Raw genomic sequence first — 139334 nt, forward strand, 5'->3', positions numbered from 1 at the left:
TTAGAGCTTTTTTCCTTTCTCTTTATTATTGGTTTTGCAATGTTAAATATTTTGTCCTTGGTGATTTATATTATCACATCCCATTCTGTCATTGTTTAGTCTCTCACTTTATTATGCATCCAGGATTCAACTAAACTGCCCTATAAGTGTCTTGTTTATTTTTCTCTGCAGCTGCGACCTTTCTGTGTAGGGAGACAGTTTACATAGATTGTATGACCGCTGCATAGATGTGCACTGTCAGTAAGAGAAACAGCAAACCATAAATGAGTAACAAGGGGGAAAAACATGATAATCTAGAGCAAGAAGTGCATCTCTTCATGAAGACAGAAGCACACATACACATGAAGGTCTCTGCTGGTAAGCTCCACTTGCGAATCGCTGAAATGAGAATGAGTCTAAAAATGTTAAACTGTTTAATGAATTTTACTTCTACCCGTAAAATACCACTTGTGTATTTGTGGAGGAATATTGTCATGTTGTCATGGCACTCTTTCTTACAATGCATGATTTGTTCTTAATGTATATTTTCTATCAAATATACTACTAACGTAGTTTGAAAGGTCCAGGTAGTTGTTTTCCACTATTTCCCTTGCAATACATAGCCTCCGCACTATCTTGTCCTGCCCTAAGCTCCTTCTCTAATTCCACCCCTGGACTCAGAGTTGCAAAGTCACCTTATTCTTTGCAGAGGTATGCACATGCCTAGCACACCTAGATGAACTGAAATATTAATCTTTCTTCAAATACAGCATTTTGTTTCTCTGGTGACAAGTGTCTTTAATAAGCTAAATACATGTTAAACAATGTTGCTGTCCTTCAACTTTATCTGGTGAAAGCATAAAACTAATTTTACAGGCAGACCCTGTCTTTGATACTTCCAACCTGATTTTTTTCTACAGCATAAACACAAAATGTATGCTGGGTCAGCTAAGGCTTGTATGACAGTCTGGGTGTGGGAGAGAAGAAGCATGCTACTTACTTTACTTTCAGCCCTAAACTGAGTTTGGAGCGAGACCTCCAGGTAATTAATTAGAAACAACTTAAATCTGACACTCAACACCAGACAGTTTTTGAAATTGCAAATGCTTTTCTACTCTGAATCCTGGTGATATATGGTAAACACCGTGTTATCTCTGAAGCTGATCACAGAGAAGCACAAGAGGATGGAGCACATACACCCACAAAGATAGATACTGATAATCAAAGTACAATCAGTCATGCAAAGACTAATTAACTTCTCTAAATTAAATTATACTCTTAGGTTCAATGATAGATACAATCCTGTATAATTATTGCCAATGGTGCACTGTGTTTAACACACAATTTTAGCTGGAATTCTTTTAGTTTTGCAAAGGACCATTGTTTCTCTGAGTAGGCATCTGACTTTTTGATTCTCAGGCTGGGGAGGTTTGGTTTTCCATAAGCTAAAGAGTTGTCCTTTTAAGAGCTGACAGCAGAATATGTTGACAATATTGTAACTGCTGTCCCTGTTACATATTTAATTAACTGGAACACTTCCATGAGGTTCTTGAAGCCATGACTGGGCCATGATGAAATCACATTTCATGTATAAATACATGTGGGCTGGATCATTATGTGGATGTGAGACCTGCCAGCAATATACTGCTGCTGTAGGAAGTTGTTTTTAGGTGTTATGAGCAATGAAAGCAGGATAACGGACTAGAGAATTTTGCATCTTGCTGTTGACTCACATGTAGCCTGTATCAGATAGGTCACTTCAGACTCAGCTTGGGGGTACTCTCATAGGTTACATTAAGTTTTTTTTTGCAGATTGAGAAACGTGTTCTGCAAAAAGTAATGTCTCTTCTACCTCTAACTTGTGTAATTCTGTATATCTTTGGTTGAAGCCTTTCTCTTGTGTTAGAGGGAATATAGACAGATCCTACCAAATAATCACAGCACAGACAGTTGCAGTCCTCGCACTGATGCGGTGTAATATTTTTAATGTGAAGAACTGTGCACATCAGCCTATTGCCAAAGCATTACAGCCTCTTCATGTTGCCATTCAAGAATCGCTGATACAACAGGTGTTTTTACATGTTTCAAATGCAGTTAAGAGTAAATAGCATAGCTTCTGAAACAGAAGATTGTGAAAGAAGAGGTGACACTCAAAATGTCATAATATGACCCCTGTGCAGTTTGATGTTCTTCAAAACCAGTATAATCCTACAAATCAAACTCATATGGTCTTTAAACACTTCACACTAGAATATGAAGTATATTATCCTGATAGGCATAACATTTAAGTAATGCAGTATGAAGGAAATTGCTGTGAATGAAAAAGAAGGAAATTGAAGAGCTATTTTTATGGCAGGGAATACAGACAATTTCACTAACTAAAAACCTATATCTGAAAATGTTTGCCAAGGCTGACTTTACATGGGATTGTGGGGGAAAGACTCTGTATCAGGGAGGCACAAAGTTTTTTCAACAGACATCTTTGTAGAAGCTATAACACAGCTTCAGAGCCACAGCACCTGCATGGCTCCTATGCTTTTCCAGAGGCATCTCCAAACACTCCTGAACTCATCACCCTGTCCATTATTAGAACAGCCCATAGGAAGCAATACCCAAAGCAAATAGGAGTTCATGCATTTCTCACTTCTCACTCTGCATGCCAGTATCATGCTCATTCCACTGAGTTCAGGGCCTTCTCCAGCTGTTTTGGATGGACAAGATTTCTGCACAGCCTCTGTAGTTAGTGCTGACACTTCCACAATGCGGCTTTGGTTCTTATTTCAAAGTTATCTTTCAACAAAAGTGTCTTTTGTGTGAATGAGAAAAATAGAACTGGAAAAAACAGGCCCACAGGAGCTGAAGAAATCATCTGTAGAAGCTGCTGCTTGCAAGTGAGGATGACTGATTGGACTAACTCAACATATTCAATTTGCATTATTAACAGTAAACATAATTACATAGGTATACCAACCATACCTCCAGATAGCGCCGCAATTACACGCTGATTGAACAGACTATGCCTCATGAAACCGAAGCCACAATTATTGAATAGAGGATGTGAACATGGTGAGGGGCTTGTGCAGTATTAGATTACAGTGCTGCAGGAAATGACAGAGAGGAGTGATTACATTATAGCCAAAAGATTAACGCAGAACCAGTACTTCAGTGAGGAGCAATTAAAACAAACATATCTTCGTCTCAATTCCAGTGGTGAGGTGGTGAAGCTAGTGACTCTAGGTTACTAGGGACATTAAGATTTTTCCACTTGTTTTTCTGATGTCTCAGACAATGACTTCCCGTTCTCCTGTGCGGATGATAGCTCTCTCCCTTCCCTCCACTTTCTGCTTCCCTTTAATACTCTGGTACATTCAGTCCACTTACGCTATCCACTGCTAGATTCACCCTTTCTTTCTGGGTGCTTCAGTGCACTTTGGGACTGCCCCCAAATGCATTCCGATTTCAAGTCTCTCCTCAGAAGCACTGTCCTTAACGAGCCCTTCGCTGGTGTATCTGCGCTGATGTGCTTTCCCTTCCGGCCTTCTTCCTGCACTGCACTGTGAGCAGAAGCCCTGTGGAGCAGGCATAACGCCTTTCTCTGGTTTTGCAAAGCATGCGCACATGCAGCACCAGATAAGTAATTATAACAACTCTGCCTTTTCATGAGGAAAAACATACAAATCTTTAGCAGTTAATAATTCAATGGAGTGCACAGACTTGGCAAACATCTATGACTCTAAAGATTTCAGACTCAGAGCCTAAGCAGCAGTCAGAATTCTATTTAGAAAACATTCCTACATGTCTTTAGAAATACCACTTTCTGTAAAATGAGGGGGAAAGCTTATTTCACATTTTCCTCTTTCCATGAAAATTATTTCAGCATCTCTTCATCACTTGACTGAGTCCTGCAAAGTGGCTCTGAAACAACCTCAATTTATGTGAATGCTGATGTAATTAATTATGAAGTATTCCGTTTGTTAAAACCATCCTAGACTATTAGTTTATCAAGGGGTCGACTCTGAGGAGAGCTGGGCGATGGCATCTTTTCAACATCAGCAACTATTAATTGGCCAGCTGAAGAACTCTGTATTCCATTTAGATGATATCTCTGTATTTCATCACTTCTCTTTTTTCCACTAATTTAGTCATTTTCTCATCAGGCAGTCATTTATATCAGCTTTCAAAAAGCTACCAAAAGCCCTACAAAATATAGACTGGCTAAGACGTTACACCTTACAAACAAATCAACTGATCATTAGATTTGCCTCCATGCAACAAAAAGTCACCATAGTAACATTATTCTTCACTCACTGCTGAAGTACTACAGGATCTTTTCTTACAGAAATATGAGAACTATTAAGTCACACTACCTAGTATTTTGCCAACCACTGTTAGAAAAGACAGGGAGACAAGCATTTTCTTCTGACACTCACTTTCAGTTGGGTTTAGGATGCCACTTTGCTCTTGTGCTGCTTTCACTCATTGGAACCCTTTGGGCCAAAACTTGCCATCACTGATGGCAATGTATTTGCCACCAGGCGAATGAGGTGAATCTGATACAGCTTACACTAAGGGAGAAGTAATTTCACTTCAGCTGTTAGGTGACCAGACTGAGACAGTCATCTTCACCTACGTGCCTGCCTACAAGACTATGAGGTGTAACTGAGGAGAACTTGAGGAACTACTGGAGAAAGTCCAGTGGAGGGCTACGAAGATGATGAGGGGACTGGAGCATCTCTCCTACAAGGAAAGGCTGAGGGAGCTGGGCTTGTTCAGCCTGAAGAAGAGAAGGCTGAGAGGGGACCTTACAAATGTCTACAAATATCTCAAGGGTAGGTGTCAGGAGGATGGGGCCAAACTCTTTTCAGTGGTGCCCAGTGACAGGACAAGGGGCAATGGGCACAAACTGAAGCACAGGAAGTTCCGTCTGAACATGAGGAAGAACTTCTTCCCTCTGAGGGTGACGGAGCACTGGAACAGGTTGCCCAGAGCAGTTATGGATTCTCCTTCTCTGGAGATATTCAAGACCCGCCTGGACAAGGTCCTATGCAGCCTGCTCTAGGTGGCCCTGCTTCAGCAGGAGGGTTGGACTAGATGATCCCCAGAGGTCCTTTCCAACCCCAAACATTCTGTGATTCTGTGATTCTGTGAATTGTGTGTTTCTTTGAGACTTCCAAATGAGACCGTATGAAGACACAGTATATGACAAGCATAACTTTTAATACAATGACTTGTTCTGCAGTATTCTGAAAACATGTATGAGTCAGTTTTCAAGGTGTCAGACTTTGCTACAGCACTGCAGGATTCCCAAGAATTTTATTATCAAAATTTTTGAAAGCGTCCATTCACTTCGGATGTTTTGAATTCTGCTTGTCCAGTTCCAAATAATTCCCGCTCCAAGAAGTCTGCCTTTCAGTGGTATTCAGACACCAACACGTATCAGTGGGAGCTGCTGTGAAGAAGAATGAGTACTTGAAGATAAAGTGAGGTAAGCTATCCAAACGAACAGATACTGCAGAAAAATAAGTTTAAACGTATCAGCTGTGGCACTAATCAAACCCCAACACAGCCAGCAGGGAAATGGGATGGGACAGATATACAGTGTGCCAGCACACTTCAACTCCTAGAACAGAAAGGGGAAGTAAAAATTATGGCGTCTTGTTTACACTGTAGTTAAGGGTAATGTAATTAATCCAGCTCCGGAGGGTGAGCATTTGCTGTACTGCTCAGCTGTCCCCTTAATAATTATTAAGGTAAAAAAGAAACATATATTTGTATTTCCTCATGATTCTTGCTATTCAGCAGTTGATCATTTTTCCTCATTTCCTGATCTCCCTCTCTCAAATATACACATTTAAATGGAATACCTTCCTCCAACTGTAACGATATGTTGGAACGAACTGTGCCCTTTGCAGATAGAAATTGTTTCCTACTCCATTCAACTTGGCATCATTTAACCTTCAGATAAATCTTCGAGGTATTAAATTTGGTCTTTTTATCTACAGGACCAAAACCGGCTTTGCTCAGCTTTACTTAAAGTTGTTGATCTATAAAATGAACAAACTAGTCACTTCCTCCTGAAGCTAAATAGGAATATCTGGTTAGACATTTTTCTTTGGAAAGCGTTTGGTGTTTTGGGTTTTTTTTTTTCCAAAAGTAAGAGTATAGAAAGGGTTTGTTAAATGTCTTTACTCAAGAAAAGCTTAGGGAAATACTTCAACATTGTCAACCCATTACACTTGCTTTTTTAAACAAAAAGGGTTTTGATAATGCCTTTTTTTAATATATATTTTAGCTAACTTATATTTTAAAAGTGAAAAATAAACATGTCAAAATTAAATAAATGCTTAAGAATTTCTCTAAATTTTCATTCTACTTTTCTCATTTATGCTTTATCATCACTTTTATTGGAAGCAAGAAATAACCTGAAACTTCTCATATTTCAAAAACATAAGTAACTTGGAAATTTAAATTGTTAACAAAGTCCTTAAACTTCATGACAAGAAATAGATTTCCTCTGACTAATAAAAGTGGGTTTTTTAAAGTGATTTATCTTAATGAAGAGGAATTTTTGATTAGCTAGTAACCTCAATCCAAAAGAATGAGACAGATTAAAGCTACTATCAGGCAATTTTGGGAGCACAAAGAAATATTTTGAATTATAAATGCAAAGACTGGCAAATGGAGTTATGTGGTGACAGCGGAGACAATTTTCATGGATTTGGAAACCCCCACTCAGAAACTTTTAGTGTAGATGTGCCTGTCTTGCCAGCTCAGGTCAGGAGGGAGGAAAGGTCAGTCTGGCAATTACTGTAATGCACCACTGTAATGCAGTGGTTCAGGACCAAAAAGCAGACTGTAGGAGCCAGGGGCAACCCCAAGCCCTTAGAGAAAAGCCAGCAGATAACAGGGAACGTGGTGGCAGCTGCTGCAGGTTAATACTCTGCAGCGTGTGCGTCACCCCGGCTGCCAACAGCACCTCAGCCCATCCACGCCAAAGCTCCATGCCTAGTGAATAGCCCTGGGTGCTTCCACCCACCCCTACAGCCCTGCAGCCTTCCAGAGACCTGCACGTACCGGCCTGATCACAGAGCATGGTCTAAAGTGTGCGGCCAAGAAAACCAAAGAAATGCGTGCAGCACTTTTTTGTTTTCACACAGTCTGGTTAGATGGCCAGGGAAGGTAAACAGGCAGCCTGTTAAGTAACCTTTCATGACCCTCCCTCTTGGCAGAGGTTTAGGGTTTGTGTGTCCAGTAAGATATTGCCTTTCCATGAGGATTAAAAAACCTTACTTCTCTCTTCACAGAAAATTTTATAGTATAGTCCAAGTCTAAATAATAAACCTCCAAGCTAGTTATCGCAAAAATTAAGTGCATAAGACCTTAACAGCTGCTTTTAAAGAGTGCTCCCACTAACTTTTCCTATGTGACCTTCTTCTAAACAAAACTTTTGTAATCATCTCTATGTAATGCTGTCGAGACATTTAACCTTGCTTTAACGTGGTTGCAGTCAAGAAATAAAATTTCACAACAGAAACCTAAACATGAGAATGTTTACAAATACAATAAACGCCAACTCAGGTTGTGTGAATAGACAACTTCATATCCGAAAACATGAAGTTCACCCAGATTATTCCTAACCATGTAGAGAAAATGTGGTTTTCTGATTCCTCAGGAAGTCAGACTGTAAGGATTTGTCCTCTGTTTTAGCATCTCCTTTCCAATGCACAGTAGAATCTATCCACTTCAGCATTTGCTTCAATTTGAGCGGGTAAACAGTCTCGCTGGAATCTTTGGCACCACTAGTGGGAGCATGCATTAATGTTTTAGAGGGACAAGCCTGTGGACGCAGTCCCAGTCCTCCACTCTTACAGCCACTTAGTGCTAATTCACTACCATAAAGCCACGCGAAAGCTGGGGATCCATCTCGGGGCTCTCTGCTGAAACGGGGAATTGGCGAGTTGCCTTCAGTTGCTGTTCACCCTTTTCTCTCGAGTAATAGCATGGCGATTACGTGCAGGGAAAGAACAGCAGGGCAAGAGCTCTTGGTGCCTTGGGGATGCCGCAGAGTCACTGCAGATCAGAGGGGGCCGAAAGCTGCTCTCATCCACACTGGGAGCAAGGCAATTACAGAATATCCTGGTGATCAGGAAGGCGCAAGGACCACCACCGTTCACAGATTAGAAACACAACACTGTATCAAGGAAGGTCACCGAAGTTATGACTAATGGTTGAAGTTGTGAAACATCAGGTGAGTCTTTTCTAAGGGAATGCTGTCTGTGTATACACCCAATAGTACCAGTCAAATGGCTAAGAGCCATTGATGCAGCTAGGGCTGAAGCCAACAGGCTTCCACTTCGTTTTGAAAATGAACTGGTGTGAATGTACCATACAGACTTCAGGAGAAGAATGGAGGTGAAGGTAACATTACTACTTTTAAAATCATCATATTTGAGCTGGTGATGGGGAAGGAGGAAGTAAATATGCTGCCTGACATAGGGCATTTATTTGAGCAGCTCAGTTAAAAAAAGCCGTGTCTCTAGTTCCCTGGATGGGCAATGTAAAGTAAAAGGCTCTTCCAGAAGGTGATGAGCCTTGTTCTGAACTGGGGAAGAAACTTCTCTTAGTTGATTCTGTGGGGAGACTACAAGGAGTAAGTACCCTGCTAATAACTACCCTTTGCACGGTCACATGCCAGTTAGTAGCTGGTGGGAATACCTTCCGTTGCTCAAATGTTTGAACAACTTGTAAGCAGCACAGAAACTTAATGGTTGATTGGGTACTGAGACACATACACATTTAAAAAAAAATATTTTCCAAATGGTCCTTAATACCTCCAGTTTTAGTCATTTATTGAAGGGGATGTAAGTTCATGACCCACTTATGAAAAGAAGGAGTCCAAATTGCAACTTTTGAAAATGTAACCCACTATATGTAGCTACAATAGCAAGATTAAGCTTTTTCTTATCTCTAGATTTGTTTATTTAAATTTCTGGAAGCATAAAAGCTCTAGGTGCCTAGACATGTATTAAGAAAGACAAATTAACATCAACAACACAAGCAATCCTAGTAATTTCCTCTACGTGCAAAGGGAAAACAAACCTCTCTGCTATGTACTAATCCCATCCCCAACATTCCCCTGCCCTCAGCTGCCCTCTTCCTCCTGAAAAGCCTGGGAACAGAGATGGAGACTTTACAATACTCTTAAAAGATCAGCAGTAAGCTTACTTCAGAATAATGAAGAGGGAGTAGAAAACACAAAGAAAAATAAAGCACAAAAATCCCTGCCCTCCCTGAACAACTCTTACTATTTTCTTCTAAGAGCAGCTTTTTGATGCCTGCAAGGCTATGTTCATCTTTAGCAAACAAGGACTCTGTGTTCTTTTCTGTTACCCCTGCTTGCTCGCTCCTTTGTTTTTTTCTAGTGAGGGTAACACAAAAAATCAGAGGCACTTGGATCATTAAACCTATTTATTCTTTAAGCTTCCTAATTTGACATTATCCATACTCTGCAACCAAATCAAAAATCTAAATGGGGAAAGCTAAGACAAGCAGCCAGGTTACAGAAGCACGTTTCTACAGCACTTAGAGTTAGCCAGCGCTACCAACTAGAATTCAACTCATAGAATTCAGCTAGAATTCATAGAATTCAACTACAACTCATTAAATTAGAATTAAATTCACAGTTTCTATTCAACTAGAACTGAAAACTATTAACCAGACCACCCCAAATCAGGAAGTTGGTTCAAAACCCACAGCATCTCCCTTCTGTGATTCATGTTTTCTGCTGCAGCGGTTCCACAGCATGTATTTAAGCAGAGCCGGGAGACAATCTTGACAACATCTTTTACTGTCGCTCCGATATATGATTTTCTCATACTTACAAAGGCTACAAAACCAGATACGTTGTCACAGAGGTGTCTTGTGAGCTCAGAAACGCAAAGTTGAGCTTCTAGATTTACCCTACAACACCCCTAACATTTCAATCAGCTTATGAAATAATTCTCCCACTTCAAATGACTGCAAAGCTACGAGCCACTAAAATCAGGTTTTTATACAAAAAACGTGACAGAAATGTGAATCATAACCAGCACTACCACTTACAGGTCTAATTCTAAATAAATGTGTGTATGCCTGAATCCAAAGTGAGGTTGAAGAGAGGAAAAAGTGCATATACTTGAGGGAGAGGATGTTCCAGCATCTGCACACTGTAACGTTAAAAGAAGTACAGATGCAGTCCTCTAAGACAGCAAATTCCGTAAAGTGAATGTTACTAAAGAACATCTGTTTTCATTTCATTTCATTCCAAGTGTCCTTAAAAGTTACAGAACAGTTGATACCGTACAAAACATCAGCTAATTCATAAAAGAAAAAAACAACAGAAAAGTCAGATTAAATCCACAGCGGGAAACAGTAACCCTTGTGAACAAATGGAACCAATCCAAATGATCAAAACCTCACGCCTTCCTACACATCCCAGCCAGTTACGTTAATATTTAATAAATTAAGTTCCCTACTCAGACATGAATTCTAGAGAAAGTGTGAAAGAACAAACAACATGAAAGCAAAGAGCAAAACATACTCCACATCCTACCGACTGCTCTAAAGTGAAGGCCCTTTTCATGAACGCTCTGATCTTTCGGCTGAAAACAGTGACGGATGTAAATTCAATCTATATGCTGGTTAACAAGGTGGAAGCAGAATAGAAGTATTTTTAGACTACACCCTCAGCTTGATTATAACCTCTCTGCTGATGGTGACGCTCACAGAAGACCCTGTCCTTCCACACCAGCTCCCCGCACAACCCCGCAATGCCTTGCCACAGAGCTTTCAGCCCAGAGAAGAGGAACTATCTGGAGATCCCGTCCGCCCAGCCGAGACGCAGGCAGCGCTCCTGCAGAGGCGCTTGGGTTCTGGGGAGGGCAGGGAGACGACAAGCAGCCGCTGCGGGCCCCAGACAAGGACCGGGGGCCTCTGGTGCGAGGACACAGCGCAAAATGGACTGCGACCCAGACCAGGTGCTCGGCTCTGCATTGAGCACAGGCTCGCGTTCAGTCTGCGCTTCACCTTTGGGAACGTCAGAAGCAGGCAGTGAAAGTTTCTACCTCATTTCCCGAGAATACTAGAGACAGGTAGAGCTCACTGTAGGTATGAATGTTACGTCGATCTGGAGGGAGGGACTTCCTGAAAACTCTACCATTGTTTTTACAGTGCTGCTCTTAAGAAAAGCAGTTCTTACACACACACACAAAGTGATGTATTTATATTGACTAGGCCATGCAAGAGGTGGAAGGAAGCATCAGGTCCAGGGAAAAAAAACCGTAACTTCAAATACAGGTCACAAAGAACATTTGCCGCTCTTCCTCCTCCGCCTCTGTGCTGCCACACAGGTCAGCTCACAGCAAGAAGTCCCACCAGAAAGGTGACAGTGCCCCTTTCTTGGCAGTTAAAGCTCCTGAAGCTCAGATTTCATTCCGAGACATACAGAACTGCCCTCACTTGCTTTGATTTGTATTTCCATTCCCTCATTACTGAGAAGCATTTCTGGTTACTCGCTCTGCAGATAACTTTAAAACAAGGTTGAACGCCTTCGTTTATTTTGAAAACACAGATGGAAAAATGCTACAGGAAAACAAACTTTTGGAAGCAGAGCTCCTGGCATTTTACAAGCGGAAGGAATTCCTGTTCATCCTGTTGGAACAGCCAAAACACGCCACGGGTGGAGGGCAGCCAGCACCAGCAGTGCTGCGAACTGCTGCAGGCAGCACGGAGCACACCAGTGCAGACGTGGTCTCAGCAGAGGATCCTCCCATCAGTGCTGTGAAACATCAGCTCTGGATTTGTCCCATTTTGGTCCACGGTGGAGCAGATCTCCACTTGCAGCCTGTGGAAGGGACCCCACGCCAGAGCAGGTGGATGCCTGAAGGAGGCTCCTGCCAGGACCTGCGGACCAACGGAGAGAGGAGCCCACGCCGGAGCAGGTTTGCTGGCAGGACTTGTGACCCCATGGGGGAACCACGCTGTAGCAGCCTGTTCCTGAAGGACTGCACCCTGTGGGATGGACCCATGCTGGGGCAGTTCATGAAGAGCTGCAGCCTGTGGGAAGCACTCACGTTGGAGAAGTTCATGGAGAACTGTGTCTCATGAGAGGGACCTCACGCTGGAGCAGGGGAAGAGTGTGAGGAGTCCTCCCCCTGAGAAGGAAGGAGCGGCAGAGACAACGGGTGATGAACTGACCACAGCCCCCATTCCCCATCCCGCTGCGCCGCTCGGGGGGAGGAGGGAGAGAAACGGGAGTGAAGCTGAGCCCGGGAAGAAGGGAGGGGTGGGGGGAAGACCTGGTTTTATTTGTCCTTGTCCCACTCTGACTGCGTGATGAATTAAACTCCCTGTTTCCCCCAGCTCAGTCCGTCTCGCCCGTGGCGGCGGCTGCTGCCAAGTGCTCTCCCCACCGCCGCCCGGCCCCGGGCCCCCCACGCCGCCCCCTCTCCCCGCCCGGCCGGGGGGCGGTGACCGCGCGGCCGGCCGGCCCTGCCATTCGCCAGGCCACACCGCAGCAGCGCCCCCCGCGGGGCTGTGCGGACGCTGCCCCTGTGGCCGCGGCGAGCGGCGTCCTCCGTCTGACGCTGCGACGCCGCCGTAGCCCCGCCCACGCCGCCCGTCGCGTTTGGCCCTCGCCGGTCCCCGTAGCGACGCCGCTACCTCCCTCGCCGGGCGCCGTCTGGGTAGTACTTCCGGGGCGGCGCAGGGACAGGATGGTGAGGCGGCGGCCGCGGCCCGGGCCCGGCCGGCGGGGGGGCAGAGGGGGCTGCGCCGGTGGGGCGGGGGGTCCCGGCCGCCTCGGGCAGCCCGCCGCCTCGGGCAGCCCGCCGCCTCGGGCAGCCCGCCGCCTCGGGCAGCCCGCCGCCTCGGGCAGGCAGCCGCCTCGGGCAGGCAGCCCGGCGTCCTGCGGAGTCACCGCCGGCGCTGGGCCCCGAGGCCGCCTCAGCGCGGCCGGGGGGGGCGGGAGAAACCCGCTGGCGCGGAGCGGCCCCGGGGCGCGGGGCTCGGCGTTCACTTCCCTTTGTTTTCTTCTTCCCGCGCAGGGTCAGAGCCAGAGCGGTGGACACGGCCCCGGCGGCGGCAAGAAGGATGACAAGGTAGCTGGAACCGGGGCCAGCACCGGGCGGGCCTCGGCCGTCCTGTGCTCGGAGCCGCCCGAACTCCGGCTGCCGCGGTGGGACGCCGCGTCGCTGCGTGCTGGGGGAGGCGGGCTGCTGGGCGGAAATAGGGCGGCTTTAACTGCGAAGGGAAAGGGAAACTGTTGGGCAGCGGTAGGTTATATTTCAAAAGAACAGAGCTGTACGTCCGCCTAGGTCAGGGAAGGCTGGCTGCCCTCCGGCTGTCGCTGAAGTAACTGGTTTGGGGTTGAAAACGGCATGGTGCTGCCATCTGCGTGAGGCCCCCCCTGGGGGGGTAGCGTGGGTGGCACGCCGTGCCCCGGCCGGCAGCCGCACAGCGCGCTTTGCCCCTTGGTTTGGGCACTGCAGAAGCGTTCAGGTCCAGTGTCTGCCTCATCCTTCCACGGGTGAGTTTTGGTGATTTGCTTCAGGCGTTACCCTTCCACGTTCTGTAATCACTGAAAACTGGCAGAAACCTAAACTAAAGAGGGATGCAAAATAAGCAGGAGAAGTAATTTTTTACCCTTCTTAAAAAATAAGAGTAATGCTTTGGGGGGGGCTTCTCGCTATATATCATAGAGGAGATAATTTTGTTATGCAGCCATTCAGCTTGCGTTGAGCCCTCTCTGTCTCTGTGCACCCAGCATCTGTGCGTATTTTTTCATTGTTAATATCCTGATTTTTTTTTTTCCATGGAATCCTTGTCCTGAATAGGATAAGAAGAAGAAATACGAGCCTCCAGTTCCAACCAGAGTGGGGAAAAAGAAGAAGAAAACAAAGGGACCAGATGCTGCCAGCAAGCTTCCCCTGGGTAAGCGTTCTGCCTGCCCAGGCCGTCCTGGGGCCTGTCTGCTCTTCGGGAACCACAGAGCTGTCTTCTCCCCTAGCGCTGACTGCATGTAGGTCACAAATGCAGGAGGCCAAATGTAACTTTATTTTTAATGGATGTAAAAACACAAAATACAATTATTTTTTATGCAAGATGCACCCTCTGAATTGCTAGGTGGGAGAGAGAGAAATTGAAATGATCAGAAATACAGGGGAAACATTACCTTTAAAAATGTTTGGTTTTTTTGTTACCTAGAATTACAGTGGCATGAGTAAATTAGTGACTGCTGCTCACATAGTAGTTATTGTCAGAAAATAAAGCAGAATTTCTGGTAATGAATTAGTGAGTAGTTGGCACTGTGGTCTAAATATTGTGATTGGTCTAAAATATTGTGATTGTACTTTGGTTACAGTGACCCCTCACACGCAGTGCAGACTCAAATTGTTGAAATTGGAGAGAATTAAAGATTACCTCTTAATGGAGGAAGAATTTATCAGGAATCAAGAACAGATGAAACCTTTGGAAGAAAAACAAGAGGTGAGGTTTGAGTGAACTCTTACTTCTAATATTGCAGTAAGTGCTCTAATATAAGCGGCTTCATGCAAGAGCAATGGAAATAAAGTGCCATGAACGTGTAAGTCAGTGCAAACATACTACGTACATTACAATTCTTCATTAAATCTCAACTACTGTCCAGAAAATGAAGGATTTTTTTCTAGTGGTTTAATGGTTTTAGTCCAAGCATGGGTTACTACAGATGAGGCCACAGTGGGTTTTTATTTCTTGGCGATCTGTGAAAGTGCAGCTCCCAGATATCTTCAGTAGAGAAGGAAAGAGTGTTCCAGCCATGCGCATCCGTGCAGTGCTGTCTGACCAGTTATAGTGGGTTTCGTTACTGGCCTGTGCTGTGATGCCTGTTGGGGCAGCGAAACAACAATAGCAGAGGGTGGTTCTGTTGTGTTTGGTGCGAACTGTTGAGCCAGTGCTGTACAGGAACGTTTTTGCCTGTGTTCTGGAGTTGTTTCTTGGGTTCCTCTTGACAACAGGAAGAAAGATCCAAGGTGGATGATCTGAGGGGAACACCAATGTCCGTGGGTACCTTGGAAGAGATCATTGATGACAACCACGCGATCGTGTCCACCTCAGTCGGGTCGGAGCACTACGTCAGTATCCTGTCTTTTGTGGACAAGGATCTGCTAGAGCCAGGCTGCTCTGTTTTGCTCAATCACAAGGTGAGTTGTTTTTATAAAGTGAAGCACAAGTTCTTGTACTGTTCTTAACTGGCCTTTTTTCTGAGGATCACAGGGTCTGAGTATTAATGCTGTTTGCTTTGTACACCTAAATAGATGGGCACTGGGATTCGGCTTGAGCTCGTATTAATAGTGCTGCTGGCTTTCTCTGACAACTCTTAATGCTTGAATTAGGTTCATGCTGTGATAGGAGTCCTGATGGATGACACAGATCCTTTAGTGACTGTGATGAAAGTGGAGAAAGCTCCTCAAGAAACATACGCTGACATTGGTGGCCTTGACAACCAGATTCAGGAAATCAAGGTATTCAGTTGTGCGGATTTACACCGTTAAGTAAGCTGGCAACGTAGCTGCTGCACTGGGAGCTCGGAAGTGTAACAGCAGGACTGGCTGCCGTTCATGTAGTGTTCTGTTGTGTCTTGCTGTCGTGTGTTTCTTGGTTTGGTTTTAGCAGACTCGTGGACATTCTCAATCTGTAGGCACAGGAACCTTGCGCAGTTGCTGTGGAACCTGTAGAGCCCTTACAAAATCTGCGCAGTAACTTCCTAGTTTGCAGCGTGTAAAGTTATTGACTGTTGCAAGATGAGAGTTAAATTGTAAGAAGTGCAGAGATTGGTTTGAGTGTCTGGTGCCCTGCAATCCAAGGATTTAGGGGGTAGGGTTTTTTGCTTGGTTTGTCTTTTGCATTTTTTTTTATTGCTTGGTTGGGGGGTTTTGTGTTTAGTTGGTGGGGGGGGGTTGTTTGGTTTTGTGGTTGTTGTGGGTTTTTTTGTTTTGTTTTGTTTTGTTTTTCCATGAGCAGAGCTCTATCTGAACCCTGGTAAAACTCAACCATTTTGCTTTGGGTAGGTGTCCAAAATCACAAAATTGCTCTTAAAATACTGATCTGTAATACCTGGTAATTGATGGTGGAAGGCGTCCTTTCACAAAGGGTCCCCCCAGCCCGAGGTCCTCCCTGAGTGATGGGAGTCGGGAACTCCCAGGTCCTGCTCTCAGCGGGATGTGTTTACGTTGGTGGAGGGGGAACACTCACGGCTTCTCTTCCGCTGGTTGAGTGGAAACAGTAGGAGGACCCGTTCAGATAGAGTCGTTGTCTGTCTTGGAGTTGGAGGCACGAGAGAGACGTACCTTTCCAGGTCTGTCTTGAAAGCAGTTCAGTTCTTTTTGCCTCCATTACTCTTATCAATGCTGTTCTCAAGGTCCCCACAGAACTTGTGTGGAGAGCACTCGCTCGTTATAAAAACTCAGGTTTGTTTTCTTTGTGCTGCAGGAGTCTGTGGAGCTTCCTCTCACCCATCCTGAGTATTATGAAGAGATGGGTATAAAGCCACCCAAAGGCGTCATTCTGTACGGCCCGCCTGGCACAGGTACCTCACAGCACGGTGACAGCCCCGCTGAGCTAACACCAGCGGAAGAAATTATGCTTGCTTAGTGTTAAAGCATTGCCAAGTCTGTCACAAATTTCATGGGACTGTTTTGTTAAAGCACTGCCCCCCCGCCCCCCCCAATCTAATTACAGTATTTCTTTCCTACTAAAAACAGGTAAAACTTTACTAGCCAAAGCAGTGGCAAACCAAACTTCAGCGACCTTCCTGAGAGTGGTCGGTTCAGAACTTATACAGAAATATTTGGGTGACGGTCCGAAGCTGGTGCGCGAGCTGTTCCGTGTGGCTGAAGAGCATGCTCCGTCGATCGTCTTCATTGACGAGATCGACGCCATCGGCACCAAGAGGTACCGCACACCGGCTCCGCTCCGTGTGCTGCCAGGGGCAATGGGGGGTTTGCTAGAAACGCTGCTGCTGCAGCCCTGGTGGTACTCGGTTTCTTTGCTCTGCTACCATTTTCGTGATACTCTTTTTGATGGAAGCATTTTTAACAAGTAAAACCTCAAATAACTTTGAGACTAAAATATATCATAACCTTTTCCTGTTAAGTGGATATGACCGGAGGCTCGGCCTCTCTCCTGTTGCTGCCTGGTCGCATCCCTGTGGTAGAGTGTCTGAAACAGAGAGAGACGCTGTGTGTAAGTTCACACGGTCGCCTCCCCGTGCAAATCCAAGTACTCGGTGATTGGCTTCAGTGATTTCACAGTAAAGCAGTGTACGTGATACAGAATATGTCCATTTGCTGATTACCTCTCCAGACGGGCTAAATACTTACGTTCTTAGAATATATACAGTAAGCTACAGAGCACAATGTCATGGAGAAGCATTGCTTGTGTCACGCTAAACTATGGTTCAGCTGCCATCCCAGTTGTGTTACTTTGAAAATTCCACAGGCTGGTTGGAACTGTCCAATACAAATAGCCTTTAAAGTAGTCAGATGTTTTTACAATAAATAAAAAAAGTGCTGATACACATTGCTACACAGCTGCTAGCCTGAGGCTCCAGTACGAGGCAGCTTCTGCCCGCTGCGTCTCGGCGTACGTGGGAAGGATTGGATGGAGGGTGAAGCACGTAACGCATGGAATTCTGTGTAAATGTTGTGTTGCTTCAGACGGTTCCTAAACACGGCTGAGCTGTTGTGGGTGTAGAGCATCTGCTCTGGTATGAGAGAAGTAACACAGCTGAGCTGCAGGGCAGGGAAGTGCAGCCACTGGTACCGGTGTTTGGGGAAGAGCAGAGTCAAACTGGTGCCCACGTGAGTACGGCTGAAGGGCGTGCCATTACAGCTGGGTGCATATGGAAAAGCTGGAGTGGAAAAATCAGTGACAAGCTGCGTTTTCTGTGATGTTTTCTTAAAAGCATGTGCTTTTAAGAAGGAGATTTGTTTCCTTTATGTTAGTTTGTTGATTTTGTTGGGGGGGGGAAAAAGATATTTCTAAATACATAACAAACATGTGAGAAAGGACAGATTTCCTTCACGTGATTGCTGTTACTTTCCCCAGCTACAAGAGTAGTTCAGTGTCTCTTTACTTACCTAGATGTTACAATGTGGTTATGAAACCTCCTTTTTGTTTTCTGTGGGTGAAAATGAGATTAAAGAAAAAATCTGTCATGAGTACTTAAAAAAACAAACAAAAAACCGAAACCAAACCCCCACACTATTTTCTTACGTGTTTGTGGCAGTTCTGTGAAGTAATAGTGCTTTTTCTGATGACATTGTTTTCGCAAAGGTACGACTCGAACTCGGGTGGTGAGAGAGAGATCCAGCGGACAATGCTGGAGCTGCTGAACCAGCTGGACGGGTTTGACTCGCGGGGGGATGTCAAAGTTATCATGGCTACGAACAGAATAGAAACACTGGACCCAGCTTTGATTAGGCCAGGTAAGAGACTGCCTGCGGCGTGTGCTTCCCTTGCTTTTGTCAAACGTGCCCTGGTAAGAAGCATGCAAGTCACTGGTTTGTCTCTGCTCGCCATCCCAGCTAGGTTGGTGTATCTGTTGACATCAGAACCTGTTCACAAGTTTTCCAAACAAGAGAAAAAAACTATGGAAGAGATGTGTTAATTTCTCTTACATACACATAAGCAACTTGAATATGCTCCCCCTGTATTAAGGTGGCACAGCAATTTTAAGTAATTGTTGAGGCAAGGCGTGGTGCAGTAGCATTCCGTTGCCACCCGGGGACTGACGGCTGCGCGGTGAGAGCTGGGCTGTGACACAAGGATGCCAGGCCACTGCCTTTTCACCCTGGCACACCGCCGTCGTTTGGGGGCTGGGGGGAGCAGCGATACCTGGCTTTGACATAGGTCCTACACGTGGAGCTGAGAGCTTGAACAGGCACGAGTCGTGTTTTCAATAGGCCACTAAAAATGTCCTGAACCGCAACACGTCTGTGGGGTTGGTTACACCAGAAGGCAGGAAGCAGCATGGAGATCAAAGCAGCAAGCTCAGCCTCCCGTTAGTGTCCTCAAGTAAATCCTAAGTAGCAAAGAGGTTGTAAAGATACTCCTGCTAAAGTAATAGAAGTAAGATAGACAGCCAAGATAATTTAAGATGAAATTGTCAAAGAACCACTCTGAGCAGTGACTGCAGACTCCACGGTATGAAGTTGCTGAGGGGTGCTTGTGTTTTGTCAAAAAAGTCTGGTTTTGTCACCATTGTGGCCTTGCCCCTCCAAATCACCACCACTGCTGTCAGAGTGCAGCGGAGATAATGCTGTATCAGTATTAAAGGACAAGCTAAGATGATCTAAAATTTGTTGGAAGGAACCTTCCTGTACCTGTGGGGTATTTAAATTGCAGCAACCAGGGCCCCCCCAGCAGTTCAGCTGACTGATGGACCGTTGTGTGCAACAGCCTGCAATAGCACGCATGGGGCCATCAGCCCTTCTTAGAGCAGATCCTGTACGACCAAAGAGAAACAGGAGTGATCTGGAGATGGAAGATATCTTTAAAAAGATTGCTCATTAAAGTTGGAACAAAGAGTGCCAGAACATCCAAAGTCCCTGCTGACATAAAGAAAACATCTGGTGGGGACTTGCAACAGAACTATTCCTGCAAAACCTTCCTTCTTCAGTTAGGTGGGGGTTTTTTGTTGGGTTTTGTTTTTTCTTTAGGAGGATGGTTATACAGGGAGGAAGAGTTCTTCAAGTTGCTGCAGGGATTTATTTTGTGTGTGTGTATGTGTGTAGCAGAAAATTAAACTTCAGAGCTAAATGTAATCTCAGCAGAATAAAATTTATTACAGGAACATAAGCATTTGTTTCATACTTATCTGTGCTACGACATACTGGATTTTTTTTTAATATTTACATCTGACTCTGGGAAGGCTTTTCGTGTTTCGCAGGCAAGGTGTCACATGCAGCGATGCAGCCTCTCTCAGCAGCTTGGTATCTGTGCCCTCCCGCAGCCTCCTGCGCACTGCAGACAGTCCGGCCCCGCGTTCGGATTGACTGTGGTGTGAGGACAACCCTGAGGTGTCCTTCCTGCTCCATTTCAAACAGCTGCACGCAGAAAAACTAAGGCTGAGCTTTTCTTTTGGACAGGACGTATTGACAGGAAAATAGAGTTTCCTCTACCCGATGAGAAGACCAAGAAACGCATCTTTCAGATCCACACGAGCAGGATGACGTTGGCAGATGACGTGACCTTGGATGAGCTGATTATGGCAAAAGACGATCTCAGCGGTGCAGATATTAAGGTCAGTTGTACATCACCGTTGCTTATACTGCAAAACGCAAATCAGATCTCATTGTTACTGCATCCAGAAACATTGGCTGGTCTCTCATTACCTGCGCTACATCACCGAGGGACAGCTGGGTGGCTGTGAAATACCTTCTGAGTGCCGCGTGCTCAGCTTTACAAACGGGAACCTTATTGAAATAGTAGCTTGTGTTGATAAGAGTATGTAACTGTGTTATCCGAGTATGAAATGTCAACAGTAGCAAAGTGGAAATCAGAAGGGGAATGTGGAATCTTGCACAAACATGCAAGGTGTCTTAAACATTACATAAGGTAGTGCAGGGCAAGAAGCATTTTTAGGGACTATGTTGCAAGCAGCTAAAATCATACCTGTAAGTTAGGAAGCATCAGACCTACCTACTCTGCTCTTCTGCAGCTGACAGAGGCCTCACTAGCATTACCGCCCTGCCGTTCCGTCATGGAAGGGTTACTCTGACTGCCAGGGGACAGAAATACTCCTCTGGCCTTACCTAGGTTGTTTTACATGCTCCCGTGCTGTTCAGCAGTACTGAACCTCACAGCGTTCATGTTGTGAACGCGCTTCACTTTGGTCAGAGCAGCACGGAGACACTGCAGTCTTCTGAGGGGTGGCCTGAGGGGGCCACGCAGAGCCCCTAACTTTTGCTTTCTCTGTTGCAGGCAATCTGTACAGAGGCTGGACTGATGGCGCTGCGGGAGCGGAGAATGAAAGTAACAAATGAAGACTTCAAGAAGTCTAAAGAGAATGTTCTCTATAAGAAGCAGGAGGGAACCCCCGAGGGACTGTACCTTTGAGTCACCTGGGGCCTCTCTTTGGGGACTGTCAGGATCTCCTTCTGGGGCTGGGAGGACAGTCTTGCATAAAACCACAGTGTGGCTGTCATTCTTGAAGAGGTTAAATCCTGCTTGATTGTGGTTTTTCAGTCAGTGTAACACTTCATTCCTAATAAAACCTGTGTTTGAATTGAACTGGTACTTACAGGGAAGGGGCTGTTGGTGTACTCAGACTTACTTCCAAGGAGGAGTGCTGGTGCCATCAGAGTGCCTGTCAGGGTGGGCCAAAGCACACTGCTCTGTGCTGCAAGGAGCCCGGGAGTGGGTCGCCCACCTGCCAGTCAGTCTCTCACAGCTACTGCAGAGCTTTTCTGTATCTCTTCTCAGTAACTAGGACAGGAGTCACTTCTGAGTAACCTCAGTGTCCTCAGTCATATATATGTGAGAAATTTATGCAAAACATGCAACCTTAAGTAACATTCAGATGCACTTGTAAAGTACTGACCTAATCTAGCACTTGCACTTACAGGAAAGCAACGTGAACATTCAGTGGTCTTAGTTTAGAGATCAAAACATGCCTGGGTAAGGCAGTGTAACATTAAAGAGTTTATAAGTCTGTTTTTCCCAAGAGCGTTACAGCTCATTATATGAACACACCTTCTTCACCCTGAGCGAGGGTGAAGGCCGATGTCGCTGGGGCACAGGGGCTGGCCAGCCTGGGTGTGAGGGGCGTGTGTTTTGTCCTGCTGCAGGCAGAAACTCAAACTGCACATCACCTGCTTGGTGTTCTGCAGTGTAATCTTAAAACAAGTTCTTCCCCTCTAAACAACCCTGCTGCCTGCAGCTCCATCCCCACAGGAGCTGGATTTCTATTGCACCAAGCTGTAGCAACGCCTATACTGCTTATTAGGTGTAGCGTGCTTTTGTGAAGCACTTGTTAAGTTCTAAGTAATTAATTTCCAAATGTTGCACATGTGATTGTTAAGGTTATATAAAGTTCCACACAGACCACAGTTAGGGAATGTGCAGTCTTTGTTCTGTGGGAGCAAACGCTGGCCAGTAACAGACCGTTCAGTCACACACAGAGCAACCTCTCTGATAACCGCCAGCGCTGCAACAACAATGGCAGCAGCAAGGCCTAGAGATTTTTTTTTTTTTCCCTATGTCAAAATTATGTGGTTCATTGTTGAAAACAAAGCCTACAGCTGGGTGGAATCTTTTCTTCAGTCTGGATGACAGGAACCTTGACATAGAGTTGTTTTTCATCAGGACAGAACAACAACAAGCAAAGTTTTATTACCCATTCTTGCAAACCGTATGAGATCTGCCTCTCTGGAAAGGTCACAAAAAACCAGTGATTTTTTAGCACTTCCTCATCACGGCAGTTGATCTCATCATCGCTTGAGGGGCTGAAAAGCTTTATGACGTGTGGCAAGTGAGGCTTTTCATGTGGGACAGGGCTGCTAACGCTGGCCAGAAACAACAACCACGAGGCTGGTTCAGCTGACTGAAGGAAAGCTGCCATGTCTCAAGCTAAACCAAGAACTGCGTTCTGGTACACTGTCTGCCACAACAGTAACTGAAAAAGAAACACATTTGAAAATTAAACTCTTTTGCAGCAGGATTTAACTTGTGGCACTTTCTCTCGGCAAGTGCACAGCCTCGAGCCGTCCCCAGCGGCACCAGTGGCGTGGATGCTGCCAAGGGGGAAGCCGGGCCCGGGGAGGGGATGAGTCAGAGTGAGAAGTGACCGAAACAGGCGCCATCGCTGCCCTTGCCCGAGGCGTTCCAGACAGGACTGGACAGGGGGCTGGACCGCTCTACGAGGCTCCCTGTCCCACAAAAGGCTGGACCAGGTGGAGCGATGAAGGTCCCTCCCAACCTGGGCTGCTCGGTGATCCTGTGGCTCTGGGAGAAACACAACCAGGAGCACAGCCAGGTTTCCCCAGCTCCGTGCCCCTTCCAGGTCGCTGGAGGAAACGGCCTTCTGCTTTGATGGAAGAGCAAAGCTGCACATACACACAATGTGTGCTGTCACTGCTCAGCGCACAGCGTAACTCCTACCCCCGATTCAGCAGCTCTGTCATTTCTGCAAGAAGCATGGATTTTAAAAATAAAATACACATTTTTTTTACAAAGACTAATCAATTACTTTTGTAACAAAATCAGCATCACTTGCAACTACAGCAATATTACAAGGCTCTTAAGAAGGTCTGTGATGCCATTCAAAATTCTGCATATTCCCTGTATTATTTAAAATAATCTTAGAAAAAAATAAATGAAATGCAGCCTAAACTCAACTTATATCTGGTACTGTGGTGCTACAGGCAAAGCCAAGGCACAGGTTGTCTGGCTTTGTCCAGCCACAGTTTTGCGTGTAATGAGACGTCATCAGCTGGACGAGCCCAGTCGTTTCGGAGCTGTTAGGGACAGTCAGTTTTGTCCTGAAAAACCTCTGAAACGGGTTTGGGTCTGCAGTGGCTGCAGGTACCCTGTTTCACAGATCCAGTTTCTGAGTTCTTGGGTCTGAACAGTAGGGATGCTAAACAGTCTTTTACGTATTTCAGCATATTCTGTCTTATAAAATACATATATAACATAACTATAAATTGTTACCATATTGCATATTACTTCTCTAGGAGCTTGCCTAAAGACTCTTGGAATAGAAGCTGCTAATTAAACAATCATGTTTTGATTACTCAGCCTTCTTTGGTGAGGATTAAAGGCAGACCAGGCCTCTACTTCTTTTATGATAATTTCCTGTATTTGGGTCAAAAGTGAGTAATCAATTACAAAAATTTATTTACAAGTAAGCTGCTCAGAGAGGCATTACGGATACATTTTCATTTTTAATACACTCACAGTTATATTAAATTAAGAAATAAAAAATAATTCAAGTTCCTTTTGAATTTTCAAATAATCAGGTATATTTTTCATAAATATTTGTACTAAAATGGCCATCTGTCAAAACATACAAATACAAGTCCAAAATAGGTGGCTGCTCAAGCAAAGATTTAGCTTTTACTAACAGTGTATGTACAGATGCAAGGGCTGTTTGACCTGGCAGTTATATACACACACGCACGCATACCAAGCAGAAGGAAATTACTGAGGCCTGCCAATGGGGGACAGTGGAGCATCCATTTGGCGGATGTTTATTTCCTGTGCTGCTCACCAAACCATAGCTGGCATGTACTGAACCTCCATGGAACTCCAGGGAATGTCATTTCAAACAATAGAATAAGAAATGTGGGCAACATTCAACAGGAGGCTATTTGTGAGAGGGGATCCTGCTGTGGGAGCCAGCAATACTTCAGAGACATGGATGCATTTTTGTGGGCAAAATGCAGTACTTGATTCCAGAATACTTGCAGATAGTAGAACTCCTTATTTATAGCAATTTACATAAAAGCTAAAAAAAGAAAGAAAACCAACAAAAAGTGCTTAAAAAAAAAAAATAGTACATAGTACCCAAGTCCCAACACAGTTCCTGTTTGAAAAGAGACTGGTCTAACTGCTAGTTTTGGAACCAGCTGCTGCACCTTCTCCACTCATCTACGGTCTTCTTTCAAACCTCTAACAGCAGATCCAGCTCCTCCATAGGCACCCGCACTCTCAGTTCTTTCTCTGTCATTAGATCCAGCGTCTCTTGCAGATGATCAGGGAAGTACTCTACCGCGTCCAGATACAGCACCTGGAAGGACAATGAGAAGGTCTTCTGTGCCAGCTTGCTACCACAGCAAGAAACGTAGTATAAAGAGGCACGTAGATAACGCAAACAACTCTGTAGCAAGAACATAAGAAATATCATATCCTTATTTAAAGTGACACAAACAAAATTAGTACTTCTACAGTGACAGCAATGTAGATGTTTAATCAAGTCTTTTCCAACTCTTACTAAATAATCTTATTCAAAACGATAAAACGTGGGTCAAGAGGCGCTGGAGCATTTGCAGCGTGTACCGACATTACCTGAGGGGTTGCAGGTGCTCCTGAATAATTTCTTACACTATTAACCTAAATTTTTATTTGCCTATGTATTTGTGCTACTACCACGCTTCTCATAATGAAACACAGTCTGAAAGACACGATCACTTCTAGATCACACAGAGGAATTTATTATCTCCTTGCCTCACACAATGCAACGCCTTTCTGTTCTGAAACGCAAACGGCACTGACCACTGTTTGTCTCCATTTCAGATGCATCTCTTCTTTGCAGAAAATCTTACAGTACTTCTCCCTCAGAAATCTCTCCTTTCATTTACATACAACTCATTACAACAACTATGAAAGACTAACTTCTTTTTTTTTTTGAAATATAGAACTTCAAAAATTAGAGTATGATGACAGGTTTATATTTTTTTCTATGCTTACCTTTGCCCAAGGACAGTTTTGAAGGGCTTTATAAAACAATCCTCTACTTTTTTCTTTTTTTCCTACCGAAGCCTGTGCAAGGAAAAAACAGTTCATACTTCAATGCAGTAATAGCTGAAATAATAAAACAATTATCACCGAGACAAAGAAATTACTGCTGAAAAGCTCAGTGTTCTTCTGCTGAGGAATCCTCAGCGCCACACGTTGTGGTAGCTATGCAGTCTGACAGGGTACACTGGAGACACCGACTGCACTCTTCAGCGTAATCACAGAGATGTCTTTAAGGAGTTTCAGGCTTTACTTGTAAGACGAGTAATAGAACAAAGACCGGCAGCAAGAGCCTCTGCTAAGTATTTCAGTTAAAGTCAGTACCTTTGCCTATGTTTGACAATAACACTGCAATGGGCAAGAGTGCAAATATTAACCAAAACTTACAGCTGGCGTGCTACACATATACTACACAAGAGCATCCTTGGTACAGTAAAGGTGATAATACATTATTTTTATGCACTAAAGAGATCATGCACGTACATTTCCCTACTCAGCAGAAGCTTGTTAAGGCTGAACCCTCTTACACACAAGAACGGGTATGTCCAATTAGCACCCATCTGGAAGGCGTTAAAGCTTCCTCCTCAAAGTACCCGTTCAACTACGTGACACAAGTACAGCGCACACAGCTACCGCGAAGTTCAAAAAGAGAAGGGCAGCCAAGGTCAGAGTGCTGAAGTGTCTCCTCAGCTTCAGTCATCCCAGGTACAGGAAGAAACAATTACAATTTCTTGTGAAGAAATCATTTGAATTGGGCTACTTTACAAAACACGTAACAAACAGGCAATTTGATGGCAAAGCCAAAAAAAGCAGTAATTCCAAAACTCTGAAAATACATTAAATGTTTTGAGATCCTTGGAGAAGAAGAGATCTTCAATCATGAGTTTACATTTTCTCTTGTTCTGACTACATCAGTACTGCTGGTAAAAATCAGCAGGTTCCCCTGTCAGTTCTTAAAATCTAGACATTCTTTTTCATATTACCGATAACATTGTAGAAACCTGTGCTGTTCTGGTGTTGTGATCTCCCCTTACTGAACAGCAACGCACTCCACTTACTGGAAACCTGGCTGTCAGAGCTGTGCACTAAGATGCACGCACATCTTTCGCAGCTCTGCGGAGAGCTTTCATCAGCCTTCTGCCTCTTAAGTTTTTCACAGAGGCTGGAAGGGACCTCTGGAGACCACCTGCTCCAACCGCTCTGCTCAAAGCAGGGTCAGCAAAAGCAGGCTGTTTAGAACCACATAGACATACACAAGTTTTGAATATCTCCATGGATGGCGACTTCACAACCTCTAGACAACCTGTTCTACCACCCTCACAGTAAAAAAGCCTTTTTTTATGTTTAAATGGAATTTTCTGTATTTTAATGTGTGGCCACTGCCTCTTGTCCTGTCACTAGGCAGCACTGAGAAGAGGGGCTCTGTCTCCGCACCCTCCCATGAGGTATTCATGTACACTGACAGTATCTTCCAGGAGCCTTCACTTCTGTAGGCTGAACAATCGCAAGTCTCCTGGCCTCTCCCTGTACAACACACGCTCCAATCCCTTCTTCATCTTCATGGCTCTTGGCTACTCAAAGGGACCTGGACAAGCCAACAGCAGAATACGGTGCATCAGCCACTCCTCTTGATTTTGTACCATCTGCAAACTTGCTGACTGTATAGTCTCTCATCGTCCAGATCATTAATGAAGATGCTGAAGTATACTGGTCCCAGTATCAATTTCCAGGGTACAGCACCAGTGGCTGGCCTGCAGCAGGAGTTCACCCAGCTGATTACAACCCTCTGAGCCTGGCAGTTCAACCAGATTTCAGTCCATGCCACTGTCAACTTACCCCACACTTCATCAGCTTGTCTACGAGGATGTTATGGGAGACAGCAGAAAAAGCTTGCTAAAGTTGAGATGAACAACATCCACTGCTGTCCCCTCAGCCACTGAGCTAGTCATCTCACTGTGGAAGCCCACCAGGTTGGTCAAGCATGATTTCACAAAAAAATCAATAGGAATTTAAGAGAAATAGTTTGTTTCAAAATCTATATAAAAGCTTTGTGTTTTTAAACAGTGAGCAGCTTTCGGCCCAAATACTGAAGACTGACCATCTAGACACAGCAAAAGAGAAAACAGAGAGATCTACAGAACTTAGGGTAATACTGGACAACTTCTTCTTCTATGACTGTATCTAAAAATCTTAGTATCTTTAATTGATTTTCCTTCTCTGAACAATGTTAATCAAGGCTAATACTGTAAAAGTATTATTTTCCTCCATCTTATTAGCATGTAATCAATACTCCTTCTTGATCTTGTGAAAAATGTATCTTCAGTGAATGAATCATTAGTGATGAAATACACAATGGGTGATTTTACTTTAGCATTTGCGCATACCGGAGTCTCATTAGTAGCTGATAAAGAATAACAGTAATTCAATTGTACGATCCTATATACAAAGTTGTATAAAATATTTACAAGCACGTATTTGTGTAGAAATGGTCACAGTAATAGCCCTACACAAGAGATCTTCTCAAACACAAAACAAGCGTCCCTCCTTCCCCTGCCTCCTCCACACTTCACAGCCTGCTAACTGCTGTTCCCCTCTGACAGCTTACTACACTAGAGGACACGAACAGAGGAGTAATACTGTGGAACGAAATTCCCCTTACACGAGTCCCTAGCATTTCTTTTGCATTTTCATCTCCCATATTGTACTCTGGAGAAGGAAGAAAAGAACCAAGATGACGAACAGCCTATGTGAAGTTGATTTTATTTATGTACTTCCATGGTGAACTATGGAAGAAACGAACATTACTGCTTTTTGGTGTTATTCTGCAATGTCAGTTAGCGTAACCTTTATACACAGCTTTTAAGATTCAAAAAGACTGTAAAAATTGAAGGCAAGTTACAAAACCCATAGCTATGTTTTCCCTACCACGCATTAATTTTGCATGTAGACTGCACCTAGCTTGCCCCAACATCAATCAATCAAAAATTCTTGGTCACAGAGAGCTTTTATAGTATGGAGAAAATAGAGAGAAGAAAATATTTCAAGGCCCCACATAATACAGACTTTTTACCATATTCTTTATTCACCATAAATCAAAACCACACAGGTGCTCATGTATTATTTTTTTCTAATTGAGATCTGGAAGTTGTTCTAAGGATGAAGTTAGGAAAGCTAAAGACTGATTGGAATCAAACCAGACAAGGGATGTCAAAAACAACAACAAGGGCTTCTTTTAGTATGTAGGCAACAAAACAAAGGGTAGGGCAAAGTGGGCCCACTGCTGAACGAGTCAGGGGACCTGGTTACACAGGACATGGAAAAGGCTGATGTATGGAAAGCCTTCTTTGCCTTAGTCTTTAGTAGCAAGATTGTCCTTCAGAAATCCCAGGTCCCAGAGACCATGGGGAAAATGCGGAGCAAGGAAGGTGTACCCTTAGTGAAAGAGGATCAAGTCAGGTAATACATAAGCAAACTGGACATACACAAGTCCGTGGGCCCTGATGGGATGCACTTGCAAATGCTGAGGGAGCTGGCAGATGTCATTGTGAGGCCACTCTTGGTAATCGTTGATTGATCACAGTGACTGGGAGAAGTGCCCGAAGACTGAAGAAAGTCAGATGTCACTCCTATCCTCAAGAAGGGCAAGGAGGAGGACCCAGGGAACTACAGGCCCATCAGCCTCACCTTGATCCCTGCGAAGGTGATGGAGCAGCTGATCCTGAAAACCATTTCCAGCCACATGAACAAAATGAAAATCATAGAAGCAGTCAACACGAATTCACTAAAAATCATGCTTGATCACCCTGAGAAACTGCTACGATGAAATGACTGGCCTGGTACATGAGGGGAGAGCAGTAGACACTGTCTATCTGGACTTCAGTAAGGCCTTTGACACTGTCTCCTGAAAGATCCTCCTAGACAAGGAGTTGATGTAAGAACTGGATGAGTAGACAGTGAGGTGGACTGAAAACTGACTCAAGGTCTGGGCCCAAAGGATGCTGATCAGTGGAACAAAGTCTAGTTGGAGGCCAGTAACTAGCAGTGTACCTCTGGGGCCAACACTGGATCCAATCCCATTTAACATCGTCATTAATGATCCACCTGACAGGGCAGAGTATACTCTCAGCAAGCTTGCAGATGACATCAAACCGAGAGGAGTGGCTGATACACCCGACGGTCGTGCTGCCATCCAGAGGGACCACAACAGGCTGGAGAAATGGGCTGACGGGAACCTCATCAAGTTCCACAAAGAGAAGTGCACAGTCCTGCACCTGGGGAGGAACAAACCCATGCACCAATATATGCTGGGGGCCACCCGGCTGGAAAGCAGCTTGGCAGAAAAAGACCTGGGGGTCCTGGTGGACACCAGGTTGGACAGGAGGAAGCAATGTGCCCTTGCCCCAAAGAAGGGCTAACAGTATCCTGGGCTGCATCAGGCAAAATATTACCAGCAGGTCCAGGGAGGTGACCCTTCCCCTCTGTTCAGCACTGCTGAGGCCACACGTGGCGTACTGTGCCCAGTTGCTGGCTTCCCAGTAAGAGATAGACATGTACATACTGGAGAGAGTCCAATACAGGGCCACTAAGATGACTAAGGAACTAGGGCATCTCTCCTATGAGGAGAGGCTGAGAGGGTGGGGACTGTTCAGCCTTGAGAAGAGAGGGCTCAGGGGGTGGCGGCAGGGAATCATATCAATGTATATAAATACCCGAAGGGAGGATGTGAAGAAGAAGGAGCCAAGCTCTCTTCAGTGGTGCCCAGTGACAGGACCAAAGGCAATGGGCACAAACTGAAACCCAAGAGGTTCTGTCTGAACATCGGGAAACGCTTTTTTACTGCGAGGGTTACTGAGCACTAGCGTGGTATGGAGTCTCCACCCTTGCAGATACTCTAAAGCTATCTAGACACTGTCATGGACAATCGGCTCTTGGTCGCCCTGCCTGAACTCTGAAGTTGGACAAGATGATCTCCAGACTTCTCTTCCAACCTCAACCATTCTATGATTCCATGAAGTTACACAAAATCAGGATCTAGATTTGACTGAAATATCAAAGTCCTTATAACTTCCTTACAGAACCCTAAAGTAGGTCTAAAACATAAATACAAGTCATCTTTGCTGATTTTACTTACATAAAAATAATAAAATCTTAAGTCCCTACAATTTGCTTCCTCTTTTCTTAAATTTTGCTCCCCTGCCCACTTCCCTTTATGAGTGAGTAAAATGGGGTAGAATCCATCTACTGACATCTTATGACATATTACGTAAGATAGCAGCCACAATAACTTGGCTGCCTTTATATTAAAACTACACTGTCAGAAGCTATTACTCCTTCTAATCCATGTGAATTACATTTTCCCTAATATTCTCTGCAATAAGGAGCATTACAATTCAAATACATCACCATGCAAATCATATAGGTATGGCAACATTTAGTATTCCTTTTTTTATACAGTACTGTAGCTATGTTCATGAGAAATTCCACATATGGTAAAAAAAATAATAGAACTCATACTCTGTTCTTACCAGAAAATTCAAGTACATTCTCCACAGCAATGGACAATGGGTACCATTTTCACTCTGAACTGCATGTTCAAATAGAGCTACAATCCGATTTGTTAACCCAGTTTCAGGAATAGTGGAATGTATTTCACCAACATCTGCCCTGAAACACAGAGGAAAAAAGAAACCACAATCCCTTAAACCCAAGCTAAAGGACCACATCCAGGTAAGAGAGGGTAAAGATCAATGTACTGTCTCTGTTCGCACAGCACTGTATATAGCGAGGTTTTAGCATTTCATGCTACGAACTCTGAATGTTATAAATCAGATTTTTGAACACTTGCTAATCTAATCAACATTTCTAAATAGGAAAATCAGTTTAAAGAACATAAACAAGGTGTTTTTGTGAAAATTCTTCTCACATGCTGAAAAATTAACCTTGTCCAACTAGAGGAGACAGTTTCTCCAAGTACACTAACCCCCTATCATATAATCTTCAAACACTTATCTTAGTCTTCATTCAAGATCATTTATCATTCCAAGCCTGGCATAGCAGCTCAAACCAAATTCAAGTTTAGGTCAGCAAGCCTTCTTCTGGTGCCCAGGCAAGCCTGTTCAAATTCACCCTTAGCATCTTTGTAAGTGCATATATTTGTCTTGGATCAAGGCTTAGATTACCTCTCTGGATCTCAACCATGATTACAATAATAATTTGCTTTTTCCCCCCAGTGATTCAAATCCCTTAAGTTCCAGGCATAACACAAAAGCAGGTACGGATTTTTCACCGAAGCACTGATTTCTACAGCTGATAGACTGGCTTCTCTGTAATGCTTGAGTTTTAAGAAACAGCCTAGAGCACTTACGGCAACCTCACCTCTGTCTGTGCACATTCTCTTAGCCGGCCAGCTTGTTCCACTCACCCTTAACACTTGCTCCTAACTTGCCTCCTTTTTCAAGGGTCTTTGAGGTCACATTTCCTCTCACTTTAACCTTTGCCATGAGGAAAAATGATGTAATCTACTCTACATGGAGTCAGAACTCTGAAGCATCGTACCTCACACTCACTTATATAAGCTACAGTTTAACCCTTCATGTTCACTTCTTTAAATGATTTCCACGCACTTGAGCAGAAACACAAAACAGAATAGGAAATACTCACACATTGTACAGACATTTTCTTAGTTTGTCACAACATCATAAAACATCAGTTCTATGCATGACTGACAGGCCATTTATCTCTCTATCACAGTTCAGCAATAGCGAGATAGTTCAGCTCTGCTCTTGCAACATCCAACTTGTCCCTATACTAATATAACCTACAGAAAAGGCTATGCTAACAGAGAACAATCTGGAAAGAAACTGAATGTCACAGAGAATATCATAATTCTAGAAATTTAACATCAGTTTCCAGTAACAACAATGAAAGCCTATCATACTGTCAGTCTTTAATTAACAGTAAATCAAATGACAGTCCTCCTTTACATTTGGTGGCTGCAGAATTCTTATCACAGTTTAGGATGACATATACCAACAGCTCAGGAATGTCACTATCACGCATGCATGCACTTTGCCAGACTGCGGCAATCAAAGCAGTGGGCGCACCATCATTTTAAAGTATACTGATAATTCTGTAATTTCATCAAGTGTGAATATTGTAAGCTTGCAGCTATGTAAAGCTTCCAGATAACATTTTCCTAGAAATCTCTGTTGCTATGTGCAGACACAAAGAACCATGCTGGCAATGTTATTAGACATACGTAGGTAGCAGGCCATAGGTAGCAGCCCATAGCTCCAAGCAATGGATAGATAACAGTTCAAGACTAAGCTGTAAGAATGAACACACACCTCAGTTCCCCACATCTCCTACACTTTCCTTCTTTCCCAGGAGCAAAGAATCTGAGCCCAGGAAATTTCCAGCTTCTTCTACCTAGCAACAGCCCCATACGAAAACTAAACTCTCAAGTACTCACTATGGAAACAGATCTGCCACAACTGTATTCTGTGATCCAGGAGTAAAGTAGGACAGCGAGCTCAGTTGGAAACTGCAGCATAGCTTTGTATCACACTCCTTATTGCTGCAGTATTTAAATACAGCAGTTCCTCAGCTCACCGTGTCTACTTCGACCGTCTAAGCTGGCTCTTAGTTATTTAAAAATTACTTAAAGAAAAGTGTACCACCTTGATGTCAGTAGCAAGTAATCAAACACAAAGCGACACACAATCTGATCCAGTAGAAAGGACATGAGACTATCATCTAGGTCTTCAATTCTATTCAGGATTCTGCCACTGACTCACTGTTCAGTCTTGAACAAACAACCTTCCCCAACTACACAGCTTCTTCATCTGCAAAATGAGAACTATGATAGCATTTTCTCTCAAAAACAGTGTAATCATAAGGAGCTGTGAGATATTACCTCTGGACATTGTCAATGAGTTTTTTTCTCATCTGCTCTGCTTGGATTGCAAACAGCCACGGCTCTAAAGACTTAGCAGACCTTGTGACACCATCAAAAAACCTTCGTGCTTTGCTAGCGCTGTGAGACTTCCTTTGGATGTGGATATATGACCTCCAAAGAGACTGGTTGCTAGGATACCGCTTCAGAGCCTCCGTTAGTGTCTCTCGCAGAGGATTCAAAGGATAAACACTGATCTTCATGTGGAATCTGAGTAAATTTGTATGCAGCACTGTGACAGCTTCAAGAGCAGTGGGAAAATTTTGAATGCCAAAACTCTCTCCAGTATTTTCACATTTTTGCGGACCAGGAGCTTCAAGTTTTTCCGAAGTCTGTGCATATATTAATACTGCAGCATCAATCCCAACAGTCAAATACTGGAACAGTGCATAACAACCAGCCAAGTTAACCAGCTGATTAACATCACTGACCTGATCCTGATCAGAAACCGGTGTTTTATTTAAATAATCTTGCAGTGCATTCTCGTATGTTCTACGAGCTTTCAACACATTCACTGATAACACTTGTCCACTATAGGGTACATAAGGTCCACTTTCAGCCAATTTGGTCAATACATGAACAGCACGTGACATAACAGCTCCTTCTATACTTTCCAGTAGTTCCACTTCCAGCTGAGCGTAAAGCAGACTGAGGCTGCAGAGCTGAGGACTCTTCAGTCCTCCCGTCCCTGCCGCACAAAGAGCCGTGTCAAATACCTTCCTGGCATCATCAATATTACCAAGCAGCCATTCCAGGTAGGCATACAGTTTCCAGAGAGAAAGGTGGTTTCGGTTGTCAGGTGCTTTAAGGAGATTTTTGGCCAACTTTTTACTCTTCCTCCCTTGCGCTTTCAGCTTCTTCTTGTTTTTTGCTTGGAGACACTGAATTACCTGCAGGGGAGATTAAAAAGAACAAATTTTATTTATTCCCACGGGAGTGGTGGGAGAAGAAAGGAAAAAAAACCCTACAACCTCACAGCATTTTTAAATTTCATTACTGTGTTTGTGTTCATATTGTTCCATATTTCATCACCAGCCAGATCTGTTGCTACTGAGTACTGTAAGTTGTCACAACTGCCTGTCATCAACTCCCTCCAACATAGCCAAATTACACAGGCTTATCATTCTTACTCTTGCCACTACCATTAAGTAACATCAAATTTCACTCTTATAAAGGGCCAACTGCTCAAATAAAGAGCTGCTAACCTGTAATGGTTGAAAAAAGGAAAATAAATGATCCTGCCTGGCCAGATGCAGCTTACAACTAGCACAGTTAAACCTCCAAGGAGCTTTTCATAGTGGGGAATGTGCTGACAGACAAATCTGGAGATTGGATGGGAAAACTACTGGAGATCTTCTGGTCAAGTAGTGTTTGGGTGAGAGACAGGGACGTTCTCTATCAGGAAACAAAAACTAAACTTTCTGAAGTGTTAGGAAGACAACCTGGACTCTCATCCTTCTGTGGGTATCATTTAGAGCAGTTTTATTTAAATAAATCCATATTCAAGTGATAAGGTGTTATTCCCCTTAATAACACTACAAATGTAAGTTGTATAGGAAGCAGAGAGTTTCTTGATAAGGTGCTCTTATCATGGTGTTGGGGATTATGCACCTACTAGAACAGTTTAGTAAAAGTACTCTGCTGACTCACTTCGCCTTGTAAAAAAATCACTGGATTCCATTTCTGTCTGGTATACAATGTATCATATAATAACATTTATCCAAAACCGCAAAAAATATTTTGTTACATGTATGCTACTGTGTAACATGTATTGAAGAAAAGGGCTTGGGTTTTTTTTTCACCCCCAGTGCCATCTTAACTGGCATTTTCTGATTTGAATACTTAGTCCTACAAGACTTCATTTTCATCAACACTTATTTTAATTCAACATAAATACACAAGAAAGCCACACATCAGAAAAGTGATTATATGCAGATTCCTCATTACCTTAGATATTTCATACTGTAACCAACAAATGGACAGGTTAGATTTTTCCTTTCCTGAAAACAGCAGGAAGAGAACATGAAAAACATTCTGTATGAACTCCTCTCCTTCTTTATAGTGGCCTATGTGATGTCTCCCTCGTAGCATCGTGTCCATATGACCAATACTGTTGAATCCAGAAAGTGGAAAATCGACAGAAGTCAGTGGCTTTTCATCAGAAAGCACGCTGTCAAAGATGTTATTTTCATCCATGGCAATATAGAGGTTGGAAGGAAAGAGTTTACTTGTACATGGAACTCCCAGAAATTGCAAAAATGAGTAAAGCAGTTGACGTTGAAGATCTGGATTAGAAAGCTGGATTAAAGATGGCCCAAGATCATCAAATAATACCTAAAAAAATCCAAATTAAAACAAACTCCGTTAACTTACGCAATGAAATATAATTAGCAAACTTGTAATTTATGTAATTAAAGAACTTTTCAAGTCAATAAAGATTTATAATTACCACTAAATTGTAACAGAATGTCATTCAAACTAAAACCAGGTAAGTTAAATAAGCAATGTGTTCTTCCAGTCAGACTGTAAATTTGCTATCAAGATATTTCTTTGCCCTTGAGTATCAAAGATAATTTACACAATGAAGGTCTGAAAGATATTATTGCTTAGGCCATTTAACACATAGTTATTTGAAAAATCAGTGTCTGGCTTGACCTATCTCCCCAAAAGAAAAAAAAATAAAAATCCAACTATCTAACTTCAAGGCAACAAAACCTTTGTTTATTTAATGTATCTTCTTGAACACAGATTTCTGTGACATTTCCACATACAGATGAGAGAAATCACAGAACAGCAAAGACAGACTATTTGCCTACAGCCCTCACCAAAGTTTACCATGAGCTTCCCAGGGATTTCAGAAGTCTCAGCACAAAACCTCAGGTAAATTTTGAACTCCAAACAAAGAAAATATTTTTTTCCAAACAAAGAAAAGGATTACTCCTCTAAAATATCCCTTGGCAATAAATTCAAGTAAAAGGATAATTCATCTCATCATCTTCCCTTGTTTTATTATGTCACAGTGACCTGTCTTTCTGGATCTTCACAATCTTCTTCAGTTTCCTTGTTGGTTTTGTCTGGCCTCCAAGGTAACCAATGCCTTGCTTCACGAGAACATTCAACATCCAGCCAAATATTCCACTTGGGGAGAGTTTTATCCTTTATTTCTTGATCCTCATCTATCTCTTCTTCTTCATCATCATCATCTAAAACCAAATCAAGACACAGCCCACACATACAAAATTACTAAAGAAAAATTAATCCACCAAATCCAAAGGCCAGACTTGACATATAATTTAACTACTTTAAAAATGTAAATAAATACAGTGTTCATAGAGCAGACAAGACAGAGCTGAAAATTTCTGCATTATAGTTCTGGGTTTTGACACCAACTCTGTAAGAGTAGGAGGTTTCCAAACTTTTTGAACCAGTGAATCAGTGTCAGCACTCAAACGTTCTCACAAAGGAGAAAGGAACTGACAGACTGTGGACAACTTTTATCAACAGCAGTTTGCAAGCAACAGTCAAGAGTCAGTCACCTTCCCTGTGCAACTTGGGTTCTTCACTTCATACCTGGGCACACAAATTCAAATGTGCTCTATGAATACTCATGTTCATAAAACATTTTGAGAAAAACCACTGAAAGTAAAAAGGAGTACCACAATGTTAAACATCGCAAAACAAGCTTGGCAATGCTGCTTTAAAATACATGGTATTTCCAAAATTTTGATTAATGTGCAACTGAAACAACCAATCTAGTTATTCACACACAAGAAGAAGTGCTCAACCACTTTCATGATGAGCTTTCTGGACTATTAGATACAATCAGCATATTTTTCCTGTGACAGCAATATGTTAATTCTGTGCTGAAACTGATGACTACCTGTAGGCTAAGGGAAAGCTTATAGAGGCTTTTCAAATACGTTTTTCTTCTTGTTGAGGGGGAAAAAAAAAAAAGTCTTCAACATTTATGGTTACCTGCACTATTTTTTTTTTTTGTACAAAAATCAGGCTATTTATATGCCACCTCCAAATTCTTGATCCTGACATTTGCCATTAACTATGTGAAACACTCCTAGTTCTTAAATTTCAGGTAAAACAAACAGGTGGCAGCAAGATTCTGACTCCCTATTTTTTGTGACCTATACCCTCTCCTTTAGTCAGTAACTATGAAAAACAACAGCATTTCTACAATCTAACCAAAGTTTGAAAAAAATTGACAGTTTTAGAGATTACACTCGATTATAGATTGCACCTGAACTTTTGGGCTTGACACACATGTGAAGAAGCACTGATATATGCTGGACCTGCCCAAGACTGGCAGTGGTCTTCTTGTCTATGCTGAGCCTTCTCAATTTGTGGGCAAAATGTCTATAGCCACCAGCAGTGGAAGGCCTGATCTCAGTTAAGGCACAAGTACTTAATCCAGGGACAAGCAAAGCGCAGGATCATTTTTCAGTTCCTTTGTTTACTAAAAATAGAGCCAATCTTGCTTCATTGGAGCTACTACAGGAGCAGGCGTAGGAAAAGCAGAGACGGCGCATCTTTGGTCAGACACACTCCAGCTCCCTGCTTCCCTTCAAGACGCATCTGTTTGAGAAATAGTCCTTGACATTAAGGGAAGCACTCTAGACCAGAAAACAAGGTGGGACTAAGGAGGAGGGAGGTGTTTGCTGCATCCCTGCTCACCCAGAAGCACTCCAGCCAAGTGAAGAGTCAATTCCTTCATTTTCTGCACCACAAAGAGAACGGAAAGGTTTTCCTCCTATTTCTGCTATGTATTTGCTATAAGAAACTGAAATCTAATTCAAGAAATAGAATCATTAAACTACCAATTCTTCAGGCAACTATCATCTAATACTATAACCCCACCTGGTCTACCAATATGATGAAAGGGTCTTAAGGGAAGTAGCCTCCTTCCACTTTATATAGGCATAGGTCTCAACCTCTAGCCTTTTCAGCACAGAGTGGAGGATATGCCATCCTCTCCCTTAATTCTCACCCCTATGAAGGACAACAATATTCCGCAAAGAGTATCATACAAAGAATACAACAGACGTTTTTCCCTGTGAAGTGCAATATACTTTATCTTAATCTCGGTAAATATTTTTTAAAACTTATATGCAACAACATGAGAAGAAACAGCTTGTATCATTCTAATGAAAATGTTTATAAGAACATACAACTACACATACTGACACAGGCATACCCGGCTTAAGAGCAATCCAGCCACCCTTTTCTTGTTGGTGCATCCATGCTTTCCAGCCTCTTGCTCCTTTTTCTCCAACTCGTGGTTCTCCACTATCCCAAAAGGGTTCAAAGAATTCCACCTGTTGTTTTGGGCAGGGGGAACAAAAACAAGACATAACAGAAAAATTTTTGCTGTTGTACAGACACTACCTGGGTCAACCTAGGTTTTCCAGACGCTACAATCACTTATCCGGGTGCAATGTCTGTATCTGAAGACTTTGTTAGATGCTGATTAAGAATAAGTAGGAACAACTGAATACTTCAATTATGCCTGTGGCACAGAAGGACTGTCACCAGCTCTTCTCATGATGATAAAGATTCTTTTTAAAAGGTATTAGGCTTTAAAGAAAGCAAAAGAATTTTGTGCTGTGTCCTATACAGATCCTTCAAGGATAAGGATCCAAAGTCCCCAAGACATGGCTTTCAGAAACCGTATTCCCCCTCCTCCCTATCTTCCATGGGACCATGAAGAGTTTGGCTAATGGAATGATAATTCAGATAATCATACAACTATGGTCAAATCAAAATGTTACAGTGGGATGTAAATATGACTGGACTGAGGACAAGAGGAAAAGATCAGTAAGGCCTTTCATCTCTCAGGTTTCGGGGTGGTCAACAACTTCAGGGCACTTTCCAGTGAATCAGAAGTCCAGGGTCCTAGTTCTGACTTTGTCACTGCCTGTATGTAATCTGTCATCTTCAGATTCACCAGTTCCTCCCTTGCTTTCTGTATACCTAGCTCTAATGACCGCCTCTCTCCTATTATGTGTTTCGGCTGTGTACCAAACTTTGGCCTGGACATTGAGATGTGACAATACAAATACTAATAAAATTTACTCTAAGAAAAATCAAGCATCAACATATCAGAAAACACAGGGCTTACAGCAACTGCAAAATCTAATTCTGCTCCTCATTAATTTATTCTTTGCTCTGAGTGAGAAAGTGAACTGTGAAAACAGTACAGGAACAAGTAATTCAAGACTGAGTCATAACGCTTCTGTAAGAGGGCAGAATGTGCGATCAGCTGTAAATCTGGCATTTTCCTATTTTCAAGAACTGCACTTTCCAACCTAAACACTGTCCTTTTAAATTGAGGTTCCCTTCCATCTTGTTTTCTTAGGGTTTTTACATACTACACATAATCTTGCAGTTTTTCAAATGATTGGAAGTATAACTCAAGCTTTATCTGAGTAACTATACCAAATCTCCCATCTTGTATGGTAATTAAGATGGAACTCTAAACTTGTGGCTCTAAGAGAACTTCACTACTATTTAGATTGCAAGATCACTCCATTCGTGGGTAAAAGCATTAACCTAGAGAGCAGAAAATGGAACCTCAGTAGTGGTTGCTGGGGAAAGTGAGATAGCAGAAGGAAATCCAAATTCTGTCCTCCACGGTAGCCCAGCTGCCTAACTGGTGGCCCTCCCTACCACTCACTAAAAAGGAAGCAGCTCCCAACAATTCAGTGGGATGATGCTACACTGGCAACAGCCCCCTCTAAATATTAACCTACTGATTATTATTAGGGTGCACACCCACCATTCTCCTGAGCAAATAAAGAGAAAAAGTGATTTAGTACTTTAACAGAGTAAGAGGAATGGAATCTCATGTGTCAAATAAATGATACTTTAATGCACAAAGGTGTTCCTAATGTAGCCCTAAAACAATTACTGAAAACAACAGATAAGAAGAACCTAAGAAATGTTTGCAAGAACTGTCTAGAACAGAAAGAGATTATAGGACCTATCAACTTTCTCCATCGACAGTAACAAAACAGCAGCAGCTTTGGGGAAAAGCAGCAGGGGAAGTGCTAACTAGACAGTGTCATTGGTCAGCCAGCGCATTTTTTGCATTTTTAGTTAGTAAAAAAGAAAATGTGAAATAACTGGTTATCACACTTCTATTATATACAGTAGAAGCAGTCATTTCTCATGTAGTTCCAGAGGACCCATGAGGATTTTTGCAATGCAAGCATCACCTTGAATAACTGCAAAGTAAGTTGTGATTCAAAATATTTCCCGATGTCCTTAAAAACTCATTGACATTTTTCTGTTACAGCTTTCTCTGTAATGCATAAGGACATACACCCACTTAAAAGGAAATTGCTACCTGTCCTCTTGTTGGCAGATCTTTTACACTGTCAGGTTTAAAGAAGGTGAAGTCAATCAGAGCCTGAAACAAAGACACTGCTTTCTCAGAATGGCCAGCCTGTCTCAGAAAGTGGCACTGCTGAATAAATATAGCTGCAAAGTAAAGAAGATAAAATTTTAATATTTCAAATAAATTTTGTTGCAAAGTATTATATTACAGCTCACAACTTGTGATGCAGAGCATAATTGTTTTGTAACAGTATCAAAATGCAAAACATAGGGAGTAACTAGCATAAATGCACGTCAAAATTATTGTAGTTTAACTACCTTTAAGACCTCCCACTTTAAATACGCCAGTGTTGACTTTTTATTCATGCCATACATGCACTGTCTTTCTTGATGAGTAAAAGTTACACACAATGGTCCCAACTTCAGTTTATCCAACATCTGTCAGAGTGGGTCATAGCCCTCTTTGAAGATGCTGCACATTATTACAATTAAATAGTGATTACAACAAAAATTCTTTTTGCCTCATTTTTACATGAGATAGTTACATTGGTAATGTGTTCATAATACACCATTTTCACTCCAATTGTCATTCCCATTTTCTTTTCCTTTACACAAGAACTCAGTTAAGAGAAGTTCAGTCTTTGGTCAAACTATTACTGCTTGAAAGTAGAGAGTCCTATCCCTTGCTCTTCAACAAATTATTTCTGTAATCATTCCCATATCCTTACTCTACACACTGAACATCAAGTCTCAGCTTAAAAAGGGAAGCAAAGCACTAGTTTCTCTATTCATCTATTTGCAACAAGAGTCTTACATGAAAGAGCTGGAGAAGTAACAGGTATTATAAACACCTCTATCATTAGGCCGTTCAAGGACATTTCAGAGATACTTCATCACTCCAAATTACACTCAAGTCTTAACAAAACAGTGGCTGTTCAAAAACCAAATTGCTTTACATCATAATCTTAACTGGCTTGCTAAAAACCCCAAAACTCATAAATCCAGACTTAAATAATTCATTGACAGTTCTGAAAACAGTTCTTCAAAAACTATTGTTGCTTCACAAAATGCACTAGCTTTGGAGGGTTTTACACAATTAAAATACTTAAGTGCCTAGATATACACATGTAACAACATAAGTTAGCATCAATTGCTTCTAATGATCATCTTATTTTTTAATAGTAAGCAGTGACAAATGATTTACTTCTCTTACCTGTATTCAGATTTACATCAGAAGCGTGCACATAAAAATTTGAATTTAGCTAGAATATACAAACTAGGCATTTAATCATTTTCCTGCAAAGTCAATGATTTTTTCTGATAACAAAAACTCTAAGATTTCTGAAGATTTTTAAACAACAAAAAGTATGTTTAAGTATACAATAGAATCTTCCAAAGTATTTTAACCAATTTAGGCCCTGTGCCAACTGACACTGAAACAACCGTCCTTTCCTAGTTTCTCAGCTTCAGACAGATAAACTTTGATTACAACAGTCTGAATGTAGAGAATACCTCACCAGGACTTGCTGCCAAACTGGAGCCAAAAATAAATTATAGCACAAAATATTGTGCATGATGAAAAAGAAAAAGGTATTTGAAGAAATGCAAACATCAGCGTTTTCTTTGTGGTAAAAGCTGAAAACAGCATGAATGCATACTTAATTCAGTCCATGATGCCAAGACACTTTTGCAGCTGAACTGACCTAAAAGATAAGGATATTTCTCCCCAACTGGTAGGTATAATTTGAAAGACAGGACTCCCTTTCCACAGCAAAATTTGAGAATGCTTACCTTCATCTGTTTTATATTAACAGTTTCTAGTAAGTTTAAAATATTACGAATTATTATCTCAACATTTAAGTAAGAATTGATCTATAATTTACAATTAATTTCTACCTACTTTCTTAAATGTCATGTTTTAAAAAAACCCACTCACCTCTTTCTAAGCAGATAGTACTGTGTATTGAATTGAACACTAGATGGCATAGTCCACCACTACTTAAAATTTAGGTCTTACACTTTGTAATTAGCAAAGGTCAATGGTTGAAGACACAAGTCTACCATACATCTACACTGCTACTCACTTCATTATTAATTTGTGAAACTCTTTGTATATAATGAACAATTTTTTACATCTTCCTGATAAGTGTACACTGACAGTTCAAGTTCAGCCCATGAATAAGATAGTTTAGTCACTAAAAAAAAATAAAAATCTCAAATCAAGAAGTCTCCCCACTGGAAATTAACTTCTCCACTCCTACCATTTGAATTCTAAAGGGGGGGAGAACGGGACCAAAAACAAAAAAAAAACAAAACCCTCAACAGTGTTAATAAACGAATCACTATTGTCTTAATACAGAACAAGAAGGGACTGAGTGGAACAGAAACACAAATAAAGTTGAGCTCATTTTCATTTTAACCTATCTATACACATTGCCAGCAAACAAGTATTTTAATTATATTACACTGACTGACATTTCTCAACTAGCTAAACGAACTCCATTAAAAAAACAAATTTCTCATAGGAGTTGACAAACAGTATTTAATGAGTCAAGTATGTTCTGTGCAGGGAAACAAAATGAAAGAAAAAACTTCCTGTTTGAAAAAATAGATGCTGAATAAAATATTTGTCCTGAGAATCATTCATTGTGTTGAATGTGAAGTGTTGTAAATCAGAGACAGTAGAAGCAATTAGCAGCTATCAGGCAGTACAATATCCACCTGCCAGCAAAGGATTTTTCCTTTACAGCACTTTTTCCAGTGCTTGATCAAAGATGAATCCACCAAACACCATAAGAGATGTGAACAACTGAAACTAATTTGTAACCCAGCATCTCAACCTGTAAATCCAGACTGGATATTGACTAACAGATAGCATCATTGCTCAAACAGTAGTTACAGGACTTGGATAAAAATAGAGGTTCCTTGGACTATGCCACACATGAAGAAATGTGGACTGCTTCATAATAGCCTCCTCCAGATTTAAAACAAATTTTAAAAGCGGAAAAAAAAAGCCCCAAACATAATCATGGTGACACTAATCTTTCCCCTTCCTCAGTGCATTCCTAGATTAATAATCACAATGATCCCCTGCAGTAGAGAAGCACAACTGAAATGGGATAGGTTAAGTGATTTAGCTCCAAATAAATCTAAAGCCCACGCCAGAACTGAGCATGAACTTGTTTCTTCACTGTATCCAGTCCAGTGTCCTAACCATCTGACTAACTTTCCTTCCAGGGATAACTGTATAATAAATTATAAGTGGTAGATACATGCATATAACGAATACAAAGGCAGGATCACACAGTATTATAGTTTTGAATTCTCCATCTACAAACCAGGATGTTCAAGAAAATTTCACATCAGACTTCCCACAACTCTCCTCTTTTCTAAAGTAATTAACTATGAAACTTTTGAACAAGAGATAACTGTTTCTTTCACAATCCAACCTTTTTTTTTTTTTAATAAATATTTTTGAAAGATAAAAGTACATCTCTCAGCTGTTGGCTGCAATTCTGCAGCCTTGACATTTGTAATGTAAACCGCTCAGCACATTAGACTTTACTGGATGTTATATCACAAACTCTCCTGGGGAAGAAAAGCAGCTGCTATATCCATATTTGGTTGGAATATCTGCTTTAATTCTCAGCTAAGAAATCAGGATGCCAGATATTTTGAAGACAATAAAAACTTCCTGTAATATATAGGAAAGTTTGTTCTTATGGAGAACGTAGTCAACTCCTATGAAGACCATTCTGACCATAATATGAAACAGAAAGAACCTTACCTAGCATAGCTTCTTCTGTGCCAGGCAGCAGAGGATGTGATAGCATGCTGCCATCCTGTACAGCTGCCAAAGTAGTCAAACATTTTCCATAGAGACTACTGATTTTTGAAACAGAAAAGGTGGTGAACTGACTTTGACAGAACAGGAGGTATTTCTTCCACAGCTCCGGATTATTGGGATGTAAGAAAATTAGCTTCTGCCATTCTTTGATCAAAGCTGGTGGTTCCCAGAATTCTGTGCAAATCTTCAGCCTGGCAAGTTTCAGATCAACACTACTTGGATTGCTTTCAATTGCCCTCTCTAAAATAGCCAGTTTCTTTTCTAAGATTAACTTCAGTGATTTTCTTCTTACTTCCTGCTCTCCCTTACTGGCGTAAGGGCTAGGTCCTCTCATTAATTCATCCTTAAAACAAAAAGAAAAATCGTTACAACATTAGGAAGAATTATCACTAGAATCACGAGAAGCATGCTGACATTTGTGAAGATGAATTAACAGCTCATTCTTCACCAACAGAAGAGATACAGTCCTAAACAAATTAAACTACAAATATAATGTTCATGTATTTATTACTTATTATAAGCAACCAGGTCTGTCAGAACACATACCTGAAAAGAAACAAACTCCATCCAAGCATTAATATCTCTCGGGTTTTCTCTGACTTTCTTGTTATGTTCTTCCACTTTTGTCATTAGAATGGAGTTAATGTTTATCCCAGGCTCTTGAATCGTTTGCTGCGTATTTACAGGCTCATGGTCTGCACTCTTGCACCCTTTTCCTTGTAGCCATACTGCGGTTGATGGATCATAAACCCCAAGAGGATTTAACTCCGTTGTGTCAGAAGGATCATCAGTTTCCATTTGGAAAACTGGTATAAACGCAGTTGGGTCAGATGGAGAACTTTTATTGCAAACAGGAATCCCGTCTGTGTTCAGCATCTTCACATTGTTCTTTGAGAAGTAGCGCTCAGGTTGTCTGTGTAAGTGCTTCCTTTTTGATGCAGAACTGTCCCAAGTTATACACTGTTTCTTTGCATCTATGCCAAGACAGGACTCTCCTTTCCTTTTATACCTTAGAAGGAAAAATACAATTAAACATCTTCTAAAATACACATTAGAAAATATGCCTCCTTTTTAAAAGAAAGCATGGAAGAAGTACTTCAGTTCAAATTGACCCAAATAATGTATGCATAGACCTTCAAAAGTATAAGAACTTGGTAACCTTCTACTTATTTCAGACTTCAATTTACATATTTTTTCAGTGCCATCACAACTTCCATTATCATACTAAGCTTCCTCTGAGTTCAATAATTTCTGTCCTACTCTGCAGAAAAAAAATTTTTTTCCTCCTATCATTTTAAGCCATGTAGGCAAATCTGGAAAAAGAACAACAGACAGCATTATTTAAGGCTATTTAGATCAGATTATTTTGACCTGAAAAATCAGACACCAGTAGTTGAGTTTGGTACTATCTTTCTGTATCCCTAAGCCTCTATCCATTTTATATGCCAAGAAGTGGGCAGGGGGTGGAGTGAAAAGAGAGACCAGGTTCATAAAGGCCACAATAATCTTATGGATTAAGAAATGAAAATATCATCTTAAAATCTTCCAAAGACTGTCATTTCAGCGGCAAACATAGTGACATGCAATGCTAAAATAACACTTTTCACCTCAAACAACAGCTGACAATCCAAAGGTGGCAGAAAATTGGAATGGATTGTAACCAAGCAATTTTACTGGAAAGGTATACACACTACAAAAATAAAACCCATAAATCCTCCCTCCTCTACAAATAATTACTTTTTATATGTAGTAAACAATTTTCCTTAAGAACATCAAGAAGTGTTCATACAGGATGCACAAGCCCAGTGTAGGCTCCTTTAGATGGGCTTCCTCTGTTAATGTGGGGAAATGTTCTGAAGGGTCATCATAGTACCAGTAACCCACTAAGGACGTTGAATATGTAATTTCATCTACAGTAATTTGAAATGTAGCAATGCATAAGATGCACATCCTTTGGTACAATGTCTGGGTGATCTAACATAGAATCTGTTTGCTAAGAAAGTATCCGTACCCTTTTTTCACAAGGATATCAAGCTACTCAAGTAAGTAAACCTCCTGTCAACTCTTGTATGAGATAATCAGTACCTTCATTTCCCTTTCAGACAAAAAAACAGAACAACCGAGATCAAAAGGGGCACTCGCCCAAAGATGATCTGTAACAGAACCCACGATTTCTGACCTCAAAACCATGCTTCTGCATCTGCCCCATGTTGCCACCTCCAGATGGCAGCTCTACAAGTTCACATGCCTGCAGTCTACTACACAGAGAATGCCTTTAGAAAAAATTAAAATCTTGCACTTGACTCCCATTATTTCATGGGATCTTTTGCCTTTTAAAATACTTCTGCCCAATGCAAAGTCAAAGTTTGACATAAACCATTCACTTATTTTCTCATCTTCTACGTAAAAATTTCACAGTCAGACTCAAGTTAATGAATCTTGAGATAGTGACTCTGTGATAGTTTGAATACCAATAGAAACCAACATAGTTTACCTTGCTATGTCCCCTCGATACAGGGATTTGTAGGCCCAGTTTGCCGGGTCTGGTTTCTTGTCTATTCTGAAGGCTTCTGCTGTGAAAGGCTCGATATCATCAAGCCAAACAAAGTGACTGCTGGTAAGATTTGATGTTTTCTTTTCTAGACTGAAGAAAAGGAGAAGTATATTCTAAACACTGGTGAACATATTCAGCATTTACGAAACCCAGGAAACACTGCATTTCTGTAGTTCATAATAATTTAATTTACTCCAAGTCATGGTATATGATCCATTATCACAAAGTTAGTCATGCTGGGAAAGAAACAACTGGAAATACACTAACAGGACCACCAAAACAAAACACAAACACTCCTTGCACCTCCAAAAATTGGATTTAAGATTATGAAAGGCAGTAACCAGATTTTACCAATTAATTGTTTGGTAAACCATAAGCCATATACTACTACTTTTAAAATTTACTTTTGTCTTTCTTAATTGTAGCATCTTACTAGAAGAGGATAATCTATAAGAGGATTACGTTGATTAGCTGTAATTATACCATGCATTTGATAAAACAGTGTGCAAAGTGTTTTAGTGCATAGATAGCGTGCAATCTATGTGCTTTATGGATTACAGTTATACAAATGAACTGAAGTGGAAATTGCCACCTGCCTCCGAACTGAACTTCCAATCTGATTTCATGGTACAAATAAGTAACTTAGTAAATGAGTTTGTGAATTAGAGCCAGAGCTGCTGATGATAAAGAAAAAACAGGAAACAGGGAATCAAAGCAAGGCAAAATGGCTCCTCAAACTAGCAAACATGATGAGAAACAGGGAAAGGTGACTTACACAGCCAGTTAGATTGGGCCACCTCGAATGAAATGATCAAAAAATAACAGACTGACAAAAGTACAGCTAAGTATGCTGAACCTGAATACTCAGTGTGTTCACAGAATCTCTTCTACTGCTCAAAGATCATGCTAGTCACCCAATACCTATTTTCTTATTCCATATAAAAATGACACCTCCACTAATTACACAGTACTGTAGGGCTCCTGGAACTAACAAAAAAGATCTAGCAAAACAATTTCATTTGTTCAAGTATTCATCTAGATGTACTATGAGCAAGAAGTAAAAAGCACATAGCATAGAGGAATAAATGGCTGGACATAAAAGAAACATTAAATCATACAACAAATTTTGTCTTAATACAGGAAAAAAAAAAGGTCACTGTGAGGGGTTATATCACATGGCAAACACAGCTCTATGTTAAGACTTTTGCACTAATTAAGAACAACGCTTAATGCAATGCCTCTCCAAACTCTTCCACTAAATCAAAGATCCACGAAAGGAAACAAAATGCTTACAAAACTTTACATAAGCGTCTACGTGTCTTTAGAAATACATTTCATTACCGTCACACCATGCTTTGTTCTACAGAAAAGTACTTCACAGAATATTTTAGTCATAGTTTTTTAGATATGATTAAACAAGTGCTTCTAATTCTATTTCCATTGTTTTCAATGCAGGTTTAGTCACATACAGCTCAGAAAAAATTACCCACCATTGGTAAGAATTTAATAAAGTTGGAGACAAGTACAACAACACAATGAATTTACATCTTGTATAGTATTAATAGATACATACTTTGCTGCTCCTTCCTTTTCATGATTTCTGCCACTGCTTGTGGATTTGTCCTTGATGTGTTTAGTGTCCAGGTCCGATTCACTGCTATTGGAGTCCCCTTTGGTTTTCTTTTTTGTCTTATAGTGGTGATGCTTTTTCTTTTTCTTCTTCCTTTTCTTACTTGACTCTTTCAGACTCTCATCAGTATCACTTTCCCCTGACAACTCCGATCCTGAAGTAGACCTGCTTGGAAACAAGTATATCTATCTATATACATCTATACATCTAAGTAGTAAAACTGTAAAGAAATATTACCATAAGAAAGTTCAGAATCATTTTATCCATTACCTTTATTCTCCCTGCATTCTTGCAGAAGAGAGTTAGCAGCAACACATACAATGAAAGTGATACAAATTTGCATTAAACAACAACTATCTATACTTCCTCAGCTGCTGGAATTATTGACAACTAGACTTAAATTTTTTAATTGTCAATGGCATTTTGATGTGTGATCTGTATAAATATTCACTTGTTGTCATCGCCAAAGTAAACAAGATGACTGAGCTGATAAAATTTCTTAACTGTGCCATGACAACTTAGGTCAAGCTAAAAGGATGAGAAATCTTTCAGTGACCTGCAAAAGCAAAAGTTTGCACTTTTTTTTCCCTTGTTTCTTTATGATTTACATAAGAAATATAAAAAATGTACTTCTAAAATCACTTACAGATTAGAAATGCTCACCTCTCAAAGAACAATTTTTGATGACTACTGAATTAATGTTATCATATAATATAATGTAATGACACCACTATACGCAACAGACAACTGACTGACAGAAAGACCACACAAAGGACAGAGAGTTTTGACAAAACATGCGCATATGATTATATATACTACATATATTCCCATACTTAATGATCAATTGAAATAATGGAGGTCTTCCCTAACCCTTAATTAAAGCACAATGTCTTTTTAAACAATTTTTCTGGAATCTTTCAATAAAAGAAAGGAGTGACAAGTCTCAGTATTCCTAATATGTCAGGAAAACAAAATGCAGCGTTTCAGAAGTAAGGCACCTCAGAAAATCTTACACAATTCATGTAAGGGCACTCAGAAGCTATGGGAGAACCCTCAACAGGCCTTTATTATAAACACACACTCCCTGAAACCAAAAACCAACACACACACCCAAACCCTACAAATATGCTGGAGTAATTAGCTTTTATTGAACTGAGAATCTACCCTAGTAATAGGCTAAAAGATCAAACATTTCTCAGTATACTATTTTTTGACAAATTCTTTTTCAAAGATTAATGAAACACAGTTTACTATGTCATTCTATCTCAATGGCAATTTGTAAATTCCTTAGTTTTACAATGTTAAAGCCCTGAAAAGATCTGAAGAAATATAAGCAGAATATATGACTGAAAAACAGAATAGTGACTGCATTTCAATCACACAACATATATAAATGTAAGAATAAGTATACAAAAAGATGGATTCGGCTGTGATTGTTATTATAAAGACATTCTCTATCATGACCATCAACACTCATCGCAAACACAGGAGCTTGTATCAAATTAAAAGTGACGAGGTTTATGAACTTGATTCCACTAATTATTAAGCGTTAGTTATAGCATAGATATGTCAAGTATAGCAACTATTCCAGTAAAGGTCTTAAAACTAGTTCTTCAGCAAACATGGCTGCTTAAAACTCATTTTTGTAAAGGAATATAATCACCCACTTGAGAGATCATCATGTTCTACACAGCCGCACAACTTTATACATGTAATATTTCATTAATTCACATCTTCAACAAGTCTTTAAAAAGTAAAAAACTCGATTGTGAAATAGCTGATTGAACTGGTGTTCACAGAGAAATCACAAAGATGATACTTAATCTTTACATTATTTCAAGGGTCACTTAGGACATTCAAAAGCTAATGAAGACTCATGATCACTCAGCTCCCTTCCCATTCCAAAATAACAATGATTTAAATGCAGCTGTGAGAAAAAGAAAATGGGAATGTAATTGCATAAGTATAATTTCTCATTATTTTAAGCTAAAGGACATGGAAGCATTATTCATACTTTTATATATGACTCAGTTCAGGCCTTTTAAATACTGAACAGCGGAATGAAAAGCAGTCCTAAAAGCTCCTGATTTTGGTTTCACATAACAAAAGATAATCAGGACATAAGAAGGAGGCTATTTTAAAGGATATTAAAGTATACTCTACCTTAGCGGTGATTTTTCAGGGATGAGGTTTGCAACTTCTGTAGTGCGCTGATGCAGTAATAGTGTGCTTTCTGTACAGAAGCTGGGGTTACTAAGCCAGTCCAATTCTGCAGGTAAAGAAAAGTGTGAGATCAATGCAAATTAACTTGCTGTGCTTTTTAAAATTGGGAGTTAATCTAGTCAGCAGACGCTAAAATTGCAGCAAATGTCACTAAGTCATGTGTAATAACTGAGCATGTCAGAAGGCAGCCCAGGAAACTTCCATTTAGCAGAACACTAGGTTTTAATGAGGTAAAATATTTAGGAGCTGGAATTTTCCCCTGAAATCAACCTAAGTCTGAAAAACCCCACCACATAACAACACTTTCAAGTTCATACTGAAAGCAGATAATATGTTTTACACATTGCTATATACTTTAAAAAAAAAAACAAATCTGTCCAATACTAATTTTTACCACCTAAATGTCTAACTTTATATATTTACATATTGTATTAATATGTTATATATGCATAATTAGATAAAAGATCTTCTCTTCATATATTTTAAACTGTAACTATTATGCACAATATACAACACAGATATTTAAATTCTTGACTTTAAAGAGTAAAATTGCAAAAATTACAGAAGCACATAATTACTTGAAAGGCATAGTTAATGAATGCAATACAATTTATGCACACTTACAAAAATGTACTCACTATACAGAAAATATTTTTAATGTGATTTTATTGACAGGGACACCCATTGCTGATAAGAACACTCAAGAATTTTATACAAGGTGAAAATGTGACACTGGATGCTCAGTTCTCTAACCACTGAAATCATTAGACTTAAATAGTGTGAAAAAAGCTAAATGATGCTAATTTCGATATAGTAGTCAGCATTAAGTGTTCTGCATCTAGACCTCAGCCATTTCAGTCATCGAGTAAGATCAGATAACGATAGAATGTGGAGGGAGAATGTTTTGCCATAATTTTAGCTATATTAAAACTTCTGAGACAATTTTCACAGATATTTCAGTTCTAGAATTCTTTTAAGTATGGAAATTTTCTAACATATTAAACAACAAATGTTATTTCACATACGTACAGAATTTAACTTCAGCCTCTCCAGTGCCAGACCAGAGGAGATAACAACAAAAGGAACAAATTTGGTCTCCCCGCCTGTTCTCCACGCTCTTTACAACCATTTTTGCCTTGGTATTCTTCCTGTCACACTCTTGTCTGTGCTTTTGACTACACTGACCTCTAATCCTTAAATACCATGAACTCCTTGTCTGCCAAGCCATACATCTCTCCTCCTTCTAAAGTATTTCTTTCAGAAACGGCTCTTCATACTAAGATTCTTTCTTCTGCCTCATATCCCCGAACTGTTGTCCACAAAAGGATTTAAAATGGAGCAGGCTGCAAAATAGCTTGGTCACCTAAGTTAAACTCATCAAGAAGTACGCACACTCAAGCAAAGCTCCAGTTCGTGTTTCCCAAGAGACTGCCCCTGCTACCACAGGTCTCGTGGGGAGGGCCATCTTCCTGGTTCATCTGGAACCTCTACCTCTGCGCGGAGGAGAGCCCACAATTCATGGCACTGTCAGGACCAAAACGAGCACCCCAACCAATATGCCACAGAATACTGCCGTGCACCATTTCCCAGCTCACCAAAACCTCAGATGTAGACTGAAAAATAGAAATTCAGCTGTGCAATATATATGCATATTATTGCAACCTTCCACCTGGCAATCAGAATCATCAAACCTAAGGCAATACACTACCCTACTTTGTCGCAAATACACACGAGAATTATTTTTTCTCCCCCTTCCAGGAAAACACTTAAGATATATTAATGTAAAATTAGAATTAAAATTGAAACCTTAAAACTGCGATCCTTACTTGCCTATTTAAAATATGATAAAAAACTATTATCTAATTTAAATTAATCCACCCTGGCACAAACACCTTCATTTCAAGTATGGGTCTATGATTCTAAAACTATAAATGAGGAACTGGCCTCAAGTTGCATTGGGGGAGGTTTAGATGTATTTAGTCCCACATATAGTAAGTTTTATTTTGCAGTTTTTGTCTTAAAACTCTGCAAAACGCATTTTAATAAAGTTATATGAATACTTTACTAAGCCTTTACAGGCAATTTATTTATAAATAAATTGTTTGCCTCAACTCAGTTGAGCCAAGCCTTTTCTTAGGATTTAGTGAAGAACCTGACCAAAACACCTCTTGATGTCTACAGTAAAGTTACCTGGAACATTCAGCATTGTTTCTTCAGTTCTATCCTAATAACAGCAAACCATCAAACCTTTTACAGTACAGACAAAAACACAGCAGCTGTGTACTACAAGGACAAGAGACAATGGCCTCAAGTTGCATCAGGGGAGGTTTAGATTGGATATTAGGAAGAATTTCTTTCCTGAAAGAGTGGTCAGGCATTGGAACAGGCTGCCCAGGGAAGTGGTGGAGTCACCATCCCTGGAGGTGTTCAAAAAACATGTACATGTGGCACTTCAGGACATGGTTTAGGAGACATGGTGGTGTTGGGTTGACAGTTGGACTTGATGATCTTGGAGGTCTTTTCCAACCTAAATGATTCTACGAAAGCATTCTTCCAAAACCTTTGCTGAGCTTAAAGAAGAAAGATTTATGCTGGGTAATATCCAAGCAACATTTCACTCACCTGTCAAAATAATTATTCACCCTGCTGGGGAATGAAGTGCTATGCAACAATAAGTTCATTTCTTATTTCGATCCTGTAAAAGATGTATTAAGAACCAACCTAAAATCAGAATTACTTCTTAGAAGAACTGTATTTAGTATTTTCCATGAAATATTACAATGTTTCTCATGGATAATTCTGTAACCATTACATATTTAAAACACACAGTAGTTAAATAAAATCATACACCTGATACCTACATAATCAAATTAGAGTTAATAATTCAATATATGTCACGCAGTGCCACTTTATACCTGAGATTTTTCAGGTATATGTATTAAATGTGATATTGATTTTTAAAATTATTATATAATTATAATGTTCAATTATTTCTGCTCATTTTGGCAATGAAGACACGGTGTAAAAGAATGCAGGAGAAAACTGCAACCATAGAATGTTTTTCCACTGGTCACACTCTGGTCTTCCTTAAACACAGACAAATACAGAGAAAGTACAAGGGTCCAGAGCACTACAGCTTTCAGTAAATGCAACTAATCTGTGCATAAAGCCTTTTATTTATTTCAAAAATTAAAGGAGACATTTAATTCCTTAAAAAAAATTAAAGTCCTTCTTTGTTTTTATTTGCATTGTTACCCAGATCCACCTAACAAAACAGAAAAATTTACTGGTTGCCAGTCTCTCTTGTGTAAAAGTGTATCACATAACAGCACAAAACTGTAACTTATTAACCAGACAGATCTCCTTAAAATTATTTTATCTGTTCCAAAGATATACAAAACCCATCTAATTTGTCTTTGGGCAGATCTCCAACAACATACTTCAGACACAAAGATACTCTCTGTAGCCTTTGGGCTTCTCTTCTTTTTAACAAATTATTCTTTTCCTTTGTAATGTGTAATAAATCATTTACTAGTATTATTTTTTGATAGAGCGAAATTTATTGTAAGGCAGTTCTGTACTGATCTGAATTAAGAGTTCAAAAATCACTTGTAATATATTAATAATAATACTCATGACACTTCATTACGTTTTTTAAAAAGTAAGCTTTATGGCAGAGTGACGCTAAATAATCTGCCTTCAGTCATACGGCACTGTTGATGACAAAATTCAGAATTCAAGACTTACAATATTCAGACGATTAGGTAAAATCTACGGTGTTTAACTTTTAAGGTCTTCATCTAACTTCTTTTAAAAATTATCACAACAGGCTTTCAATTGATTTCAAGAGCATAATATCAGGTCCCCCAAAGACTAATGCAGCTAATGTATTTTTTAATATTACTCATCAGTGTAAACACTTTAGATACAGATCAGCCCAAACTAGGAAAAAAACACACAACAAGAAGTATGCTAAATTTTACAACCTTGAGCCTTATGGCACTACAGTGCCAAATAACTTCCAAATGGACATACAGATCCTTACCAGCACTAAGGGCTTCAGTCTTAAAAACTGAAAAATAGGAAGCAACTGTATATTTCTTTTTAATATGGCATTGCTCACATTGACAAAACAAACAGAGAAGAAAATAAACAAAGCAAGTAGTAAAGCTCCAGTTATTTTGGAAGACACAATAAAACACTGGGCTGACCAACCATATAAATTTCCTGGAGGCACAAAACACACTTTAAACAAAAGAGCCTACACCTGAACTGACAAAAGAGTGGGAAGCAGCTGTCTTTGTATTTCTCTGTTTAGAAGGCTGTTCTAAGACCAGAACCACATTCTTAAATAAAAAGAGCTGGCAAAATTTTCATTCTCCTCCTCCTCCTAGCAAATTAATCCTGCAGCTCACAAAAGGATAAAGCCTGGATTTCCGAGTTGTGTCCTCCATCCTTTATACTTCCCACCCCTGCCACAGCTTCAGGAATTAGCTGGGTTTTCTAGACCCGTCTACGGTACTTTGCCACATCCCTTAATTATTGGCTGGGCAAAGGGCAGCCTGTGGTGTGTCACACTGACCTCCAAAGACGTTTATTAATTGGCTAACGTACATATGCTCATTGCCAAGCCCATCTATCCTGGTAACAGTTCAATTCATGTTACAGCCTCTCACTCAGCAGTGGCACTTTATCTAGATTTATGTTTTCTAAGCAAATGTAGATTTTCACAGACCTCCTCTGCTTGTGCCGTTTCTCTCTCCCACCACAACAAATTTGACTGAAAGGGTTAAAACTCCTGAAGACGAAGAGAGAGAGATACTAAGTAAGCAGGCTGGCAGACACATGCACAGCAAGCATGCACCAGATGCATTTCCATAGGAAATTTGCCTTAAATATAGCAAAATAATGTATATTATCGCCATTAGCTATTAGAAACGAACTTCAAAAATGTCATTTTGACATAACTTTACCTGAAAGTATCTCATTCCCTCACAGATGTGAAGTCACTCACTAACTTGGTGTAATATAAGAGTGAGCACAAGCAGAATAAGGTTTAGTTTTTATATTTTAAATTATTGTTTTAGGGCCTCCAAGGAAAATTCACCTTGAGAAATGGAGTGATAAACATTAATCCTCTGACTGTGCCTGTAGCTTGGTTCTACCTGAGCAGATAAGTTCAAATCGCATTTTTAAAACATTGAAGAATCATACTGCAAGAACTAACCCCTGTAGCACAGTTGATATGTCTCTGTGGATACACAGGGGAAACGTTTAGAATTCTCCAACTACAGTATTTTCTGAACAATTTAATCAAACTGACCTAATACTCTGGAAAGAACTGAACAATTTTTTCCATTACACAACATGCAAGTCCAAACCTCCGTGTAAATAATCTCCAGTGAATCAGTTAGCTGGATACAAACATTGTAAACATCAAAATGCACTCCAAACTTTAAAACACTACTACTTCTCTTTTTTTTGGTTTGTTTTTTTTTGTCACAAGTCTAAAAAGTTTATCATTTTCATATACCAGGTTTACATTTTTGAAGAACATAAAAAACAAAAGACATAAAAGATTTCTTTTGTGATAATATGCATGTACTTGTTATTGTTCTACTCTACCATCCACATCCATAAGCATAACAGTAGAAACAATCCAATGGCATTTTTAATACATTCCCAAGCAAAAAAAAATTTAAATTTACAGTGCATGTCTACAGAGACAATTTTTAAGAGTTACGCAAAAGCCCTTTGCTGCCTCTCAAAATACTGAAAATCTCAGCAAAAATCACTGCATCATCTTACCTACAGAATAGTTCAGACTGTAAATAATATTGTGCATAATGCCTACTACTACTGTGAGTGGGGTTAATTATTACCACTGCTCTGTTCAGTATGGCTACTGATAAATTTGTAATTTATCTGCTACCAAAAACTAATTAAACTTGACAAAATAATTGTAAGAAACCACATGCAAAAATACTTTGCACTCTAGAGGCTGCCGCAACTCAGCCATCTGGAAAGATAGGAAGAGTGTACAGCAACACTTCCATTTCAGGCAGCAGTTACATTTATAAAAGGTTTAGGGAGGTAAAGGTATGAGGCAGGGGTGGTTGGAGGAATGAAACATGGCCAAATTATTTACATTATTACCTCAACATTTACAGTAAAACTATGAAGTAGTCCTAAATGACTACAAAAGACACCTCAGTTTTACACATCATGTTAAACACAACATACCATACCCTGTGATCTGTGTATTATGATGGACTTTGGCTTCGTATCAGCTCTGAGGGAAGTGTCATCTATCACAGAGATACCAAAGTTGCCCGTCAAGCTCTCAAGTTCTCACAAGCTGAATGTGTGAAATGTGATACATGCCACCACAAACAAGGTTCTGAGTTAATACTTAATTTTTATAACTTATACTGAAATGTCGTTAAAAACAAAGTACAATATTGGCTAAAACATAAAACAAAGAAACTTTGTTCCTTAAAGTTTTGTCAATAATTGTCATACAAAAAACTTCCAGTAGACCAAAATGTAACTCATCAACAGTGATAATAATAACTGAAATCTAGATCCCAAAGTCAGTCTTAACATCTTTTGCTGTGTAATTTCATCTTCCAGACAGGTGGTCTGTGGTGACACAGACTACGCATAACAAACCTAACGGCTAAATTCTCAGAGTTTTAAAACACAAGCAAGGTCTGACTACTAGAGATTTTTACTGTACCTCTGCTTGGCAGAGCAGCTCCTGTCTTCCTAGTAGCTATAATTTGGGATCTGACTACATCCGCTATTCTCCGCACCAAGTGTCATTACCAGAAGGGCTCCTGCGTGCGGCGACACCACCTCTGTACTGGCAGAGTGAGTTTCAACAGCCGCAACGCCATCGGGGGTGACACAGAACCGGTCACAACAAGAAACTAACCCCACCCTGTACTGCTAAAAGGTTCAAAAGCTCACCATACTGACCAAACATACAAGAAATTCAGCCTCCGTAAACAATTCTCTTAGAGTTTCCCCTTGCTGCGGTGCCTAGAGGATGGCTAGACCCAAGGCTGGCGGAAGCTGGCAAGCAAAAAGCCCAGCAGAATTAATAAATGTGCATACCTCAGAGTTTGGCAATACAGCAGGCAGGGTTCTTGACCCATTTAATAAACGTGTAAGTTGCTAGACAGCAACCATGACAGTCAAACTGATAGACTGCATCATAATCTCACTCATGACCTTCCAAAAACTATCCTTCACAAGTAAAACTTGGCTTAGTAGGCAAGGAAACGAGAAAACACTTTTTTAAGTTATCCAAGGCTAGTGGGGAAAAAGAAGAAACCCTCGTTTTCTGCATAAAGTGAGCCTTCTCGGCCACACATAAAGTTAATATAGACATATTTTTCAAAGACGAGTGTTTCTACTGCCATGCCTCCAGCCTCTACCAGCAGACAGCTGGAAGCAAACCTGAGCACGCCCGAGAACCCGCCAACGAGCTGCCGGCGCCGTTTTTAGGCGGAAGTCCCTGTCCCGGGCTCCCCCAAGCCACCTCACGGGAAGCCGCTCCGCCCGTACGCACGGTACCGCCGCTCCCGGCGGCACGTCCCGCGCAGAGAACGCCTGCGCCCCGCACACGGCAGAGCAGCCCGGGCCGAGCTCGGGGGCACCGCGCTCCGGGACAGCGCCGACGGGGCGCTCCCAGCGGCGGGGCCGGCCGGGCGCTCTGCCGCGCCCCCCGCGGGGCTGCACACAGACCGCCGCAGCCGGGGTCCCGGGGCCCAGCGGCAGCACCGCCCACGCCGAAACCCCATGGCGGGGGCAGGCCGGGCTCTCCCGTCCGAGGGCGAGCGAGCGGGCGGGCTGGTGGACCGAGCGGGCCCGACGGGGTGCGCGGTGGGGCCGGCACGGCGCAGACGGCTCCGCGGGGAGGCGAGCGGAAGCGAAGGGCTTCCCGAGGGCCAGGCCGCGGAGGGCTTTTGGGGGAAAGAGGGTTCTCCAAGGACTTTACCTTTCCTGGAGCCCTCGCTGCTGCCGGCTGGGGGCCCTCCGGGCTCGGCGGCACCGGCAAAAGCCGGGAACAGCGCCATGTCTCAGCTTACCGCCACTACTACCTGTCCGAACCGCACCGCGGAGCGGCGGGGCAAGATGGCGCCGCGGCGCTGAGCATACTGGGAGATGTAGTTCGTTCGCCCCGCCGTCCAAAATGGCGGCGGCGCCTCGTGGCTGCTGAGGGAAGACAGGCTGAGCGCTGGGGCTGCTGCGGGCGTCCTGCCTTTTCCAAGCATCCGCGCATCTTGCGCCTTCCGCCGTCCTCACTAAGGGGCCTGGAGGAGGGAACTGCTGGGGGAAGAAGAGGGGCTGGGGTTTCCAGAGCCAGCCTTTCCTTCCCCACTACCCTGCCTTCCCTCGGGTTCACTGGGGGGGAACACGCGAGCAATGGCCCCTCGAGACTGGAGTGCTCAGCTGTGTAAAGGAGACTGTTGTAAGAAGCCACGCTTCCTTTCTGTTAGTATCCGCTGTATGCCTGAAGGCCCAGCCAGCCGGGTGGCCCTTCTCAAACACCACTAGCGAGGGCTTGGGGAAGAAGTAACCTCCTGCAGCCTTTGTAAGCCTCCTGCCCAGGGAGTCACCCGTCGCGTTTGATAGCATCCATGAGCCTGCCCTCCATAAAAGGAACTGGAAAAACACCTCTTTACGCTTTGTGCCCTCTTGGGCAGGATGTTCCACCTGAAACAGTATTTCCTTCTTGTCTCAAGCCCAGTGCCTGATTCTTGTGTTGTGAGGAAAAATAAGCTTTCCTATTCCCCTTCCCTGTAAAATTCTGTACGCTGTTAAGATACTTCAATATTCTCCTTTCTGGACTGGAAAGTCTGCCTTTTTTCTTCATATATAAAAGCCACTCCATAATGTTCTCCTTGTTGAATTTCTTTAGTTTTTCTAACTCCTACACTAGTACTACTGCACAACCAGAGTTTGATGTAGTGATTAAACTATAGGCGTACAATGGGTTTAGGGATTACATGGAATTATAATGACTGGCTTGTTTTCTGCTCCTTTCCCAATACCTGCTGATCATTCAGTTTGGCTTTTGGCCTCTCTTGAGCTACAATGTCTCTTAAGAGCCCCTTCCTGAGTGGCAAAAGATAATAGGTAACTAGTGTGTATAGATGTTAGGATTAGCTTCCCTATACACACTGCTTCGCACCAAGCTGATTTTTTTCGGTCATTTTATAATTTATTTCTGAAATACTTCAGCAACCTCTGTCTGTCAGCTTTCCAGTTGATTACCCTGAATACTTTTGGACCATCTGCAGATTTTGTCAGCTCTATGTTCACTGCCATTTGCAGCCTTTTTGTACATATTGAACAGTCAGATCCCGAGGAATCCCGCTGGTGATTTCTTCCTTCAGAAAACTACAAAACTATTTCTTAATCCTTGTTTCCTACCTTTGATTTATTATTAATCTATAAAATGCTATTGATTTTTATCAACAGCAGAGAAGAATGTAAGTACAGAGAGAACAGAATTCAGAACAAAATAGTGGTCACGGACACTGATAGTCTGGAAGTCATCAAATAAGTAGGGCCTGATTGCCAACCTGGAAAAAATGGCCTTTAAAATGTATGTTCACGTACTGATGTGGAGCAGTGTTTTTGTTCAAGTCTATTAAGTTTTGTAGTAAAATATTAGAATTAGTGGAAAATCCACTATGTAATGTATAGAAATATAGATCTGCTAGAACTGATACAGAAGATAGGGGGAAAAAATCTAAAAGAAGCACATCAATTTGTGACCAAATTATGAAGAGACAATTTGAAAAAAATTACCTTGTCACATGCACTTTTTAGCCTTTTTCCTGAGAGGAGAAAACCCATGTAATTATGCTACCTGAACAAGCATTTGTCTTTCTGTCTGCCTGGCATAATTTCTCCAGGTAGTTTTAGAGCTCGTGACCAATTTCAACCAAATTTAACAGCAGATTACAGGTTATTACATTACTGCAAATTACATGAAAACAGGTGGCAAGGCAGAGCAGGGTTTTCAGTGGGAGGAAAACTCCAGTGTGCATGCAGCTCATATTGGGAGTCTAACCTACTGGGCAAGGTGAGTCAGAACTCTCCTGCTCATGGAAATATTTGTTATAATCTTATTTGGATAGTTACTGAAAATTATAAAAGCCTTCATTCTGCATACCTCAGCACTGGCAAGACTACCGCCTATCTACAGAAAATTATTTCCCTATTCTCTTAGGAACCAGACTCAAAGCCCTTTAAAGATACTGATCCTCTAGATGCAGGAAAAAACTAAATGGATTTCATAAGAAAAGCATTCAGTTTATTTGCTGAATGTCATTACTCACATTGTCTCTCAGCTGCAAATACTGATGGAGGCTAGCAGCTTCTCAACAAAGAGAACACAGAAAATGTGCTTTTGGGGAGTAAAGGAAATGACCAAAAAGAGAGTTTATAAGAATCCTAAATATAGATTTATGCCCTGTGTCCCTGGAAATTAACCCCAATTATGGATAAAGATATGGACAAATTAACAGGTGGTGTTATTATTGTTACTGTACATCTATTTCTGTGACATAAAAAAAAATACCCACCCTCTTTAATACTACCACATAAATGCAGGCAACATTATCACAAGTAGAAGTTAAACTTGTGTGAACATTGCTCTTAGATTATTGCATTTATTTGTACAAGTAGTTGCTAGTTATCATTAGCAGAAATTAGCTATGTAGTAAAATCTTCTACATTGACATTTCCTTGACTTACTGCGTGAGCAGTGCCCATTCTGATGAAAAGTAGTTTTCTGCAATGTATTTAGTCCCACATCTAGTAAGTTTTATTTTGCAGTTTTTGTCTTAAAACTCTGCAAAATGCATTTTAATAAAGTTATATGAATACTTTACTAAGCCTTTACAGGCAATTTATTTATAAATAAATTGTTTGCCTCAACTCAGTTGAGCCAAGCCTTTTCTTAGGATTTAGTGAAGAACCTGACCAAAACACCTCTTGATGTCTACAGTAAAGTTACCTGGAACATTCAGCATTGTTTCTTCAGTTCTATCCTAATAACAGCAAACCATCAAACCTTTTACAGTACAGACAAAAACACAGCAGCTGTGTACTACAAGGACAAGAGACAATGGCCTCAAGTTGCATCAGGGGAGGTTTAGATTGGATATTAGGAAGAATTTCTTTCCTGAAAGAGTGGTCAGGCATTGGAACAGGCTGCCCAGGGAAGTGGTGGAGTCACCATCCCTGGAGGTGTTCAAAAAACATGTACATGTGGCACTTCAGGACATGGTTTAGGAGACATGGTGGTGTTGGGTTGATGGTTGGACTTGATGATCTTAGAGGTCTTTTCCAGCCTTAATGATTCTATGATGCTAAGAGTTCTTTATTAATAAGAAGGAACAAACTAACTAGAGGAACTAACAAGTTCCTTGCTTAGGAATATTCTGTTCCGCTTTTTACATTGTATTTACCTATTTAACATATAAAACTCTGGTATACAATTAGGGACAAAAACCCTCCCTCTCATCAGCTCCATAAGATTTTCCTTATTCCAACAAAATTGTAGCAGTTATTCGTGAATCTGACTTTTGTGAAATGGGTGCTCTATGAAGCAGTAATTTGGGGCCCCTCACAGGGCGCGAAAGGCCACAGCAGGCCAGTTCGTCTCATGGCCTCACACACTCACATTTTGTTCTGTCATGCTCTCCACACCCTAACTTTACAGCCTGTGATGGCATGCCTCTCATATCTTTCATATTTTCTGTTGCTTCTCCACACTTTCTACTTCCTCTGTAGTAAATCCTGTAGTTAGTTATTCCTTCCACTCCGATGATCGAGGAGCCCCTGCTAGGAGTATGTTCTCTCTGTAGGATACCAAGAGACCATCGTCTTTACAAAGAAGGGTTTGTTCTCGTATGTAAAAACTTACAGAATGAGCCTTATAGTACAGCAGTATAAATGGTGTAATTTAAAGCATACACAGCGGGTACCTTGAATAAAAACATCAGAAATGACAGCAACCGTTTTGAGTAAGGGCTACATTGCACTTATTCAAAGAAATAAGCATCCCAAAATACTGTAAAATTTTGTAAGGCTGTAAGAGCAGAGATCGTGTCAGGAAGGACACAAACTCTGGCCACAGGGCTAGAGGGACAGCTGGATTTATTCACGTGCGCATTCTTTGGCTCCCCTGAACGACTGCTGCAGGACTGATTAGCAGGCTTCCACCTCTCTGCCCCGGCAGCCTTTTCAAACCTCGTTGACGCACTGAGTGCTGCCAGCATCACGCGATGGTGCACCTGTGTCATGGTAAGAACACTTATGCAGCTTACTCTAATAAGAAAATACGTGGTTTTAATATGACACATCTAGCCTGTTCCAAAGCGAGAGGAACTGGGCAAAAGTAAAAGGAGGGTGCTATGGCTTTATCTCCCTGCAGTGAGCCCTGTGGAGCACAACTGGGTTTCCAATAACACAGGTTCCTGTTCTGAGGGTGTGCCAAGTTTCCAGCCTTCCTCTTTGTTTTCCCAGCCCCTTCTCAGGTTTCTTTCACCAATAAATCCTTTTGTCTATGCCAACACTACTCAGATGTATTGAGATCTGAGTAATTTTACCAAGGGCTAATTTTTTACTGAGACAAGCTCGGCAGGCAGAAATGTGAGCGCTCCGGTTCCAGCTCTGCCAGGTGCGGCACACTGTAAGCTCAGCACCGGCCCATGGCCAGCCTCGCCAGGAGAACACCACGGAAGAGATGATCTCCTGCAGGAGCATCACGTGCTTGGGACTTTAATGATGCCTGAAAAGGTCCCTGTAGCCATTTCCTCCTTCTACCCTGCTGTGAGGACTGGTGGCTCCTGGGGAGCCAGGACAGGAGCTCCCCAGCCCAGAGCAGGGCACCAGGGCAGCCCCCGCCCTGGAATCAGGCACCACCCCAGGGCCAAGGCCAGGACAAGGCTGGGCTGGGACATGGGCTTACGGGTAGGCCCGGCTCAGCAGGGGCCTTGGCAGGGCCAGACAGGGCTGTGGGGAGCTGGAGCCCGGCCCTGCTGCAGCATCTCCAGGGCAGGGGCTGACGCGGGGTCCTGGGCTGTGGGTCAGGGTGGAGGAGACCGTGGGGAAGGCTGGGCAGGGGCAGTCAGACCCATCAGTCTCCTCAGGGCCGTGACACCTTCACCCCACTTCATTCCCCTTTGAAGCTGCCGTGACACTTCCCACCCCTTCACCGTTCCCACCTCTGTCATTCATGGCCTGGTAGCCACCGCCACCATGCTGGCGGCCCTCCTCCCTGCCTGCTCGCTTTCCCAGGTAACCAGATTCATGCCATGAGCATGAGGCATGTGACATGGCTGGGACATTTCGCAGAGGAAAGAGAATCACAGGATCACAAAATGGTAGGAGTTGGAAGGGACCTCTGTGGGTCATCTAATCCAACCCTCCTGCTGAAGCAGAGTCTCCTACAGAAGGCTGCAGAGGACCTTGTCCAGGCGGCTATTGACTATCTCCAGAGAAGGAGAATCCACAACCTCCCTGGGCAGCCTGTTCCAGTGCTCCATCACCCTCAGAGGGAAGAAGTTCTTCCTCATGTTCAGATGGAACTTCCTCTGCTTCAGTTTGTGCCCACTGCCCCTTGTCCTGTCGCTGCGCACCACTGAAAAGAGTCTGGCCCCATCCTCCTGACACCCACCCTTAAGATATTTGTAAGCATTTATAAGGTCCTCTCGCAGCCTTCTCCAGGCTGAACAAGCCCAGCTCCCTCAGCCTTTCCTTGTAAGAGAGATGCTCCAGTCCCATAATCATACTCGTAGCCCTCCACTGGACTCTCTCCAGTAGCTCTTCATCTTTCTTGAAGTGGGGAGCCCAGAACTGGACACAGTACTCCAGATGAGGCCTCACTAGGGCAGAGTAGAGGGGAAGGAGAACCTCCCTCGACCTGCTGGCCATACTCTTCTTGATGCACCCCAGGATCCCATTGGCCTTCTTGGCAGCCAGGGCACACTGCTGGCTCATGGTCAACCTGTCGTCCACCAGGACACTCAGGTCCCTCTCTGCAGAGCTGCTCTCCAGCCGGTCAGCCCTGAGCCTGTACTGATGCATGGGGTTGTTCCTCCCCAGGTGCAGGACCCTGCATTTGCCTTTGTTGAACCTCATCAGGTTCCTCTGTGCCCAGCTCTCAAGCCTGTTCAGGTCTCCCTGAATGGCAGCACAGCCTTCCGGTGTATCAGCCACTCCTCCCAGTTTGGTTTCATCAGCAAACTTGCTGAGGGTACACTCTAACTCTTCATCCAGATCATTGATGAATAAACTGAATAAGACTCGGCCAAGTACTGACCCCTGGGGGACACCACTAGTTACTGGCCTCCAACTAGACTGTGCGCTGCTGATGACAATTCTCTGAGCTCTGCCATTCAGCCAGTTCTCAATCCACCTCAAACAATGTAGAGCTCTCCATCATCTCACACTCTGCCGTTGTTTGAGAGAGGTAGCTGAAGAAGACATCTTCTAAGAAAAAAATCTTCTTAAACGTCTAGATACTATTCTTCCAATCCTCAAACTGACAGATCAAAACTGAACATATTTTGACATAAAGGTATAACAATTTTACATCTGTCTTTCGGACTATTGTATTTTTAAAGGGAAATAAGCTGACTCATATTTAGCAACAAATTCCAATTACTAACTTTTTCTTCAGTTTTTAATTACATATATTGTATTACACATACAGTAAGTAATCTAGGTGAGGATATTGTATAATACTGTTATTAAATTTGATGTATCATATTTTACCCTCAAAGTACCTATTCTGCAGGTCAGTATGTATATACTTCCTAGAGTCTTTTATTCTGAGATTTTTAAAATTACGTTATTGCTCATTGAAAATATGTAATTCTACTGCCGCCTTCTTCTTACAATGTAATAAATAATACTTGAATAAAATCTTAGCAGTTAAAATTATTAATAAAACAGGGATATAAAATTACATGGAAGTGGTGCAAACATTTTTGCTTCAACAGATAATAATAGAATAGAAATAGAAAATAAACATATATAAGTTGGTCTTATTCAGAGATACATTACTGCTAATTTTTTTACAAAGGCTGTCATGCCATCTTACTAATGCTTTAATAAATCTGGTGATTTATTTACTGATCCAAGTTCTATCTGTAAAATCTTCAGTTATGATAAGCTTGCTGGGTAGATAAGCTATTACAGGTATGTTTGTGATGGACATATGTAATAAAGATAACTGGTTCAGTTCAGATATATGTTCTGATTCTATAATTCACAAACCTCAAGGAATTTTTTTGCACTTGATTACTCAAGCAGCATGGCAGTGCTGGCCTTGAACTTTGAACTAAAGCCATGGTCAGACTGACACTGTACGCATGTATGAAATATGTATACAGTGTTTGTGGAATTATTAGTAAAATTAAGGTTTTACATCTGAATATTAAAGTTTATATGAAAAACGTAGCAGTGTTCACCCATTGAGGGAAAGCATGAAATCAAAAGGAGCTCTGAGGATGGGACACAGCTGCAGCAGGCATGCGAGGAATCCACTAACACAGCAACTCCCTGCAATGTACCATAGAGGACGGAACGGAGTGGACACTCCGTGGCCCTGCTCTGTGATGATAAAGCGGGAAGGAATGGTTCTCTAGAACTGATCAGCATCTCATCTGGCCCTCTGAGCCAACAGGTTTTCGAAACCTTGCCAAAGTGCTATCCTGTCGTGAACTTTTAATATCATTTTAATACCAAAACACACCTCCATCCCAAAGGCTACCCGCCTCCGAGGTGCGACCACTCCTCTTCGAGTCTGCGCTCTCAATTTTTCGTAAACTGTACCTTTAAACGTGAAGCGAGAAAATTTTACACCAATCATGATAAAAAGTATGTATGACTACAGTCACTCAAACTCCACCTTAAAGGTAGAAAGGATATAAAAATAACCAGGGAAATGGGGGATTTTCGGAGAAGATAACACCGTAGATCTTCAGAGAAAAAGAAGATAACAACGTGAGCAAGTCAAGGGAAACTCCACCTCAGACTGCCTCCGACAGCCGGGATTGGCCGACGGGCTGAGCCTTGCTTCTCCCCACCTTGGGACACCTTGGGTGAGACTCAAACTAAGCGCTTTTCTCAGGAATAGTTACTATTATTTATAACCTTTTCACGCGTTTTATATTTGCACGTGCTTTCTTGCAGACAGTCACTATCACCAGCAATTCAAAAAACATATGTACCTGTTGCACAAATAAAACTGCACTGTTTAAGTAGCCAGTTGTCACAGTGTCTCACTGAACGCGACCAAATGCGGCCGTGCTAGTTCATGAGCGCGACTGGACTGAAGGTGCAGACCGCTATTAGTGTATCCAGAATCGTGGTAGTTTGATATACATATTAAACGCGACTGGACTGGTAGTGGCAAATTGGATATCACTCAGAATTTAAACCTAGCCGCACCTAGCCTCTCACTCCGGTGAAGAGAGTTAGAAAGCAAGAGGGTTTATTTTCTGCCAAATTAACGCGACAGTGTTCCATAATATAAAACAGAAACAGCAACCAAATTAATATGAAAAACCTTTGTTTCAAAGCAATACTCTGGATAGGCCTATTAGGTTTTTGGACATAAACGTCACACTTGTAAAGTATTTTAACTTCTGCTGTACCTGCATGTATGCATATGTGAATATAAATCTGTATTTCTATACAGATTACAAAAAATGAGGGTCTTGATATTGTTCCCAGTACATTTACTGAGACATCTGCAGTGAACAAAACTACACCCAGAAGAGGAAGGAGGTATTCTGTGATTTTGCAGACATAAGCAGAGCACCCTGTTTGCTAGAAGTGCCCACTAACATTTTATACAAGCTTTTTCAGGACGAAGACTAGAGAATTTCAAGTAATTCTGAATGATCAGAACTTCCTGTGTGTCCAAAGTCATGCAATGTTATCCAGTCTTTTACAGAAACAGAGGCAAGGAGTTTGATTAATGAAAAAAAACCAAACCAAACCAACCAACCAAAAAACCCACACTACCCCCAACCTTATTTTTGGCCTATTTTTATATATTGTACCCTGGAGGCCCCACCATCCTTCTTTTTAAAACAACACAGGAATAGATCTTTCTATAAGGACAATGCATTTGACATACTTCTCTTATTCTCAAATCAAAACAAGTAAATGTTACATGCCATTCCGATAGAAAACACTGAATTTACTGCAGCATTTTGAGCTGGTTTTCTGGCTTTATCCTGCAGCCACAGGTGAAGCTTCCAGTTACTATAATGAGGTGGGGTTTTTGGTGTCTTGGGATCACAGGATCAGATGTTTTAGTCTGGGGGAGGCGGAATACCCTGATGAACCTTTCAAAATGCAGCCTATGAAACACAGCATGCTTAAATAATCAGTATTTTAAAAATACGTAGGCTACACTGTCTAACAGATGGGATTTTCGATGTTCTATTATCCATTCCTTTGGAACTAGTTAGCAAGTCTTCTGCCTTTCCCTTGGGTTTAATTATTTCTTATGTAAAATCCATGCTAATTTCTCATTAGACTTTTTCCCCCAGGTAAAGTTTATCTAGCTGTTTATCCCTAGTCTCTAACCTTTTGTCAACATTGGTCTGGAAGGGATGGTTTGAGACTGAGTTCTGGCTTCTCTGCAGAAAACCTTACCACGTAAATCTTTTCATATATTCCATTTTGAAATTTGTTGGGCTTTTTTACCCATAACTCCTGTTGCAAGACAGTTCCAGAACCTCGATCTTCTGATGCTTAGAAACATCCTGACTGCCTTCTTAATTTCATTCATGCTCTGTTTATATATATACATCTGTTTCTGGACCAGCATTTTCCTATGGCTTAAAATATCTCTTTGCTTCACCAGGGTGCTAACCTGGATGTAATCCATACACGGACAGTAATTATATGCCACTCAGCCTTTCTTCCATTAAGCAATTGTAAAACTTTGTAATATTTGTTGCTCAGTCCACTGAATTTTTTGCACTTTTCTCAGTTCATATTCTGAACTAGAATTGTACAGATTGTTCCAGATACCATGGTACTCTAGAGAATGGCCTACTTCTCATTCTCTACTGAAAATAATCTACAGCGCTGCATTTATCATTTAGTTGGCTGAATCATACTAGTGGCTTATAATGACCATGATCAATTACTACACTTGGGCATTTCCAATCTTCTGCTTCCCCTGGATGAATCCCCCTATTACACCAGAAAATCTTGTCATTAATCCCTAAAGACATGGCCTGGTATATTGTATTAAATTTAACTTTACTTCCTATACTCCATGCTGCTAGGTCACCTGTTTTGTACAAATGAAATTCTGATATGGCTCGTTGTGAGCAAGGCCTCTCAGACTTTGCCATCAGCAAGTTTAATTAGCATGCTCTTATTTTTGTGTCATTGCCTTTATTAAATAAGACTGGAACAAATGCTGGTATAAGAAGCCCCACTTGAAATCCCTCTCCGATTTCATAGTGCCCTTTCCAGCACAGACCTATTGTCATCCCTCTTTTAGCCAGTTCTTTATCTAACTTAGATTTCTTGTGCTATTTCCCCCTTTCAACTAATAATCTCACAAGTACTATATTGTCAAGTGCTTTACTGAGATAAAAATCAATTGGATCTACCAGGTTTTCATCCATACAAATCTCTACTGCAAGCCATAAAACTTCATGCTCTAGTTCTTTCATTAGTCAGTATTTCTTCCCCATTTGAGCAAGTTGAGCTCTCCTAGTTTAGCTTCCATGCCATTGTTCTTTTCACTTTGTGTATATTCTCTCCTAACAGCAAATATAGCTTTGACTTTCCTTTCTACATCTTTGTCTTTCTGAAAGCTGCAAAAATTACTCATTAGGCTGGGGAACGTAGCTAGATCGTATATAACCTCAGTGCTCTGGGGCTTCCCTTTCTTTTTCTGCTAGTTGCAATGTGCTACCTACATGGCTAAATGGTCTTTTCCTTTACTGTTTTGCAAGATCTAGCTCTGGGTTAGGTTTGGCAAATCTTCCTTGATTCCTGCGACTCCAAGTCAGAGCTTTCTTCATTCATTCATTTCCCTTCTCCATTGCACACAGACCTTTTCTTTGTTTTTACTCTGACTGCTGAGGTGGTTACTCATCCCGCTTCCATACTTGGAATGTAAATTCCAGACAGTTTTTGCATCTCTGAGTTAGATAAATTCCAGACCTCTGTCATGTTTAAGCCTCTGATTTATTCAGTCCATTCAAATACATCAATTACTATGTCTAATCTACCAACATTTGTTCTTATGGTATTAAGAAAGCCCTCCAAAAATTTAATTGTTGAAACAGCTTTGTTTATTCTTTGTTTTCCACTGTACATCTGCATTTTTGAATCTCTCATTAACCTTGTCAGAAATTTCCCTCCTTCCCATGGTTCACCAACAACTGAGCTGTGATGCTTGTAGGAGATTTTCCTTCCTCTAATCTCCATTTGTGCTGCAAAATTCCATTAATTTGGCTGCCACCAAGATTGCAAACTTTCCTCCTATTTTCTAGAAAGTTTCAATTTGTAAATAATATGACATAGGTATCCATTATTGGTATTGAAAAGTTTTATTACCAGACAATTTGTACAATGCTCGAGTTGTATGCAACATCACCTCTCTGACAGAATGCTGATGGCTGCCTCTAGACAACTGACACGATGGGCATTGAAATTAGTTGATATATACACCATAAACAAAAACAACCTACAACATAAGGAACTGGAATCCTGCTGTCCTGAACTATTACACTGTTCTTCCAGCACACCGAGGATTATTATGCCTACAAAAACACCAACGTAACATAGCTAAATTATGGATGGCATCACTAAGTCACAATAATATATTAACTGGGACTAATCAACTATATAGTTATTAAAATGAAATCCTCTGTCTTATTAGGAGGGAAAGCCCTTTTATACAAACTGCAATTATTCTGCTGAAGTGCTGTTACTTTTGACCTGAAGAGCAACAACACGCTGTACAACCTTGAGAAAAGGAGAATGCATAGGCAAGTACACTTCGTAAGCGCTGTAGCAGCATTAGGAAATTTAATTTTCATGTAGAGAAAAAAGGACATTAATTTTATTTTTATGGTCCTTCCTCAAAGGTATGACCATGCTTCTTCCATGCACTTCTTTTTCACCTTACCTGTCCATCAGTGTTTTCCTACACACATTAAATTGCATAAAAGCACTTCTCTTGGCTCAGAGGGCTGGAAAAAAACAGCTGTACATGCATTAAATGCATTAAGAGGAAGAGTAAAGGTGATGGTAATTCAAACCTAGTTCTTAGTACAATAAAATAGCCTAAGCCAGAATAATGTACCTTCATCGGGTGTGAGTGAAAAATATGTACATATGTCTATACAATTTTATATTTCATAGCTGATTTTATACACACATACAGGAGTGGAGCAGTTTGAAATTTACAAATTTCCAAGAAAACTGAGTACATAAAAAACCAGCTACTCAGTCTGTACCACAAACATGAACATGCGCAACATCATCAAAATGTTTGCAGCAATCTTCTTTCCCATGTGAGCAGGAGGCAGGACTAGAAGACCTTCTGAAGGCCTTTCCAAGCTGACCCATGCTATGATCCTGTATGAATTCTCCCTCCTAGAATTCTCTCTCTCACAACCACTATTTCACATCAGACATGCACAAAACCAGATGACAACCCTTTGTCAAATAGCTTGCAGCCTAAATCTGTCTCCCATGTATACATATTTTCTTTTTGGTACCCAGACTCAGAGTGATCATCACCACACCTGACCATCTGCTCTCAAATGGCCCATCACATATTGTTCCTTTTCTTTTTCCACTCCCTCAGCACTGTAGAACAATCATTTATCACACTGTCCATCCCAAATACTCTTTCCTTCCTTAATAAATGTTACTTTCTTTTTTAATTCCCCTCAGATTCTTCACCACTTTCTCTCAGATCATCAATTTTCACGAAAGCTGTTGTGCTTTCATGAACCCTGAGCTCATTTCCACAGCTGCAGCCATCATATGAAATACTTTCTACCCATCTGGCTGTAAGTCAGTCCTTTTTGGTCAGAGGACTTCATATCTATTTTCATGACTTCACTTCTGGCAGCACATGAAATCCACCCTCAGAAACACAAGCTTGGACATATAACTGGGATGGAACCAAGGCATTACTAAGACAAAGGACGAACAACCACCACATCAGTCCAGGCTAGACCTCAATAGCTTGCAGAAGAAGCATTGTGTGCCATTCAGATGGGTGAGGAATGTGATAAATACATGTAGTGTGAAAGAGTATCTTCTGCTTTTTCACTCATGTCTATCAGTCTGTCTGTGATTCTGCTCTGCTTCCCAAATACTTTGCACATCTCTGCAAAACAGCAAGGTGGGAGGTAGCCATAGTGGCCTTCAGAGATAAGATCTCTGTAATTATCTTAATAATTCTTGAGAGGTCAAGCAGTGGATACCAAAGCCCATAGCCAACAAAAAAAAGTGTTCCAGAGCTTGTAATGAGTGACTCTATGAATGAAGAAACCAGACGATTGATTTCTATAACCAGTGTTGTTTGCTTAAAAAATGTTTTACATTATGACTGAAATCATGTGGAATACTCTTCCTCAAATTTTTCTAAGTCAATGTGTCAATACATTGTCAATACATAAGTTAATACATCAAGCATTCTACTGACCCCTCTCTAGTAACAGTCTTAGTTACCTTTTTGAGGTAACTGGAATAGTTCTAGCATTTCTTTTACCACTATAGAGTAAAACAGTATAGGTCTTTCCTCTTCAATTTATTGTGCTGGTCTCATTTGCTAACAAATTTAGGATACAGAGTGGTGTAGCCAACCTAAAGCATTTCTTACTCACTTGGTTGGAAAAGGAGTGCAAAAAAAAGCCCCATTTCTCATTTACAGGTCATATTAACAAACAACATATAGAAACAATCTTTCTTCTGTAAGATGTAATCCCATTTATAGCGTGATCCGCTGTAGTTTTTCCTCAGCACAAAGCTCACAGGCAGCACATTCCCTGCAAGACTCTCTGACACTGCTCAAGGCCTTACCAAACTACTGCTGTAAGTATGGTCCAGGTTGATACAGAACATAAGAAGTTTTTCCCCTAGAATATTAATTTCTTATGGAAAACAATAGTTAGATAACAAGCTTAAGCACACAGTCCATATTATGTTGTCCATCAATCTTGCATTGTTGATTTTCCCGTTTCCCAAAGAAGCATTTCCAACTTTCAACCACTGCCAGGTTGGAGATTGGATTCTTTTCCACTTTCCATTGTTAGAGGAACTAGGAATTCACAGAGGGAAAAAAATAACCTTATCTACCAGTCCAAATCACACTACCTATGAGCCAGAAGCTGGATAGTTTTTGAGAGATTAAATATCAGACAAGGTAAGCCAATGCCTCTAACTCAAAGCAAAAAATAGGCATGTCCAGTCTGCAGCACGAGCCCGGAGACAGATCTGTATAGGACCACGGTAGATACCTCTCCACATGTTTTGTTACTGAACTTCTGAATACCAAGAGTCCTTCTATTAGACTGAAAGCAGAGCAATGGCATTTACTGCTCATCTAAACATATCTTAACATCTGCTTAGCCATCTGATGGATGGATTATTGGTGAGGTATACGTTCTGGTTGTATTTCTAACAAATAAATTCACAGTTCCCTTTCCGTTGAAATGCATGTGCACCTCCATTCAAACAGATGTATTCCTCACATGCACCTGATGGATGTTGTTTTCATAGGTTATCCTGCTTCTGACTATAGATTTGAAGAAAAACAGTTAATTTTGCTATTTGAGATCTTGGGGGGGGGGGGGCAGGGGCAGGTAAAAATGCAAAAGGAAGAAAACATTAGCCTTTATCCTACTAAAGGTTAAACACCTCTGGAAACCTATGCGGTTTGATCGCAGAACTTTATAGGACCAAGGTTGCTCATGACTTAAAATACTAGACTGGAAAAATAATTAAAAGTTCCATTTAGTGTTGTCTTCTTTCCTCTTCAAACATGTGAAACGCTTTGCTTTATTGAGGGAAAAGTATTGGGAAAATGACTCAATAAAATCTCAGTACCCCACGTGTATTACCCCTCTTAATCAAAAGCCACCAGAGAAAGAATTATGAGCAGCATGTAGAAATAGGAACAAAGTCTTTCTCTAGAGTAATGTGAGATCATGTGGAAAATAATTACAAGACAGAAAAGGGTAAAAGAGTCAGAGAACTGTAAAACTCTACTGAATTTGTGTAACTTAGAATTATTTGTAAAAAATTTCTTGTACAAGTGGAAGAGTATCATTTAGATATGGAAAACCTCTAAAATGCTTCAGTGACAGTTTATTATTCCATACACTTTACTTTGATAAACAGCCTTAGTCCATTAATTTCTGTCTACACTTTTCATTATTATCTGCATTAGATATGAGCTATTCTCTGTATAATTTAGCCTGGCAATTGCATTAGGTTTTCATTCCAAACTAGAAGTAATATATACAAAAAAAGATACAGAAAATCCATACAGAAGTAAATAGAAATGCAGCTAACACAGAAAAATATATCTGACCATATTTATGCAATTTCTTAATGACTAAGACATTACTATTAGTGTTCATCAGTATATCCAGAACAACTTCATTAATCTTTAAAGTATAGCCAGCCATGGTAGACAATCTTGTACTGGAAGCAATAAAACACTGCAGCTGTATTTCACAGGAATCATAACCACTGATTCCTGATATTTAGTACTGTTCAAAGTCCTAAAATCCAAATAACACTGAAATGGTATTCTACCACCTTTGCTACCAAAAGGGTGCCAGCAAGTTTTAGAATTAAGTACTTCTTTTGAGCTAAGCATATTGCCGTTTTAATGAAGAAAGTACACAGTATGCTTAAATCAAAGACTTCTAGCACCTACACACTGGAAGGGGAAGCTGCACTCCACCCCAAACTATGTTACAGCCTTTGGCAGAAGCAGTAGCCTCGTATGAACTGTGGAATCTCTAAACACTGTCAAAGCAGCCATCATTTAGGAAGAGCTGCATAAAGCAGGCTCTGGTAGGTTCATCCAAGCTTATTTATAGAACACTGTGCCTTGGGTTTGTGAGTTGGTATCCCAAATTTGTTAGCAAACAAATCAGTAACAATATACTGGAAAAAAAAAAACCTCAAATTTTGACATTACGGAAGTGCTTGAACAGCCATAATCATTAATGGAGACCCTATACTAGAGTACCACTACTGAAATATGAACCCTGAAGACTTTAAGACCTAGTCTAGAAAGCATCCTATTTTAAAATGCTAAGATCAGGGTTTTTCTTTGGCTGCTAGCAGTAACTACTTTTTATTGCTATTCAGCAAATAACTATTTGAGAAAGGTAAATTAATAGGACTAGCAGTTGCAGACAAGCCCAGAGATAAGCACATTCAGATAAACTGCACGATATATTCAGTGAGTTGTCAGGAACACAGTAAATTGGGGAGGGGTGCAAGGAGAGACTAAAGAGGAAAGGGAAGGAAGAAAGCAATAAGAAAGGCTGGAGTTAGAAAATGAGAGCTGCTGAATGCCATTTGTAAATTAACAGCTGTAGCCAAACAGAGAGTTTCCTGGTAATAGAATTTGTTCTTCTCAAGTCAGGAGAAATACAGTATTTTCAGGTGATCTGCGTTGTTCAGGGATCCCTTTCCCTGGGGTTGCCAGCTGTGTTTTGATAGGCAGATTGGGTGGGAGATTTCTCCAGTGGCAGATTCTGACATCTTTCTTCCCTGTCAAGGAAACAGCTCGACAGCCATCAGTTCCTTTGCTTGTCAAGGGAATTTTTTTGCTCATTGGCAAAGTGCCTGCTATGTATTTATTCCCTTTGTTTGGATTTCTTTTCCTTTTCAATGACGTTTTCTGCACAGATTCTCACCCTTCCAAAGAAATCCATGGTTAGACCTATCACATGCCACTCCTAGCAGTGACTTCTGAAGCCTGATGATCATCTTTCTCCCCCTACCTCGTCCCATTTTCTTTCCACACAAGTGCGGTGGAGGAAGAGGAGGCAGCAGCAAGGACAAGCAGGGATTTATTTCTCTGCAATTTCTGGCCCTGTGACACCGTGCCTGTGGGGCAGGGAGGCCCTGCAGCAACTTTATTTGTAGCCTTTTCCTCACTGAAGTCGCTGACAAAGACGACTGGGAAATGCAAGGCTCTGTTGTTTTTCATTCCCCACAAGCCATGAAGCGCACAGTAGTACGCGGCTCGGTGAAGCCATCTAATTTTCCACAGAGTACTGTGTGTGGTTTGTAATCTTGCAACCCTGCAGTTTTGTAACTGGCGGTTCAGTACTAAAACAAAGAGAATACAATTTTCAGATAAAATTAAATAATACTATTTATTAATTCCACTCCTAAATTATTTTACTTGCAGGGGAGAAAAAGCCTTCCCTCAAATCTCCAGCTACCTATCACCATTTTTCATTTTTTAATACATCATCTTCTCAAAGCAAACATGTTTGGTGATCTTGGAGGCACTGCTTTATTTGAGATTACTCCTGAATTACAATGGTACAGCTATGAAAACTGGTGGAATCACAGGAGTATAGTTGCCCTGTGGCTACTGTTTCACAATAAAAAATGGCAGTAGTGGCTTAAAGCCTTCTAATACCCCCTCTGCCCCTCAGCTATGCCAACACAACTGCTTGTAGGGCTTCTTAAATAAGGCTCATTAAAAGGTTGTCAGCACTAACTCAATTAAAATTAAAAGGTTGTCAGCACTAACTCAAGGAACTGATTGGATTTAAAAAAAAATTATTACTGATCTTGAAAAGTTGTGCTAGCACAACTGAATGGGTGGCGTGCCGCAGACAGAAGAGGGGACAAAAAAGGGAAGCAGGAGTAGGACAAGGGAAGCAGGACAAGGGGTAATGGGCACAAACTGAGGCACAGGAAGTTCCGTCTGAACATGAGGAGGAACTTCTTCTCTCTGAGGGTGACGGAGCACTGGAACAGGCTGCCCAGGGAGGTTGTGGAGTCTCCTTCTCTGGAGATATTCAAGACCCGCCTGGACAAGGTCCTGTGCAGCCTGCTGTAGGTGACCCTGCTTCGGCGGGGGGGTTGGACTAGATGACCCACAGAGGTCCCTTCCAACCCCTACGATTCTGTGATTCTGTGATTCTGTGATTCTGTAACTCAAGATGATACTGCTGCTTGAACAGCAGTAAAATAACAGCCTATGCAAGATCAAAACTGAGAGCAGGCTTGTTAACACCCATTGAGCCAATTCTCAATTATCTATGATTAGATTATCTATGTTGTAGATTATCTGCCACAAATGTAAAACCACCTTGCATCCAGCATAGTTATTAGCTGAGGCCCACCACTGTACAAATGTCTCTTGCAAGACTGTGCCTGGCCTGGAAACAATAAATGCACCTTCGTGCAGATCCAGAGATCATAAATTCTGTCGAACCAAAGCTGCCTCTGAAGGAAGAGCCGAGGCTTCTCCTCACCATGTTCCCAGAACCAGGAGTGACAGACAGCGTGCTGCAGTCACACCTCACCGCTTCCCCTCAGAAACAGCTCAAACCCGGCTGGGCTTCAGGCCAACTGCAGCCAACTTCATGCGGGGACAGCTGAAACGATCCCCAGCATGCAGGATTACGGGAGGCCCTTTAGGTCAGGTGAATACGATACACATGCACGGATCCAGCCTGGATATCTGACCCGACAAACTCTCCCACAGGGAACCAGAGAGATAGCAGTGAAACATCAGCAGCAAGAAGCCTGGCCAGTTTCTGGAGGAAAGTATGGGAGCAGAATGAAAAGGCCAACATGTCGTAGGTGACACCACCAGTGAGGCATTTACACTATTAAGTATTACTTGCAAAAGAAACAGGAAACATTACAGTTAGGAGTAGGATGTTGAGAAGCATTCCATCTTTGGCTCAGCTCCAGCCCGACTGAGCTGGGTGACACAGAGGATCCAGCTGAAGTTGTAAGGCAACTATTTCTTGGTTGTCTGTTAATAGTGCTAACACAAAGCTTACAAGCACAGCAGTTTCCTACAAACTACGATAAAACAATCACTTTCTAGTGTGGAAGTACATTTTAGCACTAGATAGTAGCTTTGCAGCTGAATATTGTGTATTATTTATATTGCACCATAAATGTATTTACCACTTTGGATTATTTTAAAAGAATATAGTTCACTGTAGAAAAGCAAGCCAACTTCCAAGTGAACACAAGTATTTTTACTCTAATGTAATAGCCATCCCTTTGCCTTTAATGGATCATCAAAAATTCAGAACTAGTTATTGTAATTCTCTGCACATATTCAGATAAGGTACACAATTTCATTAAATCAGTTAGCTTTGGGACTTTCATTTTTGTCTTGTTTTGTCTGCACCATACAAGCAATACTGATGAAGCCAAACAGGCTGTTGGCCTGCTCCTATGTTGCAATCTTGTGTGATATTATATTCTCTAGCAATGCAAATTCTTTTTGGCCCAAACAGCCAACCAGCTTTCCACATCTTTAAGGTTGTTTCCATTAGGAAAAGAAACTGATGAAATTGTATATGATCCCCTTTATTTAGGGAGAATGGGCATAACATCCTGATTTATGGAGCACAAAGAAATTCAGATGAGTAGGAGCAATTTATTTACCTGTAGTTCCCAGATTCTCTGTAGGCAGCTGTATCCTAAAAATCTTCCTTCCAGCATTTCTGTTGCCACACAGACAGAATTACAGCAGCTTCCAGATCACTTCCTCAATTCCAAAATTATTTCTAAATCCTCAGAAAACCAACTGGACTCTTTGACCCTCCCATATTGTCTGCACCTGCATGCGACCCAGTGTGAGTACATTTTCTACTGCCCTTTATCTAAATCAAAGTAAATTTTAATTGTGTCTTGTGGTTTCTGAATGGGAAGTGGCTCTCATGGCCACTACTTTGAACTAAATGGTTGAACTGTCCAACGCCCAACACAGTAGCATGTTCTTCAGACTTCATTTTTTTGTACTGTCAAACAAATCCCCTTGCAATTGCACGGACTCTCTTAGCTTAGCCAGATATCACAGACAATCCCATGTGGCCATCCAGTGAAGCCAAGAGAATTACTGCAGGGATGGATTTGGCAGTACAGCATTTTAAATTGAGTTCCCTTAAGCAAGAAATCAGCACAAATGTACAAATCTGGCTGTGTTTGAAGGTTCTGTTTTGCAGCCATCTGTGCAGGCTTTTATCGTTAAACAGGAGTAAAACAAATTCTGGGCTAAATGGTACTCATGTATATATGCATTTAGGTAAAAAAAATACACACAATTAAGAAATCTGAAAATAACTAGAAAAAGCTGTTGTGAATTATTAGAAAACCCAGAAAACATTATGTTTGTGTAAAACACTAAGCACCCAGCTTAAGACATGTTGACACTACAAATTAACATCAGAATCCTAATATGATTTCTTAAGCTAAAAGATACCAGTCAGCTGAAGGCAGTTTACTCCGTGTTGATTTCTTAGACAACACATGAGAGCTGAAATGTTGCCTCCTTTGTAATGGTACATAAAATCTTGTATCATTTTTGTAGAAGTAATGTACTTCATTACTGTTTGCCAAATCAATGAGTAACTACATGGTGAAACATATTGCTACAGAAACCCACTGAGGTCAAGAACTGAGTAAATTCTAAAAATGTACATAGATAACAAACTACCCAGAGCCACGGTTATTCACAGTAATTCTGGAAGCCTTATTACATGTCATGCTTCAAATTTAAGAAAATCTCTTACTGTTACAGTTTAGAACACAATATTTTCTGGGGACAGACTATCTCCTGTTACAAGCAGAGAGTACTTCGTTCAAGGACCTGATCTTGCCATAGCTGTAAAAAGATACTGATCCAGTGAATCTCAAGTCTGATCCAGAACAGTATTTTCTATGTAGCAACCTCTGAGCTTCGTGTGGCATCCCTGCAGCTTGGGAGCTGAAGAAAGCAGGGTGGATGCCAATTTCAGCTACTTTTTTGCCATTTTGCTTTATCAGTAACAACCATTTTTAGGACAAGGCACATAAATAGCGACAAGAGTTTGTAAGATTTTTCTCTCAACATACCAACTCAACTATGTTTTAATCTCTGCAGTCAGAGGGTTTTTTTAAATGCAGCTTTGCACAAAAACTTGATCCACATTCTGCTTTCACTCCTATTTGGGACCAGCTTCTGATCAATTTAAGCAGAGGAACACAGTCAGGGTTTAAGCACTGAAGTGCTCTCAGATTCAGACAAGATCAATAATCCTGTTAATTAGCAACATAATTTTTGTTTTTTTAACACTCTTCAAATTGTGAGGAATGACACAAGTGGCAGATACATACTCACCTGAGCTGCGGAGCAATCACGACCACAGAAGTAGTTCCAAGCAGCCACTGACCATTCACACTGCAAAGTCTCCCTGTGTCTCCAGTATGCTCTGGCATAGAGCAGTTACTGTGAAACAGCATGTGTAACCCAGGAGTAAGCTCCTCTACACCTGGAGTTCTGTATGATCAGCAGATAACACCAACCAGCTGATGGGCAGTGACTTGCTGCTGTCTCACTGCACCACCACTGCCCCTGCTGTAGAGGCCAAGCCAGAGACACCTTTTCCAGGACTCTGGGAGCAAGACAAGGTAGGAAACGCGACGTGGATGGAGTGGAGGTGGATGAGGAAATGGAACTGGCTGCTTTTTGTGGACATGAGCGAGGCAAATTAATATTTGGGGCTTCAATATGTGATGCGTGGACACAGGTACAGAAGTGGCATAAGAGGGTGGGTGTGGAAGCACGTATCTTCCTGTGCATCCATGCAGACCAGTCTGGGGACAGAAGTTTGGTGCTACCAGTTGCACCAAATGCTTGGCCCTATCCAATGGCTTAAGCCTGGGAGCCCCTGCTCAGTATCAGTCTATTTTGCTGTCATGGAATCTATGCTAGGATAGATAACAAACAAGTTAAAATTTACACCAAGGAAGCTAATGACATGCTGTGACCAATCAACACACCCCTACAATGGAAGAAGGCTCAGAGCCATAAACTCCTGCCATAAAACCTGTGACAGAATTAGTCAAACAATTAGAGCAATGGAGTACTATCGAAAAAGCTCACCCACCATATAACAGCCCAGTATGGCCTTTTAAGAAAACAGACAGGATATGGCACGTGACTATTGACTGTAGGGCTTTAAATAAAGCAACTGGCCCTTTATCAGCCCCTGTTCCCAGCACAGTAGATATGGACATGCTCTCCTGTGGGTGGGAGCGTGGTCACGGGTATGGTCTTTATGATCCCAACGCAAGAGCAAGACAAACCACAGTTTGCATTTACTTGGGGTGGAAGACAATATAGTTTTATCGCCTACTCCAAGGTTTTAAACATGGCCCTGCCATTGCCCATACCATGTTAGCAAAACAGCTGGAATCAATCGTCCTCCCACCTGAAGTAACAATTTTGCAACATACAGATGATACTCTAATTTGAGGACATGATGAGGAAATGGTTCACCAAAGTATGAATGCTATCATCCAGCATTTATGAGAATTAAATATTAGTCTTCCTGACTTGAAATGGCAAGGACCAAGTCAAGAAGCTACTTTTTTAGCTATAAGATGGATAGGAGTACAGAAAACTGTTCCAGAATCTGTATTAGCAAAGATACAAAGCATTCAAGCACCTTCTGATAAAACAGTGTTACAAGTTTTATTAAAAACTTTTGGGCTTTGGAGGTCACACATTTCTGGATTCAGTATTTTAAGGGGATCTCTATAATTTGCTGAAGAAAAATGCAATATGGAATTGGGAACAAAATCATCATGAAACATTAAACGCTTTAAATGATGCAATTTTATTAACCAGTCTATGGGACCCATTAACCCTGCACACCCAAGTACACTTCATACACGCATAGGTTATGCGGGGTATCCGTGGGGATTATGGCAACAAGATGTGCAGAGTAAAACAGGTTACCCATTATGTTTTGCTCTATGATCATGGCAAGGCTCCCATTTACACTCCATTTGAGAAAGTGCTGTTAGCTGCATATGAAGGGCTGCTAACTACTGAGCCATTAATTCAAAAAAGGGAGATCCAGTTACATGTGCCCATTCCTATTTTAAAACCAATTTTAACTGGTAAGCCCTTACCCGTAATGGTAGCCCAGAAAACTGCTGTTCAGTGACTGGCTTTGTATATACTTCACCAGGTGACAAGCGATGGGATGAATAAAGAAAACAAATGATCGGAGAGTGTAGAGCAAATTGGGATGCCTATTAAATACTGCCATCTGCCCTCCTCTCCAATAATTGATGTGCCACCATGGGAAGGCGAGACAAAATAAGTTTGGTTCACAGTGGCTAGAGAACTGGGTGAAAAACAATCAGCAAGTAAATGGTAGAGACATATGGGGAAAAACACACTGGAAAAAGATTTATGATACAGACCAATCTAAGTGCATATCCATAGGACATGTATCTGCCCACCAAAACCTAAAAACCCTGAGGCAAAGTAGAATCACATGACTGATCATTTGGCTAAAACAAATGTACTGCAAAACTCGAGGCAGAAAGGCTAGTAAGCGGTTACAGGAATGGCTAGGACACACAGTGAATTATGATTTATTTCAGCAAGCTACAAGGAGAGAATGGTCTGTGACAAAAGCTCTGGCAATACATATTGTAGACACATGCCATTATTTCCAAACAATGGTACAGTACCTGTCAAAAGGACAACAGTTTGCCAGTCTCAGGGAAGGTAAACTACTCTGAGAAACTCATGAAGTAGGTTATATTGGCCCTTTAAAGAGAACACCTGAAGGCTGGAAATACATCCCTACAGGAGTAGAAACAGCGGTGTAGGGAACACGCACCCCACCCAAGCTGCGTCTGGTCCAGCAATCATTGCTGGCTTAAACCAGTGGTTTGGTACTTTTCCCTTGCCCAGAGAAATACAATCTGATAACAGATCACATTTAATAAAAAAAGTTTTACAAAGGGAGTGTGGGATTTTTATAAAGGAAAAGGAGTATGGGATTCTGCAGACATTACAGGGAGTCAGTTAACAATAACTGGGGCTCGGATTATGTTCGAGACGTACATGTCTTGTTTTGCAAGAAAATACAGGGTTACCTTATCACCATGGGAGTACTGACAATGAGAATGTATGCCTGAGACCTGCCTCTAACAGGTTCTGCCTTTCCACATTGCCTTTGGAACAGCTCAGGTGTTGAACATCAGTTGCAAACCAACTTTGCAACTAGTTATAGGAAGAATACTGTCTGCGTTAGCATGAGGACAAGGATTGATAGTAGGCGATAATGTTACAGTAATCCTAAAATCTAAAATTATCCTGACTTTAGCTATATCTAATACTGGATGAGAATTATTGTAACAATAAAATGAAGTCGTTACTACAGACATGTAAGGCAACTAATTGTATCTTAATGGCTCATAAGAATTATGCTCAAATTGTAAACATTGAGAATAATGTAATAATATACAGCAGTTTTTCTATAAAAACTGCTAAGAATCAACAGGAAGTTGATGTGAATGGACAAAATTAAGATACTACTTGTTCCTGATTGGGTATCTTATCAAGCAACCAAAAGAACCTCTTAACAAAGGTAGTCCTTCATGCAATTTGCGTGATGGATGAGAGCCCATGGTTGTGGCTCCAAAATTAATGACAACAAACAGACATTTGAACTTAACCAATGTAAGCACTAGTGCATGGAACAAGACTTGTGCTGAATATAGTGTCCCTCTGATTCATGGCTACAAAATCATACACCAAGAGGACACAGAACTAAAAGAGATATCATGCAAACATTGCTGGGTGCAATTGGTATAGGATCAGGAATACTTAATTCATTTGGTACTGAAATTCTAGCAAATAGATTATCAGTATTGGAAGAAATGAAAGCTGGTGTAATCAGAATGGCTGCAAGCTGGCCCACAACAGCTTTACAAACTTCCATACGAGACTGGAAAGGTACCTGGCACCTTTAGCAACAAACTAATGCATCGCTGTCATCCCCATTAATAACCACCAAAACCATACCACAAGAAGTGAGCTCTTGCTTTATCTTGTATTCTATTTCAACTAATTAGTTGTCCTGGTTTCAGCTGGGATAAAGTTAATTTTCATCCCAGTAGCTGCTGTGTTTTGAATTTAGTAGGAAAAGAATCTTGATAATACTGATATTTTCAGTTGTTACTGTAAATCAAGGACTTTTTCCAGTTTCTCATATTCAGCTACTGAGCAGGTGTGCAGAAGCTGGGAGGGAGCACAGACAGACAGACAGCCAAGCTGGCCAGTGGAAATATTCCATACCATAGATGTCATGATCAGTTTATGAATGGGGTTGCCAGGGGGGGCTATCAGCTTTTAAGTTTTCCAGGAGTTTGAATCTTCTCTTGGCTAGGAGTTTGAACTTTTTTTTCGGCTTGCAAATCAGTTGTTGGGTGATGAGAAAAACTGTATTGTATATAGTTTGTTTTGCATATTCATTATTATAATTGTTATTATCATTACTATTATTAGTATTATTAGTAGTATCAGTATTTCTTTTGCTGCCTTATTAAATTGCCTTTATCTCAACCCACGAGTTTTCCCTTTTGTCCATTTCTCCTCCCCATCTCACTGGGGGGAAAGGGAGGGGTGAGCGAGCAGCTGTCTACTGCTTAGTTGACAGCTGCCAGGTTAAACCACAGCAGTGTACCAGTGGGTCATCACACTGTATAAACAGCTTTCCCTGAGATAACAAGTAGAGCATAACGTCTTCCTGAGCTAGCTACACCAACATGGCAGGGGAGAAGTGTATACGTGGCTCAGCCAAAAATGGAGCATAGAAACTGAGCAACCAACAACATGCACTTTGGAGGGAGCAACAGGCTTGACCTGGCTTCAACCCACATACTCACAGAATCACAAAATGGTAGGGGTTGGAAGGGACCTCTGTGGGTCACCTAGTCCAACCCTCCTGCTGAAGCAGGGTCTCCTACAGAAGGCTGCAGAGGACCTTGTCCAGGCGGGTCTTGAATATCTCCAGAGAAGCAGACTCCACAACCTCTCTGGGCAGCCTGTTCCAGTGCTCCGTCACCCTCAGAGGGAAGAAGTTCTTCCTCATGTTCAGACGGAACTTCCTGTGCCTCAGTTTGTGCCCATTGCCCCTTGTCCTGTCACTGGACACCACTGAAAAGAGCTTGGCCCCATCCTCCTGACACCCACCCTTAAGATATTTGTAAGCATTTATAAGGTCCCCTTGCAGCCTTCTCTTCTTCAGGCTGAACAAGCCCAGCTCCCTCAGCCTCTCCTCGTAGGAGAGATGTTCCAGTCCCCTCACCATCCTTGTAGCCCTCCGCTGGACTCTCTCCAGTAGCTCCTCATCTTTCTTGAACTGGGGAGCCCAGAACTGGACACAGTACTCCAGATGAGGCCTCACCAGGGCAGTGTAGAGGGGAAGGAGAACCTCCCTCGTCCTGCTGGCCACACTCTTCTTGATGCACCCCAGGATCCCATTGGCTTTCTTGGCAGCCAGGGCACACTGCTGGCTCATGGTTAACCTGTAGTCCACCAGGACACCCAGGTCCCTCTCCGCACAGCTGCTCTCCAGCAGGTCCACCCCAAGCCTGTACTGATGCATGGGGTTGTTCCTCCCCAGGTGCAGGACCCTGCATTTGCCTTTGTTGAACCTCATCAGATTCCTCTCTGCCCAACTTTCCAGCCTGTCCAGGTCACGCTGAATGGCAGCACAGCCTTCTGGTGTATCCACCACGCCTCCCAGTTTGGTGTCATCAGCAAACTTGCTGAGGGTACACTCTAACTCTTCATCCAGGTCGTTGATGAAGAAGTTGAACAAGACTGGGCCCAGTACCGACCCCTGGGGGACACCACTAGTTACCAGCCTCCAACTAGACTCAGCGCCGCTGATGACAACCCTCTGAGTTCTGCCATTCAGCCAGTTCTCAATCCACTTCACCAACCACTCATCCAGCCCACACTTCCTGAGCTTCCCTAGGAGGGTATTATGGGAGACTGTGTCAAAAGCCTTGCTGAAGTCGAGGTAGACAACATCTGCGGCTCTCCCTTCATCTACCCAGCCAGTCATGTCATCGTAGAAAGCTATTAGATTAGTCAGGCATGATTTCCCCTTGGTGAATCCATGCTGACTACTCCTGATAACCTTCTTTTCTTCCACTTGCTTGTTGATGACCTCCAGGATAAGCTGCTCCATCACCTTTCCTGGGATGGAGGTGAGGCTGACCGGCCTGTAGTTCCCTGGGTCCTCCTTCTTGCCCTTTTTGAAGATTGGCGTGACATTGGCCTTTCTCAGTCCTCGGGCACCTCTCCTGTCCTCCAGGACCTCTCAAAGATGATGGAGAGTGGCTCAGCAATGACATCCGCCAGCTCCCTCAGCACTCGTGGGTGCATTCCATCAGGGCCCATGGATTTGTGGACGTCCAGATAGTTTAAGCGATCCCTCACACAGTCCTCCTTGACCAAGGGAAAGTTGTCCTCTCTATAGGCTTCTTCTCTTACCTCTGGGGCCTGAGATTCCTGAAGGCCAGTCTTAGCACTGAAGACTGGAGCAAAGAAGGCATTCAGTAGCTCTGCCTTCTCCGCATCCTCCGTCACCAGGACACCCGCCTCATTCAGCAGCGGCCCCACGTTGTCCCTAGCCTTCCTTTTGCTGCTGATGTAGTTGAAGAAGCCCTTCTTGTTGTTTTTGACATCCCTTGCCAGCTTCAATTCCAGGTGGGCCTTGGCCTTCCTCGTCTCATCTCTGCAGGCTCTGACAACATTCCTGCACTCTTCCCAAGTGGCCTGTCCCTCCTTCCACATTCCATGGACCTTTCTCTTCTGCCTGATCTCTGCTAGAAGCTCCTTGTTCAACCATGCAGGTCTCCTGCTTCCTTTGCTCGATTTCTTTCTCAGGGGGATGCACCACTCCTGAGCATGGAGGATGTGACGTTTAAAAAATGACCAGCACTCATGGACCCCCCTGCCTTCGAGAGCCCTGGCCCACGGGATTTCTGCCAGTAGCTCCTTGAAGAGGCCAAAGTCAGCCCTCCTGAGGTCCAAGGTTTTGATCCTGCTTATCGCCCTGCTTCCTCCATGCAGGATCCTGAACTTGACCATTTCATGGTCACTGCAGCCGAGTCTACCTCCGACCTTCACATCCTCCACCAGTCCCTCCTTGTTTGTTAATACAAGGTCCTTTCTGGTGACTGGAGATGCTCAGTGTCATGATGGTGAGACCCATAACAAGAATTATGTTTTGTTGTGATTCACCTGCATATTGCAATTGCTATTTTATCCTTGTGCTGTAATTTCAGTACATTGCTGTATCACTCTTCTAAATCAAAATCCCATGTAACACTGAATATATCAAATAATTAAATATTATATTAAACATTAAATCCTGACATGGAATATCTAAAAGAACCTGGTCAGAGAGTATTGGACTCTGACACATATGAAAATATGGTATTACAATTGAGCAAGATCAAATATGGGAGAAAACCCTTCTTATAAATGGGAAATAACTGAAAAGGTGAAGACTCCATTTGTTCTTACACAAAATCCACTATGCTAAGACTTCTATTGTGGCACTAAGTAGAATTTCACATTATCAAATTCACTTGACAGTAGTCTAAGTGGCAGTTTGTGCTGAGTGTCTTCTCTCACCAAGAGTATCAGGGTAGAGGCAAATATTTGCAAATGACACTAAATGGAGAAAATACAGAGTATTTTCTAGTACAGGCACAACTCAGTGAAATGAGACGTCCTCCTAAGTGTTTAGATTCCAGACACTACCAGATGTTCCAGCAACTGGTAGAACTCTACAAAACCTCATTGAAAGCTAGACAGTTCGCTTACCTTAAGTGCTCCACTACAATATCTGATGGTATCACAACCACTTAGATCAACCACTTTCCTAACTTACCGCAGACTTTTCAAAAGCAAAGTAATAAGGCCTTCCTGAGGAATCCTTTTCAACTAAAAATAAATTTGTACTAGTTAAAGAGAAAATAATGTGTAATAATACTTTATGTACTAATTATAACACTCTTGTGTTCTTGTGCATTTGTTATTGGCAGACCCAGAAGTCACTTATCAAGCTTATCTGACATCAGCTTTTATTAAAATAGAAAATAAAAACAAACAAACAAAGAGCATAATTTTAGCAACTTCAATAGCTTTGCCAAACTTTAATCACTTGGGCTGAAAATTTCCATGACCATTGTCTGCTTTGGCCTGTACAAACTTCATTCAAAATTGTTCATAATAATATTCCAATAATAACAGCTACAGAAAAGCCCATATAGTAATAGATAATTTTGTCTTTAGAGTAGGGCTTGACTAGCTTGCAGCAAGTACAACACAGTGACACGCCAAACAAAGAGGCTAAAGCGAAATTCTGAACAGCTATTCACTAAATAGCACCATCTAACCTGAATGCTGAATCAGACAGAAGTCACGAAGAAAAAAATAGCACATGGTGATGTTGTTCAAGGCTATCATATAATGTAAACAACCAACTTCAACTTTAATGCTTCCCAGCCTTTCCATGCTTGAACTTGCAATTGTAATGTCCTGATTTGACTGTGACTGACGTGTACATCTGCATGCATACGTAAATGAAATAAATATACATATCAACTAGAAACAATGAGTCCAAATGGTGCAAGTTTTAGAAGAAAGAACACATTACCTGAAAAGGCAAAATTCAACATTATTCTCCTAATATGTAGTTCCATATTCTGTTGTTTGGTAGTACCATTCAGGCTCCATAAGATGGCAGACCTGCATATATTTAACAGATATTAGTGTAATGACATTGCTATAAATACATTGCTTTTAAAATGGTTGCTTTAAACGGATGGTGCATGTTTTTAGTCAAAATGGTTTGGATGTGATATATTTAGAACTGTAATGAACTCTGCTTACTACTCCGTATTACCTTTCCCATGCTCACCGATGGCTTTGGACATGGCCTACATAGAGCACCCATAAAAAAATAAAATGTAGGATTATCACTCAGATTTGATTGATTTGGAAATACCTGAGCCTGATCAATGTAACTCCTTCTAATAAATGTGTACTTGGTATTTATTCCCATTGATTCATTCTAGCAACTTGTGCTTCAAGTAAGCTAATTCTTAGAATATAACTGCTGTCCTGAACACAAACAAGCCCTTGCGTCTATCTTTTAAACAGTCTGCTTTACAGGAGACTATTTAGGGCAACAATGATTTACTTGTCAACTTTGAAACTGGTATATTTATTTCCCACTGAGTGATGATGTCACTTCTAAAAGCTTTTTTCAGGTTCTCTGAAATTAATGTAGTTCTATTATTTGTACAGTCATTATATCAAACTAATTCAACAAATTGGCTTTATGACTAATATACAATGTTTAAGGTTGTTCTGGAGAATACTGTGGGATGCCTTTACCAGGGCTTTATACACATTTCCATTCCATTTGTTAAGACCTTAAGTTGGTTTAGACCTAAGATTTTCAAACGTGAATTTTTCGAAAATGCTATCATACTTTAAGTGACCAAGGAGAAATGGAATGAGCTTGCAATCTCACTTTTATGTTTCACTTTAGCAAACCCTCACTCATAAATGTTATAATTACACAGGCATATAATTTTCCCATAAAGGTTTCACTACACTTGTTCCACTTGGCTAGGACTACAAGGAAAAGCAGCTAGATTGTTTTTGGTATTTTGAAAGAATTCTTTGGAAAAAAGACACTAAGAAGTGTTCATGCCAGCAGGAAAGCTGTTTGAACTCAGTAAGACTGTGAAAAGGAAATCATGATAATTTTAAAATAAAAAGTGTTCTACTTCCTAGTGAGCAAATGGAATAAAGGAAACAACTCACCATGGAATTTAACTCAAAATCCTTCCAACAGCACATCAGGAATGTTATCCTGAAAACTGTAGCTAGGAAGAAAACTTTCACTAGAGTCAAGAAACTGGGCCGTTATGTTCATATGCAAATTTGCAATTTTTTCATATGTAAACATGCTCTTTAATAATTGCTTAGCAGTGAAACCTTATTTAAAATACTGCTCCCTGACACATTCACAGACTTCTTGCTGACTCACTCTTCAAGAATGGGATTTTGAAAAAGAGCAACAAAAACACTCCAATAACAGAAATACCGAAGAATTTAGATATTATGAGTGTCTGTAACCTATTTCTACGCTCAGATGGTTATTGTACCTAGCTTGGCAGATGTGCCAGGAAGTTTTTGCTGGTTTGAAACCCCCATCGTTTCTAAAGCGGTCCCGTAAGCCTCTTACTGCTGCAGAGAAAGCTTTGCTATTTGTTGGCTTCTGGTTTCTCTATGCTTATTTCAATCGGAGACATACGAAAACCCAACATGAGTGATTACGGCGTGCCCGCAGCTCCTCACGCAACGGGGCTGCAGTGGGCTTTGGCCAGGCCCACGGGGCCCGGGACGCCCAACGATGCCCCAGCTCCCAGGCGGGCACAGCCCAACCTCGCGTGCCCCCGCGCCACTCCGCAGCTCGGCACCCGTTTGGCAGGGGTGTCTCTTTGTGCCGAAAGATTCCGCAGTGTCTCGGCAAGATATTTAAGAGATCACTCATCACTTCATTGTGCACGTCCTCCTCCAACTGTCGCTCAAACTGTCACTTCAAGCAGCAGTCCAAGAAACGCTTCTCGCACCGACAGCGGAAGTGCAGAATAAGCAAATTTGCACTGCCACGTTTTGTACCTTATGGAGACGGAGTGAGAAAAGAGGCTTTGTCTCTCTCCCGCTTTTTGACACAGAAACCCAGCTCTGACGGAGAGCTGACTGAGGAAAAGCTTCTTCCTGCCAGTCCTGGCTCACGAGCCAAGCAATTGCTATTGCTGCAAGCTGCAGCACCACAAAGAAGCGGGAAATCTAGCGCTAGGGCTGCTGACACCGCCAGGAAGGGCCGAGAGCGGTGCGGACCTCGCCAGGCTGCGGGCGGCCACCACCATGCCGATCCCCACAGAAGCCCGCCAGCACACGCACTCCAGCATCTTCACTTGACGCATTGCAGGTACAACGCAACCAATCACAGGGCTTGACTCTTACCAGCTAACCATTGCGGAGTCCTTTTAGCCAATCAGCCGCTCCTTGACAAAGTGCTGCCTCAAAAGCCTCAGCACCGCTTCTGTCGGGGCGACGCCGCGCCAGCGAACGGTAACCTTCCGCGAGAGGATATAGGCCCTGCCGCCAGCGAACGCGCAGGCGAGTGGCTCGCTGTCACCGGCGGCCCTCCGAGGGAGGCGGGCGGGCGGGCGGGCAGGGCGGCTCGCTCGGCTGCCCTGGCGTTGCTCCCGACGCCTCAGCCTCTGCCCCGCTGGCGCTGCCGCCGGGCCAGCTGCGCGGCGGCCGCCTCCCCAGGGCAGCTAACGGCCGCCGCCCCGGCAGAGCGCGGCACGGAGCCCGCCCGCCACGGCCCGCTGCTGCCGAGGGGGAAAAAACCAAGTTTCGCCCGGGAGACTGCAGGAGGCTCTGGGAAGGCAAAGCGTTCTGCGCTCTGCCGCCCGCGCCCCCGCTGTCGGGTATAACGTTGTCGCCACCGGCAGCCCCTGCCTAGAGACCGGGAGCCGGGGGAGTCACCAGAGCCGAGCCAAAGCCTCAGCCCAGGCAAACCGTGAAGTCGCTCCAGAGGAGCTGCAGAGCTGTCCGTGCCAAGCCGGCAAACGGCGTTTGCTAGCGACGCAGCTGAGAGCCCTGCAGTGGCTTTCCGTTCATTAGGAACGTCAGCCATGGCACCTCCGAGCGCCACGAGCAGTGCTGGCTGCCGAGCGAGAAAAGCAAGGCCCTGAGCAAGGGGCAGGGACTACAGCAAGCCGGGTGTTTTACCAGATTACTTCCATCTCCTGCAGCAAACCGAAGACACACCGGCAATTACTTCTGTCCGTCCTTCCCTTGGAGAGGGACTTTTCACAAGGGTGTATAGTGATAGGACAAGGGGGAATGGCTCTAAACTAAAAAAGAGGGCAGATTAGGTATTAGGAAGAAATTCTTCACCGTGAGGGTGGTGGATGCCCCTCCCTGGCAGTGTTCAAGGCCAGGTTGGATGGAGCTCTGAGTGACCTGGTCTAGTGGAAGATGCCCCTGCTCATGGCAGGGGGGTTGGAACCAGATGATCTTTAAGTTCCCTTCCAACCCAAACCATTCTATGATTCCCTCGGGATGCCTGGTTCAAAGTCCACGGCCTTCCCCCTACCCGCAGACCGAGCAGTACGTACACCTCCCTTTGAAGCGCAGGTTCGGATGTAGCCGTGTCTTCGTGCCAACCCAACGCCGTGGTGGCTGGCCTGGAACAGCGGTGCGAGATCCCTTGCCTTACCCAACACCCAGCTGGAACAACCTGGACGAGGGCCTAGCAAGGGTATCGGAAGAGGTTTGCTCTCCAAAGGATGATCCCTAGCCCCACTGGAGGCCGAGGGATTGATGCAAGGATCTTGGGACAGCTGAAATTCCAACGATAACATTTTTTGCAAGAATTAAGCTAGATAACTACTTGGCACCCATGGACCCATCAGAGAACAGAGTTCATTTCTTTTGTAGAAGCTTGTGGGCCAGCAGTACGTCCCCAAGGAGAGAACAAGATGAGACAAACTAAAGAAAGAAGTGGGAGGAAGAGTAGGAAGATCTCTATGTTTAAGTGATTTAACCCCATAATAATAATAACAAAATAGTCTATTTTGAGTCTTTTTTGGTGCTTTTTGCTTATTTGATGCTGAATATCTTGTTTCAGTTATATTTTAGTTACGGAGATTGGTGCTCTGTAAGCACCTAAAATAGAATATGGAGACAGAGACAGCAGAAGTAGAATGGATGCCAAAGTGAAATGATCTGGAGTGCTGAGCGCTGCATCAGCCCACACACAGGCCCACCCCAAGGGTAGTGATGCAGAGAGGTCTTCTTCGATGGTGCTCCCTGCTTGGAAGAATGATGTCAGTATTGGCATACCTGAAACTAAACTGAAGGCTAACCAAAATAAACTCATTAAATGTATTTCCCTTCTATATAGCATGAAAATCCTATTGTCGGTGCAGTGCACCTCTGTGTTAGGCTTGTGCTCTTTAACAACGCTGCTGACAGCTTCACAGCCAGCACGTAACAGTGCACTTACTAAATATAAGTACTTCATTAGCATCTAGCATACTTCTGCTACCACAAAAATAATAAAAAATAGCCATGTGGGAAAGGTCAACACTGCTTGCCGGGAAAGGTGTGCGCAAAGTGTTAGATGCCTGGGACAGACCAGATTTTAGGCATATTCTTATTTCACAGAAGCCAACAGCTTCAGAATAAGGCAGGCAGAACAGAGATTTAATTAGGTGGCTGATGTGAACTGTACCCTCGCAAAAACATTGGGAAGAATAGCAGGCCCCATGGGACAGCTCTATTTTCCAGGTTTACAAAGAAAGAGGGATTATGTTGGTACCATTTTTGGAATTTCAACAATGACGTGAGGTGCTTTAGGAAGGAGGCACATGCATACTATGAGGGTCAGACATTTTAAGAGGCTGGACTTCAGACATGCTAGTGCCCCCAAAGATAAGAACCTAAAGTTCTAGACAAAGAACTTCATCAAAGAGAAACCTTAAGGGCAGTAACCAGGACCTATATTCTGAAGGCATCAGATGTTCCTGTTGTTTTAAAAATTCTTTTCACTACAAGGCTTTAAAAAAAACAAGCCCTCAGTAGACGATTTCCTAGACACTGCCATGCCAGGTTCCCAGGGGAGAGGCAATCTGTTGGCTCTCTGGCAATAGGCTGCAGAGATTGGAATTTATTTTTACAGTTCCTCAGAACTGATACTAGAAATGCATCTTCTCTTCAAGGCTGTTGAAGAACTTAAGAGCTTTTTTCCTAAAAAAAATGGTGATCAGGCAGTTGGAGAAGTTATTTCATTATCAACTGTGTTTATTATTGATGCAGGCACAAACAACATAAAATAGCTGTCCGAAGAAATTTAATGATTCCATAGCTTTCTTCATGTACTTAAGACAAATGAAGAAGAGTATTGCCTGGCAATGATTCTGGCTTCCAGCACCTGTAATTCTGGATGTATTTATTAGTACTTCTCACCTCAGGCCAGCTCCCCAGTATGGCAGATTAGAGTACTGGATGTCTCTTGGACGACAGTATTTGACATCCATTAACTGAGGTGGTTTTGATCTTATAGCTTCTTATCCTAAGGAATTTGACAAATTGATAGAAACTCCTCATTTCAGGTGTGTGACAGAAAGGAAAGGGAGAATAAATCCCTAACTGATGCAAATTAGCATGGATTTGTTGACTTCAGGGCATGTTTACAGTTGCTGAAAATCTGTACCAGAAACTACGATTCTGATTTAAAATTATGATCACCCTTGAACTGCGTATGTGGAGTTGCTGAATTTTTTACCTCTAGCTGTAGCATGAAGATGTATGACAGCCCTACCTGACCCAAAGGAAATTTTTTTTTAACATATACCTACTACAAAATTACAATTTGGGGTTAAGTAAGGGAGACTTGGCCCTTAGAAGATGTATCTGTGGATTTTACATACCTGTCTGCCTATGTCATACGTGTTCTCATATATATATATTCATTACATTTAACTGGGACTTTTATGGCAAAATTAATGTTTCAGTTTGCCCCACAGGAATATTCAGATGAAAATAAATTACTCATGGAGAAAGGACAGTTGTAAAAAACAATGCAAATGGCTCATTTAATAGTTTCTGTTACATAAAAAAGCAATCCTGAGTATCTTTGAAGATTTTTTCTCCCCCCTATGTTAAATAGGAAAAACTGAAATGAGAAACAATGGTACTGGAGTTGAATGAACCAGTTTCCAACCTTTCTTCAGGACTTAAATTCTGAAGCATATTTGTTTACCATTGTTTATTATGCCATTAAAAGCTATATATTGGTTCAAAATCTGTAACTAACAGCAACAGCTGTTCAGCTTTTATCTGTTAGTTCTAAGACAGAAATTTGAACCTATAAAGTAAACCAGTTTTGGGCCCACTCAGTTTTCCGGTATATTCTCAAGAAATGAAATGCAAACTCAAGCCATTCCTAGTAAGGTGAATGGGACTAAGAATTGTTTTATTGTTTGTGTCATTGTATCATTTAAAATTTTGAGGAATCCATCTACTGAAATTAGAAACAGAACTTTCCCTATCATTAGAATGTCTGTTCCCATACATATCTTTCTATACAGAAATTTTAAAATATATTTGCGGTAAAAACAAGTTACTTTTCTTTGACAGATGCATTAACTGGAATCATCATCAGGGAACACAGTTCATACACATGTATCCAACAGTGAAGAAGCATGACCTAGGTATGCTTGACAATGTTATGTAAAAATGTTAAATGCTTAGCAAACACAGACACAAATATTTAGTCCTCTTCTGCATTTGATTCTTGAAAAATAGTGGATACAATGTGGCTTCTATCCATAAAACCACTAACGATAACAAAACATAAACAATAGAAATATGGAAGGAGTAACTTCTATTTATATAATGAATCAACCAATGTTTACTTTCCTATGAAACTGGCAAGTAGAAAAACTGAGAAGGAAAATTCTATTTTCACATACTCCAGTGTTTCTAGAGAACTCCTCGTACAACTATGAAGAAAGGTGGTTTTTTTTAAGACCAAGTTTTGTTCCTTTTTCATTTATTTTACATTTCAAATGTAAAAAGGTAGGGAAAAGCACTTTGGTTTAAAAGAATTATTTTATAATGTTTAGTTTGCAAGATGTATGACTGAGTTTATATATGGGAGCAGGTTTATAATTCCCATCTGTGGAAGTCCTTTTAAGATAGGAACTTTATGGTACCCAACTCAAACTTAGCTAAGCTTAAAACAGGAAACTTTTGAAATTATTTGGCCTCAAGGATGCCAATTTACAAAGCTACATAGAAGAGGTTTCACTAATTTAATTGCAGTGTGTAAATAATTTTGTTCTAACCAGCGGCCAAATCAGTTTTATATCACCATCTAAAATTTTACAAGACAACGGACACTCAACATAGGTAGCAACTACTGTTATTCAATTACATAGATGGCCTTCTAACACTTAGTGCTCAGTAAAAAAATATAATTGTATGTGATTTTGATGATATAAAGAAATCATGAGCATATAGAAGATTGGGGAGTTCTGGGTTTTCTCTCTCTCTCAGAAAAAAAAAGAATCAGTAATCTACAGGAACATGTCCATTCCCATTTAAAAGAGCTACAAGGTCTGGAAATTTAAATGTTAAGATTAAAGCAATTTCTATTTTCACATGTTGTATAAATGTGGTTAAATTCAATTCTGTTCTAGCTTTTTATTTCAATGGAGTTCCACCCACTTATTTGCAATCTTAGTGAAGCTCATAGAGTATTTTTGTAAGGATACTGGCTTAGATTTTCACAGCTGCCAATGGCATTTAGAAACATTAATTTTGTGGAAAATGGTCTCCCCAAAAAACATTTGCCTACATGAACAGAATTTTAGAAAGAGGGTAAAAAACTATTTTCTGATATACCAACAGAATTCCAACTGACTTGAAAAGCAGTACAACAAATTCAAACCCAGTTTGGGTAGCTCACACGTATAACTGGCAATATTATAGCCCTGAAAAGTAATTATGAATGTGTTCCAGTTGCACAGATGTTACATGCACGTATATACTTGATTTTGGCTTTTTATACTTCTAACATATTATATACTGGTTATCTGTGCTTATTGCCATAATACCAGCCTCCCAGCTGTGCATTAAATGATATGACAAACTTCTGTCCATCTGTTCCCACATCCATTCTCCTAGGGCAGATGGCTGTGAAATGCTTTAATTCTGGGGGTTTTTTTAAACTTATATATATATAATATGAGAAAACAATTGTTATGTGTGAGGCCATGATCTTCAGTGCTTATGTTAACATAGCCAAGGTTGAAAAGCACACCTTGCGTGTAAGTAGTAAGGTTTATTATTCTTCCAAGTTCTTAACAAAATTCCTTCTTATATCTTGGGCTGCTCCCAAAGAACACGTGTTAAGACTTGGCAGAAACAAACACTGTAACCTTACTAATATATTAAGGCAAAATTTAGTCTTTTACTGCAATTAATAAATATATAAAATAATCTTTTGTTAATATTACAGCTTAAACACAAGTCAACAAAAGCATGCTTAGTGATAGCGAGTAAAATAATTTACAACAGTAAATCCATCCCGTCAGAAATTCATCTTAATAGCTATTGCATAGCCCTCTGTTCGTAAAAAAGCTCTGTAGTAATGGGATGGCCAAGTTCTATGGTTTTAGGCACAAATACTGAGTAATTCCATGGCCCAGTTCAGCTCCCACTGAGATCCAGGAGATTCTGAATGAGACTCTAGAAGATCCTGGCAAATCATTTGACATTGTATGTCATTGGAATGACAGGGGCATTTCTTGCTTGCCCACAACTGAATGTAAATTTTAAGAGAACAAAGAATACTGATCAAAATCTAGCTGTACAATTGAGTGAAAGCAAATTTACAGGGAGCAGGCAGATGCCAGTTTAGATGAGGTTTTTTCTACATTAAACAAGCAGCAAAACGTTAGTATTCAGTTTTGTTTACATTTATCACTGCCATATGTCAAATTAGGAAAAAAAAATTCTCCTTAGTCAGAATCTTACTTGGAGCATTAGCTGTGAAATATTTTCAAATACAGAATGATGCCATTTAAGAGAAAGTACTGCAGAACCTAACTGTGGCACCTTAATTGATCATCCTGAAATTTTTCTTAAATAAAGCAAGATAACTGTATTCCAAACTACTTTAAAAGTAACTTTATTTTAAAATTCCATTTTTAATATAAATGAATTATTAGCATGAACCATCAAGAGTTAGACAAGTAGACACAAAAAGTTAAAAAAAAGAACACACAACAAAAAAAACCCAAAATAGGAATAAATGCACAGCAATCCTTCTACTCAAAGTCCCTGTTAATCTTTGGCAACATTCACTGAATGCGACTACGTGGCTTTTTACTTCACATTTCTGAGTTTCCTCATGTATGTCCCAACATGGTAATGCTGATAGTTTGTAAGAGAATCTACACAAATTTTAGTTACTTGTCTCACAGTCTCTCCTCAACAGGTAAATATAATCACTTTTTAACAAGTGAAGGTTTGGATCAATGGAAGAACATATTACAGGCACTTAGAATTAACTTTAAAGAAACTGAAATAAGGCACCCACATTCTAAACTGTCACGTTTAAATGTTGGTAAGTTTGTTCTACTGATAATACCTTCATCCTTCCACGGTAGAAACATTTTGGCCAAAGACCATGAGACTGCATTAGCTATTTATCTTTGAGAGATGATTGTACAAATGTCTTAGCCCAGTATTTGTAGAGAATTCAGTGTTTCAACAATGAGACCTTTGCTTGTCTAAGACCAGCACAATGAGGTGAATGATTTGTACATGAACATTGTTCTTCACATATGCCTGTAAGTTCCAAGATTCACTTAGGCAAGCAAAAGCTCTTATAGCCCACATCAATCAAACATTGTGCCATGATTTCCAGAAAGAAATGAAGCTGGGAAAATAAGAGCTTAAAATTGTTGGTTTGGTCTGAAAACCAAAGATCACTTTGCGTGCTCTTCCATAGCAAAAAAAAAAAAAAAAAAAAAAATCCAACTTCACTGCTTAGTAGTTAAAAAAAAAATGTATTAAAAATAGGAGGCTGGGCATTCTGCATCTAAAATGGAAGCTGTCTATAAACCTATCATTTGCAGACTAGCCAGCTGCAAATCAGTTTTCTGACACCATTTCATATACTTGTTCCTACACAAATGTTAGGACGGTTTGGGGACCAAACTGTGGCACATTAAATATGCCATTTTGTTTGATGTGATAAATCCTTCTAGATTGTAAACAGGTAACTGTTGCGTTTGCCAACCTATTCACTGTGTTCCAGAAGGGCAAGCAAATAAATTGTAACTTCAGTGGTAGAGCTAATGACATTGTTAAACAGAACCCAACTGATTCTGTCTTTATTTCAAACACTGAAAGTATGCATGATTTATCAAAACCAGAGGAATGTATTTTAAAACATTTAGTGCTATATGGCAAGCAGATCATCAGAATTGTGACACTGGAAATACTGCTAGCCTCCCAGTCCAGAGAGAGGCCCACATTAAAACCTTAACTAAAAATGTCTTGAACTAGAAGCAAGCTCCAAATCTAAAGGTACCCGCCATGAACGGAACCAAAACCCTTGATTCCACTGTGGGTCCACGTTTGTGCTTCCGTACCTATTAAAGGAGGTGCGGTGTGAATGCTACGGTATTTACCTGGATTATTACCAGTTGGTGGACAAAATCCTCCAACCCAGAGCAGACAGAGGAGAAATGAAGAAAGCATTTGACATCACGCCATGCTTCTGCTGCCTCTCCCTTGGAGGCTACAGCCGCTCTGCTAAGAAGGGGCTGAAGTGACACGTCATTTGTAGACCATCTGATTTTGGATTGAATTTTGCCACCACCTAGATTTTGGTGCTTGACAAAAAGCCCTGCGACTAAAAAACAAAGAGGCAGCTGTGCTCGCTGCAGCTTTACAGCCTCGGCCCCCTCGCCGTTCAGATTTCCCCGAAGAAAGTGCTTTATTAACACCCCGCCCCGCACCATCCTCCTCTCCCAGGTGCCGCGCCGGGCTCCCGGGGCAGCGCAGGCCCCGCACGGCCAGCGGGGAGGCTGCCGAGAGCCCCCTCAGCCCCAGGAGTCCCAGCCTCGGGAGCGACAGGGAGGTGGCGACAGGCCTCGACGCGGGGCCGGGCCGGCGGGGTCCCGGCGGTGACACAGCCCCGCAGCGGGCAGCTTCCCGCGGGCCCCGCCGGCACCAGCGCTCGCCGGAAAACGGCCACTGCCGCGGCCCGGGAGCGGGGCCTCTCCCTCGGGCCGGGGAGGGGGCTGCTCACCCGCCTGCCCCTGCCTCGCTCTTATCTCAGGGGGCGAGGAGACAGGGGAAGGGGAAGAAAGGCGGGGGGTACCCGCGGCTGGGGCACCCGGGCCTGAAGCCCGCCGCAGCCCCGCTCCCCGCTGCGGGCGGGCGGCCGCCGGCCGCGCCTCTGGGGACGCAGGGCTGGGGGGAGGGGCGGGGCTGGGCGGCGGAGGGGCGGGGCCGCTCGCCGCAGTCACCCTCACACATACCGCGCCGGGGAGGAGAGAAAAAGGCCCCGCTCCGGCGGAGGGATACAGCCCTACATATATAGCGGGGCGGCGCAGGCTCCCACCCCCAGCACTTCTCGGAGCCGCGCCAGGCAGGAGTCAGCTGCCGCCGCCGCCGCTCGTGGTCGCGCAGTTCCTGCAGCCGCCGCCGGGCCCGTCGCTGCCGCGCCATGGTAGGTAGCTCGGCCGGCCGACCGACCGCGGCGCGGGGTGCCCGGGCTGCCGTGGGGGGTGGCTCGCTGGGGACGGTCGGGTCGGTCGCCTCTCCCCGGGGGAGTACGGGGGGGAGGCCGCAGCCCTTCCCGCCCGGATCCCCGCGGGGCGCGCGGGCTGGCGGTTGCGGACGCCTCCCCCACCCTTGCGCTGCGCGGGATGTCCGCGGAGCCGCGGCCCTTCCTCTTCCGCCCCCTGTCCCCGGGGCCTGCCGTGTGGGCGCCCCGGCCCCGCGCCCTCCCGCCGCCGCCCCGCCTCGCCTTCCCCCGCATGCGGCGCTCGCTCCCCTCCGGAAAGGGCCGGGCGCGTCTCCCCGGGGCCGCGGTCCTCCCGCCGGGCAGGGCGCGCTGCGGGGTGGGGGCCGTGCCGGGCGGGGCGCGGATCCCGCTTGGCTCCGGCACCAGCTGCACTGCGCAGGGAGCGGGGGGGGAGGGCACCGCGCTGCAGCTACTGCTCCCCCCCCCCATCCCCTAAAAAAACGCAGCGCCGCGGCGAAGCCCATCGCCGCCTGCATTACATCATGTCTCCTCCTCTTCCTCCCCGGCCCCCGCGCACCCCCGGCTGTGGGGGACCGGGGCGCAGTGCGTTGGAAGCGGCCCAGCGCCCGCCCGGGGGGCTCGGGGCGGGGGGCCGCAGCCTTCCCGCTCCCCCGGGGGCTGCGGGGGAAGAGCCGCCGCCGCCCCCCCGCCGGGGGAAGGGAGAGGAGGGAAGGGGCTGGGGCGGGCTGGCCGCGGGCTGAGGACGCGGCGGGGGAGGGAGGGGAAGCGGGGCCGCACTGCAGCAGCGGGCGGCTGACGGCGGGGAAGGGCGGGCGCCTGTTGCGCTGGGCGAGCCCCCCGCCCGGAACGCCTGGCCGACGGAGCACACGGCGGGCGGGCTCCGGGGGCGGCTCGCCTCCCCCCGGCCCGGGCTCCCCGCGGAAGAGGGCAGGAGGAAGGGCTGGGGTTTCCCCGGGGTGTTTTCGCTTCCTACGAGAGCGGCGGAGCAACGGCAGGCCGAGCGTCTCACCGCGTTTTGGCCGCCTGGGCGTTCTTTCCTCGGCGGTGCCTCTCCATCTCCCCTTCCCGGCGGGACGGGGCGGGGAGGCGGCTCCAGCCCCGCACCTTTGTCCCGCACCCGGGAGGGGAACCCCGGGACGGTCCCCGTCGGGCATCGCAGCGTTATGGTTTTTGTTCGGGGTGTTTTTTTTGTTTTGTTTTGTTTTTAATTGGAAATCCGGTTTAGAGGACCACCCGTCGAGCCCCGGCTGGCGGGGCGGTGGTCTGGAGGCTGCTGCCAAGGTGTGGCTCTGCTTGCTGCTCTGCAGGGCACGGAGGCGGTTATGTAAATTCCTTAGATAATCTTTCAAGTAAAACCTCGCGTTTTCTGGAAAATCGCAGCGAGCATGGAAGGTCAAACCGGATTTTGAATGCAAGTTTTCTGCTGTTACTAAGGAGGATTTATTACATTTGAACTCTGTCTTTAACTGTCAGCATTTACACTGTGTTTGCCCCTCAACCCACTGTGCATATGGGGAGTTGTTTAATCATTACATACAGACATTAAAACATAAAAAAACCCCACCCCAACACCCATTTACAGGCGAAATCTGTGTATGTCACTTAACATATACAGCAGGCTTTCACCCTACCCTGTTCCCCTGTGCAAGAGCCTAACAGATTGTATAGCCTGTTAATTCTCCATTGTATTTGTTGCTTTTTACTGCAGTCAAGTGGTTTTATACTTGAATAACAGTATTTTAGGGCAAAAGGGTTGCAAGATGCCGGCTTTCTGACTTACAAAATACTCTGTTCTGTTAGTAAAAGCTGTCCAGTAAAATGAGTGTAAAAGGCATTAGTACCTTGTATTCTCCAGTACCTGTGACCAAGCATGTATAATCCAGGTTTTTTCTTTAATTGCTAGCAAAATGCGTATTTTTTTGTAAAGAGCTGGCTAGCTCCTTGGAGTGCAAACAGCAGAGCTTTTTGTGATGCTCTATCCATGCGGAAGGGAGAGGCTTCTGGAAGGATGTGGCTAGCACAGTTAAGCTCTGGGAAGGCCCATTTGATTGCCCGCTGAGCTGTATACCTTGGATGCGGCAGCGGCCTCTGGATGTGCAGAAGGTCACACAAGCAGGCATTTTGAATCTTGCCACTTAAAATGACGTGTAAAACAACCCGCATGTTAGTGTCGGGCACTGCAAACTGCTTGTCTGAATGGAAAAATGATGTGAGGCTTGAAAACTGGCATTTTCTTTGCCAGAGATGGCAAAAATCTCTGTAACACCGAGTAATAATTCCTCCTGGTGTCACCGCACAGTCCTTTCCGTTAAGCTCAGGGTAGGCTAATGCTTGATGCAGTGTGGTGGGGGAGGGCGGGCGTCAGTGGTGTTGGATCACTAGGTGGCACGCTTGTCGTTAGCCCACAAATGGGCAAATACTCCCATGCAGTATTAGGGTCCATGTACTGCTGGAATTGACATCTGGTGTGATGTGGAACCCCAGACACATGTCGTTAAGGATTTCATGCCCCTCTCAGCCATTGCGAGGAGTCTGCCCGGCGTCCTTCCCTTGACCAGATCGGATTCTCCAAGTTGAAGGGTGTCTGGATCTTCATATGCGGTTTCAAAACAAGTTAGCTTATGTGCTTTTAGAAACAGCTGCATGGTGTAGGTGAGTGGAATCTCCATGCAGAAGCAGAATTCCAGGAATTGAAAGTGGCTTTGGAAAAGTAATGATGAATCACTACTGAAATCTAAAGAAAGTGTCTTGTGGCTTGACATAGCTAGTGGTAAACAGTATTCTAAAATGTTCTATTCTTTGTGTAGGCTGATCAGCTGACTGAAGAACAGATTGCTGGTAAGTGTCTTGATGAGAAATAATTATTTTTTTTGCTAATTCCTTGTGATGAGAAGAAAATCAATTATCTCAAACATAATGGAGAAAAATGTCACAATTTCAAATCTGTGCGAATACTGTTTTAAAAAGCGCTTGCAATTTCACGAAGGTTACTGGTCCATTGCCTCTCAGTTTAGACTGCTTGTTCCTTGGACTGCAGATAATGATTTTTTTTAGACTTTCAGACTTGAGCCAAGTTCTTCTAGATTTCTTGCAAACAGAAACGATCGCTAGACTCAAGTGAACTTCATGGAGTTAAAGTAGACCTAGGTACTCTTTTATTTGTAATAAGGTGAAGATAAATATGAAATGAAATGCAACAAATAAACATAAGATGGATTTATTACATGTTAATATAAGCCAGTGTCTTTTAAATAACTTCTAACAGTGTCTGTCATTCAAACTGGTTAGGAGAAGGAGCATTATTTGACCTTCTGGAGACCAGTCACCCACTTGGGGCTGACATCAGTTCTTACTGTCTGCTGCCTTAAAAATAAGTGGTAAATGACAACACTTACTGTTCCTGAAAGTCTGTTAATGGGGAAGGGAACCCTGGGTCCCTTCACTTGTCTCAGGCAGCTGCTGTTTATGATGCAACTGTGCCTTAAGTAAGATGATGTTGAAATGCATTACAGAGTTGTAATGCAGGTAACAGCCACATGAAACACGTTTGAATATACTATGCAAATTATGTGTTGGTACTGTAAGTAAGTTTTTTATTAATATTTGAGAGTGTTAATTCTCTCAGTACATGGACAGTTAGATAAAATGTTTCTTAAAATTGTACCAGGCATTGTTGGTGGAGTACATTTTTAGTATGCAGTTTCTCCTGCTGGTGATACTACTAAACACTGGAACTGTTTCTGCCTCTAGAATTCAAGGAAGCCTTTTCCCTATTTGACAAAGATGGTGATGGTACTATCACAACAAAAGAACTGGGAACTGTCATGAGGTCATTGGGTCAAAATCCAACAGAAGCAGAATTGCAGGATATGATCAACGAGGTAGATGCTGATGGTAAGTGTTGGAAAGGTAGTTACTAGAGCCGTGATAGTCTTAAGTATGTATGACCTCCATGCCTGGGTTTGGACTGCGTAGAGAACATGCTGTGACATTGATCTCTTGAACCAGTTTCAAAACACTCAATAGAATCTAAACTCAAAGGGATGTCATTTTTTGATTACTTTCTGCACAGCAGTCAAAGATGCTGGCAGTATTAGTGAGGATCTAAAAAAGGAGATGGGCAGAGGCAAAGTTACACTGTTTGCCTTTAATATTTCATGGGTCACAGGCTTCCTATTGCTATCTGACTTGCCCTGACCTGCCGTTAACCTGTGTTTCCACCCGGCTTTTCTATACATGTTTCGTCAGCCCTTAATAGCTATACTAATGTCTGTGGTTTTGTCTTAAGGCCAAAAATGTGGTAGGAATGGAGTAGTGCTGAATTTCCAAGAACTGAAAACACAATGGGGAGAGACTGTACAATGCAATGTAGCGTATTAGATCACTAATAGATAGGGGGGAGGGACTGGAGGCAAAAGCAGAAAAACCTTCCTGTATGAAGTCTATCAGAATTATTTTAAATGGATGCTAGAAAGGGTAACTGCACGTTTTGTTTCTGAGACTTCAGATAGGCTAGCAGCTATAAAAAGGAATAATGCTTTCCCCTGCTCAGTCATGTCAAGTCGTTGATCTTGTATGTTGGTTGCAATAGTAATTTTTCTCTAATATCTCTGCAAAAGAAGAGAGAAAGTCTATTGGCAAAAGTACAGATTATCTGATTATCAGGCTACGTTAATTACAACTACTTTTGTAAAAGTGCAAGTTGATCTTAATTGCACACTCTTGGATGCAGATACTAAAAAACTTTGGGGTTTGCAGTGCTACGTGGAGCTTGAGTATAGTGGCTTCTCTGGGCTGCAGTTCACAAGTGCTGCCTTGATAGATTAAAAATGAGACTGAGGACTTCAGATAAGTATGCCTGCCCATCTGTTTAAACTTGGTTTATGGCAGAATGCTTCGTCGTTACTCTACATGTTCATTGAGGATTTTTCAAAGCTGATTACAAGACCTGTGTTCAGATTTAGCTGGTAGGTAAGGCTGACCGTGATGATAAATAGCTGTGTATGTCTCAATGTGGAATCCCTAAGCTGCAAAGGTTTTTTTAACTGTATTTATTTAGATTCTTTGCTGTATTTACCCAATGAGTTTGTATGTTTCCCCCAAGCAATGGGTAGATCTTAGCTGCACAGTGAACTATTTAACGTGGGGTCTTTTGGCCTGTAGGGCTGAATGCTGGCTATACAAATTAAGTTTCTGTTGTTTTAAATAACTTTGTTTCTTCACCGTACCACTTTTTTCATAGCTTTGAGCAGCCTGAAGTTTGAATCCTTACTTTGAATGAAGAACTTCAAAATGTTAGGCCTGAGGCCTGGATGTTACCAGGGATTTTCAGTTTTGCAGTGAAGTAACCTGTAAGAACACCTACTGCAAAGCTTATCAGAAATACCAAATGATGGCAGCTTTTCACATGTCACTGGAATTTGCAAATCCTTGTTGCCGTTTAAAATGGTGCATTACTTTTGTGGTGTACAACATATGCTGATAAGGAAGTTGATTTTTAACAAGTACTAAGTATTTATGAGCAGCTTAGCGAAGTGCAATTTTCTCAAATCTTAGATATCCTGGATTTGTAGTCCCAGCTTTATGATACATTTCCTTCTGGAATCTCCCATAGCAATTGGGAGATTCTAAAGAAACTGAAAGATTAATTTTGGGGACTGATTTGAAGTAGAGATAAGTCTTAGTATTGGTTAACCCTGGAGCATTAGACGAACATTTTACGTGCAGCTCGGGTGGCAAACAGCATGGCTTGACCTGGAGAGAAGGCAACAGTTGATTTCGTTGTGCTGAAACACTGCAGTGGCTACTGAGCATTGTAATAGCAAAAAAGGCAGTGGTAGCAATTGAGGGAGAAGAACCAGCTATTCTGTAAGAATGGTTTACAGAGGATCTGTCAGTCTTATCCCTGGCTAAATTAAATGTCAGTTAATTTCTTTTTTTTGTATATAGAAAAGTATGGAAGTTTAATTTTTGGAAGTTTCTTTTCATTAAGGCAATGGCACTATCGACTTCCCTGAATTTTTAACCATGATGGCCAGAAAAATGAAGGACACAGACAGCGAGGAAGAAATCCGTGAGGCATTCCGAGTCTTTGACAAGGTATTAATAAAAGTGGAAATATTCTCTAGAAGCAGTAACGGTGTCCATTTTTTCCTCAGTGTTTTCTCTCTTGTTTAGAAGGAAAAAAGTCCTCTAATAGAAGCAGATGAATTGAAAACAAAGCAAGCAGGGACTGTTCTGGAAACAGAACCAGGACTGTTGCAGCAAAGTTCTGCCTGCTGTGTGCAGCAGATCTAAGCTTTGGGCTCGTCCATGAGGAAGACTTTCTGTTTTCCCTTAGGAGCAAAGATGGGCAGAACTTGATGCTTGTAGGATGGTTGTTTTCTGGGGTTTTTTGAGTGGGTGTGGTGGACGGGTGGAGTTTTTCTGTACCTTGTGACTTGAGAGGATGGACAAATGTTTGCATGGATGCGCAATATGGAAGCTTTTGAAGCAAAGATGACGTCATCAGGATTTAGAGGACATGAAATAATGCATGTTTTGTTTTCAAGATGTGGACTTTGAGGCTACTTTAGGGAACCGTTAAGAGCTAAACTCCATCCGTCGTCTTTAGGGCTACCTGGGCGTATATGGTGAAGGTCAATTATTTCTAGAACAGGGGTTCCCCTCTTTGGATTGCTTGGATATGGCAAGTGCTACAAGAGGATTTTGTTGAGCGGTGGCTGGTGCGGCTGCTAAGTTGATGCACATGCATGTGTGGAAGAAGGCCTTGCTACTTCTCCTTTTTATGGAAAAAAAAAAGTGGCAGTTTCTAGTACTTAGCTGGAAAATGTGCTAGAGGAAGTGTTTGATTGTTTGGTTATTACTTCACCTACCCTATGGGATTATATCTGCAGACTAGATTTGTGTTTAAAGCCACTGGGGTAGCTTATGTACTGGTGATGGTTGTATGTACTCCCGCTCTCAGCTAGCATATTCTTCCTGTAGACAGAAGAGGAAAGTTTCTGAAATGGCTAGGGATGAGCTTTAGGTTTGGATATTACCAATGGGAACACTGACTTAGAAGTGTTACTGTATCTCTCTTTTCTTTTTTTTTTTTTTTAACTGGGAAGCTGTTCACAGTTCTTTAGGAGTAGAATTTAAATGCTTTCTTTGAAGGTTTGTTCTATATCATCTTATCCAAGAAACCTAATCTAGCCACCTGCAGTCTGGTTATTAGAGGTAGTATTACACAGAAGAGAAAGCTGACTTTATTCTTGCTAGTGGGGAAATTGATCCTTTTTTCTTGCTGTGCTTAGGCAGCAGAGACTAAACAAAAACCATTTTGTTTCTGGGTTTATTTTTGAAAGCTCTTTAAAAGCATTAAAAATACCTTGTCACAGCTACAAATCTGGCATGCAGTTACTCGTACAGTACAATAATTGTATAGAAGAATACAGTGGCATGCATGCTTTGCAGGCAGCAGACTAGTACATACTGTAGGGTTATACAGTGCGCTAGGTCTGCATGTCTGTCCCAAGTGCTGTAAGGCTAGTTCAGAAGCAGTTACTGGAAATCTAGATGTAGTTTCAGACTCAATCAGTGTCAGGATTGTTAATTGTGATCTTGTGCAACTGTTTCCTCACAGGATGGCAATGGCTATATCAGTGCAGCAGAACTACGTCATGTTATGACAAACTTAGGAGAAAAGCTAACAGATGAAGAAGTAGACGAAATGATCAGAGAAGCAGACATTGATGGGGACGGACAAGTCAACTATGAAGGTAAAAGGATGCTTGCCTTGACTCAAAACCATTACTCGGATTGAGGGAAAGCCAGCTGCATAGGGCATTAATTTCTGGTATTTGAGACACCAGCTTATTTGGTTGTACACTTCTGTGGACAAAAACTTAGATGCAGTGAAGGGGCCCTGTTCTATGCCAAATGTGTTTAAGATTTAGCAGTTGAAGTTGTCTGAAGACGGTAAATCACTGACTTTTTATCTTTTCAGAATTCGTACAGATGATGACTGCAAAGTGAAGAGACCTCCTTTACACCTCTTTTCCTCTAGAAGAATCAAATTGAATCTTTTACTTACCTCTTGCAAAAAAAATGTTCATTTATTCATTCTGTTTCTGTATAGCAAAACTGAATGTCAAAATACCTTCTGTCCACAAACTGCATGTAATGGTTGGTGGTCCTGTCCCCAAAAGATAAAGTTAAACATCAGTTTTACGATATAAATAATTGTACTACCTTGAAAATAAAAAAAGGAAGCACTTGGTGAACTCAAAAGTTCCATTTGCTAATGACTATTACACTGTTTGGGCTGGCCAGTTTTTCATGCATGCAGCTTGACAATTGAGCACAGACATTTGTATTAAAAGGAAAAAAACAACCTAAAAGATCCACTCTTTTGTTCAACAGTGGATTCTAGTTCAATTTGTAGTATAAATTGTCATAGCTGGTTTACTTTAAAATTGGTTTATACCTCAGGATGGTATGCAGCAAAATGGTTGAAGGATGCAAAACTTAGAGAAAATGCCCTAAAGGTGGAATGGTTCTCCTGTACGTAGCAGTGTGCTCCAAAAATACGATGATCTTAACTATGGATGGCATGTCTGTGTTAAAATACTGGTTTAACATTGTCTGCATTGCACTATAGTGAAACGGGTGTCGGGCTGTTACCGTTCACAAAATTTTTAAAAGAAATCTTCACCAAGGGAGCATCTTTGGACTCTCATATTTTTAAAACCTTCTGTACCATGACTTGGAGCTGGCGGAGTAGCCTGTGGACTTCAGCACAACTATCAACATCGCTGTTCAAGATATTACAATTTATGTCCATTCCAAGTTGTAAATGCTAGTCTTTTTTTCCAATAAAAGACCATTAACTTAAAGGTGGTGTTAAATGCTTTGTAAAGCTAAAATATATATATAATTGAGATAAACCAAAAAAGCAGTAGGAGGGAAGTGTTTCTATGAATGACTTGCTGCTAAATTATAATGCACATGTATGCAATAAGTTATCCCCTATCTTTTCAAGATGGCAAGAACTGACCTCCTGTAACCCAAGACCTTTGCTATAAATAAATGAACTTGTGCTTGCCTTTCATATTACGACAATGTTAATTTAGTTGGTCTCAAAGTGGTGTAATGCTGACTCGTCAACTATCAGCACAGAAGTAACACCTCATTTCACTAAAGTGGAGAGCTCTGAGCATGCATGTCAATACTGGGGAAACATGTATAGGTTACTTATGTTTTTTTGACAGGTTATAGAAACTAGTTGGAGAATTTAAACAGCATGGACTTCATAGATATCTATGATTCTCAAACATGCCAAAAATGCATTTCTCTACCCACAGAAAGGAAACAAAAGGACATTTCTTTTACAAAATGTTAAAAAAAAAAAAAAGCCTTTTTGGAAAGTGGGGCTATTAAGTCTTGACTATCTTCTCAAACACTTGCATGAATTTTGTGGGGTGGAGAAGAGGACTAGGGTTAATTTAAAAAACATCTTGTTACTTCTGCTTTGCATGCACTAGCAGTGCTTAGTCATTCCAGGTCTCTAAGTAAGTGTTCTCTGATCCTTCAGCTTCCCCATGAGTGAGTGGCAAAGCAGCCAGTGTCCACTCTTCTTTGTTTGAAAGAAGAATGCCTTTTTTTTTTTTTTTTCTTCAACTAGCAGAGCCTCCATGTGGAAGGCTTTTATGCTTGGGAGGGAGGGACTACAGCTTCATTACTTGACTGTAAGTTTGTTTCCAAACGTAACTGGAGTTGCAAACCTTAATTGCTTAATTGCCTTTGGTTTTGGAGAGAATTGATACTATCTCTTGAGAGATTTGAGTCTCCATTCATCCTGTCTAACTGAGGTGCCTGTGTCAAGAACTTGGTTGCTTGAAATGCAGCTTTGCTCAGTGGGGGTCAAGAAACCTCCAGAAGGCAATTAAGACTATCTGCCTTCAGTGGTGGGTTTTGGGTTTTTTTTCTGTTATTTTATTTTTTTCTTGGGGGGTGGGGGGAGTTCTGGGTGACTAGGGACCCAGACACCTTAACCAAGTGCCTAAAGGTTAGATGGGCTGAATGTAGGCAATTGTTTAGATCTCTAGTTGTTGCAAAGGCTCTTTGCTGTGGCTGCGTATGCTGTCTTAGCAAACTGGCCACGATGATGGGAATGTCTAACTACCATTTCAAAGTAGAGTCTTGCATGGCAGCTGCAAACTGCTACTTTGGTAGTGCTTGAGAGAGGCTGCACTGATTCTGTAGACCAGCTTTTAAAGAGAACGTACTCAAGAGACGGGCAAGGTAGAAGCAATGGTTGCTGCTCTGAACTAATTACTTCTTCTGCCCGAGTGTGCAGAGAGATCTTGTCTAGTAGGTAAATGCTTCTTACCATCTATCTGTCATTCACTCACGGTTGGTAGGGTAGTTCATTTAAGAACAGCTGCTTTTAGCTTATTCAGTGTGCTCTGTGCTTGCTAGCAAAGAGACCTCGTTCCTGCAAGAGGTTCTTGGCTTGATTAGAAATTGTCTGGCAGTGTGCAGTGTTGGTATGCCCTGTAACTGAATCTGCCTGGAGGTATCTAATTATTAACTGACTTCAGTACCACATCAACCTCGAGTAAATGTATCCTCTGTACAGGACTTTAGCTCTGTTCCCTTCTGCGTAGTGAATATCTAGAGAAATGAAATGGTGTCATCAAGGACTTTTTTAAGTTTTTTTTTTTCTTTCCTGTGAGTGTGTGTGTGTGGCTTTGGCTTTTTCCAAATGTGAAAGTGTGGGCTGGATACACTTGGTGCATGGCTTGGAAACGTGGGACTGGAAAGAACTTCCTGGGTCATCAGATCCAGTCCCCTGCTATTGCAGGCAACCGTGTCATATAATCCTTTTAATAAACTGATCAAGCTTAACCACCTGCTTGTAAGTGGCTTGTTTTCATGGAAGTTCTGTAACTCATGTTGCTCTCAACTGATGCAAGTAATATATGAAATATGAAGTTAATCAAAAGGTCCTCCAGCTTAGCTTTAGGTTTATCATTACACTTATTTAACTGACTTTCTCAAACCTGTTATTCTTTGCACAACACTCAGGAAAGTGTTGAATCTTTACACCCCCTTGCTATGAATAAGAGTTGGTGTGTTTGCTTATTTTTTTTAATGGAAAAGATGGATGTCTGGCTTGTTGAAATTTGTTAGATATGTTAATTGTCAAGGCAAGAAACAATTGAGTTACTTGTATTTGATACATAAATTTAAGGCTAGAGTATACATAACCATTTTTAAAATACGTCAACTTGCAGTGTAGTTTTATATTTAATACTGAAATTGTACTGCTAAAGTTTAAACTGCTGTTAATCATATTCCTCTTCTGATCATAATGAAAAAATAAAGGGTAAGAAAATGCTTAACATAGATTATTCATTATCATGCTTATTTTATTAATAATTCAGGCACTGAAACGTCTCCAGGTATGGAGCATTTGTTTGTGGGGTGGGGTGGGGTGAAGGGAGGGGGTTTACTTGTGGTAGAAGACTCTTAGGCCCTAGCCGTTTGTCATGCTTGTACAGCATCAGAAGCCCAGATGCTGTCAAATACTGATCAAGAAATTGCCCTACACCTTATTGATGCATTGAATGCACGCGTGGGTCTGATCTGTGGGCAGCGTGCAGTGCTGCAGCCACCAGCCCCTACACCTTGTCCAGGTGAGTGGGGAGGGGGACGAGGCTGTATCTTGATCACTGCGTTGCGGTACGCGTGTGATGGGAATGCTGGTCCTTGTTCCTGGGTGATGCCGTCCTAAACTAAAAACACGGTCTTTTAATACAGCTTGCTTTTCCCCTACCGTAAAACTAACTCGAACACTTGTTTTACTGCAATCCAATTCGGGTTTGTGGGTTTTCTTTTGTTTGGTGCGGGTTTTTAGTTTCTTTTTAAAATTTAATGACTGAGTGAAATCTGACAGAAAGGACTGTGGCAGGACTACAGCATGTCTTCTGACCACAGACACCTAGCCATCAAGTGAAGATCGGCAGTGAAGGCTGATGCTGTGTTTCTCCTGACCAACATTTATAAAGCAAACTGTATACTTGCAAAGAGAGCAGATGGACCTTTAAAATCAGTAAGACAAACACATGTAAAGTTTTGTGGGGATTTTTACATAACAGCACTGCAATTCAAAAATATTAAGAGGGTTTCTTTAAATCCAAATACAAGATTTTGAAGTAATGAATTAGATGATGAATTGTGTATGGATCTAGAGTTCTGAAGATTCTTGATGTTACTTGCTATGGAAGACTTGTATGAAGGCCCAAGTACTTACACATTTTTTTATTTTCTAAGAACATCTATCAGTGAGTATCCAAGGGAAACATTCAGAGGATATTTGTAATAGTTGATAATTTCTTTTAAGTTTTATATTAATAAATCTGTTTTTGATCTGAAGTGGCCAAATATCCCAATAAATGGCAGAGCTGCTGATTTAAGTAGACACCAAGAGAATCTGTTCCAGTCCTATGGATGATTAAGCACAGCTGATATCCAGCAATCAACGAGTGCTTGTGGTGTTCTTTGTCCTACTGGTGATGGTAGCCAGGAGCAGAGTAGTACAGAGCAGCTCATCGTGCTGTCCTTCCCGTAGCGCTGACAAGGACCCTCTCGTGCTTCCCAGTGTGGTGCTTTGCTCTGCAAAGGCAAGAGCACGCTTCATAGCGTGGCACAGCCCTTTCAGCTGTCAAACTACTAAACTCTGGGAGAAAAACCCCGATTCAATACAAAAAAAAGGAGTGTATTGCAGCACGGGGTTAAATTTCTCCCAGATCACTGTGGAGTCTGAGATGCTGAGTGACACCAGCACCATACAGTGATGTTGCAGAAACAAGAAGCAGGTCTCCCAGCATTGCCACCAGAGACCCGAATACAGAGGCTGCAAGTTGCCCTTTCCGGCATCCCTATGGGTGTTGGACAAGGCTGGCTCGATCTGGCAATGAGTACCGCAGCCTCATATGTGGTGACTTCTTGTTCTGATCTTTCGTAGAAACTTCATTGACTGGGAGATCTTGTACAGATCTCCAAAGAGCCATTTTCATTTCAGTTGCCTCAGAAGTCAGCATCTGCAGAAATACTGAAAGAATTACTCATAGTGCAACATTTTCCTGGCAAAAACATCTCCTAAGATAATTAGCGGTTGAAGTACAATACAAAAACTGGGCTGATCACCTAAAAATAAAATGTTTTCTGAATACTTTCTTTTTTTGTAGATCTCTAAATATGATGTATGTGAAAAATTGTTGAACAGAAGTCCTACTTGCCCTACCAGTTGCGGCATTTAAAATGAACACAGTATTTGAATGGGAACCAACTGGACCAACTGAGAAACCCATAAAAAGGCATTAACTAGCATTCCCCACTTAACTGGCTTGCGGTGGGGTTGGCAGTAACGATGCTGACAGTATAGTAAGTTTTATGAAAGAGGCTATGGTGAAAGAAACGGATAGGGTGCAAGCAAAAAGAATACCTGAGCGTGGGACTGCTTTGTAGTCTTGTCTCACAGAGTATTTGTTGCCCATAAAGCTATAAATATTTGATTGTGAGCTCCCTGGGCGTTACGTTTTTCTAGCAGCGGTGCTGTCACTCGGTTTGTCCGCTTTTCCCAGCCGGCTCCTCAACGCCCCCCATGCTAACTCTATGTTTACCTGAAAATAAACAACTCGGAAAAGTTAGTTGTGAGCCTGCTGTTGTTCAGAACTTGCCAAACATGCTCTGCTTATTCTGAGCTTTCTTTACAACTATATTAAAAAGAATAATTTCCTCTAGACGTTCTGTTAGGAGACAAAATGTCACCATGATTTCAGATAGGTTTTACTGAGTCGCTTTTGTTAAGTAAAATATTTTAACCTGTAGTATTTAGGTCCCTAGGAATCTGTGCAACATCATCAAAACTAGTTTCTGAAGGATTTTGACATAAAATTTGATCTATTTTCTAATAACTTTTTTCTTTGGATAATAATAAAGTAAAAATTCCTACACACATACACCAGACGCACTGACAATTAATCAGTGTGCATGTTGTCCACCCTACATAGCTGAATTAAAGACAAGTAGATTCAATTAATAAATCAAGTCAATAAGTAAAACATCTTTTCACTACCAAAGAAGATACCTTGCTCTACAGCACAATTATGAAAGCATAGCTAAAGTGTGAAAATTGCCTTGCTGATTTATTTTCCATCAAATTAATTTGTAGAGGAAGGTAAGTAATTTCTTCACTAGCTCAGGTTATTATTTTCTATATTAAACACTAGCACATATGGAGAATATTATGGCAAAAGAATGGTCTTAGGGCTACAAAACTAAGCACTCAGGATTTAGAAAATACCCAGTTAAGATTATCCATGAAACTCCAGTTTGGCCTATTGCAAATGTGATTGCAAAACATGATGACACTGTCTTGTCTCATGCTATACTGCGCACAGCATCTTTGCATCAGTGTATTAAATATTTAATTGCAGCTCTCATTTTGAATGCATTATTCCATACCCTAGTCACTACCCACTAGCCAGATATTCTTCCAAAGACAGAATCACTAGTTTTGAATTTTTCCTACTCCATTTAAGTATCTCAGTGCTTCACAAATACTGCTTTCTTTTTAGGATAGGCAGTGAGGTAAGGACGTGCTTTATTCTCATCGAACAGAAGAAGGTGACGTGCGGTCACTGCAGTCCAAAGCAGTATTTTCTGAGAGCTCAATCTCAGACATTTTCATTTGTCAGAATCATAATCATGCCTCATGTCTGGTACAAAGAGACCTCATCAGTAACAATGTCCTTCATGTCCAAAAATCAATCTAAGCTGCTGGGTCAGGCAGTTTCTGACCTACGTGCTTAGAGGAAGCGACCGCCTGTAGGCAGCTGAGTCTGAGCCATCGACCCACCCCACGCAAGGACTCCATGGCAAGGACCACAAGCGCTCGTTTTCCAGGGCAGTGATAGCCTGCCTCATCCAGCAAGTCAGCTCTTCTTCCAGCCCCTATATCACTCACTAGGCATAGCCTAATTTTTGCAACACAAGGAAAGAGATCAACTATGCAGCATTTCTTTCGTTGTACCATGCTGATTCACGCCCAGAGCAGCTCCCCTTGTGCCAGGGAAGAGGATGAGCTGAAATAAACATGGTGATCTCATACTAGGACCCCAAAACAGGGGAGTGGAAGGGAAGTAGGGGAATAAAAGGGGCAAAGCAATTCTGGCACTTCCTAACTTTGAGGTGTAACTTCGTACTTTCACTGCTGTTTCAATCCTGTAATTTACTACTGCGAGAGTGAAAGCAGAACTCCGCTCCCAGCACAGGAAACTCCGTCATGTGGCATCACGGTGACACCCATGTGAGTCATCATCCGAGCTGCTCCCGTTGGGTTTGGCACGGACCCTGACCTCTCGAGGTAGCAGAGGGACAGCAAGCAAAGCTCTGCCGCTGCCTCAGCCAACCCAAAATGGGGAGGGAGCGCTCTGCCCACGGGTTGGCAGAGGAAAGGTGGATTCAGGGACTGTGGGAGCAGTTCAGGGCTCTGCAGGAGATTGTGCTTTAATGGTCCTAGGCTCTTCCACCCATCCACTGTAACCACGACCCAACACCTCCCGTCCTCTGCCTGTCCTGTCCGGTCCCTTCCTCTCCATTTTGTTCTCTACTCTTACCAGGCCAAGCTTGTGCCTCTCAAACTTTTCTAGGTTTCCTTGTCCCATGATCCTTGCCCCTTTTTCATCTCTGCTGTTGTGGTTTAACCACAGCCGGCAGCTCAGCCACGTGGTGCAGGATATGTGTAAGCAGAGACAGCGAGGAAAGTGAGACCAGGGACAGACTCTCCCGAGACGCTGAGATCTCTCCCAGCCCTCTTCTCCCACGAACTCTCCTCTCCCTCTCGCTACCCTTCAAACTTTATCTCCACCTCTTCTTAGGCTTTGTGAGCCACAATTTACCTATTCAACAAAGAGCGCCTCACTGAACTCAATTCTGTTAATAGGCAGCTTTAGATTAGATCAGTTACTGTTTGCTAAACTGCTGCAGGAATACCCACATACAAGAAGTACAAGCAGGAAGCTCTCGATTGCAGAACTATGCCTGCAGGGAAATTCACATAAAGTTTGATTGCACTGATATTAAATTATTATGGTAGTTTGAAGTTTTATGAAGCAATAGTTATAATAATGCCATTTTATTACTCTATACTTAGACACATTAGACCTGCTTCCATACAGTAGGTAGTTACCAACTGGGGAAAAATAACCTTCCTTCTCTGATGTGGCAAAAAGCTTCTTCATATCAAAGCTATTGCCATTAGTGAATATGTATAAATGAAAAAGTAAAATCTAATAAAATATATATAGCTAGGTACTTTTTTTTCAGACTTTTGCAGTACATTGCTTACTGTGAAATAATGGAACGTAGTTTAGTGCTTCTCATTTTAACAGGGTAGGGAACAATACAGATTCTTACCAACAATTGATGTCCACCACATGGAAGTGACTTCATACTGCCAGCCAAATGATGATACTACTTCAAGGATGAAGTAAGAAACTAATCTGTTTGTGGATTGTTAGTTACTAAAGCAATACTGAATCTCGCGTGCAGCTTTAGCTCCTAAACTATTACCGAAAGGTTATAGAATCTACTTGTATGGCAACGTAGGTATTTTTAGCAATTTACAACTTGTAAGGCATTGTCTTGACCAAATTCCAGATTAAATTAATTTGAGCAGTTAATACAATAAGAGTTGGAGTAGACATTAAGGTCACATGGCTGAAGTGGTGAGAAAACAGAACCATTTTTTTAGGGCTATTGCTAGCTGCACACTATTGACTGCTAGTTTTGAAATTTATTTCATCTCTTCAGTCTTACTCTACTCGATTGGCAAAGTCTTTTTACATGCAGATTTTCTAATGAATTGAGTATACTTACTTCTGAGTGAACAGGTTGCTGTTAAATATGTCAGTCTGGGATTTGACCCATTTTGCAAATTTATCACCTTGCAGCAAATTTTATCCCAAGCTTATGTTTCCAAATACGAAAACTCCATCACTCTTTTCAACGAAAACCAGCAAAAGCATCACGCTACGATCATCATGTTCTGTTCCTGCTCTACCAGCTCGGTGCCCATGAACTCTGGCAATTAGGCAGGATTAGCTGAACAAGGCAGGTTCATCATTAGCTCAGAATTTCTTTGATTCTGGAGATGTAGGTCAGACCAAGTTTTACAAAATGAGGTTTTGTGGTTTCGTTTAATTTTTTATTATACCCTCTATAAAAAAGAAAAAAGGTTTAAAAAGAAAAAGGTGTTACTGGTATAAACAAAGGCAGGAATAGCAGACTGATGGACTTAAGGAGGAACAAAAGAGTGTTTAGCAAAGCACTCGCACAGAAGAGCTCTGCTAAGGATGGTGAGAGATTTCTGTAGAGCCAGCTCCAGGAGGTCCCTGCAGAGAAGAGAGGTGAGTGGGGGCAGAAGTGTTTGAGGGAAGATCTAAAATAGATGCAAAAAGGTGAAACATGCAAATGGCCTTGGGAATGCAACCTGCTACAAATTAGAGCAGCCCTACTGCAGAAGCGAAACTGCCACGGCCTGTATTAAGCTCCCAGACTCGTTCCACAGGTTAGAGGGGAAGAACCCATTCAGGGAGTGCTCAGCAGGGACCTGTTTAATGTGGACACTGGGAAAAAGTATGCAGAGGTGACAACAGAACTCTGTTCCCCTGTACAAGCTTTGTCCAGTACCATGCCTGTTCCCACTTGCCTGTCAGGCAAGTAGCTGAGAACCACGTGGTCACTGTCACCAGCCATCGCTGTAGTTGGCCCTGGGACCGTGTCTTCTACCAAGCCAGTCTCCAAGCTTGCCTGCAGCAAGGGCTGCACAGGCAGGGGCATCTGTGGTGGTCAAGCTGTCCTTTGTGATACAGGGGACAGGGGACAGCTTCTCTCCATCCCTGCACAGCTTCCCACCTTGCCCAGAACAAGGGAGTACTACTTGGTGCAGAGGAAAACAACACGCGAGTGGAAGTATGTCTCCTCTCTTACTCTCCCTGACAGGTGAAAACTCCATCCCATATCTTTGCGCCAGCGGTCCTGGGTTCAGGACAGTGAAGTTGTCAGGAGACGGAAGACTGGTGCCCAGGCCTGTGCATCCCAGCTGTCAGGAAGCAGAGTTGGGACCCTGCTGCAGAGATCCCAAGCTGGCAGGGGCTACATTGGATGTAAACGTTGAAGCCAAGGAGCTTGCAGGCATGTCCAAGAACTCAGAAAGCAATTTTCAACACCATAGCCTTTAGGTAGCAGCTGAGCAGGGGTTTAGGGGACTGTGACTTGGGAGGAGTGGGACACAATCCTGTTGTGTTTCCAGTCCCGCAGTGACTCTAGTGGTGGCTTGGCTTTCCGCCTAGTCTTTAAAGCTGACCTTGTCTACTGTGCTGCAGTCCATGTTACCAACCCCCAGGTTTTTAGGGTGCTTTCTCTATCCAGTTATTGCCCATATTCAGTTCTCCTCAACTTTTAAAATATTAGCAGACTGCAGTTTAGGACTGAAGCCTTACACAGGACTAAGTTTGAATATGGACTATTTGACTGAAACCTGTCAGATGGGAGCTTGAAAATGTACCTGGAACAGCTATGAATGGTTTAAAATACGGTACAATATTTTCTAGTTCCTTTCTTTAGCCTCTAGCCCTATTTTTTTATTTCATCACCCTAGTTTTAAAACTAGTGAAATAGAGACTACGGAGAAGGAATAACAGGTCCCAAATTAACACTCAGTGGCAAAATCGAATGCAAACACTTTCCTCATTTTGAACAGTTTGGCAAACGGTCCAGAAAAAGGAATATGGTGCAGAGCCATCCAGCCCAGGTTCGTCGGTTCATACGTGACCTGCAGGAAGTTAACGAGTTATTGCCAGCAGACGCCTGCTTGGCAGCGGGCAGAGGAGGGCTGCTTGTAACTTTACCCTGTGTGAGTATGTTTACTTGTGTAAACTGGCCGGGAGAGCCCCATACCGTGCTCCGACTGCATCCTCAAAGTCTGCTCTGCCTGCTCCATGGGGCCCGGTTGGAAAAAGAGATTTGTTGTTGTTACTGTTGATATCGTTATTGGAGCCAACAGGCTGGCGTGAGATCCCCGATCGCTGCTTTTTACTGCCCTTCACAAGGAAGCTGGCCATGGAGCCGGTTCCTTCCTGCCCAGCCGAAACCTCCCTGTGCCCACGGGAGCGGAGCAGCCGGCAGGTTGGATCCTGCGCGGCCGGCCCGGAGCCGACCCACAGCTCTCCGGCACACGCTGCCCGGCCGCCCGGCCCAGGGGGATGCGCCACGATGCCTGCATGGCGGCAGGCCGGAGGGGCTGGAGGGACAGCCTCAGCTCAGCAGATCCCGTCGCTGCTGCCCGGGACGTAAGCACAGGGGAGGAAACATCTTACACATGGATGCGGGCTGCATGCAGCGATCTGCATTAAACATTGGCAGATGAACCACCCCCACCCCCCACCCCCCGACTTTTGGCAAATTCATATTTTAACTTTGTGAGTGGCGTCTGTCGTGTTAATCAAACAAAACACCCCCATTCCCCTCTCACCCCCAACTGCAGCATGTTTGAAATTCAGATGCGGAGGGAAATTTCACACCTTTAAACCTCCTCACCCCCCCTAGTTGTTTACAGCATTCCAGCCATGCTGTTCCTTTCTTTTCTTCTCAGGATCAATATGAACATCTTTAACACTTTTATGATCGGTCTTTATAAATGTTGTCAGGAAAACAAACACGAGAGAAGAAGGGTCAATTCTAGAAGGACAAATGGGTAGGAAGGGGCCCAGGGTAAACCTACGTTGCAAATTTAAGTTTTCCTGGCATCAGCAGAGCCTAGCTCTGGAGCCACTGTTCTGTAAGTAGCCATGTGTGACAAAGAATTCGCTAATTTTTGGTTAAGCCTTACCAAAGGGAATAGTCAATGTGATTGCCTGAATCTCCCAAAAGCCAACCCCAAGCCTGTTTTATGTCTTCAAAATGGCACTTGCAGTGGGGCTAAATGGCCAGGACTCTTTATTATAATATATTTCAGGAAGAGATTTATGGCAAAATTGGCGTTTTCCCACCATGCAGTCAGTCTCTCTGTTCCTAACGGATAAGTTCCCTCATTTTTTGGTTTGCATTTTTGCTGTAGTTTTTTAATATTGTTTAGCAATTACAGATCCTTCTCATTATGCCCACAGCAAACTAAGCAGAAGAGGAGCTTTCAATCAACTCCACTGAATTCTGGGTATATTTTGCAGCTCCCTTGGTTTTTTTCCAGTTAAAAACCTCTGAGTGTTTTGCGGCAATGCTATTAGTGAACTGCCTGCCTGCATATAAACAACATTGCCACATTATTTCCGTATGTCCAAATGATTAACTCAGCTTCTGCCTGTCTTCATTTTATCTTTTTTTAGATAAGTAACAAAGTTTCTTACATGTGTACTCAGGTCAATGAGCTCAAGAGCTAATGATCAAAGAGGATGACGTACTGGAAAATAAGAAGAAGAGCTCAACAAGAATTTATGAGCCTGTTTCTGGTGAGGCTGAAGCCTGGTCTGAGGCAATAGTGACAGACACCTTATTACCATACGCCAAATATTTAATTTTTTGCTGGAACAAATTTGATAGTGACAGTTGACTTCCCTCAGGGGTAGTGGCCTCTTATGAACATTATCTTCACTGTCAGCCCTGTTGGATGTTGAAGGAGAAGCTGAGAATTAATTGGGAGCTGGATAGTGAAGGGCTCATGTGTAGGCATGAGCCCTGGGCCATGGATAGGTGGGGTAAGGAAACCTGGTGTTGCCACTTCCAAGCTGTATCTGTTACTGGGTAACTAGAAGATTCCAATCTTCAGCATAAATTCTGTTATCCACCCAGTCATTCTCTGAATTATTCACAACTCATTTAAAAAGATGAGAGTAAAACAGAAGATGCATGCACATAAATCATACTGAGATCTTGCCAGTACCTGCTATGGTCAAGAATGAAACACAGCTTCCATTACAATCTCTTTTTCTCAGATTTTGTTAAGTTAGAAAATAAAATTAAAATAGGAACAGCAACTTTGAAGCAAATCTATTTGGTTTGGTCACTCTCCAAGATTAATATTTAGGGGAAGTTTGACTATCACCTTTTTGCCTTCACCAAAAGTTTTCTTTCCTTTAAAAAGAAAACAAACAAAGAAGTTAAATGCAAAGTGTTTAAGTCATCAATTGCCAGGATATGCAGAAGGAAAGTTTCTAATCACCTCATTGTCTGTCACTGCATTTTTTATTTCTCTTTGTTAGGTTTAACGTAAAGTTAAATAAAATAATATCTGTGGTTTAACTCCTACCGCGCAGACTGTCCAGGGGGCCAGGTTTTGAAAGTCAGCAATAGCTCAGTTAAAAAGAGAACAGGAACTGCAGAATGGTGAATATTTTTGAAAAAAAGTTGACCTCTTTCTTAGGTAGTCAAGGCTTCCCCCTATGACTAGAGGAGGTATCATTCTTCCACCAGTTTGCCCCTCTGAGTAAAGTTGCTGAGAGGACATTGGTTGTACAGCTTGAGTTTTAAAAATTTTCTACAGTGCACCATTCTGAAGTTGTGTATGTTTTGTCAATGTGATTAGAAGAATTTCAATGAATATTTAATCTTACAAGAATGTCACTTCAAGTTACAGTTGAGTTATACATGCAATCCCATTGACTTTAATTGAGGGAAAAATTTGGTACTTCTCTTTAACAAATTGTTCATTAAACGGTTGTGAGTTCTCTACTGAACCATGTGGCACTTGAAAAGACCAGTATCTTCATTGCTCATTTATGATTTCTGATGAAAGTCTCCATTAGAGTTGCAATTTTGCCTTACGTTAGTGAATGTACTAATGGAATTACCCTCCTTTGGGCCACTTTTTTACTTTGCAACAACAGTTTCCATGTTTTGTTTGGATTTTATTTCTGCTCCTTCAGGCCGGTTTTCTAATGAGTTTGTCTGTGTGAGGTGCAAGAGCTTAGGTGTTTGGATGCTGCAGGCAATGCAGTGCTTTTCTGTAAATCCAGCACCTACTTAGGTGGTGTTAGAGGACGCAAGGTCATAGACCAAATGATTTTAACAAATTTACTGTGTAATAATCTCCTCACAGTGAAATGCATATAGTGTCTTGTTGCTATTAAGAAGTTGGCTAATTAAAATAAGAAAAACAATTGGAATTGGGTACTATAAAACTGGTTGTAACATCAAAGAAGGATCAGTGTCTGGGAACTGGTTCAGGTCCTAAAGACAGTTTACAAAGCTCTGTGGATAGTTTAGCAAAATCCTAGGCATCAGCAGTATTTGTAGGCAACAAGATTGGTGGCTTTAATGTCTGTACATATCTTATGATATGAAAATACTGCAAAATCATTTTACACGGTTTGACCCTCGTGGCACTGATGATGATATTTTCATTGATGGCTTGAGTGGGTGCAGCCTTTTTAACCTGGTAATATAGTGAAGGTGTTCACCAGAATTTGGACCAGCTCTTACAAATACTGTATCCCCTCAGCTATAATATATCTTAACAGGTGATGTGGACACTCAGTACTTGGAACTGCGCTGATGGGATCGATATGACCAGATGCTCAGCGATCCTATAAGATGCTGAGACATTTCTAGTGAAGTCAGCAAGAGGTAGAGTGTCAGCTCCTGGCTGGCTTGAGCATTTGCAGAACACAAATTAGGTCCTATCTGCTTCTCTGCACTTTTGCTGAAAATGCTCACTCTTTTGTGCTGGCTAGTTATTGCTCTGCTTTATTATTGCTTATGACAAAGTAACAGAGTAATCAAAGTCAGTCTTTTTGTAATCATATTGGAGCAATGATTTAGTGGGACATCATGTATTTCAGGGGGGATTTTACAAAGCTCGTTTTAGTCATCTGGAATGGAAACACACAAAGCAATGCCGTCCCAGTACCCAGTTTAAGATCGTTGGAACAAATACGCAACATCACATATAATAGAGTTGGACAGTTTATTTATTTGGAATAAAATACTGAAGAATTGCTCCAATTAGAGTGATGTTTGTCCAGACCATCTTTGTTAGACTTGAAAAGAAAATCCTGTGCTCTTCTTGCTGCTCTTTTCTGGGTTTTTCTTTCTCTCCTCACACTCCTTTAATCGCCTGGCTTGCTTGCTTTCACGGCTACTGCAAGCCATGCAATTTAAGAAAAGACCTGCAAATTGGGCTGTTGTGTCTGTTACTATACATCTGTATTCAAACAAAATAAAAGGCAGTGTTTGAAGATAGGCAGAGCCTGCTGGCATCACCGTGGAGGTCTTTCCAAGGGCTTGGAAACCCATCTAGTGTAAGGGGGAAACAGAAGCGCACACACCTTTTTTCTCCGCTCTTTATTCACACAGAAAACATCAGGGTTTGAGCTCTGTCTGTGTCTGGCAGTCTCCTTCTGGACACAAACGTTGTGTGCAAGACCACAACAGGAAAAGATGGCATGCTCTTGAAACTGAGAGCACGTCTTTAAGAGGGTAACAGTCCGTGGAGATGCTGCCCTGCTGCCAGCCAGTTTAGTCCTTAGCATGCAGACCTGGTTCTTGGTGCCTCTTCCAGATTCCTGCTGCAGCTGCAGCGCAAGCGTGTGGCTGTACAAGCTGCAGCTGCAGGGGAGGGCCTTGCTCTGTTTCTCAGTGTGGATTGCAGATTTCAGCCCTGCAGCAAGAGCAATCCCAGAAGTTTCCTGAGAGGTGCGCAAACTCGGGCTGGTAGCATTTGTCAGGAGAGGGCCTGGGAGGTGCCCCACAGGTGCTTCAACCCTCAGGACCTGCCCATTCCCATGTAAATCATGGAATAGTTCAGATTTAATTTTGTTTTTTTCACATGAATCTTATTTAAATTTAAAGCTTATAGCTATCTCTACCTCTTTCTGTGATGCAGAATGTGGGGTGAACATAACACATTCTCTAAAACAGTGGATGATCTGGAGGGCTGCAAAGACCCGTGAGCTGTACAAATAATAACTGTAAACCTCCGAAGACTCTTGGTAATATCTTAACCAGTCATCCTTCTTCAGGCTAGAGAAAAAAACCTGTCTCACCCTGTGTCTGCACACATAGCACTAGTATGATTCATCACGCTTCCCTTCTTTCTCAGAAGCTGCCTTCACAGCCGTTTGGTCCTCATATGTTCTTTCACAGAACTGAACTGGGCATCTTTTCAGAACTGCAGAGCAAAATGTTCACACCATAATCACAAGATGGAAGAATATGGGTTTTTTTCAGGCACTTGGCCATATGCATTTTTTTCCTGCAACATATTTCCAGTGTTGGCAGTGGATATGGTACTCACAAAAGGGTTAATGACTTCCCTGCAGTTGCTAGGTAATGCTGTCTTGTCATCAGGACAACTTACTAGTTAGTGACAGCCTGTCTTATGATGTAATGCTTAAATAGTAATTGTAGAGTGCATTCAGTTACCTTTTTATTTTTCTTGTTTCCTTTAGAAGGCTAGGAAATGAAACATAAAAGCCTGCAGCATTGTGATATTATGGCTGCATGGATACATCAACCAAAAGCCAGAAAATACAGAAGCTGAACATTAGTCTAAGGAGACATCTTCAGCTCTGAGAGAGTGAGCTCTGTTGCTACTGTATTGTAATACAGCTTTTGGTAGAAAGCACTGTTGCTTCCTAGTTCTAGGACCAAAGTAGATTGAAATGGTGGGTCCATTCACACAGAAATGTGAAACGGACTATATTACAGTTAAAAATTCCTTTGCTTACTTTCATTTTTTTTCTTATTTCTGTTTAATTCAGCAATTAGAGCCACTCTTATGAAACAACAAGCACTGTTTGGATTCAAATTACTTTTGGACACAGACCAAACTGCTTGAACTCATATGCAGATCGAGTGCAGCCAGAACCCATGCAAGTCAGGTCAGTTCCAGAGGTGCATTCTTGGGCTATCAGATCTGAAGTAATTGCTAATTTGTTCCTAGGTAACAGGAAAACACATTAAAATGAATACAACTCTTAAATAAACATTTCATTCTCACTTCTGTTCATTTCATTCAGTCAAATGGTCCAACCTCAGATCCCTCCTTACCCAGTCTGGGAAATACCGGGGGGAGGGAGCTGAGACTCAATGGTGTTTTACAGCCTTAAAATTCCCAGAGCTTGTGAGAGCCCTTGACCCCTGGTGTGGCACACCCCCACCCACTGTGTTTGCTCCCTCAGCCTCCTGGGACCCTCTCCTCCAAACCCCCTGCCCATCCCCAGCTTTGTGTGGACCAGAGCTGCTTTGCTGACGCTTGCCCTAAGGTTGTACAGCCCTAAACAAGGCTGCTTTAAAGTGAGCGCAGCATAGGCTCAGCAAGTGCTCCCAGGTCAGCGTACCAATGCCTTCTTTCACATGGCCTTTTTCTTTTTCTCCGTGAATGTCTCAGACCATGAAATAGCATTGGGAGTCTGGGGACTTGGGGCCATTACAAAGTGTCTGACTATCTTTTCATGCAAGCAGGGCAAATCCACTTGTGGATGCCATCCCTGAGGCAGGATCTTACCCTAGATTAGAAAGAAATCACACAGTGGAGAAGTGGATATTTATATATATATATAGAGAGAGAGAGAGAGCTGGCACCATACAAATGGAGAGAGAAAGTTATGGATAAACACCAGGTTCTTTTCTAAATCTCTTTGCATGATCATTTACGAACTCTTCAGCGACTAGGAGAAACTGCACGCTCACTCAAACCTACATCATTGTGCTGAGCTCAGCTGATGTGCCTGGACGTTGCTGAGAGTAGCTGTCTTAACCAGTAACAGCAGCAACCCAGCATCCTTGTGCTTTCCATTTGTCAAATTAAAAGGTCCTATTTCAGGCTTTCCCTTATGTATATGCCTACAGTGCTGCATTCAGCAGACACATGAAAAGAGACCAATAGCTCTCAGAGATGTGTGTGGGATACAGCACCAGGAGAGAACAAGAAGTCTGCAGGCTTCAGCATCCAGCTTTTTTATGCCACTGACAAAACTAGCAAGAATAAAATACGCAGGCTGAAAGGAAAAGGGAAACAATAGTACACTTCTGTGAGCGCTTCTCTGTGTTTTGGGACACGCAGTCATAACAATGGTGGACACTGCACAGAAAACAATACACAGGATGAGGTCATGCTTGTAGTCAGGTTCAGTACAGGTACTGTTTTCCAGAACTGCGGTGTACAGAGGCTGTTTGCGGGGCAAGTCTCCCTTACGACAGATCATTCAAATGCTTGTGGCAAGTACAGTGACTGCTGATATGAAAAAGTGGTAGTAGGAAAAGAAATGGCTACAGAACAGCCACTTCAGACAGATAGATTTTATTTACTCGGTTGAGTTTTAGGCTGTATGTAGGTAGCAATCCTATAATAAGGATGGTGAATTATCACCATAGCTATGAATGGCATTACCAGTCACATTTGATTCCATTTGATTAGATGGGAGATTTCATTTTACTTAGTCATTTGTCTCATCTCAAAAAACATAATCCTGTTACACAAATACCTGACATATAATGCATCATCCCAGCCAAGGGAGCATGCACTGTTTTGAAGCCGTTCTGTTTTGTGCTTATGTTTCTCCGCACATAAAGCACGTGGCTGGTAGATGCCTGTTGCTGTGCTGAATGGCATCCGTGGGTACCGCGTCCATCCCGGAGGGCTGACAGACACGTGCGTGTGAGGCGAGGTCTGGTTTACCAATTAGCTCGTTTCTCCATTTCTGAACCCATCATTAACAGTGGTGCCGTGTTTAATGCATGGGAAGCACCTGAGAGAGTTACAGAAACATGGAATGCATTAGGGGAAGAAGGTTTAGTCACACAAATCAAGGCTTTCAGAAATCATCCCAGAATCTCTCATTGTCTTCCACTTACATAACAAATTCACAACTACGACTGATATAGAGTGGTTAGAGATTGCACCACGTTACTACCGAAACTGAACTAACCCTTTGGTACTCTTTAAAAATACTTTTCCCTCTAAGGATCAGTGCTCTCCACAAACATCAGTTACCCCATTGTACACTTATAACTGTGCTGAGCTTCCTGCCTGCAGTGTTGGCAAGCATTACTACCCCTGCCTTCCAGAGAAAGTACACAGCATGCCAGCAGTCTGCCTGCCCTCTTCCAAGCATAAATCTTGGCACAAAGTGTGGCCCAAAATTATTCACCTGGTCTGTGATGCATCTGATAGTTAACATCTAATCTCCTGGTCTAACTAGAGATAACTACAGTCACCCGAGTGCCACCTGAAGCAGTCCTGGCAGAGCTGCTCGCAGGGTCTTGCATGCAGGTCCCACGTTTGGGACTCCACAAGCGAGCAGCACTTTGTCTTCAGTTTCCTTTGGGTTGGGAGAGGCAGAGCATCATCCTCATTCACTGGCTTTGCTGGAGCGGGCTTGGTCTTTGCTTTAGCTAGCACAAGAAATACATAGCTCAAAAACAAATAGTGGAATAAGCACTCATTTAAAAGTCTCCATTTGCTAAGTCTATCTGAGCTTGGGTCAGAATCTATCCAAGATCTTTCCCCATGCTTTGTGGCTTCTTCATGGATACACAATTCTTCCCCCTTCTTGCAACCATTTTTTTTGACCATGGCTTATTCTGCAAGTGATAAGGTCTTAGCTAATATAAAAGCCTTCTCCAGAGCTTTCTTCGTCTCCTTACACGCACCCTGCCAGGTTGATAAGTTCTAGCACCAACACCTGGCTTCTGTGTTCAGCTCCTGGCAGTTTCTGACCTCTGCTGTGACCAAAATATGGGCCCAGCTTTACCTGGCAGCCAGCCCTCGCACAGCCCCCTGTGCAGCAGGTCGAGGGTGCGGGGGGGCCCTGGGGGGAGCTGGGGACCCGTGCCCCTGCACGTGTGAGTCAGAGGCACCCGTGGCTCTGGGCAGAACCAGGAGGTTCAGGGGCCGGTGGGGAGCTCTGCTCCATCTTCCTTTTCCCAGCGCTGTCCAGTCCTGGTTCTAGACTGGGGGTGCGTGGTTTGTCCTCCTCCCAGTCCAGCAATGGTTCCTTCACCGAAACCCTCCCATGGTAGCTTTGTTTGCAGGACTGACCTCCTGACAAATTATTTTTATTCTGTTTATGAGCTGGGCCATTCTCATCAAATGGCTGCAAAGATTTGTTTCTGCCTCTCCCCTCCTCAATAAACCTGCAATTTGGGAAGCAGATTGCATTTTGCTGATTCTGTCTGACTGTTTATTATGCTGGATTTCTAAGGCACTTATGCTTGGCTCGGTGATTCCTCAGAAAGGGAATGGTGCCTATTGTAGTAAACCCTGTAAAATGTCTAATGAATAATTAAATAGCATGTTGTCTGTAATTCAGCTTTGTCAGTTTGGTCAGTCAATTGCTGGTTGCTGCTCCTATCAGACAAAAACCTTGCTGTGAAGCTTGTTTAAAATTCAGCATTTGCTAATTAGCATTGTTCCGCATGTAATTCTAAGTGCCACTTCTTCAGGCAATTCAAGAGAGCAATGTAGACCTTCAGTGTCTCTATGGAGACCATCTATAATTTAAAAGACAGAAACAACAGTTTAATGCCTTGTAATACTTAAAAAATCACCAGTAGCTCTTTCCAAAATACCCCCAAAATACAAACAGAAAAAGGATTGTGCCCTACTAGTACACAAAGCCAATTTGTTGAAGATCACTGAATTGTGATAGAGATGATTCAGTGAAACTAGTTGAGGGCTAAGTTAAAGCACCAGGATTAGTCTCAGGGGTTTAAATTAAATACTGAATAAATATTTAAAATGCAAAAGATCAAATCGTTAGGCACATGTGCCAGCTGTAGGAAGGCAAAAGCATTTTGTTGGATTTATGCACAGAAAGATGAAGAAATGAATTCCACAGCCCTGCTAACCATCTGGCTCGCAGGACCGTAAGCCATGACTGATCTTGATTTCCAGGGCAGAAGCGAAGAGGGTTTGATCACCCACACTGGGCACCTTGCCTCCAGCAACGCCTTGTACCCAACGCTGCAGAGGAAAACAACATCGGGCACGACAGAAAGACAGGGTCTCCTGTAAATAACCAGCAACCACACAGGCGAGCTCTGATGAATGAGTAATGCGAGATGCATATACAAATCCATACCTCCTCCTGTACAGAAGTATTACGGCTGATCAAAACCCAGTGCTGAAGCCAGCGGTGCTGCAGCATGTTGGGGAGAGGAGAATTGACTGCCTGCAGCAGGGCATTGGGATAAACACAACCCCTGGGGCTCTTCAGGTTTGCAGACAGCTCACCGACGCCTTGGAAACTCTAAAATCACAGAGAGCAGTGCTGGGTGTGATGCGGGGAAAATATGCAGACAGCAAGAGCCATGTTCCCTACAGCCGTGGAGCTGAGTGAAAGTGAAGGCTGATGGGGTAGCAGAGAAGGTCCCAGCAGCCGTGAAGGAGCCCCATCCTGGTCCAGCCAGAAGCTCTGGGGAGCTCCCCGGTCTGGTGGCATGTCATGAAATCAGCAGCGAGGGTGGGAAAGGGAAACCCGGAGACAGGGAAGAGACAGGAGAGAGACTGAGTGCACAGGTTGGGAAGCACAGCCCTTCTCAAAATTGGGTCTGAGGCACCAGACAGGAGAGGGGATAAGCCCCATCCCACGATGGATGGGGAAAACACAGCACCTCGCAAGGCCCAGCACTGCACCGGGCAGGCTTTGGGAAAAAATGCTATGTGCCCTGGATTTTGCAGGTAAAGGGGAACACGATGAGTACAAATCTCACCATGCAACCCCCGGGAAGAGGTAGGATAAAAGGTAGGCTACTCTGCCTGAAAAGAGTAAGCAGAAGCTAAAGAAAACTTCTAAAACTGAGTTCTTTATTGCTCGAATTTCTCTAGACCTTTTTCAAGGTTGCCTTGCAGTTGAGAGCTTCTGCTCTCCTAGTGTGAAATATCCTAAAATAAGTAATGCTATCTTCTCCAATAGTGCATTATAATCAGAGTAGGAGTTTTCAAAAAGCCAAGCGGAAATGTGTGGTCTAATTTCTAGCTGAGTTGATCAGAGATCAGTTTTCTTACATCCTTAAAGGTATTTTAATATAGTAGGATTTCTTATTATACCTTGTTTTATCACAGGAAATATTTACTACTCAAAATTGTTAAGGAATACATCTTGCCTTATTCATTCTTATTTCCTTTGTCCCTTCAGCAATAATGTTCATTAGTGTCTGTAAAAATAGAGATTTAATGAGATGTTTACTTCATTTAATTAACATCTTATATGCTCTGCCTGGAGTACAATAACTACTTAGTGCTTTTTTTCTACATTAGATACACATTAACTACATAACTGGATATTAACAGTGAACAGGGATTTTGTTATTTAATGCCAATAATTCTGGTTTTTTCCTTATTATTCAATCACTGTTCCAGCTGATGTCAGTGGAAGGACACATATAGGAAAAGCATGATCAGAAAACTCAATGCACTTCTTATTTCATTTGCGGCAGTATTTTTCTTGAAGAAACAAAAGCTTTCTGCGCACCAGCTTTAGTTTTTAATGTGGTTTATGTCATTTCTCATCTTGCAACATCTTTGTTTGGAGCTCAAGGTTATATGAAGCCATGGGATGAAAGAAATGCTTTGGTCATGGCAGTTTTCAGAAGTTCTACTTGGTGTATGATTAGGGGTGGCTTGCTCTGCTGTTGCCCTCACCAGTTCGATGCTCAGCTCACTCGCTTTTTTCTCCTCTTTCCCTTTTACTTTCTTGCTGCCCCAATATCATAGAATCATAAAATCATAGAATGGTTTGGGTTGGAAGGGACCTTAAAGCTCATCTAGTTCCAACCCCCCTGCCATGAGCAGGGACATCTTCCACTAGACCAGACTGCTCTCTTGCTGTATGTGACAAGTTATCAGAGCCTTCAGCAGTCATCTTGAAATGCCGTCTTTCAGCCGCCAGCGTGAACAGCAATCCCGTTCCTTCCAGGTGGTAGGGTGCCAGTCCAACCAAGGAGCTGTATACGCTACACCTCTTAAGTGTCTGCAAGAGCATATATAGGGTACAGTTCTGCAATCAAAGGTCCCTCTGCCCCAGCAAAGCTTAAACGAATGGTCCATGACTGAAAAACCACAGGTTTGAGCCTTGCATCACAATCATCAATAAAGAGGGTGAATAGCTGGATGCTCTATACCTCTTGCTCCTTACAAAACAAGCATGTGTACCAGGGCACAGCTGGTCACACCAAGCCAAACAGCAGTACAGTTGGATAAAGCCAGCTGAATTTTGGCAAGAGCCTTACCCTCAAATATTAATCTTTCTTTAGCCAACATTCAGCCTGAAATTATGTCTCATTGACACAGCCATATTCCTGTTGAACTTCTTTCTTTTCTTGTGGATCAGCAATACTTGACTGAAAAAAAAAAAAGCAAAGAAATACCCCATGAAAAATGATACCTCCTTCCACCCCCAGCTCCAGAAAAGGAATGTAACATGGATCAACGCAGCTGGGATCAGCTGGAGTTTGTACCACAGACATCCTGCCTGGAGACAGAGAGGCCCTACCTCTCTAATCAAATGTAGGTCCATTTTGAAAACAAAAAATTAGGTTCCCCTTCATTCCATTTACTTTCCTTTTTGTCTGCTGGTGTAAATAGATTCAGAACATATCTTAAGAGGCTGTGTGATGCCTTCTGACCCATTGGATTGCACTTCAGATATCTGCTTCAGACCTCTCTCTTAATACCATGTCTCTTCCACTTCAGACTAGGTCAGCTAGTCAGCTTGTTGTGTTAAGAATATTAGAAGTGTTTTTAAAAATGTAGTAAATCAAAACCTACCATTTCTTGTGTGTCTCTCCTTACTTTCCAATGACACTGTTTGGGCAATACATCACAGAAAACGCCTTGCTACAGTGATGTATGGCACTAATCTACCATGCGAGCACTATCTTTTTGGTGATATATTAGAACAATGCATCATTAAAACATCATTGATGTAGATATATATTACTCAGCTACTGACTGGCTAGCAACAATATATATGTGGGGACTTAGATGGGTTTAATGTATTAAGCCAAAAGTGCATGGATTTGAATCTAAAATAATAATAGCCGAATACTGTTAAGAATGGTGTGAAGTCGTATATTAATAGGTATAATGAGAGCCTCCGCAAGACATTTCAATTAAAAAAAAAATGCTGTTGTAATGAAGTGGTGGAAGCTGCCCTTCTGCCACCCACATTGTTTTCCTGTCCCAGAATGGGCCAGAAAGGAAAGAAAAAGGCAGAATGAAAAGATATAGGGCAATAGTCCAAAGGCATCACTGCCTCCCACGGCTTTGATGTGAAATAGGAAAAATAATAAAAGCAAGTGAAAAATTAAGTGGAGAAAAGCAGTACCATTCTTTTAGGATTTGCAGACAGCTTTGGGTCTTTTTAATATTCCTGACTTCGAAGTTAAAACAGGGCCTCTGACCTTTAACAAACTGAAGTGAGGTGGACCATGGGTGCGGGTGCTAATAAAAAGAATGAAAGGGAAGTATGACTGTATGTGATTCACTAGTTTCTAGCAAATTATGTGCCCTTGTCCTGGAGCATTTGTTAAATTCTCTGTCTTTTACTACCATGATTCCCTTTGCCCAAAATGAAAATAAAGGGTCATATCTCTTCAGGAAAAACTGTGTTGACAGAGCCCTTTGCAGACCATTTCCAGAACACAAGATGCCCTTGTAGTTTCTGGGCGTTGTTGGCTCTTCCTGACCCCCATCTTTTGGCATATTCAGGAAACACTCAGGGGGCTGGGGAGAGGCCATTGCATGCTTCTGTATGGGTCCTTTTTGCCTCCAAGTGCATGCTGAAGGCAGAAGCTGTGTTACATATATACTCTGTCTGGTTTGGTTCCTTTGGGGGGATGTTTTTGGTTTTGTAGGGATTCTCAATGGCCTAAAAGCTAGCTTTTTTTTACAATCACCTGCTCTTCATTTTACATGGTAAGAACACTCTACATGGTTAATAATTTCATCTCATAACCCACCTTTCAACCATAGAAAAATTAACTAATTTTTTTAGAAGCTTGTTACAGCAAAGTATAGCAACTGTTTTACCCAAGCTCAAGGACCATATTGGTGTCAGAGCTGGGATTGCGGTCAGTAGGCTCCTTCCAAGTTTTTCTAAACTTTAAACCGTACTTACCTTCCAGAACTTCCAGTGGTCCTTCACATTTTTTAACCTTTTTTATCATGTTACTAGCTTAACCAGACTTTCAGGCCCACTATCACAGCACAGCAGATTCAGCGCAGTAACACGCAATATTAATCACTTATTCCCAATCTATCTCTATTCCTAAAAAGTAAAGCGGATGATTACACCACAAAGAAGCATTCTGTGGACAGAGTTTGGAAAAGATAATCCAAACTCCGGAGTAATCTCTAAGGTGTAGATGTACCCTGGCCTGCAAAACGAGAAAGCTACCTACAAATATGAGACTGAAATCAGGATATGTCGTGGTTCAGTGATGAAACTGGAAGTTGTTCGGCTCTATTAACAGAAGGAGAGAGACAAAGGAGCGGGGAGCAACAGGTTCAGCAGCACAGGGAAACCACTTGGTAGCATTTTGTAATGATGGGGGAGGGAAAGAGAGTGTTTCCGACGCCTGAGGAATCATTTTCCATGCAAAGACCTTTCCCTGCGTACAGCCTTGAGTACATCCTGCACTCCACCAAGGCATTCAGCGTTGCCAGGCATTGGCTCATCACAAGCCCTATAACTTCCAATAATTAATTTCCCTTTACACAGAAAGAATATGTTGCATCTCAATGAATATCATTGACACAGTGAGGTGGCAGTGAATGTCCTGGTTCTGCTGTTAGTATTGCATTGTAGGACACAGACATAAAATAAACTGCCTAGTAGTTCAAAGGTATAGTCTGGGAACATGATGCAGATGTAAAAATTCAGTAGTACAGGGCACCACAAACTCGTCTGTTCTTTTTGCAGTTTGGGCCATAATTTTTTTTGTGGCTTTCAGCGAGTCCCTCAGGTTTTCTGAACCCAGTTCGTAAAATCAGCCTTGCAGTCTTTTGTCATGTCCCGCATAAGGGAGCATTAAAGATTGATTCATTCTTGTTTGAAAATTGCTGTGCAGATAAAAACTGTAGTATAAATTCTGCCTATTGTTCCAGTGGCCTCCTGATTTCAGAGGCTGCCAGGGTTAAAATGGTAGGAGACTGATTTAAGTGGAAATCAAGATGCAGTGTGGCTGATGCAGGAGTCAGACAGAACATGTTCACCAGCAACAGCCCGAGAGGGGACAATGCACAGATGACACATAAAGCTCTTCAACACCATAAAGGCGCACATAAAAAAAATCTCATTACTGCCTTTTGCACTCTCTAGCCACTGTTCCTACAACTCTGTTGGGCTCTGGCAGTAGTGAGAAACATGTTAATGAAACAGAACAGTAGTTGAACCATCTGGGAAGGATGTTGTGTCAGGTTCTATGATGAGATACACAGACATCCTTTGGAGTTTGCCAAGAGTGAGACAATAATACGCATGCTTAGAATAAAACCCCTGCCTTTGCAAGCAGGTAGCAAAACATCAGAGGGGCAGAGAGGCGGGAAGGGAAGCTCACACTGTGACACATAGTGGCTCTGTCAGAGTGCGTGAAAGGAGCTGGCAAATGCTCCGTCAATGCCTTTCACGAAACCTGTCAAGGTAAGAAAAGAGGCGAATACCAAGGCAGCGGATACCAGCGTGCCTGCCTCGGTTAGAGCCAGAGCACAAAACCACGAACCCACCCCACAATGACAGCGCAGCTGCTTGTGGCTGCGGACGGGAAAGCCGGTGCAGGAGAGAGTCCAGAAACTTTCACTCAGATTTTCTCTTTAAGAAATGGAATGGCAAAATTATCAGGGTTAATTAATAACCTTGAAAATTCATCATTAATTAAAAACCAGCACTGACTCACTGAAGTTCAGGCATATTGGGCTCACCTAATTGAATGCATTGCGGATCTGGGCAGCCTCCACGGCAGCACCGGAATGGGCTGGGGAACAGGAAGGGCTCCAAGTGGTGTGCTCGCCACCGTCACCTGTGGGTGAGCTGAAAGCCACTGGGAGAGCTGGGGCAGCCTGAAAGCAGGAGCTGCATTCAGGACCTGCCCTGAAACCCAGTGAAATCAGTGGAAAGAGCCCCGTACATAAAGCAAAAGATGCTCTAACTCACATGTTACGGCGTTGTTACCATCACTTCCCTGCATCACGGCTGTGTCTGTTGAGATAACCCATGACGGGACCCATGGCTCCAGGTGCCGTACGCACCTGGGATGCCAGCCTGGCCCCACAGCTCGGGGCTGGACTCAGCCCTGCCCAGCAGCCTGGGTCTCTGTCAGCTCCGAGGCCCAGAATAAGATGGAAACAACATACAAGCATGTGGAAAAATGCCATCCAAAAGGTGAGAAGCTGCAAATGATTTGGTACGTTACTTGGCGGTTTCCTGGTGAGTCCAGGCTGCCACGCAATGACACCGTGTACAGGAGCAGCCTTCCCGGTGCAGACAGGAGCAAAGCAACGCAGGGTGGTCTGGTAACCTACCAAGGTGCCACTGAGCTCCCTGCAACAGCCCTTTCCCTCCACACATTCAGAGGATGTGTAATAATTATTCAAAATATTGCCCTTCTACACTGCCTTTCAGTCATGACATTTCATAAGCATCACCAAACAAAGCTTCCCAACCCCGCTGGGAGGCAAGAGTGATTGCTACCTGTGTTTTACGGCTGGATAAGCAAAGGCCTGGGGAGATGAAAGGCTGATTGCTCCCAGCCTTGCCCAAGTGGGGAAAGGGAGAGACAGGGGCCAGGAAACCTCCCTTTTTCTCTTGCATGGCCTTTGCCAGCCCAGCTGTCCTCCCAGGAAAGAGCCTAGCAGCTCTGGGGTATCTGCCCATCACCGTGCCACGAGGGCTTCCCCGGAGGGGTGGCACTGCACGTCCCATCGCACGCGTGTCAGCAGCAAAGGGACGGCTCACCGGGACAGATCAAACAGCACAAGTTAACTGACAGACAATTTGCTCGACACCAGCAGGGAATTTTTTGTGGCTCAGGACTGGTACCCAAGACTTTCAGCACCGTCTTCTCCCCCGCCAGCAAAATCACGTGACTCGGGGATAGCTGAAACGAACAGCCTGTGAGTGAGCGGGCCAAGCTTTTTATCGTCTGAAAAAAGGGAGATGATCAGGGTCAAGACATTGGAGTGACTGCTCATAACCAAGCTGTCTTATTAGATCGCTAGCTCCAGTTTTGGGCCCAGATGTTGTAGCATATAAAAACTGACATAAATTTACCACAGAAAAGCTGCCTTTGGGCACTCTAGTGTCCGTCGTCAGCAGTGCACACAGTCATTTAATGTTTCCTCTGGGCTTCCAGGGTAAACACTGCTTTTATGTAACATACCTACGCACATGCACATATGTGCAGGAGGATTTGGGAACACTTTCACTGAATCTGCGTGGAAAAATTAGTCTACCTGAATGCCATGTTGAATTTCATTGTGTTCATATCACCACACATCTGGCACAGCTGTGGCCTTCTCTGGCAGACTGACAGCCTGTGCCTCCTGCAGCAGCTACATGGAAAAGGCCTTCTGTTTGCATTGCTGCCTTCTGCAGACCTCTCCCTCCCTTAAGAGGCTTTAGATGATATAATACATACCACTGTTTCGCTTGTTCCTGCTTTTTCATCCAGCAAGATAAATGATCATGAAGACTCACTTTGCCTTCCTTTGAACACAGCCTCCTCCATGTGTAGTGAAGATAAATATTCAAGCAAGCCACTCATCTCAAAAAACATCTAGGCAAGCATTCACACTATTTTAAAAACTCCTTGCCTGACGCTGTAGTGGCAATTGCCACAGAAAAGCCTATAAACAAAATAAACAAATATAATACCGTTGAGAATCAGGAGAAGAAAGCAATAGTAATGCTTGCTGTTCTGCAACCACTTCGAAATCCAAAACAAACCAACCAAAATTGTTTTCCTAGTTATCTTTTCAACCTTTTCCCTAGGCCTTTTCCATAAGATACTTAGTGGAAATGAAAGCAATAGTTTTATACAAATAAATCCACAGCATTGAAAAAAGACTGATCTCTTTTCTCTAGGTGCTCGAACGCTGCACCAGTCTATATGGTGTTCGAAAACCATGTGGGAAGGAGATCGTTCTCTCTTAAATTCAGTAGGCTTTTAGGATCACATTTGTTCACTTCTATAGAGTTTTTCCATATGGGATTTCAAAGCCTTTTATACAAGAAGGTGCCCCCTTTTCTCCTTTCCTCTCCTTCCTTTGTGCTTATTCTTTCACCAGCACAAAGCTGAAGTGAACAATAGTATACACTCAGCTTTACATCCCACAACATCCAGGACTCTGAAGAACAATGACTATACACACGGCTGAGGGGCTAAAGATAGCAAGTTCAGTGCGATGGGTAACTCCAGCTCCAGCAGAAAGTTCTGGTGCTGGTGGAAGAAGGCTCATTTTAGGAGCCAAAGAAAGCATGCACTGAAAGCCGGTTCTGATGTGGGCTGGCTATAAAATCCCGACTGAGTCACTCTGCCTCTCCGAGCTGCGTTTTCTACAGCTGTAAAATGGGTTTTTGGCCCAGAAGCCTGGGTAATGGTTTTATCAGGCATTATAAAGGACTGTGAAGAAGATAAACAAATAACTTTGCTTTTTTCATGTGGGAGGGCAGAGGCAAAGACAGAAGGGAAAAAAGCAAATACACTGAGTGGGAGTGTGGGGACAGGAGTTGGGACAATTTATTAATTTGGTTTTCATCTCGTTCTGGTAAACAACTTACAGCTGGGTGAACCTGCTTTTTGATCACTCCCTGCCTGATGAGCACCTCCCTGTGCTGGGTACATGCCGGGGGCTGCCCCTTGCTCCTGCCTCGAGGAGCTGAGCCGAGCTGGTGGTACCCCGTTTTGCTTTGAGCTGCTGGGGTGACCGCGGCTCTGCACCCTGCTGTTGCTGCATCACCCGGCCTTCCCTCGCTCTGAAAACCGGGCTGGGGACACACGTCTCCTTCCCCAGCTGCTCTGCTGAAGAAGGGGAAAGGAAACTGGTTTTCTCCCTTGGACTCAGGTGTCCCTCTGGAGACCTTGGCGCAAGGCAGGGCCCACCCACGGGACCCCCGAGAGCGGGAAGGGGGAGCAGGGCAGGTCAGAGCCCTGGACCAAGCCGCGTGGCGATGGCAAGGTCTTGCTTGCACCCCTTCTCACCGAATCTCTGGGAAATCATGCCCTTGCCTGCTGCTATAATCACTGATTACATGCCATTTGCCTGTTGTATTAAAGCTGCTTGCTTAATTAATATCATTTTAAAGGGCGGTCTTGGCATGAGGGAGACAAGCTGTTTTGAACTCCAGCAAACACATTTAGTATGTGATCATCGTAAGCAGCTCCTGCAGCCTTTCCACAGCAAGCAGACAGAAAGCACCATGAGTTAATGAACTGTGTTTTAACCACCTGATGCTGGTCAAAGCTTTGATCTATCGGGTTTCAGGCTGGGTGGAGGAGGGGAGGCAGAGCGCTTTGCCACGCTCCCCAGTACCACCGAAACTGTTAATCAGCCTGCTCTGCAGTCTACTGCGGAGTCTGCTTTATTAAAGCTCCCCGCTGCCTGTACACGTTCACTGGCACAGACATCGAGAGACAAGCAAACACTTACCCAAGTGCAGAGTACTCGCTGCTGCATTGCAGAGTTTACTGGC

The 139334-nt window shown here is 42.4% G+C and overlaps 3 protein-coding genes across 4 annotated transcripts; 2 read left to right on the forward strand and 1 right to left on the reverse strand.

Annotated features, from left to right (window-relative positions):
• Positions 1-12654: 12654 nt before the first annotated feature.
• PSMC1 (proteasome 26S subunit, ATPase 1) lies at positions 12655-21288 on the forward strand. The gene is made up of 11 exons (XM_075426105.1): positions 12655-12734; positions 13062-13115; positions 13851-13947; positions 14378-14502; positions 15012-15197; positions 15390-15518; positions 16486-16582; positions 16758-16947; positions 18331-18482; positions 20145-20299; positions 20980-21288. Exons 1-11 carry the CDS (start codon positions 12732-12734, stop codon positions 21112-21114), a joined length of 1323 nt encoding a protein of 440 aa, XP_075282220.1. The 5' UTR covers positions 12655-12731; the 3' UTR covers positions 21115-21288.
• Positions 21289-21325: 37 nt separating this feature from the next.
• Positions 21326-91313, reverse strand: NRDE2 (NRDE-2, necessary for RNA interference, domain containing). Of its 2 annotated transcripts, XM_075426103.1 has the most exons (15): positions 91251-91313; positions 88864-88955; positions 51011-51116; positions 48791-49012; positions 47158-47307; positions 45210-45672; positions 44604-45006; positions 40827-40960; positions 38676-38796; positions 36494-36672; positions 35417-35803; positions 33431-34359; positions 31041-31179; positions 25468-25539; positions 21326-24787 (listed from the first exon to the last, which is right to left on the reverse strand). In XM_075426103.1, the coding sequence occupies exons 1-15, from the start codon at positions 91259-91261 to the stop codon at positions 24662-24664; spliced, it is 3534 nt and encodes a 1177-aa protein (XP_075282218.1). In that variant the 5' UTR covers positions 91262-91313; the 3' UTR covers positions 21326-24661. The 2 variants fall into 2 exon arrangements, with proteins under 2 accessions (XP_075282218.1, XP_075282219.1); XM_075426104.1 differs by lacking the exons at positions 88864-88955; positions 91251-91313 and adding an exon at positions 59076-59197.
• Positions 91314-100392: 9079 nt separating this feature from the next.
• Positions 100393-111486, forward strand: CALM1 (calmodulin 1). Its single transcript, XM_075426108.1, has 6 exons — positions 100393-100554; positions 103401-103431; positions 104344-104487; positions 106586-106692; positions 108221-108356; positions 108584-111486. The coding sequence occupies exons 1-6, from the start codon at positions 100552-100554 to the stop codon at positions 108610-108612; spliced, it is 450 nt and encodes a 149-aa protein (XP_075282223.1). The 5' UTR covers positions 100393-100551; the 3' UTR covers positions 108613-111486.
• The last annotated feature ends 27848 nt before the right edge of the window (positions 111487-139334 follow it).

Source organism: Opisthocomus hoazin, chromosome 7 (assembly GCF_030867145.1).
Source record: "Opisthocomus hoazin isolate bOpiHoa1 chromosome 7, bOpiHoa1.hap1, whole genome shotgun sequence".
Classification (NCBI taxonomy): Eukaryota; Metazoa; Chordata; class Aves; order Opisthocomiformes; family Opisthocomidae; genus Opisthocomus; species Opisthocomus hoazin.

What these genes read in the sequence shown, in the direction of transcription:
- PSMC1 (XM_075426105.1), top strand. An exon ending in CTGTTTTGCTCAATCACAAG is followed by an intron (nt 15,198 to 15,389) that starts GTGAGTTGTTTT and finishes TGCTTGAATTAG; the next exon opens with GTTCATGCTGTGATAGGAGT. An exon ending in TCAGCGGTGCAGATATTAAG is followed by an intron (nt 20,300 to 20,979) that starts GTCAGTTGTACA and finishes TCTCTGTTGCAG; the next exon opens with GCAATCTGTACAGAGGCTGG.
- NRDE2 (XM_075426103.1), bottom strand. An exon ending in ATCTGCCAACAAGAGGACAG is followed by an intron (nt 38,797 to 40,826) that starts GTAGCAATTTCC and finishes CCAAAACAACAG; the next exon opens with GTGGAATTCTTTGAACCCTT. An exon ending in CTGGATTGCTCTTAAGCCGG is followed by an intron (nt 36,673 to 38,675) that starts GTATGCCTGTGT and finishes ATTTGGTTTTAG; the next exon opens with ATGATGATGATGAAGAAGAA.
- CALM1 (XM_075426108.1), top strand. An exon ending in GACTGAAGAACAGATTGCTG is followed by an intron (nt 103,432 to 104,343) that starts GTAAGTGTCTTG and finishes TTCTGCCTCTAG; the next exon opens with AATTCAAGGAAGCCTTTTCC. An exon ending in CGGACAAGTCAACTATGAAG is followed by an intron (nt 108,357 to 108,583) that starts GTAAAAGGATGC and finishes TTATCTTTTCAG; the next exon opens with AATTCGTACAGATGATGACT.